The sequence below is a fragment of the Trachypithecus francoisi genome, unplaced genomic scaffold (genome assembly GCF_009764315.1).
Source record: "Trachypithecus francoisi isolate TF-2019V2 unplaced genomic scaffold, Tfra_2.0 Lachesis_group4, whole genome shotgun sequence".
Taxonomy (NCBI): Eukaryota; Metazoa; Chordata; class Mammalia; order Primates; family Cercopithecidae; genus Trachypithecus; species Trachypithecus francoisi.
The window spans coordinates 85529472-85673650 of NW_022681469.1; the positions used below are offsets into that span (position 1 = coordinate 85529472).

General features: G+C 36.3%; 1 protein-coding gene across 5 annotated transcripts; it reads right to left on the minus strand.

The window, feature by feature from the left end:
* Window positions 1-14191: 14191 nt before the first annotated feature.
* ETV1 (ETS variant transcription factor 1) lies at window positions 14192-113940 on the minus strand. 5 transcript variants are annotated; one of them, XM_033192981.1, is made up of 14 exons: window positions 113486-113864; window positions 113191-113387; window positions 112930-113061; window positions 112010-112097; window positions 110571-110618; window positions 101339-101392; window positions 62499-62628; window positions 59078-59266; window positions 54793-55040; window positions 35196-35264; window positions 33598-33666; window positions 30383-30552; window positions 24709-24810; window positions 14192-19071 (listed from the first exon to the last, which is right to left on the minus strand). In XM_033192981.1, exons 3-14 carry the CDS (start codon window positions 112972-112974, stop codon window positions 18850-18852), a joined length of 1434 nt encoding a protein of 477 aa, XP_033048872.1. In that variant the 5' UTR covers window positions 112975-113061; window positions 113191-113387; window positions 113486-113864; the 3' UTR covers window positions 14192-18849. The 5 variants fall into 5 exon arrangements, with proteins under 5 accessions (XP_033048872.1, XP_033048871.1, XP_033048874.1 ...); XM_033192980.1 differs by lacking the exon at window positions 113191-113387 and having other exon boundaries at window positions 113486-113940; XM_033192983.1 differs by lacking the exons at window positions 59078-59266; window positions 113191-113387 and having other exon boundaries at window positions 113486-113940.
* Between the last annotated feature and the right edge of the window lie 30239 nt (window positions 113941-144179).

Sequence of the window (144179 nt, forward strand, 5' to 3'; positions counted from 1 at the left end):
TAAGTTGATAAGCAACTTCAGCAAAGTCTCAGGATACAAATTAATGTGCAAAAATCACAAGCATTCTTATAACACCAGTAACAGACAAGCAGAGAGCCAAATCAGGAATGAACTTCCATTCACAATTGCTTCAAAGAGAATAAAATACCTAGGAATCCAGCTTACAAGGGATGTAAAGGACCTCTTCAAGGAGAACTACAAACCACTGCTTAGTGAAATCAAAGAGGACACAAACAAATGGAAGAACATACCATGCTCATGGATAGGAAGAATCAATATCGTGAAAATGGCCATACTGCCCAAGGTTTATAGATTCAATGCCATCCCCATCAAGCTACCAATGACTTTCTTCACAGAATTGGAAAAAACTGCTTTAAAGTTCATATGGAACCAAAAAAGAGCCCGCATTGCCAAGACAATCCTAGGTCAAAAGGACAAAGCTGGAGGCGTCACGCTACCTGACTTCAAACTATACTACAAGGCTACAGTAACCAAAACAGCATGGTACTGGTACCACAACAGAGAAATAGACCAGTGGAACAGAACAGAGTCCTCAGAAATAATACCACACATCTACAGCCATCTGATCTTTGACAAACCTGACAAAAACAAGAAATGGGGAAAGGATTCCCTATTTAATAAATGGTGCTGGGAAAATTGGCTAGCCACAAGTAGAAAGCTGAAACTGGATCCTTTCCTTACCCCTTATACGAAATTATTCAAGAGGGATTAGAGACTTAAATGTTAGACCTAATACCATAAAAACCCTAGAAGAAAATCTAGGTAGTACCATTCAGGACATAGGCATGGGCAGGACTTCATGTCTAAAACACCAAAAGCAACAGCAGCAAAAGCCAAAATTGACAAATGGGATCTCATTAAACTAAAGAGCTTTTGCACAGCAAAAGAAACTACCATCAGGCCGGGCGCGGTGGCTCAAGCCTGTAATCCCAGCACTTTGGGAGGCCGAGACGGGCGGATCACGAGGTCAGGAGATCGAGACCATCCTGGCTAATACGGTGAAACCTGTCTCTACTAAAAAATACAAAAAACTAGCCGGGGACGCGGGCGGGCGCCTGTAGTCCCAGCTACTCGGGAGGCTGAGACAGGAAATGGCGTGAACCCGGGAGGCGGAGCTTGCAGTGAGCTGAGATCCGGCCACTGCACTCCAGCCTGGGCGGCAGAGCAAGACTCCGTCTCAAAAAAAAAAAAAAAAAAAAAAAAAAAGAAACTACCATCAGAGTGAACAGGCAACCTACAGAATGGGAGAAAATTTTTGCAACCTACTCATCTGACAAAGGGCTAATATCCAGAATCTACAAAGAACTCAAACAAATATACAAGAAAAAAACAAACAACCCCATCAAAAAGTGGGGAAAGGATATGAACAGACATTTCTCACAAGAAGACATCCATACAGCCAACAGACACATGAAAAATGCTCGTCATCACTCGCCATCAGAGAAATGCAAATCAAAACCACATGAGATACCATCTCACACCAGTTAGAATGGCAATCATTAAGAAGTCAGGAAACAATAGATGTTGGAGAGGATGTGGAGAAATAGGAACACTTTTACACTGTTGGTGGGATTGTAAACTAGTTCAACCATTATGGAAAACAGTATGGCGATTCCTCAAGGATCTAGAACTAGATGTACCATATGACCCAGCCATCCCACTACTGGGTATATACCCAAAGGATTATAAATTACTCTACTACAAAGACACATGCACACGTATGTTTATTGCGGCACTTCACAATAGCAAAGACTTGGAATCAACCCAAATGTCCATCTGTGACAGACTGGATTAAGAAAATGTGGCACATATACACCATGGAATACTATGCAGCCATCAAAAAGGATGAGTTTGCGTCCTTTGTAGGGACATGGATGCAGCTGGAAACCATCATTCTTAGCAAACTATCACAAGAGGAAAACCAAACACCGCATGTTCTCACTCATAGGTGGGAACTGAACAATGAGATCACTTGGACTCGGGAAGGGGAACATCACACACTGGGCCTATCATGGGGAGGGGGGAGGAGGGAGGGATTGCATTGGGGAGTTTACATGATATAACGTTATGCACATGTACCCTAGAACTTAAAGTATAAAAAAAAAAAAAAAAAAAAAAAGAAAGGTTAAAACAGTGGAGCTACAGGATTATATGCTGATTTTAGAAAAAGTTTCTGAATACATTTCTGAAGAGCAGATGAGAGAAGAACAAAACTTCAGGCAAGGAGAATAGTTGGGAAGATATCAGAGAAACCAACAAGATAATATGACAAGGGATGCTCTAAAATGCTCCCCAGATTTCTGTATCTGAGAAGGGCAGGTTGCCTATGGGAAGAGGAGTAAACATAGGGTGAGATAAGGGACCAACACAGTAGAACAAAGAGTGTGTTCAAAGATGATTGTTGAATTCTGTTTTGGATACACTAAATATGAGAGACTTGTGGGTATTGTGGAATATCTAGTTTGAGATTTCAAACTTACTAGAAGTTTGAATTAGAATTTGGAGATAGAGGGTAAGATTTAGGTTTTTACAACATGTCAGAATAAGTGGTGGAATGCATGAAGTGAAACTAGGAGAAAGCCAAGGATGGGCACCAGAGAAAAAATGACTCACACAGGGACCTGAAGGCAGTGACTCAAAAGGCAGGACAAAACAAAACCTGGATGCCTCCTAAAGGTGGAGAAAGGAGCCAAGTGTTACAAAAAGGCTTTGTCCCTAGATCCCAAACAAGTCATCCTAGAATTGAAATTTCTGTTAAGTGCTAGACGCATTTTTGTCATAGCATGCCTTATCCATGCAGAGGAGCAATTGCCTCTTAGGTTCTGAAGTATCTGGTACATGGCAAGAAGGTTTCTTCCATTTTGCCTTGGTGTAACCTGCCTGCCTGTGTTGACACTGGCAATAGTCAGTCTTTAGGCCCTGTTGTGAACCTTCCTGTTCCACTGGTTTCTATTCACCCACTGATGAACCTTGGCCAGCTACACTTTTGCTTTGACTGTTCCACACTTTGTCCAGCCCCTATTCACTCCTGTTTATTCTGAAATGCCAAGAGACGTGAGTCTATCACTTACATGTTTCTATTGAATTGCTTCTGTGGTTCACTTTTTAGGTGCCAGATTACTTATTCTCTCCTGGATTTCAATTTTCACAGTTGCCACAAGTGATTTTTTGATCAAGCAGTTTTGGGAAATATTGGCCCAAATAAGTGATTCTTAAACTATGTTGTTCTTAAAAACTATCTGAGGGCTATTACTAATGTATCCCAACTCAAAAGAATCTAATTAAGCACATAATCCTTGAGAAATAGACTGTAATCCCTGCTCTTTACCTTGCCATTAAAAGACTTTTAAACTTTAATCTCAGCTTTCACTAGTCTCCTCCATGACACATTTCCCTTAATGACCCACTCACAATCAGTGAGGTCAATGAATCACCTATAGTAGAATTATGTGACATAGTTTCCTGAACTTCAACCTAGGGCTAAATCTGAAACTCAAGAATTTCTATTTTAAAATAAAACCCCAAGTAATTTGAATGTTAAAGAGCCCAGCCGGCCGGGCGCGGTGGCTCAAGCCTGTAATCCCAGCACTTTGGGAGGCCGAGGTGGGCGGATCATGAGTTCAGGAGATCGAGACCATCCTGGCTAACATGGTGAAACCCCGTCTCTACTAAAAATGCAAAAAGAAATTAACCGGGCGTGGTGACGGGCGCCTGTAGTCCCAGCTACTTGGGAGGCTGAAGCAGGAGAATGGCATGAACCCCGGAGGTGGAGCTTGCAGTGAGCCGAGAATGCCTCACTGCATTCCAGCCTGGGGGACAAAGCAAGATTTTGTCTCAAAAAAAAAAAAAAAGAGCCCAGCGCAGAACTCCAGTTCAAAACCTGGAGTGGTGGTGGCATTCATACAGGTTAAAGATGAATTAGAATCATCTTGTAAGTTTGATCAGAACGAGTGTACCTCTAGATTTCTGTTGTCTTTGCAGTTGGGGATTGGGATACATAGTTTAAGAAAGTTTTCCAGAAGAATCTGAAACTCCCAGATTTTCTCCCTTTCTCTCTCTTTCTTCTTTCTGCCTTCCCAGCCCCATTATCCACCTGAAATTGTCCATCAAATTTATATCTTCAGGTCATATATCAACTCATCTATAAAGATGTCTACATATTCACATTCGAGCAAGATTAACAGCTCTCATAACTGTACTCAAATACTTATTAGATATTTATAATACAAAATTTCCCACATTGAATTATAGTTGATGGCCTCTGTGTCTTTCTTGCCTACTTAACCGTGAATTCTTCAAGAGAAGGTGCTGTCTTCTTTACCTTTGTTATGTCCGGAGCATGCTCAATAAATTATATTAAAGTAATTAAGAATTGTATGTTTTATCAACACAATAAAACAATTCTCTCAGTACAAGTAATAGACAAGTAAGACAAGTTTCAGTTTTGCAATGTTGACACCCTTGTCTTCACCAAACTCTGTGTGGCTAGATGCAAAGCAGTTCTATCCATGTGTTCCTAAATTTCTAACTACGAATATTGGTGTAGTCATCATCATCTCCTTTAAAGGTGTCATCTCCACTATGGGAAACTTTATGATGAATTCCAGTATTTTCTTTTAAACTCAAAGAGAGTTATTAAAGGCTAATGGCAGATTTTTTTCACATATTAATGCCCATTCCTGCAAAAAGATTGCATATCCCCACTCACTTCAACTCAAACATAGTCATGTGACATTCTATGACCAATCACTATGAATGAAAGTGCTGAGCATTAACTTCAGAGCAGAAGCTCTAACAGCCAGCAGATGATTACCAAGTTGCTTATTTTTCCCCCATTCAGTAAATATCATCAGTGTTCTGGGTTGATACTGTACCATCAAAAGGAAAACCAAAACAGGACTGTAGTTGAGTCGTGTGGATATGTAAAGAAAAAACAATACACTATGCTTTTACAAACCACTTAGCACAGTTTGTTATATCCTGCCTCAGGAAATGCTCTTGTGACATTGAACTCTTGACTAATCATAAGCATCTTAGAGTTTCCCAAGCAGATATGACAATTAACCTGAACATGGAAACCTCAGCTACTGGGTTTGCTATGGTGTATTCAACAGTGTTTTCAGCTTTTTTGTGGGGAGGGAGTGAACACGAGGACATTTAGAATTCTGTGTGTGTGTGTGTGTGTGTGTGTGTGTAGGGGCTTGGCTGTTATAGTTATGGGGGACGTACTGTCATGTGGTACCTAGGGGCTACAGATGCTATACATCCTGCAATCCAAGAGAGAGCCCTGCTTAAGAATTGTCAAGCCCAAATACCCATTGCTTTGGTTGAGAGACACTGGACCACGCAAACCAGTGACAAATGTGCAGATTCATTAGTTACTTTCATAGTGGGTTTATCAAAAGTGTGCACTAGAATTTAACCTTCATTGAAGCAGATTATTGAATCTACTAGTTTGTCAAGAATACTCTCATGTATTTTTCCAAACCCTTATTCAGAAAGTCATTGCATTTCTAATTTTATGGTAAATTCTTGAGGAAATTCGTTAATCAAAGGGTCATGTATGAAGACTTTTTTCCTGACATACACTGTTTTCCCTCCCACCAAGATTTTTAATTGTTACTAATATAGGTATAAATTTATTTATTCCCAGTTTTACTAGTTTTATGTTTTCCTGCCCTTTAGAAAATATTATCTTTTGCTGCTATCCTTAACAGATGTGATATATCTGCAGACTGATGTTATAGCTCCTTTCCCCTTTGTTTAACAATACCATACATATTTTGATTTTTCATCATAAGCTGATCCTGCCACTTCATCATCATTCCTGTTGCTATGCTCTGATTTTCCTCTGTACCTTTTTGTTATTCTAGGAAGAAATGATTCTAAAGAGAATAAATTCTGCCTTCCAGAAGAAAATTTAATATTATACTCAGAAACTGATGAATCTTTTTCATCTTCTTCTAATAGATCAAACATTGTGTTATATCTCTTGGGTGATACCTGACACTGTAAACTTATATGCAGGTTGCTGTTTCCTGTCAGCTCATTGCATCCTTAGCATTGCTACTGCGTGTTTCTCTCCCTTCCAAGTTACTCTTGTGCATTGCATTTAATATATGTATTTCTTACTTGTGCTGGGACATTGGTGTAATTTTACTGGCCTCACTGCTTCTAGCAGCACCTTGTATCAACTGTGAATTTGGTTGGAATACTTCTACTCCCTTCTCTTTATTTAATTAAGTACCATATTTAACTTTCACCTTGAGGGCAGTATCTAACATAAAATATCCACAGATTCTGGTGGAATCCAAGTATACTGATCACTAAGAAGTCAAGAAACCAAGAGTGCCTGTCATCTTTTCCATGGATCCTTAGTATTAGACCAGGAAGATTGGATGACTGAAAAAATTGGCTTGTCCTAAGACACAAGAAAAGACGAATAAAGGTATCCATGACCAAATTTTAGAGCATGAAGCAAATAAATAAGTTAGTAATATAAGTAACTTTCAAAAACAGCAAAAATCTTTGAGGCAAAATCTATTTTCTTCTTTCTCTAAATCTGGATTGATTGTGTATATTGTCTGTAGTCATGGGGTGCATTCTAAGTCCTTTATTCCATTTCTTTTCATCAAGCCCAAGAAAGCAGTGTGAATGTTAATAGGTACTGAATAAACCCTGTGATCACTGTAGTACCTTATAATGATGTGTTCCCAAGTTGCCATATCATGGTTCTTTTTCTTTGCAATCCTTCATTTAATTTCCATTCCTTGCCTTGCTGTTAATATTCCTGACTATTTGAATTCGTTTTAGAGTGCATGAGATGCTGTATCAAATGTTTTTGCTGAAATCCAAATGTATTACATCTCCCACATTGCATTCATCCACTAATCTTGTAATTCAATAAAAAAAAAAAAGCAATCAGATGTGTTTGGCATGATTTGTTCTGTGTAAACCCATGCTGCTTATTGCTCAATGGTGCTTAAATGATAAGTAGTGCTCAACGCAAATTTCCTCATCTAACTTCTCATTTTAGCTCAAAAAGTCTATAATGTTTTTGTTCATAGATTTCTTTCTGGCATATAGCTAGTTTCTAGGTCCTAAAAACCAGAGAACAGAAAGACTACACTAGCTTTATTAGATAATTTTTTTTTTGCTTTTATATTATTCCTTTCACAATTTATTATTCCTACATTTTCTTATTAGATTTTCATTAAATTTACTATGTGAGTAATTTCTTTATTATTATTTTCATACAACATCTATTTAAGAAAAGTGTTAGTGAAGGTACAAGAAGACTATGAGAATGCAATTTATTTCAAGCATCTCCATTGAGAATAACGGATGATGCCTTGGTTATATTTATACAGTTTCTTTCCCTATATTAGTCATGTAATATAAGAAAGATAGATTTGCAATTCATCTCTTAATCTCAAATATACTGGTGGTAGTCATTTGATTTTTATGGATCACTTTCATTTGGCCATAATTTAAGAACTTATCACTGCTTGTATTGTGTCTCTCAAAGAAGACATGTTGGAGTCCTAACCCCAGTACCTCAGAATGTGACCTTATTTAGAGATAGGGTCTTTATAGGGGTAAGTTGAAATGAGATCATTTGGGTACGTCTGAATTGCAGTATGATTGGTGTCCTTCAAAAAGAGGGAAATTCAGTCAGAAACAGAAATGCGTACAGGGAAGATGAGAGAGACAGAGAGAGGATGTCATCTACAAGTCAAGTAAAGAGGCTTGAAACAGATCCAGCCCTCAGAAGGTACCGTCCCTGCTCACACCTTGATTTTGGAATTCTAGCCTCTAGAATTACAAGGTGATAACTATCTGTTGTGTAAACCACCATCTGTGCTACTTTGCTACAGCAGCTCTGGCCATCCAGTGTAGTACCTATCTTGTTGTTGTTGTTGTTGTTGTTGTTGTTGTTGTTGTTGTTGAGACGGAGTCTCGCTCTGTCCCCCAGGCTGGAGTGCAGTGGCCGGATCTCAGCTCACTGCAAACTCCGCCTCCCGGGTTCCCGCCGTTCTCCTGCCTCAGCCTCCCGAGTAGCCACCTCGCCCGCCACCTCTCCCGGCTAGTTTTTTTGTATTTTTTTAGTAGAGACGGGGTTTCACCGTGTTAGCCAGGATAGTCTCGATCTCCTGATCTCGTGATCCGCCCGTCTCAGCCTCCCAAAGTGCTGGGATTACAGGCTTGAGACACCGCGCCCGGCCTGTAGTACCTATCTTACATGTACATTATTTTGTTATCATCATTATTCTGCTTAGATTACACTCTTCTACAATGTGATAAATATTTCTGGTTCTTACTAATCACTGCTTTTATGCACATGTACCACCACAGCAAGCTTTAAGATACTTTAGGAATCAAAATATTCTTGAAAAAAATGGAAGAAAAAAAGGATATTATATATCCAGCAGTTTTCCACTTCTAAATTTGGATGATATTAGTTTTAGTGATTTTGAGAAAGACTTGACACCCAGGAGTTAATTCTACTTCTTTTTAAGTTGTCAATTACTTGGGGGAAATACCTGTCATCCGTTGGGCAAGGGCTTAATGAAACGGTAAGATAAGATTCCACATCTTTTTATAGGCACGGGGTGGGGACACAAATCAAGAGAAAATTTTTGGTTTCTCTCTTTTGGGTTCTGAATCTTGTGAGAAGTAATGCAAGAATGGAAAGATAGTTGGTGATCACTGATTTCAGCAACGGTAACTTAAATAGACCTATGATTTTTCTCCTGCTGGAAGAATCAATAGGAATAATCAATAAAAAAGAGTTTTTAAAGCAAAATTCTCTATTATTCCATCAGTTTTGCCATCTATTCTCATCCTTCTGCTATGCTCCTTTTCTACTTAAAGCAGGCATGGCCACGCTACATTCATTTTCATGAAGATATATCTAAAATTTATAAACCTTAAAATCTACCCAGTTCAGCCTCACGCAAACTCAGATGCACATGTCCTTAATTCCTATAAATTTCCACAATTGGTTGACTGATAAAATAGAAGATGAAAGCTATTATGGGTCACCATAGATATATAAGGGGAAAAAAGGTTAATTTTACCAGATATAGAAAAGTTTTCCTGTTTGGGATATTTGTTCTGGAAGGATGTTGTGATAATTTAATCATAAAATTTCTCCTTCAAGGCAACTCATGAAGAGCATTTCAACCAGGTTATCCGATCTAGGGTGCAGGTAAAGAGTCCATTTATTTTCTAAACTTTAAGAGTAAGAGTGGGCATTGTTAGCAATATGCTGAGAAAATAGATGTAAACTCCTAAGATAAACTGTTGTACATAGGCAGTACCAAGTTAGGAGCTTCCTTTTACAAAATAGTCACTGCAGTGGACAGGTAGATCAAGGATTGGAATCCCTCAGTGTTGGAAAGATCCTGTGACTCACTTCTGGTGCCCTTCCTGAGCATCGATGGTGGTGGGGTTGGGGCAGGGGGCCAGTTGTTAGGTGTGCTCCACAGCATCCACCAAATGGGGCCTCTTGGCTTTGAAAACCTCCTAACCAGTTGCTAATTGTTGCTTGGAACCAGCAAACACTCACTAATACAATGACCCTTTTAGAAAACAGTGAGGACTCCTAGTATGTACGTGTGCATAGCAAGTGGGCAGTTGATAAATGCTTTTAATCAAGACGCTCATGATTAAGGCAGTCCACAAGTTAATGAGTCAGTGATCTGCCCTGCCTTGATTTTAACTTAAGTTTTCAATATCCTACTGCATATGCCATATAGACCTACCTTAGTGATTAATTACTTTATTTGATAGCAACTGGTACGATTGAACTTAAACTCTCATAAATTTGAGTAAAAGTATCCAGGCTTTTCACTGCCATCGGCAATCTTAAAGCTAGTTATTTACTGTACTCCTTTTATATAGGGTTTAAACCACATTGTTGAGCACTAAATGAGATATGACATCATATATCATCGAAGTGTGTGTTAGATCTACGTGAGTTAGTCTCAGTTTGAGGACAGGGATCACTTTTTTATAACTCTATTATATCTTCCATGGAATCCACCTATGAATTGGGATCCAGAAAATACACAGTCCACTGATGCTATAGTGGTGTTTAAAACTGATTAGGAAGATATTCCTATTTGGGGATTCTGAAGGATTGAGTAAACGGATTTCCCAACATAGAACAAAGTGAAATGAATAATCCAGAGTATGTTCTAATACGAGTGAATTAATACCCATTCAATGAATGAATCAGTGTACAGCTTTTCTCCTTTAGGATCTAAATTATCCAAATATTTATTTTCATATTTCTCCTTGTTTTGGTTTTAGACATACTGCCTTGGTCTTTCTACACACTCACAAATTCTTGTGAAAATAAGTGAACAGTAAATGCAGGGGAAGAAGTCTTTTTTCACTTGATTCTGTTTCATAATTTTCCTGATACTGCATTTCAGAGGTGAACATGTGAAATAATTTGAATGGCAATTTTATGAGTTACATTTGTAATATTTACTATTTATACCTGAAAAACAAGCTCTTCATAAAGCCAACAAGTCAGAAACAATGAACACACTTGGAATGCATCTCATTAGGGGTTGGTATCACAGGTGTCCCTTGGTATATGCTAGAGATTGGTTCCAGGACCTCCACATGTACTCAGATCTGGGCATTCAAGTCTGAAAAGTTACAGAAAAATATTCAGTTTCTGTTTTAATTTAGCAGAATTATCTCATTAGCCTATTTTTATCTCATTAGCCTAATTTTACTTTAGTTAAATACTGTTGTTAGATCTAGCATGTTTCTGTTTTGGAATTTTTTTTCCTAAACAAAGTTATCTGAAATTATTATAGTCCTAAAGAGTTTAATAATAATCTATAGTTGCAATATGTTTGTGTCTTTATGATACATTAATCAAATATATTAATTCAAACTAAAGAAACATGAATTCAAAATATCAGTTTGTTGTTTGATGTGATTTGTTTTAAGGGGTTGCTTGTAAACATAAATATAAAATACTGAGTGATTTCAAAATATTCAGCATGCTACTTAAACTTTTTTTCTTGCAATGGCTATTGGAACTATGTAAAATAGTGTTTTACACAACACTATTTATACACAATGTTCATTTTTTTTCCTTAATAAAGCTATTAGACCAGGCACAGTGGCTGACACCTGTAATCCCAGCACTTTGGGAGGCCAAGGTGGGTGGATCACAAGGTCAGGAGTTCAAGAGCAGCCTGGCCAAGATAGTGAAACCGTCTCTTCTAAAAAATTAGCCGGGCATGGTGGGGGGCACCTGTAATCCCAGCTACTTGGGAGGCTGAGGCAGAGAATTGCTTGAGTCCAGGAGGTGGAGGCTGCAGTGAGCCGAGATCTCACTACTGCACTCCAGCCTGGATGACACAGCAAGACTCTGTCTCAAAAATAAATAAATAAATAAATAAAGCTATTAAACTACAGTATAAAATCAAGATCAACCTATTAGTAAATAAATTACAATTAAAATTATTAGAAAGCATTAATTTGCATATTTAAATTACTAATTGTAATATACAAAAAAGTAGTTCTTTGATCATTTTTATTTTTATTTATTTTTAGTTAATTTTTTTTTCTTTTTTTTGAGATAGAGTTTCACTCTTGTTGCTCAGGCTGGTGCAATCTTGGCTCTCAGCTGATCGCAGTGGTGTGATCTTGGCTCTCAGCAACCTCCATCTCTCAGGTTCAAGTGGTACTCCTGCCTCAGCCTCCCGAGTAGCTGAGATTACAGGTGCCCGCCACCATGCCCAGCTGATTTTTTGTATTTTTAGTAGAGATGGGGTTTCACCATGTTGGCCAGGCTGGTCTCGAACTCATGACCTCAGGCAATCCACCTGTCCCAGCCGCCCAAAGTGCTGGGATTACAGGCATGAGCCACTGTGATCGGCCCTAAAAAAAATTTTTTAAGATGGAGTCTTGCTGTCACCTAGGCTAGAGTACAGTGGTGCAATCTCAGCTCACTGCAACTCTGCCTCCCAGGTTCATGCAATTCTCCTACCTCAGCCTCCTGAGTAGCTGAGAGTACAAGTGCTTACCACCACACCAGGCTAATTTTTGTATTTTTAGTAGAGACAGGGTTTTGCCATTTTGGGCAACGCGGTCTCTAATTCCTGACATCAGGTGATTCATCTGCCTCGGCCTCCCAAATTGCTGGGATTACAAGCGTGAGCCACTGTACCTGGTCTCCTCGACTATTTTTAATAATACTTTATGAATAAAAAAATCTAAACACTTTAGAAATAGATAATGGTGATGATTACACAATGTTGTGAATGTAATTAATGGCACTGAACTGTATACTAAAAAACAGTTAAAATTATTAGTATTTCATACACATTTTACCACTTTTTTTAAAGTATAAAAATATTTGTTTAAAGAATGTAATGTTTGCAAATAATTTTAAGAATAAAGAAAAATATTTCCGTGGTCATTGAAAGTAGAATAGTATTTTGCAGTTTAAAAAGTAATGGCCAGGCATGGTGGCTCACACCTGTAATCTCAACACTTTGGGAGGCCAAGTCAGGAGGATTACTTGAGTCCAGGAGTTCAAGACCAGCCTGGGCAACATAAGAACATGGGGAGACCCCATCTTTACAAAAAAACAAAAACTAAAACAAAAAATGACCCCAAAAATTGTGAGACCTCACCTCTGTAACAAATACAGACATTAGCTGGGAATAGCGGTGCACACCTATGGTCCCAGCTACATGGGAGGCTGAGGTGGGAGGATCACTTGAGCCTGGGAGGAGGTCAAGGCTGCAGTGAGCCGTGTTTGCATGAAAATCTAGCCTGGGTGGTGGAGCGAGATCCTGTCTCACAGAAAAATAAAAATAAAAAAAGTAATGTCACATGTGTAATCTTAATTTTTTTCTTCCCACCAACCTTGCCAATTAAATTCCCACATTAAAGTTTCTATAAGACAAATAATTTTAATGTTACCTAAATGTGTACAAGAATACCATAGTCCCCTTTGCAGAAATATATCATTTAAAACAATTAATATTCTTTCATACATTAATTTATGTTTCTAGTCTTTCTTTCTTTTCTTTTCTTTTTTTTTTGAGACAGAGTCTCACCCTGTCACCCAGGCTGGAGTGCAGTGGCACCATCTCAGCTCACTGGAAGCTCTGCCTCCCAGGTTCACGCCATTCTCCTGCCTCAGCCTCCTGAGTAGCTGGGACTACAGGTGCCCGCCACTACGCCCAGCTAATTTTTTGTATTTTTAGTAGAGATGGGATCTCACCGTGTTAGCCAAGAAGGTCTCCATCTCCTGACCTCGTGATCTGCCTGCCTCGGCCTCCCAAAGTGCTGGGATTACAGGGGTGAGCCACCGTGCCCCGCCTCTAGTCTTACTTTCTATTTTAAAAACCATTTTTTGGCTTTTTCTGAATCATTTGATTTGAATCTTCCATGCTTTAAAAGTTTTCTGAAAATTCTATTACTTTCAGAAGTCCTGTCTAATTATGTAAATTATGGGGATAGTGTATATAACTTTCTGAAGAGTTTGATTAGTATTTCTGTTTCTTCATTAAGCTGTACCAATCTCCAATAGAAAGAAATAAAGAGGTACTTCAATCAGTTTGGTTTCTAAATGCTTAAAGACACTTAAAACAAACTCAGTTTATTGTTGTTGTTGTTTACATAGTGCTTGATTTCTTTGTAGATTTTTCTACAAGGACTATTCAAAAATGATAAAAAAAATTAACACCGTGTTTCAGCAGAATGTGTTATTATTATAGATATTTTTGTCATTAGAAATTAAATCAGAAAAGTAGCTAGGTCCAAGTTCCACAAAAAAGATAGAGTTCATGTTTGCCTGTGACTACGACATCTTGACACAAAGACATTCTGGTTTTGCCATTGACTTCAGTTTCTCATCAGACAAAACCAAGCAATTTGGAGGCAGTAACATAAGTCACATATCTATGCTGCCTGGCACGTGGGAGTCACTGACGTAATTTAGTTAGTTCCCTTCCCCAAATTTCTCCATGATATATTTATGAATGATTTATGTGAAACAAGATATTTAAAGATATTAGAACATAGAACTGAAAAAGGATTTATCAGGTGTCCTGGTATCTAAATTACATTTATCAGTTTTAGATGTGCTACCTTTCAGAGTGATCACGACAGTCCAGTATTTTCGGTTTCTGGGCTTTTATTTTAGATTTAAATTTTGAGCATATTTAATTTGCTATAATCACGATTTTCATAGCATGTTTTCTCAAACCATAAGTATAATTTTAATACAACCAAATGAATTAAAAATGTTCATCCCCATAGAAGCATAAATATAATTTTAGAATGAAAGTAAATAAGACTATTGGAGTCTATATGCAAAAAAGGCCCTACCTTACATATGAATCCATAAACAATAGCTACAGTATATACACTTTTAATTGAAAATTCTAAAATCATTAATATTTCTGTAAACATATCCACTAGTCTAATCAAATTCTCCTCTTAAACTATACTTTCCATAAACTGTTTTTTTTTTTTTTTAAGTATGTCAAAGTGAGTCTCATGTATTAAAAAAAGAAGTCCTAAAAGTACTAGCTGAGCTCTGAATAAACTGGGTGAAATTTTCTACTATCATGTCCAACTATTACCATCTTTTTGAAAGTTGGTTTTTGCAATTCTTAGTAGAATTGCTTAATACGTACATTTGCCTTCTTTATATTTTTTCCACCATCACTTTTACCCAATTTGTATTTTTTTTGTAACTCTATTTCCTCTCTTCTCCATACCAAAAAGCAACTGGAAAACAGCTTACTCACTTCTTATTTTTAAATTTTAGTTTTTGTTTTCTAAGATTCCAAGTAATAAACATCCAAATGACCTTCTCCTCTGTAATGTTTTCTCATTATAAGCTCTGAAAAGGTTGCATGATAGACAAAGTGGCTCATTTTAGAAATCCCTATGATCTGGCAAAATTCTGTAACTTCTGGCAATATATTTCTTTCCTGGTTATGTAAAGACAAGTTGACTCATTTTTACAATTGTTCTTTTGAGTAATGGACATATTTTACACATTGTTCTTACCTAATAAGTAATAATCAACTAGCAAATGATAAGATCACATAGTAACTCATATTACTATTAGTAACTCACCAAAAGAAATGTATTAAAAAATAAAATCTGGATTAGACCACTGATTTCACTCTTGTTACTGTTATTATCATACCTTCTGTTTTTCTCTCTCATGACAGTATTTTCCTGGGGGCTGGGGAAGGATTTGAATAATCTGAAAGCTTGATGTGATTACCAGACATTTTAGTGGAATAGATGAACTTTAATATAGCAAACTTTCCAAATTATTTATGCAGAATAAGGAGAAAATATCTCAGTGGTAAATAAAAACGAACTCTGGTACTTTCAAATCCTAGCTCCCTCAGCAGAACTCTATTGTTCCTGAGTAAATCAATTAGAATTTTTGCTACACAGTCTTCCTCCATGTGGTGTTCTGAATAACAGCCCTGCCCTCACCCCTTATATCCATGTCCTAATCCCTGGGACCTGTGAATAATTATCTAGCCAAAGGGACTTGGCACACATGATTAAGTTAAGGATTTTGAGATGGGGAGATTGTCCTGGGTTATCTGAGCATCCCCTAAATGCAATCACAAGTGTCCTTATAAGAGGCAGAAAGGAAATTTGAGTGTAGCAGAAGAGTATGTGACCATGGAAGCAGAGATTGAACTGATGTAGCCAGGAGCCAAGGAATGCCAGCAGACTTTAGAAGTGAAAGCTGGAAGAATCTCCCTTGGAGCCTCTGGAAGGAACCAGACCCAAGGACATCTTGGTTTTAGTCTCTTAAGGCTTCTTTTGAACTTCTGCCTCCAGAACTATAAGATAAATTTGTGTAAATGACTGAAGTTTTGGTGATTGGTTACAGCATCTACAGGAAACTAAACCTCCAAGATCCTTCTGTGATTTGAGAAAAATGTTCTGCACTGTCAGCCTTGTGGATTTTTATTTTGAAGCATTTTTCATGGACTTAAGAAAAATTATTTTTCCTTAGTTATTTGAGATATAAAAGTGTTTGTTGCAATTAATCTATTGGGTATTAGCAGGTCATCATCAAGAGACAGCAAACAGCAGTGAAGATAAAAGCTGAGAGAAGACATTACATCATTAATGAATGATTTCTATGTTTGAGTACCCAATTCAAAGAGAAATTCAAAACACAAGAATCTTGCAGAAATCAGCTGCCAGATTTATTAATCTACCTGAAAATAAAAACATAAAAACACAACCAAAAAGTGGAATAAAAACAGAACTTAAAAAACTTTAGATACATTTTCCAAAAGAGTTTATAATGTAATATTTTCAACCCTTCTGTATTGGAAATACACTTAATGTTGGTCAATTATGTATTTAGTTCAGTGAGTCACTACCTTAAATAGCAAAACATATAGTTTGTCCTTAAATATTATATAATTAATACCATTTCTGCCATTGATCTCTTGTGATAACGCATGGCCCAATTCTTCCTCACTGACTGACTAAAACTAGACTATTAAAAAGAAGAAAAAGGAGCAAAGGGAAAAGGAAAAAAACAAAAGAACAAAAATGAATCTTCAATACAGTTTTCATTCAGAATATATTTTAAAGACTCACTTACATTTTCTCCTTCAATTTCACCAAATCTCAATTATATATCTCAATTCTCTTTCCAATAAAACTTTCACTGAATATTTTAACATCTGTTTTTATTCTAAGTGCTGTAGATGGCCACATAAGCATAGTGGGGGGAAAAGGTTCTGATTTTTAAGGCATAGTTTTCTTTTTTAGGCCCATAATGGGCCAAAATAATACATGATGTATATGAACAACAATCACTGAAATCGCAGGTTACATACGTATTTTGAAATTGGAGTATTTTTTTGTAGGATTAAATGTGAAGAGTAGCAATTTTGGTGTTTGGGTTGCTCGATAACTGCTCCATTTAGAGAAATGAGCTGTGATCTGTGTAGTTTTGGAAAATGGAGAGCTGGGGGGATCATCTTTAAACAATCTTTTCCATGCTCATCATGAAATGCTTTTATAATAGGTTTATTTTGACTTTGTGTTTAGAACTTTTTTTTTTTTTTTTTTTTTTGCATTTTGCTATAGACTCTTTAAAAAAGTTGTTCTTCTGGGATATTATTGATAGACGGAACAAAATTCATGTCCCTTGCTTGAATATTTTAGCAAGCTATTCAGAGATCCTATATCTCCATTGACTCATGTTTTTTTCAAGGTGAATGAAACAACATACTCTGCTTTCAGTATTTTCTCCAAATGCAAAACAAAAACAAAACAAAAAACTTTGAAACTTTAAATCTTTAAATCTTCTTTCAAACAATCCAATCACATTTACAGAAGTGTCCAAAAAGAGATGATGGATACTATCAGTGCCAGCACTATGTCATACAGCAACTTCCTCATATTCTTTGACAGTTTGTAAATAATTTTCCATATCACCAAAAGTTACAAAAGGTTCCACAGTTTCCCTTAGCAAGCTGAAGCTTACTCTTCATTTGTCAATGTGCATAAAAGCTGCTTATAGCATAGCATGGCATAAGCTATTTTTTAAGCAATAAATGGTTTGAGTCATCTATTTTGTCCTGAAATGCTATCTGTAGTTAACTGCACTGCTTATAAATGGTCATAGTAAATTCAGCATGAAAGAGAATATTACAGAAAAGACAGCAGCAGAAGCATTAGCATTATCTAATATTTATATATGTTATCAACATAACACAGCAGTAAAAGGTTTAAATGCATATCAATGGGTACCATGTCTAAAAATTACTATAGTATCTATTTAGTGTATTGGATATTTTTCTTAAAGAGTGCTTGCTGTGACTAGAACAGCATAATATGTGATTTAGTACAGTTAATTCTTATCGATTAAATAATGTATTTATGTACTGAAGAAAGTGAAAAGGAGACAAATTTTTTTGCTTCATTTTGATTCCAGATTTAACATTTAAATGAAGGTTCCAAAGGACCATGACATGTCATTATTTAACTGAAATGGGCTTCAAAATATTTAAGACAGTATGATTTGTATCTAAACAGCAAGGTGGCACCAGATACACATAATGCTACTGGCCTATGACTCAGTTTGGAGCCAGAGTCCAAAATTGTGCCCCTCATTTACAGTCATGGTGATTATTCAAATTCAGAGAGAATTACCCATTTTATGGTTATCCTCTGCAAGTCATATATAAAGCAAAACAAAACAACAAACAGCAAATGCAATTGCTAAATACCTTTTTACAAGAGGTGCAAAAAACAGTCATTTCTAACAATTAAACTGCCATTTACAGTAGATTGGGGTTTTTTTGTACACCTGCAGAGACTCATAAATGATAAGGGAAAATGCCCAAGGCAAATAGTCTCCAAGTGGATATTTACACAACATGAAATTAACTGTACCATAGACACCCAGAGAAAATAAACATTATCTTATGTTGTTATGAAATCAAATAGACATGATATAGTTTCATCATACTCAAAACTTGTAGGACCCCATCCCAAGCCTAAGTAAAAAGTAATCCCCAAATCCCTCTCCCCATTCACCCATTAGCTTCCTGTTACACAGAATAAATGTTTAGATTACTCCCACCCACCCTCAAATAAAGTGCACAGTCCATGGCAGACCATAGAATAATGCAACAGGAAAAGCCCCTTTTTGTGTATTATTATTTAAAAATAAAATACAAACAACAGAAATAAAACAAAGATTCCGCGATTCTCTGTATCTTGCAGAAAAAAGGAAAAGCGCAAAAACGCCCTGCTTGACTGTCACTTGTGTTAATACACGTAGCCTTCGTTGTAGGGATGGGGGTTGCAGCAGCCCCCTTCCGGCATGTAGGCCATGCTCTCATCAAAGTGAGAGAGAGGCACTGTGTCCTCCTCGTTGATGTGACGTTCCATGTCTGTCTTCAGCAGTGGGCGCTGGTTATCTGGAAAGGCCATGGAGAAAAGGGCTTCTGGATCACACACAAATTTGTAGACATATCTCTCTCCAGCCACCTGATGATAACATGGAAGAGAAAAACCCATCCTCACCATCGCCAGATGGGGAAGGACAGGGAAGGAAAAAAACAAAAACGTGGTTTAATATACCAGAAAGGATGCGTAACTCGGGCCCAAAAAAAGCAAACAACTAATAGCAAATACACATACAAAAAAAAAAAAAAAAAGTCTCTACCTTGTGGAATAAACTATGGTTCAGTCAAGGGAAATGCAAAATGTTGACCTTGAATAATAATAGTTAATTCCAGATATAGCTAGGAAGCACAGAAATGTGCTTGTTTTAATGTAGAGGTAAACTTATATTGTTGTTTTGAAAAAAGTCATTATTTTATGCAGGCATTTCACATTGAAAGTTTTTTTTTGCATTTTGAAAGGGAGTATCTACAAATCTGTACTTTTAAGGTATAATCTCCCTTTTAATATTTCATATCTGATATGGTACAGAAACTCGGTTCAAAATTTAAAAGAAAAATGTGCTTTATTCCCAGTAAGACTAGAGTAGTAATTCACTGATTCACAGAGTAAACCGATTCTTTACTTTTTTTCTTTTTGGCACTATGTGTTTTCACAAAGGAAAAAAAAAAGAAAAGAAAAGAAAAGAAAAAGAAAGAAAGAAAAGGAAGGAAGGATACATAGCCTCATTTAAATGAAAGATGGATCAAAAGGACAGTATCCCGGGTACATCACTTTTAAAAATGAAGGCAAGATGCATTACACAGAATTAAGGATGTGTGTAAAGTGTCAAATTGAAGTAAGAGGTGTAAAAAAGTGAAAGGAATTTAAAATACACAATGCCTAGGGAGGAAATGAGAAAAAAAATGTGACAACTGCTTGGAATAAAGAAGTAGCATAATTTACAGGGTATGACATACCCCAAACTTAAATTCTGAAGAGTAATGCTTTCCTAGAAAATTATAAACAACTGAGTGAGATGAATACGCCTCTTGTTAATAGACAATGCTGAGATGCTCTCAAAACCCAGGGCGGGTGGGTGGATGAATACGGTTCTTTGTATTATCTTTGATAGTCACTTTGTATGGGTGTGTAGAGGTATGACATTTTAGAAAGCTGAAGGTGACACGATACCTCCATGCCCCTGTATATCAACAAAGGCATACGCTAGTTGATTTTTGATGTGGAGCAACAGTGTGTTCCTGGGTTATAAAGTATCGCTATATCTTTGGGGGAAAAGGAACAGTTGCCAATGAACACTGCTGCTCTGAATTCAAATTTAGAACTTTTTTTTTTCTTTTGCCCTAAATTTAAGTAAGAGGAACCACTTTAGAGAATTCAAACAATCTGAATGTTCCTAGGTTTGAAAGAAAGAACAGTTAGTAGTTTTTATGAATTTGGACCTGTTTCTTAGACTACTTCTCAGTGGCCTTTTTCGTGAAAGGGAGACAGGAATGGCGCCTTAGAAAGCCCGTTGCGAGGTTGGGATGGAAGTGTCCAGCACAGAGAACTGTGGCATAAACAGAGGAGTCTGGCATACATTTATTTACTTTAGTCCTTCATACAAAGAAAATTAAGATCTTAAAGGTGAAGTGATGAAATGACCATCAACATAAAAAGAGGCACTATCAGGAACAAAGCTGAGATAATAAATCCTAGTTTTCCTTTATTTTTTATTTGTTCAAAGTATTTGGAGAAAAAATAAAATAAAATAAATGGCCTGCATACCTCTGAGTGTTTTATAACATGCTTTGTTTTGTTTGGGGCTGTGGAGGAAGAGACATTTGCTTTAAGTACTGGACTTTCTTTGACGGGTTGCTATTGGCTATACTTAGAAATCATGTAATAAATGAAGTAAAATGTGTAACATGCAATCAAGCTTATACAATCTCTTAAGGACTCTGCCTTTCCTCACTGCTTGCTTCTGTATTCCTTTTGAATAAACATTTTTAGGGCTACTACTTCATTTGCTGGACTATGTTAAATGCTACTGAGTCTAGAACAAGGGATGATAACCAACCAAGGGAAATGATGTCTTCCATTATTAGTAATACTATAATACTAACATTGAAAACGCTGTACATTAAGTATAGCCAAACTGCAACACTGAGACAGACAGAGAAAACGGGAATTTTTCCAGGGAGATAAATCAAAAGTAAACAAGGAGATAGCTTTAGAGCTGTGCTTTCAATGGCTGGATATTTAAATTATGTTTTATCTCATAAAATTTCAGAAGTAATATGCGGATACTGAAGGATAAATTAGAAATGTACAATTAAGTTAAAACAAAGGGTCTATAATTATATCATCCAGAATATAATCACCACTAACATATTGGTATATATTTTTCTAGGCATTTCCAAATTTTGAAATGGAAGTACACATAGGCATTGTCTGTAAGGTAAATATACACTATTGCATTGTTTCTTACTTCTTCCGTAATTACTAAAATTAATTACCAGTTGTCAATTTTTTTAACATGTTTAGATGTAAGTTATTTTTTTCTCTAATCTTCTAATTTTTTATGTCACATACACCACATATGCCCACAAAGTTTTAAGTTAATGAACAAATATGGCCATATAAATATTTTCTCCTACATGTTAAAATACATAATTCAACATCATAGTTTTTGCTATTTAAAAAAGAACAGCATAGTTTTCCTCTGAATGACTCTATTAGAATTTACTTGAACATCAGAATGGTACACATGTGAGAATGTGATTAGCTGGGTGCAGTGAAGAAAACCTGTAGTTCCAGCTACTCAGGAGGCTGAGGCAAGAGGATTGTTGGAGCCCAGGAGTTCAGGGCCAGCCTGGGCAACATAGCGAGATTCCTTCTTCAAATAAGTAAATAAATGTAATTTTAAAAATAAAGAACGTGAGTGATACATTGGGGGAGTCGGTGTGTGGCAAGAAACAGTAAGAAGAATGTGAATGAGAAGGGTAAATATAGTCATAAAAATTGTAAGGGGCCTTGATTGTTATGCTAGTTACAAGTTCTGTAGACTTGAACTATTGCATGTCCATTAAACAGCTTGCCTCTTCCTTCCTGCCTCCCTCCCTCCCTTCCTTCCTTCTTCTTTTTTTTTGAAACAAAGTCTTCGCTCTGTTGTCCAGGCTGGAGTGCAGTGGCATGATCTTGGCTCACTGCAAGCTCTGCTTCCCGGATTCATGCCATTCTCCTGCCTCAGCCTCCCAAGTATGGGACTACAGGCACCCGCTACCATACCCGGCTAATTTTTTGTATTTTTTGGTAGAGACGGGGTCTCACCATGTTAGCCAGGATGGTCTCGATCTCCTAACCTTGTGATCTGCCTACCTCAGCCTCTCAAAGTGCTGGGATTACAGGCATAAGTCACCATACCCGGCCAACAGCTTGCCCTTTCTTACATTATACAGTGACACCCCAAAAGGTCTATCACATTGCACTTTCCTATATTTGCTGATTAATGAGTTGTAAATAGTTTCCTCTGACAGTTACAGCCTAATGGGGAAAAACGTGAGGAGCAACAACACTTTAATCCATCATTCAGTATCTATGCCACCATTATTTGATAGCATTTTGCTTTATTAATTTATTAAAAGAAAACACACATAAATGTGATATGGGGTACAAGGATGAATAAAGAGGAATGTGGAAGTGGTGATACTAGTAACAAGTTTGAACACATTTGAGAATATTTAAGACCAGGCATGAAAGCCTAGAGATAACCTGTCTACCACTGCATGTAAAAGCTGAGGTGTAATTAGGGGTCTCATAATAATTTTTATTTCTCTGCAAATGCTCCCTTTAATAAGAGACTTGATGGTCAAGAGAAATACACCAAATATGACTTGGCTTACACTGACTTCAGGAGATGAGATGAACTGAAGCTACCCTTTATTGGAGACTCTTACTGTGCCAGTTACAATGTAAAGTATGTCAAGTACATTATTTCATTTAGTAATCACAGCGACTTTAATGAGGTAAGAATATCACCATTTACTAGGAAAATAATCTGTTCAAGAATGTAATCTGGTGAGAGGCTAGCATTCAAACCTAATTCCTGACTGCCTTATCTGTTACTACTGTGCAATACTGCCCAGGGACACTGCTGAGCACCATCTGTGACAGCCCAGGTGATGTGTCCCTGCATTACGAGGATGGTGGTGAAAAAAAAGGAATGAAACATATTTGAAGGATCTGACTACAAAAAAGTAGTTAAGAGAAAGGGAGGAATTAGAAATGACCCCAAGGTTGAGATGAGAAAGACAGGAGGAGCAGGTAGTGAACAGTTACACATTTTGAAGGCATGATTCAGAAAACAGGAAGCAACTGAAAATGGAAGTCAGCATTTTCTTGTAAGGATCATGGAAGTTCTAACATCTGAGCCAGCAAATTCTACAGCATTAAGATACTAAGCCTCTTGTTAATAGACAATGTTCAAGGAAAGTCAACAGTGCTATTTTTCGCTGCTATAATAAGCTTCATGTAGCAACTGGTCTAGTTTTTCTCGGTATAACTATGGTGACATAAAAATATGCCCAATCTATAGCATGTAACTATGTTTACAAACCCTAAAGTAAACAAACAATACAAAATAACACTATAACGTTCACAATAGGTAAATCATAAACTTGGTTCATAGTCAAAGCAATTAGATTTCCGTACACATGCAAAGCTAAAGAGTGTAATAAAAACAAATATCCATGTTTTATCTTCATTCATTTATTTATTCCTTTCTTCAAAAATTTTATATTTTAAGTGTAATTCACTTGTTTTATCTCTACTCTTTTTTAAAGTTACTTTTGGCCACGTGCATTGGCTCATGCTTGTAATCCTAGCCCCTTGGAGGCCAAGGCAGGCAGATCACCTGAGGTCAGGAGTTCAAGACCTGCCTGGCCAATATGGCGAAATGCCATCTCTACTAAAAAGACAAAAATGAGCTGGGCGTGGTGGTGCGTGTCTGTAGTCCCAGCAACTCAGGAGGCTGAGGCAGGAGAATTGCTTGAACCTGGGAGACAGAGGTTGCAGTGAATCAAGATCACGCCACTGCACTCCAACCTAGACGACAGAGCTAGAATCTGTCTCAAAACAAACAAACAAACAAAAAACTACTTTCAAATATTATGGGAAGCTCATTTGAAATAAAATATATTGAACTTCCACCAACCCAATAAGATCAAATGTTTACTTTTTAATGAATGGTTTAGGATGTCAAACTATCAGATGATAAAACTAGGCAAGATTTGAGGCAAGGAAAAAAATGTTTTTACAAATGAGAAAAAGAAATGTCTGTTTTAAGAATCAAAAGAAGAAAAAAGTACAAATTTATTCTAAGATTCTTTATTGCTACAAACAAAAGCATTTCAAAATTATATAATTGTGGACAATGCACAATAAAAACTTCTGAAGACAGATGTGATATTAATACTAAAACAACCTTTTTTAACCATGTGCTGCAAAGCAGGACCTTCCAGAAAGCCTATTATTTTGTATATAATATCGCTACACATTTGTCTACAATGTCTATGCATTTATACATAGAAAGGCTTGTAATACCAAAACCAAGAGCTAAGCATTTGATAAAATGAGTGAAAACCTTGCTTCAGCAATGCAATGATATGTGGCGTTTAAAGTATGACGTGCAGATTAATGTGCAACATTTCAATGAATTTTAATGCTGTATTAGCTGCTCACCTTTTGCATAATTCCTTTCTCATAGTAATAGCGGAGTGAACGGCTAAGTTTATCATAGTTCATAGCTGGCCTGTTTTTCTGAATGCCCCAGCGTCGGGCCACCTGCCGCCAAAACAGAATTACATTATAGTGTTAAGTATTAACTTATCAGCATATTTCACAAAAATTAATTAACTAATTACTTCCAAACCCACAAAAAGGTCCAAGTCAAGGATATAAGCAAAGTAGCAAAAGCTATTGTAATCTGGATTTCCCATGTCCTGGTTTGCTTTTTTTTTTTTTTTTTTTTTTTTTTGAGATGGAGTCTTGCTCTGTCACCCATACTGGGAGTGCAGTGGTGCAATCTTGGCTTACTGCAACCTCCGCCTCCCGGGTTCAAGCAGTTCTCCTGCCTCAGCCTTCTGAGTAGCTGGGATTACAGGTGGGCCCCACCACGTCTGGCTAATTTTTGTAATTTTAGTAGAGATGGGTTTCACCATGTTGGCCAGGCTGGTCTCGAACTCCTGACCTCAGGTGATCCACCCATACAGGAGTGAGCCACTGCGTCTGGCCTGGTTTACATTTTAAACCAGGCATGCAGTGATCCTACTGAAGCACCACAATGGAATTATTTGTCACTATTGTTTTGGATACAAAATTAAATGAAAATAAGGAAATGTTTTCACAACAGGAATGAACAAGTTACAGTTCACCAAAATAAGGTATGTTTTTCATTCTGAGATATACTATCTGTTTTATCCTTCTTGATTTTTCAGACAAAAACTATGGATAAAGGGTAGCTTAGTGATCTCCTTGCAAAGGTGTTTTACTGAGGTTATGATAAGCCAAAGGAAAAAAGATACCCTGCTCTATACTATGTGAAAGAGTGAACAAGTGACAATGTGTGTAGCAGAGGAAACAGTATACAAATTAATAAACCGACTGCAAATACTTTTTATTGCCTAAAGCAGCAGCAGAATAAAACTATGGGCAATACTAAACTGATGAATTAAGCATTCATTTAGAGAACAGTAATTGGATGCTAAATATAAGAAGGAAGTGGAAAAGGTCACCATGTATATGAGTCCGCAAACAAAAATCTCTAAAGCAGAATGTCTACTCTGTTGTTTAGTAAAAAATCTCAGAGCTTTTTATTATGTGGCTTTGGAGGAGCAATGTATCTAAGAGTTCTTCAATAGAGTTTAAAAAAAATCCTCTCTCCTCAATGTATATATATATATATCTACCTCATCACCATCCCAGGCTAGCCAAAGCAGTATACAGAATAGTGTAGCTTGCTTTTGCTACCCCAGCTAAAGTCACTCTCTCATTAATTTCCGCTTTTTATTAGTCCGAGCAGAAACTGCAGCTGCCATGCAAACCTAGGCAACCGCAAGAGGACATTATCTAATAGGGCTAGGGAGTGCCTTCATTTCCATAAAATTCCAAGTTGTTGCTATGTCACATATACTAAAATAGAATGCTTTTTCAAAGAGATCATTCTGTCTCTCTTCGCTTTATTAGTAATAACCTTTCTCCAAGGCTGTTTTTTTTTTTCTTTTCTTTTAGAAATACCGATTCTAGCTATTTTCTCTCTCAGTAATTTTTATTTTCTGAGTGAAGACATAAAGTACTTTAATGACATGCATCAGTATGCTTTTTAAAGAGTAGAGAGATGTGATGTAACAGGGACAACATAATATATCCCAGCAGATAATCACAGTGGCAGGTACATCTTAATTTTCCAAAGATAAACTTCATTTTAATGTAAATCTTCTGAGCAGTAGTGAATTGAAAAGGGGGTGGGGGGCCTGGAGGGGGAGGCAATAAGAAATGAAAGCATTTTCTAAAGAATATTGCATTCAAAAACCTAACTATGGACATCAGTGAACTTTTAATAGGCATAGCAGCCGAACAACATGCAAACCTGGAGGGGATGTGAAAATAAAGTATTAGTATCTCTTTAAACAATAATTTCTGAATCCTTATTCATTTATAAATGATTATTTCCTAGAAACTCACCAGGATGCACCTAGAAAATAAAATACTCGCCACAACTTTAAGACAATGTTGTGGAGGTCTCTAGGGAGAGAAATATGATTTTCAAAAATACCACAGAGTTTGATGCTTATCATGCCGGTTCACTCTCAGCATCATGGGTATTAGTGGACATTTAAAAACAATAAAATGTATTCTTAGAGTTGTTTTTGTGTGATATTCCTAGTAAAGTTGAGGTAAATGGGAGAGAGCAATATGCTTAAGAGATGCAGACAAGACAAAAGTTTTAAATTAACAGCATAAATAATTCCAGGCCAGGTAGACCAACCACCAACTGAGAAAGTTCATTCAGCCTTCACATATGACCCACCAGTTGCCACCATATCCAACACCACTCAAAGTCAAGGCATAATTTCCAACACGGAGTGGGAAAAATGGTGGGAAAACTTCCAGTGACTTCCTTATAATATACCTTCAAATGAAAACTTAAGTTGTTAGCAAAGAGAGTAAAAAGATGATAGCACTATGGCATTCACTCTTATTGTCAAATATATTACATAAGGCAATGTAATAGCTCAAGCATTATTCAACTTATTTTAAAATATCATGGTCGAATATGTAACATTGAACCTGAAAACAACAATCAGGGCCTGGCTATCAGACTTCCTGGTAACTCTTCCAGCTCAACAAGCTTCAACTTCATCAAAAGACTTTTACACTGAGTCTTACAGATGACTTACTATGTTAATAATTATTTCCTGGCCAGGCACTGTGGCTCACACCTATAATCCTAGCACTCTGGGAGGCTGAGGTGGGCAGATCACCTGAGGTCAGGAGTTCAAGACCACGCACCCTGTCCCTACTAAAATTACAAAAATTAGCTGGGTGTGGTGGTGCACACCTGAAGTCCCAGCTACTGGGGAGGCTGATGCAGGAGAATCACTTGAACCCAGGAAGCAGAGTTTGCAGTGAGCCAAGATCGCACCACTGCACTCCAACCTGGGTGACAGAGTGAGATTCCATCCAAAAAAAAAAAAAAAAAATTGTTTCCTGGAACAATTCCCTAGGAGTCATGACTAATCCAAAAATAACATTTCATTATCTCAAATATCTCAGAAAAAGAGACTTTAAAGATCATGTGTTTTCTAAAGTTACCCTAAACACATTGAGCAGATAATCTGTGCAGGTCTGGAGTCTCACTCAATATCATTTTAAACTGCAAGTTGAAATATAAAGAAATGGAACCCATCAGTAATTCCAGTAAGATGGCTTCAGAGACATCTTTCACGGATTGTGCTGACACAGGCACCCAATGAGCTGCTAGGCAGTAGGGGGAACAGGGTGACCACCACAGGTCACACAGACAAGAAATTTCACAAACCCTTTCCAAAGAAGAAATTTAAATAAGACCCTACAGTCATTGCCTGATGGAAGTAATAGCAACAGTCAGCAATGCAGCAATCAGATACGGGATGTTTCATTTTGAACAAAAGCCTTAGGAGACATTCAGTGCTTATTGCACAATTCCCATTGAGTTAGTTATTTTTTGGAAATGCTCTACTGACTCTGAATTATCCAGCCTCCTTTTAACTTTATGAGGCTGCTACAGAAAAGTTGTCTAAATGTCAGTCTGTTGTATGGAACAGATGTAATTCTACTTCTTCCCTCCATTTAAAAATCACAATAACTCAGAATTTGATGAAACTTAATGGTCATCTGGTCAAATCTCCTACTTATTCAAATCTGAACATCATAAAAATCAACAGTTGCTACATAAAAAGCTTAATCATTTGCAAAAGAATTTTTCTTCTTCTGAGTGGATCAAGAAATACTGGCATAATTCAGTAATGTTCCCGACCTTAACAAATATATGGCAAGAACAACAACAACAAAAACCTCTGCTCAGTTTATTTTAATCACAGGTGGAGGGAAATAACTGTTTAACTGATACACATCCCTGTTGAATGTGCTCAGTTCCAGCATGAACCAACTCTTGCAGTGATTATTAACATCTTCCATGAGGTGAAGAGCACACACTCCCATCATGAGAAAGGGCTTTCAAATTACTTTGTTAAATGCTTCTAGTCTCAATTTGTTAGTGCTTAACATTTTTGTGGTTCTTTCACTCACATCATTTAAGTATATCTATGAAAAACTAATCTTCTTTGACAGCTAAGTTAATTTTAAACACACTACAGCATTCAAACACCCAAACATCATCCTAGATAATGAGAATTTTCAAATACTGACATTGAGTCTTCTGTGTGTGCGTGCTTGATGTGGGGCAAGGGAGATACCGCAAAACTAACCCTCTAGTGTTACTAAAGTATTGATAGGAGACTTAACTGAAGGAGACTTAACTGTTCTAACCAGTGCCTTTTATTTCATACTTTCAGTACATTCTTGAGTCAGATAATCTCTTAAATTTTAATAAGTTATGTAACTTTATCTTCTGGACATCAAATTAGGGCATATTATCTGATTATAACTGAATACATGGTTTAATAAAGACAGAAAATTCAAGATCGATGGACCCAGTAGTCGAGGGTGTGGATGTTCACTGTATATGAAAATCACTTTGGGTTCAAACATTTTTTTAAACTAACTGAATTTTTCAGTATTACTGAGGTGTTTAGATTCAATACCTAATATAATCAGTCAGGGGTATGCTAGCTAAAATTTTCCATTGCTTTTTTGGCTGATATAAACTAAAGTTAATTTTAATAGTAGCAGAGAAAGTATTTTTAGTAATGAAGACACAACAACTTGATATTAACTTTACCTTTCCATCAGAAGTCCAAAATGCTATTGATGAGTTATGCTACAGGAACAATAGCAGCCTTAAGCCTAAAGCTAGTTCTAGGAAGAATAAAAACTGAACTGAGAAATTCTTCATGGAAATACTACATTTGTACGTAGGGAGTGGGGAGGAGGGGACAATTGAAGTTAGTTGAAGGTGTCCTCCATTTGTCCGTACAGTATTATCTCTGTCCAGGCTCTTCTTATTTTAGTAATTTCTTATGTGCTATGGCAACATTTTAAGCTTCATTCCACCCTTCCAAAGGAGTATGCCAGTCCAGCTGACTTGGAACAAGTGTCACTAACAAAGGAAAATGTTTCTACCAGGCCTGTGTCTTGTTAGAGACACTTAAGGGCTGAGAATTTTCCACTGTTGCCCTTGCATCCCTTTATCCGCCACAGCTGTTTTTCCTCCATCTTCTTTAGAACATAACTTTGGCCTCTAAATGCTCCTCTCCAACCCTCATGACAAAATCCAGGTTGTCCAAATAATGATTGCTAATTTGAAAGAATCATTTGCCCATCCCCCAACCAGTTGACTTTTGCAGATATCGTTTCTCTCCCCTAAGGACCATAAAACCTCCTGCCTCTTTTCTCTAATTCAGATACTCCTTTAGAAACCCTGAAGCCAGACATTCTTAAATAAAGGTGCAAAGGATGCTCTGGTTAATTTTCTCCAACATCAATTTTGTAGGATTGTATTCAACTGGAAGGAACATGCAATACACTGGTGATTTTAAAGGTAGACATGTTTTATCTTGGCATGCTTTTTAATTCAGAAAGTTTCCCTAAAATCTTAAAATGATTAAGAATATATTTTTGGTATATTAATCAAATATGTCAGTTTCTTTATGTTATAACATGCCTGAGTGCCCTAATTAAAATCTATTAAACTAACCTCTTCAGGCTCAATCAGTTTAAATTCCATGCCTCGACCAGTCCAGGCAATAAAATGAGAATTTGAAGGGTCATCCAGAAGAGCTACCAAAAACTGCCAGAGCTGAAGTGATCCTCGCCGTTGGTATGTGGGTCCTTCCCGATACATTCCTGGCTCTTGTTTGATGTCTCCTAAATTAAAACATTTTTAAGTTTCTGTTATTAGCAATATTATGCTATTTTACATAAAATTCATCTTAAATCAATCACTAATATGGTTAAACCACAATCAACCACTTTATAGGTTTTCATGAAATATATTGTTACCATTAAAAATGAATTTAAAATGGTTAAATGGTTGAATATAAACGAGCAAGCTGTACAAACTTACAGATAACTATATATAACACAGGTGCAGAATAAATCCTGTGTCAATATGAATGACACACATCATTTACTTACAAACATATTGTGGAACTATCTTTTTTTAAAATTGATCTCTTTAAAAACCATCGTATCTAATCAGACTTCTTTGCTTTTATTGTTAATGCTATTACCCACTGCTCTAAGCAACACTGAAGAGGGAATAATCAATCTTAAGCTCTGGACATTTTATTCATACAAATTAAATTCTGCAAACTATAATTTATAAATAACTTATTGACCAGCTCATGACAAACTATTGAAAATTTTAATGCAAATATTTCAAAGCAAATTTAATAGTATCCCAAACTGAGTTAAGTAATCTTCACTTTATACAAATAAGGAAAATCTTATGGGTAATTCAGGGCATACTGCATTATCATATTACTATTACTACCTTTCCTTCACCGCATCATATACCTTCCTATTAAAGCTACTACTTTTTCAACTGGTAACAGAAATTCTCTCTCATTTTTCTTTATCTCTTGTTTGTCCTTCACTCACTTGAATTTAACTTGCTATTTTTTTTTCTAAAAGTCCAATTTAAAAATGTATGCATGAGAGATTTCTGTAAGTATGTATTTTTAAGCACAAAAAGTTTGTGTTACATTTATTTGATATTCATATCTAGTGTGAAAATCTGTTAAATAGAGCACAGCAATAAAGGTGTTCGTGTTGCAATGCTTCTGGTATAAATCTAGTCAGTTATATTAATTTTACAAAAAAATACAAAGTTTTATGAATGCTGATTATTTACTCTATCTGCGGCCACATGTCTCAAAAATATGTGGAACTGCTCACATTGGGGATTGAGTGTCTAGGGACCTGCAAGTGTATCATTGTTAATGCATAAATTACTCTTCTCCACTAAGAAACAATTCAGACAAAATATATCTAAGCCTATGTAGTCATACTAAGTGTGAATTATAAAATACACCAAATTGCACACTTTCTAAAACTTACCTATCATCAGTAGAGACATATACCTCTTAAAATAATTATAGAAAGAGCAACATTTGAAAAACCTAAACCAAAATATAAAATGTGTGAGTCAATAGCTGCTAAAATCATTATGTTGTTTTGTTCTTAACATGATAATATAGAAGTGTATCTTCATATTGATTTCAATGACAGTTTTATTTATCTCAGTTTTTCCTTCTGAGATTTACAATTTTTTTTATGGGAGTAACTAAGCAATTATGCAGATAGAGTGAAACACTGTTAAATTTTATAGTCTCTATATTGCTTCTGCCTATAAATGTGACTGATCACACTGACCATGCACAGTGAAAAAATAAACCCCTCATTTTTCTTTCTTCTTGTTCTATATTACTTATAAAATACAAGACAAATACTATCTTCCAAAAAATGTTTTATTAGTATAAAATTTAAGAGTATTTAAAAGTCGAAGGGAATAAATAATCAAGGCAGCTAGTTCCCTAAATATTAGTGTGACTTTGGCCTGTCAGATTATATTGTAATTCTATTCATAATTTTGAGATATTTTTCTTCCTTATATGCCCTTACTAATTTTCAAGATCTCTGAAAACATGAAGCTCATCAAACACGAAAGAAACTAACGAAGGTCATTCCAAGAATAAGAGGCTTTATACTTTGTCTCAAGAGAAAAATCTGTATTTTAAGAATTCTGATGGTCTGCTAATGTTGCTGAATAGTAACGTTCACTCCTCTGAAACACAAAGCTTAAAAGCTAACATCTATTATAGAATAAAACCAAAAATGTGATTCCTATAGGTTTTTTTTTCCCTTGAATGCATTTAGAAACTTAAAGCGTGGATAAAGAAGCAGATCTTCCCTAGACTTACCAGCCGTTCTGAGAAGGGTAAGGACAGCAGAAAGCTTGGGAACAAAGGGTAGACTGCAAGCAACTAATTAGAAATTGAAAAGCGATCTGACCATGTACTTTGCTATTTAAATAATGACAGTTTAAAATTTCAGAGAGTGCCCAAGTCGTTATAGCCAAGATCCCCAAAGTTTGTGCAATCAGCTAATCAGAGGGCCCCTGCTTGTTTCCTGTCAAACAATCAAAGCAGGAAATATGAAGACCACTCTGAAGATCCACTAAACCAATTAACTGTTTACTTTTAACCCAAGCTTCCTCAAGATGCCAACTTTTGTCACCTTTGTCAAAAAAAAAAAAAAATCAATTTAGTTTGACAACCTTTTCTAACATCTGAGACCTTTGCGTTGCAATAGCAAGTGATATTAAAAAGGTAATGCTTTCCTAACTCCCTTTTAAGCAATTACAAAGTCATGCTACATTAGTAACATACATCTTCCCCAGTAAAAAAAAAAAAAAAAAAAAAAAAAAAGAGGGACTAACAATCACTAACTAAATGGGCAGTTATGTTGTTCCTGTGTTCCATAATGCATCTTTTCATGAACAATAAAAGAAGAGAGGCTGCATTAGTCATCAGTACATCCACAGTGGCACGTTTTCTGCTCTGCTTTGCTAATTACAGGATCAGCTTTCAATAAATCTTGAATAACAAGCTGCATGTGCTCAGCAGGGCAATGGAAAGCCCCCTCTTACCCTACACAAAGCTCAGCAAGAATGATGCTCTTTGGTTATTTCTCCAAAAGGGAACTCTCCCCTGATACAAAAGAAACGGCTTCTTACTGGGGCAAGGAAAGAGATAAATTGTAATAGGTCAACTTTAGCTAAAATTAAGTGCATGATGAATTATGTGCATAGAAATCTTTAAGTAGGGATGTCCACTGTTTTCAGAAGAAGTGAAGGCAATCACTCCATCTTTAAAAAAATCAAAACTTGAAGCAAAGTGTAAAACCTACCATCGAATTTTTCTGGGACAACGCAGGTGTCATCATAAAACTGCCTGGGGCCCTTTTCGAACATACAGCCTGTGGATGAAAAAGGAATACATTTATTCATGATAGAAATGAAGCCCACAACACTTAAAATATAACCATTTAAAATAAAAATTGTGATAGAAAATGACTCTGCCACCACCTTTCAGTTCCTTGACTCTGGACACATTATTCAACCTCTGTGCCTCAGTTTTGTCTTCTACTAAACGGGATGACAGTAACACCGCCTACCATGTTATAGGGCTGCTGTAGTTTAGAGTGATGCCTCGTACACAGTGAAATATAAAAGTTAGTTATTTATATTGCTAACTCAAGCCAGAGCTCACTAAACATTGGCAAGGATTTATCATGCATTGTCTCCTTTTTCAGATTCATCTAAATTTTATTGTTCAATGAAAAAGTGAAAAGCAAGGTGAATTACTGGTATTCACATTATATTATTAGTCTGATGCTCTGAGACAGATTTATTTTATCCCCTTACTTACTCTCTTATAAAATATTTAGGTGGGTTAACCTTCCTGTAGTCAATTAGCAAATAAGAAGAAAGAAAAGTTTCCTTTTTTTTTCTGTAACATAAGTCCACAGAAAAAAATGCAAAATAAATCAACAGCTTTTCATAATAATTTCCTCTCTCAAATATCCTTCACTGTGAACTTTCGTTGTTGCTATCTGTGATTACCAGGAATAAATTTCATAGAGTTTACTTTTATTTCTCAAATTTATTGGTCTTTATAGTGGGTGTATAATATTAACAACAGAAGCAACGATAATTACATTGCATTTGTGCAAAACTTTTAATTTCAAATATTTTACATTTACCATCTCATACTATGCTTTAAAATTCTACTAATATCATTTATACAAAATAACCAATATTAGACCTAGCCTAAAAGGATGCATCCAAGTCAATCCTACTAAACAGATGTAAAGTGTTTAGGTTAGGAACCATGCACATATTTCAGAAATCCTTTACTGAGGATTATATCCAGATGAAATCATTTTTACCATTACTTTTTAGGTATCAAAGTCCTTTAGAAGCAAAGCTTTCCTACCACGGTTATCACAGGCCTGTCTATGAGAAAACTCCTTCCCTAGGCCTCCTATGTGAAATCTCATTCATATAAATTATTTGTCCAAAAATATAAAATCCAGAACATTTAAAGGTGAAAACCTTTAAATCGATGGTATTTTACTCCAAAACTATGACTAGGTCTGTAAAAGCAAAACCAAATATTCCTCAAAGATACATTTCAGTAGTATTAAAGGGGGCTAATCTATAAAGCATATGTTCTATTTTAAAAGGATGTGATTGTTGGCAAAAAAGAACACAGAAATCCACTTTTCAGTTGTTTCTATGCACGTGACTCATGTTAACAACCCAATACAAGATAGCACTACTTAAACATCTTCTTTTTACTTTGGAAATAGTCTTAAAACAATTGCTTAGGGAACATAAATGATTTTTCCCAAATAATATAATGATTAATTAAATGATGTCATATTTGGGATGTCTGATTATTCTGAATGGTATTTATACGGAATTTCAATGATGGATAACTTAACTTCTGTTCTGCTGGGATGAGCCAGGAAGCCTTCTTGCCTCATATAAATGGAGTGGCAGCTAGGCACTTCTGAAAGAGGAAACAACATTGGTCAAAAAGAGTCTGGAGCTGAAACGCTGCGGTTATCAATGGACAGGGTGCAGACAGAAAAGTTACAGAAATGGACACGGGTTCCCATGTGGGGAACATGCCAACATATAATCAACATTTCATGCAGGGCCCACACATGAAAGAATGAAGAGCATATATCTTGGTGAATGCTGATTCTCTTGAACAGGAAGGTGAATTCAAAGTTTTACCCAAATAAACTTTGCTAAAGACCAGCTCAAACAGCAACCCACATGAATGTGATGGTGTCCTTGAAACAGGGTCACAAGTTTTAAATATGCACCAGGACATTTAGCAAATACCTTTGTATTAATCCCATAGCATTCTATGAATATAGCAACATTTGAAATATTTAGAAGCTTGCAAGTTGAAAATACTGTAAAATGTATTATCAAAAGTTTTATTATGCTATTATACTATGCCTTCTTTATATGAAGTATTACGATGCATATAATTTTGACCATATAAAAAACAGAGTTAACACTGTTTCCTGATATCTGCATTTATAATAGGGTTGCAGTATAGTTAATCTTTCAGGTTACCAAATAGCAATCCATTTTAGCCCAGCTTCTTAACCAATGGTACTTCAAATTAATTTTTAATGCTATTTTGATTTATTCCCAGACATAAGGTCCCTTAAAGCAGCTGGGGCTGGAAGGGACAGTGTTAATAACTCTGCCATCAGCTCAGCAGCTGCTTTGAGGCAAGCATTTTGTTGAACTAATGTTGACACCCTGCCACAAAATACTTTTATTGACTGCTGCACACCTGGATTGCGGCTATAAAAACAGCTGGCTGACTCTGGAGGCAGCTAGAGGAAAACAGATAGGCTAAACTCTATTACATACAAGTGTGACTAAATGCAGTCTTTCCTTCCCAGAGTGGGAGAAAAGGAAGGAGAAAGGAAATGCAAACATTTCTGAGAAATTCACTATTTAATGTCAAAGAATACCTTATGAAGGTGTTTTAACATATTACAAAATTAGCATAATCCTGGAAAACTAGATATTTGACATCAAACTTGAGATCTGATGGATAATTTCACTCATACCTTCCTTATTCAAATGGCTGATTTGTTTGTTATATTTATTTCATAATATTCTCAATAAATTCAAATTGATGATATTTAAGATATACTGACTTATAATTCATAATAAATTAATAACTTATATGATAAGGCTAATGCCGGAATCTCCATTACACTTCCAAAGGCCCAACTTGCGAGCTAAATTCTCAAAAAAGCAATGGATGGCAATTTGGAAATATATGGAATGTGATTGTGTTTCTGCCAATTCCTATGACTATTTATACTCTAGTGTAAATAAAGTTAACATCTACCCCTTAAAATGGACACGCTTGGCTAGCATTGTTTAAATCTGGTCTATACTTAAAATTGGTGTCCTTTATACAGTCCAGAGAAGCCTGAAAAAAATATGGCTAAGAGGAGATTATCCCCATAAAGTAAGTAAAGTCATGTTATCCTTAAGTGATATCAGTTAATTTATGACTATCAGAGTGGGTCAGACTCTAATCAAATTGTAGAAACATTTCCAAAGTGATTATTCAATCAAATGACTAACATGGTTAATTAGGAGCCATAAACATTGCTCTGAAGTTCATCAAAGTAATGACTCGCCCTGAAAAATTACTGCTAATTAAATTGCCTGCTGCTTTGGTTTCTACCTTATCTAATAAAAAATCCAACCAATGAAGTTTGGCATTACATTTTAACTTTTGTTAAATGCTTGACTATGATCCAAACTAACTAAGCGGCGACTTCAAAGGCAAATGTTTTGTGGCAGAGAAAGGAGGTATTTCATATGCATTCACTTCTGTTTCTTCACGAATAAAATGTACAAAGTTTAACAACCATAACAAGCTGCAGTTTAACCCATGCAAAAATATTAAGATGACTGCATATTCACACTGTCCTATTATGCATCCACAGATTATAGTTTAAGGATCATTAGTACAAGTACAGCACAATGGTTACAAACATGCACCTTGTCATCTGGTAGAACTGATTTTGAATCTCAGTTGTGATATTGCATGGGAGTATGACATTTTGTTGTTAACATCTCTAACTCTCAACTTTCTCATCTGTAAAATGGGAATAATAATAATAATGACATCCTTAAAAGGGTTGTTGGGAGGACCATATGGAGTAAGTTATGTGCAACATTTTGCACAGTATCTGCACACTGTGAGAATTCACCATATGGGACATTATTAATAACAGACTGTGTTTTTAAGTGATCCTCACAAGTATTTAAACTTAGTACTTTAACCACAGTACTTAAAACTAGAAATAATTATATATCTAAATAAGTTACATTTGTTATCTTACTTTGTTGTTCTTAAATTATATGAGATGAGTGTTTTGTCGATTATTAGTGTACTTATTCTGGATATTTTTCACAAATCTATTAATCTATGATATTTAAAATACAATAACATTCATTATAAACTTACAAGGTTTAAGCCAGACTCTCCAGTAGATGCTTTAACTATTTGAGGGTACCTCATTTTTTTTTGTTTTTTGAGACGGAGTCTCGCTCTGTTGCCCAGGCTAGAGTGCAGTGGTGCAATCTCGGCTCACTGCAAGCTCTGTCTCCTGGCTCATGTCATTCTCCTGCCTCAGCCTCCCGAGTAGCCGGGACTACAGGCGTCTGCCACCATACCCAGCTAATTTTTGTATTTTTAGTACAGTGTTTCACCATGTTGACCAGGCTGGTCTCGAACTCCTGACCTCAGGTGATTCACCTGCCTCGGCCTCCCAAAGTGCTGGGATTACAGGCTTGAGCCACTGCACCTGGCCGGGGGTGCCTCTTTTGAGCTTCTTTTTACAGTGTTACCCCTTCATGTTAGCTCCTAAAGCACTCTGGCTTTAAAAATTTTAAATTAAATCTAAAAATTAAATTATATAAATTTAATTTAGGACAAAGAATTTTATTTGTTTCAAAATTTGTGGATCAAAGAGCTCTATGACATATTAGTACTGGCCAAATCAGCTTACAGAAATTAAACCGCCTATAATTTGTTACAGATGAGTTCATGGTGATGAAAGCTGATCTAATATGCTGCAAAAATTCAAAGCAACAAAGCGCTGTTGTCATTTTAAAGCACTAATCAATGTAGCGGAAGTTAAGAATAATAATAAACTGGCCGGGCGCGGTGGCTCAAGCCTGTAATCCCAGCACTTTGGGAGGCCGAGACGGGCGGATCACGAGGTCAGGAGATCGAGACCATCCTGGCTAACACGGTGAAACCCCGTCTCTACTAAAAATACAAAAACTAGCCGGGCGAAGTGGCGGGCGCCTGTAGTCCCAGCTACTCGGGAGGCTGAGGCAGGAGAATGGCGTGAACCGGGAGGCGGAGCTTGCAGTGAGCTGAGATCCGGTCACTGCACTCCAGCCGGGGCGACAGAGTGAGACTCTGCCAAAAAAAAAAAAAAAAAAAAAAAGAATAATAATAAACTAACACCCCAAACTATCTAATTTGATTAGTCTTCACATTTAGCAACACTAGTAAAGTTCTCTTCAAATTAAAATACCCAGACAAGAAACTAAAAAAAAAAAAAAAAGTTACCTTCTTCTCTGTCTCTTGATTTGCATTTTCAGGCTATGCTGGGAAACATAATATTGATTTGGGAAGCTTTACCAAAGGTTTGACCACAAAGTGCAGTTTTGAATTTGCACATTTAAAATTGCTAGGCACTCTCTGATTTGCATATTTACTGCCTCTAGGGCAGAATGGAGGTTCTCCTTTAGGGCAGAATTTGCTTAAAATTTCAAGGAGCTACATCAGGCCAGGGCAAAGAGAAAAGATTTGCCCCAATTGTCTGAGATATCTGTACAGAAGTGGCTGAAATTGCTCTGTTATCAAATAGTGTGTAAATCTGGAATTATAATATATTATAACCCCTAAGGTAGAAAAACAAGTCTCTTTCATTTGATGCTTTTGGTTAAATTCCTCTAGCAATAAGGAGTGTATAATTTAATTAAGCATCAGAATCTCTTAGACTAAATGAGAAATCTCAGTAAAATATAAATATGTTTGATGTTGTATTTTAATGTGGTTTTGCTTCCCTACAAGTAAACAGTGCAAAGTTGGATTGATTATACACTTGACTAACTCCTTGTGGAGGTGAGACGACAAAATCAAGTCCATATAAACTTGTCTATTGTATATTGATGATTTCTAAAACTTGGCACATTAAATACCCAGAGCCAAAATGTGTATGTAAACACATATCTGAAATTATCATATACTCAGTAAAAAATATGTGTATCAATGCATAACTAGTTTTTCAAAAACGTTTGTCTATTATCTAAAAAATACTGAGTTGTATTAATAATTAATGTCACCAATCTCATTCAAGAAAGATGAGCATAGTGACAGATCTTCCCAATATTTTATCTCTTTTAAACTTAGTGCTTCACTAGATTTTTTGTTTGCTTACTTCTTCTCATTTCCTGGTAAGCTCACAGTTTATGTTTAAAATCCAAAAGTTTTCAAGAGTGCATAAATAACCTGAGTTTTATGCAGATGTGTTTAAATGCAAAGGCATCACATATATGCCATACTTTTAGCCTGTTTTTCCAATTGTCACATCTCAAATTGAGTGTAGTCAATTGAGAAAACTTATTTCATAAAGTTTCCTAGAATGAATGATAATGGAAATACATTTTTATACCACTTTTACCATATAACCACGATATTGTAGAACAAGTCTAAAAGTAATTATCTCCCAAAATAAGGACATATATATCTGAATTCATGTGGGAATGATAGCAAAAAAGTCATTTTATGAGACCTAGTTGCTGTTTATTGGGAGCATCTTAGTTACTAAACTTGATGTGAATGCAACATCTTAGTTACTGAACTGGATGTGAATATAACATCTTAGTTACTGAACTTCACATGAATGTAACATCTTAGTTACTGAACCTCATGTGAAGAAGGCAGCAAAGCTGGAGAAATCCTGACAAGAGAGTGATGAATTTAGTATTACCTCACTCACACTTAGATGGGATCTTTCTCTTTAGGGTTTTAAGTAAACTGTGAATATAAATAATGTAAAATCTGCAGAGATACTTACTTCACCATAGATCAGATGTACTGAATCTACTATTGATTGACTGAGTATAGGGGGAGAACTATGTTATGGTTTTAATATGCTTGTAATAGCATTTGCAAAATCTTAAAAAAAGAGAGAAAAGTAGGGGCCGGACGCAGTGGCTCAGGTCTGTATTCCTAGCACTTTGCAAGGCCGAGGTGGGCCGATCGCCTGAGGTCAGGGGTTGGAGACCAGCATGGCCAACATGGCGAAACCCCGTCTCTACTAAAAATACAAAATTTAGCCAGGCATGGTGGCACGTGCCAGTAATCCCAGCTATTCGGGAGGCTGAGGCAGGAGAATCGCTTGAGCCCAGGAGGTGGAGGTTTCAGTGAGCCGAGATCGCACCATTGCACTCTAGCCTGGGTGACAGAGTGAGACTCCATCTCAAAAAAAGAGTAGGCTGGGCACAGTAGCTCACACCTGTAATCCTGGCACTTTAGGAGGCCAAGGTGGGAGCATTGATTGAGCTCAGGAGTTGAAGACCAGCCTGGGCAATATGGTGAAACCCCATCTCTACCAAAAATATTTAAAAAGTTAGCTGCGTGTGGTGGCACACACCTGTAATCCCAGCTACTCAGGAGGCTAAGATGGGAGGATGGTTTGAGCATAGGAGGCAGAGGTTGCAGTCAGCCCAGATCATACTACTGCACTCCAACCTAGGCAACAGAGCTAGACCTTGTCAAAAAAAAAAAAAAAGGTAAAAGTAAAGTAAATAAATAAAAAGTAAAAGTAAAATAAGTAAATAATGCAGTTATTGCAGTTATCTGAATTTAAGTGCTTTTGAAAATTTAAGGCTACATGGCAAAAAATAACAGTATAGAGTTTTATCTACACAATTAAAATCTTCTCTTGTAAGCACCTAGGGTTTTCTTTTGGACAGTACCCCACACAAATAACGACCAGATCCAAACAACATTAGATTATATGATCTACTAGGCTCACACTATTACAAGTTTTACAAGCCTGTGATAGTCTTATTAAGCTGAAATTTTACAATAAAGTTGAAGTGATAGAAAACATAGGCACAATTGTAACTTTGAGTATTTATTTATTTATTTTGAGACAGAGTTTCACTCTTGTTGCCCAGGCTGGAGTGTAATGGTGCGATCTTAGCTCACTACAACCTCTGCCTCCCAGGTTCAAGTGATTCTCCTGCTTCAGCCTCCCTAGTGGCTAGGATTCCAGGCATGCACCACCATGCCCGGCTCATTTTGTATTTTTAGTAGAGACAGGGTTTCACTATCTTAGTCGGGCTGGTTTTGAACTCCTGACCTCAAGTGATCCACCCACCTCGGCCTTCCAAAGTGCTGGGATTACAGGCGTGAGCCACCGCGCCTGACCCACTTAGAGTATTTGTTTCATACTACCAAACACTGACAATTAACAGAGGTTTAAAAGAAAATACGATACAGTATGCCATTAGCTGCCAAAATGGGCTACACAAAATTCTGAAGAGATAGTGGTTTTAATGTGGAATTTCAGTGCCAAATTTCTCTCTTGCTGGAATCTACATGATTTGAAAAACAACATACCATGAACAGCTTTGTCCTCTTGTTTTCATCTCTCTTTGGATCACCAAAACATTCAGAAAACTTTTTCTATTTGCTTTGTATATGAATAATACTAGTAAGAAGTTCAGCAAGACTGTTTCCCTATGTCAGAAGCAGTGTAACCCTACAGTATCTTGCTGGACTAGCACAATATGATTGCTTTAAGAGTATCGTCTCTCTTGTCTCTTATCCTCTAGCCCCAAATATTGTACTTTTAATTGTTAGAAATAATAATGGCATCTTAATAAAAGACTAGCAGTCTTTGAAGAAGTATCTAGTCAAAATAAAATCGCGTCAACGGAAATCCTTTATTATTGCCTGCACCCCATTACATGCTAGAAACTGTATCAGTAACTTTATGAACATAACCATATTTAACCCTTACAAAAAATACTGAGAGATGAGCGTTATTTGCCCTTTTATAAATGAGGAAACTGGAGGCATAAGGGGTTACAAAACATGCTCAATATGACACAAATCGTAAATGGATGTCAGGCCCACAGTTTAGTTTAATATTTCCAGTGTCATACTACATGAGTGGTTTTAGTTTTTAATATTAAGAAAAACAGATGAAGCATGAACTGTACAGACCCACACACTAAAAAAAAAAAAAAAAAAAAACACACACACACACACACACAAATTACCAGAATGGAGAGTTCAAAAACACTTTTAAAGAGAATAGTTAAATGAATCACAATAACACATGCTTGTTGTTCTTTTGCCTTTGTGTTTTTGATGCTTTTCATATTTATCTTTGAATTACTCTCCTGTAAAATTTTCCAGACTGTTAGAAACAACTAAATAGAAACCACACACACACACACACACACATACACAAGAATAACTATCTATTTAATCTGATAAAAACTCCTTGAAAATTTTTTCAAGTTGTTCATATCCTAGTTGAAAATGTTTTATGAAATAAAATGTCTCTTTTCCTCAAAGCTATTAGTTAACTCACTTAAATATAGAAATCACGTAAGTGTAAAAATTCTACAACTATATTCGAAAGCTAAAATCATATACTTAGTTATATAAACACTTTAAAAAAAGTTAAAAGTTCTTCTTTTGTTCACATTCATGAAACAGACAAAAACACACAAAGACACACACACACACACACACAAACACAGAGAGAGAGAGAGAAAGAGATCCAAACATGTATCTTTAAACTCATTTAATTTCAAATCTCAGTTCCACTTAGAAAAACAGTTGTATGTTCACTTTACCCACTTGAAATAAGCAGTTCTGGGGCTAAATATCCTGGTTGTTTCATTAAAAAAGAAACGAAAAGTCCCACACTATAAAAGCACACTCCACCCCCTTCTAATTGCCTTTTTCCAAGCTAGTACAACTCACAAGCAGATTATCCATCCCTTCCCCCTTTCCTGCCTGTAAAATCCAAGTTAGACAAACACTGTGAGGCTGAAATGACATATTTGAATGGAATTCAGACCCACCAGTTCCTGTTTATGTTTCTGATTTGAGAATGTTGTCTTCTCATTCACTATACATTAGGAACACTGCAAGGCCATAAATAGTGTCAGGTTACTTGCAAGCAGGACCAATGAGCATTAATCATTACTTCCAGTCAACTGGCAAAAGCAGCAGCTGATGGAACACTACACCCTTCAGCTCTGTATAAATGGACATTCCAGAGAGAGAGAGAGAAAGAAAGAGTGAGTGTGTATGTGTGTGTGTGTGTGTGTGTCCTTTCAGTCTCCATTTTATGAATGAAACTCCAGGGTCTATAGCATCCATTCATGTAAGAGAAATGCTTACAGGGCTCTGCCCCTAGGGATCAATCAGTCATGGGTAAAACTGGTATGATTGGTTTAAGACAGCCTTCAGCCTTCCATTACTGACTTAAAATGCAGTCCCTGTCCATTTGGCCTGTGTTAATGCATAAAGAGTAAATCCAGACTGTACTCTCAACTCTCAAATCAAATCACTAGAGCCAATGCCACTTACTGTAACTGTAGATTTAGAGCATATTTAAGGATTTCTTAGAAAAACTGATATAGTGGGCCAGAGTACTGGTTTGGGAGATTTGCAATTTTAACTCCAAAAGGAATGAGGAAAACTCATATGAGACATGCTAAGCAATAAAAGGCAAAGTCAAATTGTGAGGCCAATCTATGACCTCTATTATAATAACAAAATCAATTAGGAAGACATCACTGTCACTTTTCATAATTAAAGCACCTAAAAATCAGAGATTAAGTGATCTACTAGTCCACAAATCACTGGCTGAGTAAAAGAAAATTATCTTTGGATATTGAGAAAGAGCTAGGATGTTAACATTTTCTGAAAGTTCAATAGCTCATTCTTTAAAGTTCCCAAGTGATCCTACACTTGAATTTCTTTAAGCAATAGTTTTAGAGTTAGGAGGGAAAAAATGAGTGGCCATGTTTCAGGAGAAAATTGTAGCCATAAGCAAATGATGTTTTGTAATGGAATAAGGCCACGGTTTGGCCTTTGGAAGTGTTACATATCAAGTACAAAAGGCCAAAGTTCATAGAATCATAATCATTGCTGCACTGGAAATTACTGAAGATGGCAATATTTAAAAATATCCAGAGTTTTTAGGGGGAGGAAGCAATATATGAGTAATTATGGAAATGGAAATAGTTTATGAAGAGTCAGTCCTATCCTGAATAGTGTTAAATATGGAATGGGTTTTATCAGTCATTTATAATTTGATCCTTAACTCCAAAGGGGAAAAAATCACTTTTTTCTTTCAGTGACCTGAAGCCATGTGAGAAAAAGGTTGCAGTCAACAGTCCCTGTGTATATCTCTAAACCACTGATCAACAGATCCTTATCATGCCTACAGAAAAGGAAGAGGATAAACATAAAAATTGCCCAATCTTTGGTTTTAAACCTGGGAAGGATTATTTATTATGGCATTATGACAAATATTTAACCTCCAATTTCTAATATCTGATAAATAAAGTCATACAGAATAAATAAATTTATGCCCATATGTTAGAGCTCAAAACAAAAATACTTAACATAGGCAGGTGGGAGATGAACCCACCATTCAGAAAATATATGGGACAGAGGAAAATCACTAAAGTGTGAACGTATACCGAATTATTAATTTTTTGTTAACTTTTTTTCCAGGGCTTTAAAAATATTCAATATTTTCTAAGGAATTACTCCTTAAGGTGGTTCAAAAATATGTAAATAAAAATGACAAGATGAATATTTTCAAATGTAATATTTCATATTTAAAATAATTGTAATATGTTGCCTAACTTATATTATTCAATGTATTTAAAGTCTGATCAATGTAATACATGAATTACAATTTTATAATTATTAGCATATAATACTCGTAATAGATTGATTTGAGAAGTATACGCATTGTCTATATTGAAATAATTTGTTTAGGTGTTCAGAATTCTAGATATTGTGCTTTTTATAATTCTAGGCCTTCTCCTATAACTATATAAGAGGGCGGCGGGCCTTCAGACTGTTACGTGGTTGCTAAGAAGAAGGCACACATTCATAATAACCTGGTGACTCTTCCATACTTTCAAAGGGAATATGAGTGGAAAAATACTATCCTACTTCTTTTCCTCCTTAGCTGCCTAATTAGAATCCCAGCAATAATACAATTTTTTAAAAAATAACTAAGATAAAATAATTTCTTCAACGTGAAAACACTGAATAGTAAGTGACACTGGAATGTTCAAACAGTGGTGGTATGTGCCTGTAATCCCAACCATGGTGAGGCTAAGGAGGGAGAATTGCTTGAGGCCAAGAGTTAGCAACTTACCTGGGTAAGACAGCGAGACCCCATCTCTTTAAAAAACATCAGCCAAAACAAAACAAGACACACACACATAGAATGTTCAAGAGGGATAAATTATTGATCATGGGCTTTTCATTTTGGAAATAATAAAGCCTGCTAGTTTATGGCAAACCTTGGATATTCAAACTAAACATCAGTTACCTTTATTTCTACTCCCTGTGTTCCATCTGACTTTAATTAGTATCTTTCAACAGCTTTCCTTTTTGTAATCACTGTATGCTTTGTTTCCTGGATAATATTTTTGGTTGTTTATGTGTGCTCCAATTGTTCAGAAAGGATGAAAGAAAAATGTATTGGAAAATATGAGGTTAGTTTCCCAAGAATACATATCTCCTCTTGTAAGTAAACAGTAATAAATTGTTTTTTAAGGTAAAATATCCCCATGACACAATTTCTGAGATACTGCTAGACGAGTAGTAGTAATAAATGCAATAGTAATCATTTAGAAATAAATAACTGGGATATTTTAGCCCTCTGAATTTTGTTATTTTTTTCTTAGGTTTTGTGCAAGTGTAGTCAGTTGATTGAGGCTCTGACACCTCATCTCCAAACCTATAAAACACTACTCATTTATGTTTTTATATAGATGCAGAAAATAACCGTGTTGTTCTTGCTGCATTACCCAATGATTTAATCCTACAACTTTCACTTTCAAACCATATTATAAACTCTGCAAGGGGAAGTCCAAGCAATGCTTACTACTACAGGCAGCATTAGGAATTACTTCACTACTTTTCCTACTATTTGATTAGGATGAATATCCACCAACACAGCAAAACATAGAATAACATTTACAATATAAAAACATTCCTCTCTTGCCATTTCAGAAACCCAAGAGTATTTAAATTTCTTGATTAAAGTGCCAGCTTGGGCCTATGTGAATAGCAGATAGATTTGTCAGCTCTGACAGATGAATGTTAAACATATTCCAGTTTTAACATATTTAACATGAGGTAAATATTTTTTCAGTATTTATTTCATCATTTTTCTGCCTACACATAATTTTTCGATGTGCTAAGGACAGATAACCGTTCTCTAAATTTACAGGCTTTTCTACTGGCTTTTGTCAAAGCCCTAATAGGGTAATAAAGACGTATATGAGGAGCTTGGGAAGGGCTGTTGGGGTGAATAATGGATGGATTTTAAATGAAGAATGGGCCAGGCGCGATTGCTCACGCCTGTTATCCCAGCATTTTGGGAGGCTGAGGCGGGCAGATCACCTAAAGTTGGAAGTTTGCGACCAGCATGACCAACATGGAGAAACCCTGTCTCTACTAAAAATACAAAATTAGCCGGGCATCGTGGTGGTGCACCCCTGTGATCCCAGCTACTCGGGAGGCTGAGGCAGGAGAATCGTTGGAATCCGGGAGGCGGAGGTTGCAGTGAGCTGAGATTGAGCCATTGCTCTCCAGCCTGGGTGACAAGAGCGAAACTCCGCCTTAAAAAACATAAAAAAAAAAATAAAAAATAAAATAAAATGAAGAATGGAAGAAGCACCCTATTCCTCAAAACCAGCTTTCTTTACATCTGTTTGAGATCCAGTAGTCCCTCATAAGCTTACTCCTGAAAAATGGATTCAGCTGATAATGGTCTGAAAAGCACAGCTCAAGGTGAAGTGTAAGCCACTGAGCCATCAAGGGCATTAAGAAAGAAAGAGTGAGGTCCAATGAGAAGACTCAAGCTCTAAGTTCATGCAATCAAGGACTTAGAGCTTGGAAGGGTCATTAATTAGCCACTTTTTCTTCTCATTATTTTTCAGCCTTTTTCAAAAGAACACTTATTTGATAATCTCAAAAGATCACAAAAGATCACTTCTTTGATAATCTCTGTTCTTAAGAATGCTCGTGGTATATTTTTTAAAAGAAAGTAGAATGCATCTTCCTCATTTACATCATTGAATTGCTATATTTTTCTACCTCACTGCAGTGAACACCTAACATTTAGAGTAAAATGCGGGCACCATTTAATGTGAAATGTGCTCCTCCCAAATTAGTGAAAGCACACCTCACATCTTCAAGCAGATGCTCTTACTGCCCTGGAACATGAAAAACCTTCGAAAACCACACAAAAACAGTCAGTATTTCCCTTTAATCTGAATAATTATGTAGAAAGGCAAATCATGAACTCTGTACTAAACTAACAATTAGAAAATCTTAATTTTAGTTTTGGCTGCTTCACAATATATCTGTGTAACTGACGGTAAGTTACTTCAGTTGGATGTACCTCAGATATTTATCTGTAAAATTTGGGTGTGGAGAAGAAGTTTGAAGTAGGTGAACTTCAAGAGCTTTCATGATAAAAGGATTTAGAATTCTATGAAACATTTATTTGTGTCAACTTCCCAATTTAAAATAGGGCAAACAACAGTTGCCGCCAAAGAGTTACGTGCCTCCAAATTGAAAAAAGGCCTCATCAGTAGGGGCAGGAGTGGCCTTAAGAAACACAATTTAAAAATGCAAAAACATTTTCTTTGGCAAACATATGATGTTGAGTTCTCACCCCTACCCTCTGCTTGTATTTTCTATTCTCTCCAAGCTCAAAGTTCGCAGCATTGTCCTTCATTTTCTTATTTTAGCTATCTTCCTCTTGCGTTTGAAAGTTCTTCTTTTCCTCTCTTCATTCCCTACCATGATTAAGTTGCTCCACCACAAGGCTGAGAAGCATTGTTTAAACTAATTAGGATAACAGAATAGGTCTTAAGGGCTAAAAACACCTTATTAATGTATATTATTCCTCCAACCAACTCCTGGGTAAAGATTTTTAATACACTACAACATGCAAAGGAATAAAATCCTAATGGTAGGATTGCAAGCACTGTGCAAGGGGAACATGAATCCCACTAAGTAGGGCATTATTTTCCCTCCCTCCTCTAAGGCAGTCCAAGACACAAACCAATAGAAAGTCATTTACGCTTACAACATATGAGACTATAACATCCTTTAGTTGTTTTCACTTATAGGACTGACATGATGAGTTTGGACACTTATCTTCTTCAACTATAAATGGATTGATTTTTTTGAAAAAAATACTTATTCTGGTTGATTAGGAAAGCAGAACATAAGCATTGTTAAAATATAAAATATTAATACTTCACAGATAAAAAATATCACCTATAATATCACCACCTATATACAGCCATGGTGTTTCTGCATTGGCTCTTAATTTGCATGAGTTATGCTTTATGTTATGCTTTATATACTTTTAAAAACTCAGTAGTCTCATTTCATTAAATATTTTTCAAAAATCTCACTTCTAATGGCTGCATAATATTTCTTTTACAGGTACCTATAACTTACTTTACCATTCACCTAGTATATATTTTTAATATTTTGCTTTCTCTCTGTCTCTCTCAAACATTCACTATGCATCTTTCACTATTTCTTAGAATAAATTCCTGAGAGTGAAATTACCCCCATCAAAACATGTGAACATTGTGTGCTGATATTTTCTAAAGTCAAAGTTTAGTTTCATGTGCCAACTACCCCTCTAAAAAAAATCTACTGTAAGATATCAACAAGTAAAATAAAATGAAACAAAAAAAGCAAAATATCAACCAACCAACTAACACATTCAGCTCTAATAAAATATATTGCTATAAACATCTAAAATATTTGACTCACTGGACATTATGAATTTGCAAAAACCTCATATGTGGTCATGAAAATGAGAAAACAGTCTTGACTCTAAGAAAATAGGATACTTTGTACGGGAATCTCCATGAGGCACTGCAGATGAAGCACTCAATGTGTATTTAACATTTGTTATGTGGGCGTTAGGCCATAAAGGCATGAAAAAAAAAATGTTGGATTTAGAAAAAAACAACCAAGCAAAAACAACAACAACAAAAAATGTGTACTGCTTTATGCAGCACAGTAGGCTAGAGAAGAGAAGGAAAGGGACAATAATAGATGGATTGCATTGGATCTTTTAGAACCTAGTATGATACAATCATGATCATACTGTACTGGTTCATCAAATTGGCCCTAAATATCTATTTCTTGTTTCTTCACTGTCTTCTGATCAAAGCTTTTTCCTTTTCTCCTGAATAAAAATTCCTACTCTACTAACATAGTATTTTGCATTTTTTATCTTAAATATTAGGCAGTTGAAATTGCATTCCTGTAATTATAATTATAACTAATAGACCTTCCATTTCCCATGTCATAATTAATGTCAGGCTTTATTAGAGCACAATCATGCTACCTTTTCCCTTACGAGGCTTCTTTTATTTTCACAACATTTATGGTGTATAGAATTAAGCAATAAAGAGTTCTAAAGGCCTTCCATAAGAATAGCCTTCGGATTGTAGATGCTGAGATCGTAATTGACTTTGAAAATGCTTTTTACGACAGGGCTCAGTGGGTCATGCCTGTAATCCCTGCACTTTGGGAGGCTTAGGCTGGCGGATCACTTGAGGTCAGGCGTTTGAGACCAGCCTAGCCAACATGGTGAACCCCCATCTCTAATTAAAAACATAGAAAAATCAGCTGCGCATGGTGGCACATGCCCGTTGTCCCAGCTACTTGGGAGGCTGAGGGAGGAGAACTGCTTGAACCTGGCAGGCGGAGGTTGCAGTGAGCCGAAATCACACACTGCACTTCAGCCTGGGTGACAGAATGAAACTCCGTCTCAAAATACAAATACAAATACAAAAGAAAATGCTTTCTACATTGTTTTTAAACCACATATAAGTCTATGTGCTTCCTAATGTGCTATTTGTTCAACATCAATAAGTGAAAAAAGAAATCAGTGATTCAGTGATAAATACATTAGATTTCCTCAAAGATTATTAAGTGTACTTTCAGCAGGGATGAAAAAACTAACAACAAGCAAACAAAATATCTACAGATCATACTTGTTGATTGCAATGCATGACATATACAGATGTGTCAACTTAACTGCAGCAATTTCGTGGCCAGCAAAATACATTTTGATACCCACAGATTAACTTTTCATAGGCCCTGGTTATGGGGTTACTATATTTATTTTAAATCCTATCAGAAAGATATAATTTTACTATTTACCTATTCAAGCAAAACACAACTGTATCCTACTGGCAATACTGAAATTAGAACTCAAAGGTGGTATACAACTTTGGTAATTTTAAATATAGTTTAAAGGGGAGAATACAATATAAAATTAACAGCTTTTTAGGTAAGTATTTTACAAGTAATCTCCAAGACATGGCATACTTACAAAAGAGATGCCATACATACCTTCAAAAACCGATGCTGGACTATGTTTTGAAGATTATATATGACTGTCTGTGCTTTTGAGGGTCAAAGAGTGACTGGCTCTGAAGTCCGTATTATGTATGAATGTAATTCTTACAGCACAAGATTCTATATTTTGCCCTTATTAGAATCGTAAAATCTCTTTTCCATTAGGTTCACATCTTCTTAAGAAAAGTTATACATTCTCAATACTACACTACATATAACTCTATATACAATATAAATATGAGGAGAAGATATACATGGAGCAATCACAGAATCAAGAAAAGAGTTTCAGGCCAGGCAAGGTGGCTCACACCTGTAATCTCAGCACTTTGGGAGGCCAAGGCGGGCGGATCACGAGGTCAAGAGATTGAGACCAGCCTGACCAACCTGCAGAAACCCCGTCTCTACTAAAAATACAAAATTAGCCGGGCATGGTGGAGCATGCCTATAATCCCAGCTACTTCAGAGGCTGAGGCAGGAGAATTACTTGAATCCAGGAGGCTGAGGTTGTGGTGAGCCAAGATTGCGCCACTGCACTCCAGCCTGGCAATAGAGCGAGACTCTGTCTCAAAAAAAAAAAAAAAAAAAAGAAGAGTTTCAATGTTGCTCTTTTTGGTATCATACATATAAAAACATTTCTAGGCAGGGCATGGTGGCTCACACCAGTAATCCCAGCACTTTGTGAGGCCAAGGCGGCCAGATCACCTGAGGTCAGGAGTTCGAGACCAGCTTGGCCACCGTGGTGAAATCCCGTCTCTACTAAAAATACAAAAATCAGAGGGGCATGGTGGTGGGTGACTGTAATCCCAGTTACTCGGAAGGCTGAGGCAGGAGAATCGCTTGGATCCGGGAGACAGAGGTTGCAGTGAGCTGAGAATGAACCTCTCTGTACTCCGGTATGGGTGACAGAGTGAGACTCCACCTCAAAAAAAAAAAAAAAACATTTCTAGAACACAAAAAGAAACATTTTAAGTGCTATGCTATACATGTTCTTTGGAATGATTATTTGCGATAATTTATATGATTTCCACATAAAGTTTCTTGAAATCATGATTAATTTTAAAAACTACAACAAATTAAAACGTGGTTTGGGGAATAAGGATAATATTAATTAACAGTATTTGAAATTTACAGAGAGAGATGTATACTATTTACAATAAAGCCCACTGTATTGCAGGGTTCTTCATTATAGACACCAATGGACAGATACAAAAGATTCTAAACTGAAACCACAAGGGGGATTTCAATATACTCCCCAAATTACAGTCCCTGAGGCAAAAATTCAAATAAGACCCTTATATAATCTGCTAAAATTTCTTAAATTATAAATCAGCCAAGCACACTGATAAATAAGATGCCTCCTCATCTTTGCAACTATATACCATAACAACCTCGCAGCTCTGTCAAATTTAGTAGTTGAGGAAATCTCTAAAATGATCCGGGAAGGGTATGGTATGAAGAGAGCCAGTACCCAGTCTTCAGATCCTGACACACCCTAAATTTTGTGTCTCTTCCTATCCTTGAGCTCAATATTGGGCCACACTGTAAGAGTCTCACACATCAAGATTCATCCTCATGCCCTCACAAACAGCTGCCCTTTAGCCACCCTTGAATCTAGGGCTATATATAGGAGCAACGTGCTCTGCTTTTCAGAAAACAGGGCCTGGGATGAACTTACTCAGGCCCTGGAAGTAGACTTAAGGCCACTTGGGCAGAGAATTCATAGGTCTTGGGGAGCCTGCATGCTTTCTAGAAGTTGAGTCATGCCTCAAGGGGGCCAATTCCCCTCGTCCTTTGAACTTACTGGCCAGTGTAGAAGGATGATTAGAAGCAGACTTCTAAGTCATAGGGTTCTCTGTTGAAGAGCCTTAAGGACAGTTCATTATCAAGTAGGTAATCTTATATGCAAACTGGTAACTCAAGACCTGGAGATTGTTTTCTTTACTCAGGTAGACTAATGATACAAAAACTGAGCAGAGGGGGCCGGGCGCGGTGGCTCACACCTGTAATCCCAGCACTTTGGGAGGCTGAAGCGGGCGGATCACGAGGTTAGGAGATGGAGACCATCCTGGCCAACACGGTGAAACCCCGTCTTTACTAAAAATACAAAAAATTTGCCGGGCGCCTTGGCACGTGCCTGTAGTCCCAGCTATTCGGGAGGCTGAGGAAGGAGAATGGCGTGAACCCAGCAGGAGGAGCTTGCGGTGAGCCGAGACAGCACCACTGCACTCCAACCAGGATAACAGAGTGAGACTCCGTCTCAAAAAAAGAAAAAAAAAAAAAGAAAAAGAAAAACTCAGCAGAGGAAGCAACAGTCGCTTCCTAGAGAATGCCCAAACTTTATATCCAGACAAAAGGAAATGATGCTGTTCTCAAATATGTCCACATCCACAACCATCTATTGACCACAGATACAATAAAGTTAACAATATTTTACAGGTACATGGCAACCTTATAAACATTAGCTTGTATTTCATAGATTAGTTTTCAAAATACCTGAGATGTGTTAAAAACAGATGTCCTGATTTGGCAGATTATAGAAGGAAAAACTCAGCAGAGTTAAGTAATTCTTCTAAGGTCTCAAGGTTCAAATATTGGCAAAGTTGGTGGTACTATTTGGAATTTTTTTTTTTTTTTTGAGACGGAGTCTCGCTCTGTCGCCCAGGCCGGAGTGCAGTGGCGCCATCCCCGCTCACTGCAAGTTCCGCATCCCGGGTTCAAGCGACTCTGCAGCTAATTTTTTTTTGTATTTTTAGTAGAACTGGGGTTTCACGTTAGCGAGGAAGGTCTCAATCTCCTGACCTTGTGATCCGCCCACCTTGGCCTCCCAAAGTGCTGGGATTATAGGCATGAGCCACTGTGTACGGCTTGGAAAAGATTTTAAACCCTCCCTCCTTTCAGGAAACCCCTCTCCCCTACTTGACGTGCTGCTTTGTACTACTTTCTAGCTCACAGAGACAAAGCTAAGTTCTACGAATAATCTGTGTTATTCCCCGCTTAATATGTGAGAATTCTTACTTAAGAACACTTAGAATCTTTGCCATCAATTTTTGTTTGTTTGTTTGTTTTTGTTTTTGTTTGAGATAAGAGTCTCAGTATGTCACCCAGGCTGGAGTGCAGTGGTGCAACCTTGGCTCCCTGCCACCTCCGCCTCCCGGGTTCAAGCGATTCTCCTGCCTCAGCCTCCAGAGTAGCTGGGACTACAGGCACCTGCCACCACGCCTGGCTATTTTTTTGTATTTTTAGTAGAGACGGGGTTTCACCGTGTTAGCCAGGATGATCTCCATCTCCTGACCTCATGATCCGCCGGCCTCCCAAAGTGCTGGGATTACAGGCATGACACACCGCACCAGGACCTCAGTAATTAAAAAAAAAATGTTATAAGCAATATGTGACCTAGTTCAGAAGAATATTACTTTCTATAAACATTGTTATTAAGTAGCACTGTCGTAGCAAAATAAGAAGGAAAAAAGTGCAGAATTAAGAAAAAACATTGCAATGTCCCTCTCAAGCTGAGACTGTGCATGATTCTGTAAAGTGTATTTTTCTTTGAACTGGTTTTGTTTCCAGACACTATTTCAACCATCACCTCATGTCAAAATGACTTGATAGTCTAAATCTTTACATGTAGATGAAGTGTCAATGAAGGGACAATATCTGAAAGATCTCATTAAAAAATGGTCCGGAGCTACCCAGTCTGATACCAACACTAACCAATGTGACAGGGGAGGTGAAAAGGTGCCTTGAATGTAATTTGAGTAGAGCAGGGGCCTACCTGAGTCATATGCAAAATCTCTGGGCTCCTGTTTAATCATCAGAGGAGGGGGAAAGCTTTGGCTGGCCGCACTGCCAACCATGGTGTTGTGTTCATACACTGGGTCGTGGTACTCCTGCTTAAAGCCTTGTGGTGGGAAGGGGATGTTTGGCTCAGACATCTGGCGTTGGTACATAGGACGTCCTTCCCTTGGCATTGTCGGCAAAGGAGGAAAGGAGTTACAGGGTTCAGAAAGCTGGCGGCGAAATCTAGGGAATAAGAGAGTGTATTTCAGATGAAATGGTAACATGGAACATTCTTTAAAATACTGATACAGTTTTTCATTTCTTAGTGAATGAACATGATACCAGCTGACCTGAAGTGTAAATCTTTAACAAGCATTACATTTTTCTTTCCTGGATTAGTAGCTCTACGTTTTTTAATCCGATGACTTATATTCCCCTTCTAATCAGTCTCTTGCAGCACTGTTGCAGTATATGAATTAAAGATGTACTTTGAGTAAAGATTGGAGAGCAATGAACAACTTGAGGGTTTTACACACACACACACACACACACACACACACGCCCATTAATGGCTAAAACGATCAGTTCTAAATCAATTGGATCACTGATAATTTCCACACAAAAGGGTCTGAAATGATTATATACAAGAAAAAAAAGGGGAGGGAGGAATAGAGTCTGATCTCAAACTACATCCTCTATCTTTTAATTCTGTTACCAAACTGATCAATAAACAAAAAACCAACCAAACAAAAATCTACTTATTGGTTTTCCTTCCATTACCATCCATTGCTGAGGAAGCAAGAGAGGAATGACTCTTCTTAAATCAGCAGGACTCTCAATTCTTCAACAATGTCCTAGTTAACACTGTCTTCTAGCAATAAACAAAACTGTTTATTATAAGGACTCAAACCCAAGCTGGTTTTAAAAAGACTACCTCTTTACTGTCAAACAACAATGCAGACCATACTGGCTTCCAAAAGATTCAAATACAGTATCAGGGTGATAAAAATAAGCGTAAATACACAGCTGATCTCCAAAGGTGAAAATAACATACAGTGGTATATAGATTTGGGGCAAGTCCCACTGTTAGGATATGAGGAAGTTCTGAGGCCTCAGCAGAAGGCTAGAAATGAGTCCTATGCCTCTTCGTTCTTGGTTATACTTTATAACGATTGGCTAATCACATAATCGTACTGTTCTGTGTTTCTCATCCATAATATCATTGACCCACCACAAAGATGTGGATTAATTAAAGATTTAAAAGTGCTCTAAAAATGCCCCAGGAGTGCTTAAAAATAACCTATAACATTTCTATGAGCAAATATAAGCCTATTAACCCCCCTACTAAAAGCATTCCTGAGACTTTAATTTGGAAAGTTAGCATTTAATTTCGGTAATGTTAAATGAAAATAAGGTAAAAGCTAAAGAATGGCAAAGCGATTGCTTTAGCATTTCTAAGAACACTCCATCCTGTGATTTAACTCTAGGCTCACTGGCGGTCATGGAAAACACTGAAATTCCACCTACACCTGCAGAAAATAAACTTAGAAACTCGGATATTGCAGAGCAGTTAGGCTGACTGGCACTGCATTCATTTCCCTTCTCTTGCTTATTTCATTAGCCAAAAAAAGAAACAGAAATTATCATTAAGAACTGTCAAGGAGTGAATCAGAAAATTGTAACTTGAAGTTAAAATAAGAAACTGGCTCACTTGTGAAGCCTTAAAAGGAAGTTAATAATACTTGTAACTGAAAGCTTTGTAAGGAATCAAGCCATTTGTTTTTACGAGTCAACCTGATTCCAGTTGGAAGTTGCTGGGGAACATGTATATATCAAACTCGCATGCTTCCCAGAAGTTGCAAGGTTTCGGTGCAATTCTTAGGAGTCGCTGACCAATGGTAAAGAGAAAGTGATTCAAGAAGCTTCTGGAAAGGAGTTAACAGATACAGAGAACATGCTGATGAACTCCCAGATAAAGAAAAACAGGGTGTAAGTGGTGGAAACACTGAGAAAGAGAGACAGGGCTCCTGCACAGTGGGTTCAGGAAAAAGTGCCAAAGGGCTGGCCCGAGGAGCAGAGTGAGGCTGAGGAAAGGAAGCAGGGTGCAGGCCAGTTGGCCGTAAAGCGTTCCCAGAGTGAAGTGGGGTGCCTGGCTGGAGGGGGTGTTCTGGGGAAAGGATCTGTTCCCAGAGCAAATTTGCCATTTATAACTGAGGGACTGTCATTTGTTGGCCAGAGCCCTCTAAGAAATCCTCCTCAGAAACATACGGCTTTAGAGATTTTCCCGGGACTGGCCAGCTGGTACTGTCCTCAAAACTCAGTCAGGGGTCAGTGGGAAAAGACCCCGAGCTTCCCTCTTGGAGTTCCGGGCCGGCTGTTCTCAGTCTCAAATATTTGACTTCAAGTAGAGAAACTAAAATGGATTTGGCTAAAGCATTTCAAGTTAGGTCACCTAAAACCAGGCACACTGCTTATTCAGCAGTCACCTTCCCTAAGAAATAACCAGTTTGCACAAAAAGTGAATTATACAATCTATAATTCTGGCACTGATCAGAAGAGTGAGATTCAGTTATCAAGAACTCCGAGAAGTCACCAGTAGTGGAGAAAATAAAACTTTGTTTGTTCATACTTTTGTTCCCTTTTAGCGGTGCACAATGTGCATCTGTTTAATGGCCCACCCTGCAATAAGAATTCTTTCATCTGTATTTACAAAACTGTTTACACAGATGCACATACCATTGCACTCTGACAAAGTCTCAAGGCTATGGGGTGAGAAGAAAAAGATAATAGGAAGCATTTGATAACTACCCCACAAGAGGACTTAGTGATGGATACAAGAGTGGAAAAGATAAGGCTTTGTATCACATTGTAAAGAATGCTTTCATCTTATGCCCTTTATAGCAAAATGAGTTTCTGAATTTGAGATTGAGTCCCATGAAAAAACCTATAAAAAGCAGACTTGAGTGCTCCCTTATTTTCAGAAAGTTGCCAGTGGCACATCTTCTGCTTTCCTCTGCTGATCTAGAAGATTCCTTTGGCTGAGTTATTTTTACAATGGTGTCTCAGAGCCAGTTTGCACTGACTTATTGTTAAATTTGCAGGCATTTTTTGAGCCAGTTCTTAAACACAGCCACTATTAAGAGTTAAATTATACAACTTCACAATCAAAAAAAGTGTTAAAAACAAAAGATAAAAATGCAAAACTCATTACTTTCTAATTATTTTACTACATTTCCTTACCAGTTATACACCTGAGTTTACTTATGTCTCCCGTATCCATATGCTAGAAATACTACATTATGCTGTGCTATTGCATCTTTGCAAGTCGGCATTCAGGGTTGTCACAGTGATGGCTCATCGTGGGCCATGAAAGCAATATGTACATCACAGAGCCAGCAAAAGCTACTGATGAGGCCTTTTTGTTTTTCTCCCATGCAGGCTAAACATTTGCCAGTAAATGGTAAATGTTGCTAAACATTTACCAGCACACCACTGCATATAAAAGCACAAAGCAGAAGTGATAAAGAAGGAGAGCTGCTGTATATGAGCAACCTGGATTTTAAGCTGTATATTAAGGTAGTACATCTCAGAACCTCTACAGGTTTTATTTAATATTTTATTTAAATATGAATTTCTTAATCTCAAGGAGTCATGAATTACCTAACACAGTATTCTCCTTAGATCTATGCTATGTTTTCTGTCTTGCTCCTTTCTAAGTAATACTAATTGAGTCTCTATCTCTTTAATTGTATATTCTCAGTGTCCAGAGTCATGTGTTTACTGATATTAAATATTCATCACTTGGAAAGGATGGTAAACAGTTTTAATCAAATAAGTTCTATTCTGCAAAACTATGTACAGCTGAACCATTCAATATAAGGTAAAAAACCTAATTCCATAAGCTACCTACTAAAATTAGTCTCCTAACTTTACAGAAGAAGTACACACATATGCTCATAAAAATGGGATGATCTGATTTAAAGTTTAAGTGAAGCAATTTAATTCAAGCAAAGCGAAAGGGAAATGCTCAAATGTCAGTAGATAGATTAATTTTCCATTTTAGCAACCAATTTAAATGTTTATAAAAGGAATGTTTATAAATGACTTTCTCCACAAATTATAAGTATAGATAGAGTGAGCTCTTTCTAAAAATATTTTGCACAGATGTGCAAAATTAATAGGCTCACCTTAAATCTACTCTAGGTCTTCAGAACTGTTAATAGAAATTTTTTCCAAGAATGCAAAAAACAGTTTCTAGAAAAGTGGTATCTGCAGGTTACCTGTGGTCCATGGGGTAGCTGCTATCTGGTATGGACTGCGATGGAGGGAGGTGAGCTGGGAAGGCCCGGTCAGGTTTCGGTGTATGAGTTGAGTTTGGAGATGCATGATGCAGTGGGGACACTGGCGTGCTGGATGGTGTGGGGGGATTGGAGGGCCTCATTCCCACTTGTGGCTTCTGATCATAGGCACTACCCAGGGGACAAAAGAAAAGAGAACATTTCTTTCTTTGGAGCTATTTTTTTAAAAAGTTTCTAATCCAAAGGAAGAAAAGATATTTTAACTTAAGTCAAATGGAAATGAAAACTTTGTTGTTGCTGTTGTTTTTTAAATCCAGAACAGATAAACTTCAAAAATCACAACACTCTTAAACAGAAAATAGGATAATTAATGCAAAACCTTGTAACAGCACAAATATTAAATGTGTATTTTTAATGCATATACAAACAACTTAGTATAAGGAAAATTACTGTCCAGAAAAGTAGTGGTATTTTTTTCCATCTACTCTTGATATATCTATTCAAGAAAGTTTGATAGATCTTTCCTGAATCATTAAATAGTTCTAACACTACATTTTTCTTTTATATTATGTAAGATTTTAAAATAATAACTAACATCAGCTTAATAAGGTAGAGACTATACCTGGCTTGCTTTTACTTGTGGTGGGATTTTAAGAAGGCAATGCTTTTACTTTATTTTCATTTTATTATATTAAATAAATGATGCTTGGCCTTAACTTCCTCACATGGGATAATGAAGATTAATGAGGTCAATTAAAATGTCTCATATATTTAAACTTTCTTGGAGAATAAGTACATAATAATGTTATTAGGAATAAAATCCTATTATAGTCTAACTCCTAAACACCCACAATTACAAAATAATAAAATGAGTAAGCTTGATTTTTATATTATGATTTTAAACTGCTTTCCTATGTGTAACTTTCAGGAATGTGATTTAACTAGTTTTTGTCATCTATAAAATATTTTACTAAAACTAAATTTCCTTAACTTTTTTTAACAACAGGACATTTCTAAGTTAGAATGCTGTATTTCATTTTGCTGGGCGCAGTGGCTCATGCCCGTGATCCCAGCACTTTGGGAGGCTGAGGTGGGAGGATCGCTTAAGCACAGGAGTTTAAGACCAGCCTCAGCAACATGGTGAAACGCCGTCTCTACTAAAAATACAAAAAATTAGCTGGGCATGGTGACTCATGTCTGTAGGCTCAGATATTCACAAGACTGAGGTGAGAGGATCGCTTGAACCCGGGAGGCAGAGGTTGCAGTGAGCCCAGATCGCGCCACTGCACTCCAGCCTGGCTGACAGAGTGAGACCCTGTCTCAGAAAAAAATAAGTAAAATAAAATAAAAAGCAATCATCAGTACACTTTTTTTCCTTTAGAAAGAAATATTTCTTTTTGAATTAAATTATGTAATAATTTATTCTATTGCTCCGTCAATGCAACAGAATTATATCCACCTGCAAAAATCTTTTACAAGGAGTAAAGGAATACATGCTGTACAAGCCCACTCTTGCTTTAAAGCAAAGTCAACAATGTTCATATAATGAAGTGCATGTTTGGTTACACGTATGTTCTTTACCAGTATTCTGAAGAAAAACCCACTTCTTTTGTGAAATGGTTAACCTAACTCATTCTCATGAATGAAGAAAAAAATGAAACTATTCTCCCATGAAATGCTGTACTCAATAATATTTTCTGTATAGAGATGGAAGTATCAGAATTTATTGCATATACCATATATCACTGTGGAGATTATTCATCCCCCAAAAGAAACTCAAAATATTCAGGCAATTCCTTTATTATTGATTTATGGATGTCAGATATGGCATATAAAACAGTGATGATTTCACAATCACAATTCTGATTAATCCTGAAAGGCAATGACAATTCTATATCTAACTGGCATTGACTAGAAAGTCCTCAATATGTTAAATAATTATGTTGTGGATACACAGTACTTGTAAGGAGAAAATGCAAAAACAAAACTAAACTATAAAATAAAACTCAGATTGATCAATACTGTCTTATCTGAATTCAGTATGCTTTGATAGTTAGCTTCTACAAGAGACCTTTTTTATAAAACTTTGCAGTTTCAATTGAGCCTGCTTATAATTTCGGGCTCTGGTGAACTTCTTAGAAAAGCAAACACAAAAGACAAGTTTGCAAGAACAAATGGTAATAAAATATCTGAGCACTGGTCAGCTGCCATAATGGCACAAGTCTATGTTTCTTTTTTATTTTTGAGGTGGATTATCTCTCTTGTTGCCCAGGCTGGAGTGCAATGGCACGATCTTGGCTCACCACAACCTCCACCTCCCGGGTTCAAGTGATTCTTCTGCCTCAGCCTCCGGAGTAGCTGGGATTATAGCATGCGCCACCATGCCCGGCTAATTTTGTATTTTTAGTAGAGACGGGGCTTCTCCAGGTTGGTTAGGCTGGTCTCAAACTCCCGACCTCAGGTGATCTGCCCAGCTCTGCCTCCCAAAGTGCTGGGATTACAGGCATGAGCCACCACGTCTGGCCTATGTTTCTACAATCTTACATATCTTGGACATAAACAGTGCATGCAATAAATATCTGAGGAAATATTTAATAGAAGACTCCTTTGGGTCATAATGTATGATGAATCTGAATTGACATAACTTATAAAACAGTACGAATATCTGGAATCATTTGTGTAAGTTTCCAAACTCCTTGTAAGAACTAAGTTTCTACTGTAATTGAGAGTGATAATATTCAGCAGAAACAGCCAACTTTTTCTTTATACAATTAAAGGCCAATATGAAAAGTAGCATCATGCAATTTACTTTGAAGGGTTTTTAATGAACATATATGTGATAAAATTTTCTAACAAATGAACAATGTACTTTTACTGCACCATCCTTTATTATCATCATCAGAACAACCAGCTTTTTAATAGATAATAGCCTCTGCTAAGTCTTATAAAATTCCAGTTTTATTGCAAATTGTCCATGAACTCATCTTATAGATCATCTGCAAAACCTGACAGATAACTAATGTACTGCTTAGGCCTGCCAAATGTTTCATTTTTTTTTTTTTTTTTTCTACAAACTCTATCTAAAGTGTATAATGCATTCATTCTAATGGGAACTTTCAAAAGCTGCTTGTGCCAAGTAAAACTCCTTTTTCAAACCCAAGATGTATACCTACAGTAGAAAAGCAACTAATGATCTGGATAAAAATTATTGCTTTAAAATGAATCCAAAGTGTGTGTTTGGATGGTAAATGGTTCTTTATAATTCTGCTAAATGCATTACCTAATTAGCTTGTTACATATTAAAGATGTAACTCATAAAATATGACTTGAGATTTCATATTATTCTGGACTTTTTGATTCAGTAAGAACCACTATCTTATATACAAACACCTGGTGGCTTTACCTGACATTGTACAGGCACTTTTCTCCATAGCTGAATTTAAAGGGCTGTTCTTGACTGCAGGCAGAGCCGATTTCTGAACACGGACTGTGAGGTTCTTTCTTGATTTTCAGGGGTAGGCCATGAAAAGCCACTGGAAAAAAGAACAAAATACCCACAAAAATTAAATGCTGTTAGGAATTATGGAGATTAATGTGTTCTACTTCTCTTGTTGAAAATATCATTCACATCTCATATTATATATGTAAGAAAAATCACATTTGATGAATTTCAGTAGCAGAAGATTTCAGAAAATCTTCGTATACTCCTTTTCTGCCTTTATTGTATAACAAAACGCATGCTTGAATTTTCTCTCATTACTTAAGTGAGTCACTTGTAGTTTGCTTAACTGATATTAACAATGCTAGAAGCTCAGTTTCAAGAAAGTACATTTTGAAAACATATCAGAAAGGTTTACAATGACTAAAGCAGAAAAACTACAACTGATTAGCCAAGAATCAGCTAAAGACCAAAATACAATTTTAAGCATTATTGAAAGTAAAATATATCAACTGCATCAATAATAATAGTTTAATGAAATGACAACTAGACTAGAACAAAGAAAATCCAGGCGCAGGTCCAAAAGTGACTGATTTTACTTTGGGCAAAAAGTCAACATCTTTGAGGCCAGTTCTCATCTATAAAATAGAGATTAAGTATCTGCCTATCTAATTACCAGAACTGTGAAGATGAAATCTGAGAAATACGTAAATGTTGTTTGTCACATGTAATCTATCATGAAACAATTATTCTATATGAAATGATGTTTTCACCTTTTTACTGTGACTTAAAGCATACAAATGCTTATATGCATTTATGTTTAATAACATACAAAGCTACATCACAAAATATGAAAACTTAAAAAATACGTATATGGGAAGGGAATCACAGTTTTAAATCCAATAATTAAAAAACATGCTATAGGCCGGGCGCTGTGGCTCACATCGGTAATCCCAACACTTTGGGAGGCTAAGGCAAGTGGATCACCTGAGGTCAGGAGTTCAAGACCAACCTGAGCAACATGGTGAAACCCTGTCTCTACAAAAATACAAAAATTAGCCGGGTATGATGGCAGGTGCTTGTAATCCCAGCTACTTGGGAGGCTAAGACAGGAGAACTGCTTCAACCCAGAAGGTGGAGGTTGCAGTGAGCCAAGGTCATACCATTGCATTCCAGCCTGGGCAACAGAGTGAGACTCCATCTCAAAAAAAAAAAAAAAAAAAAAGCTATTTTTTTTATTCTTCAATATGAAACTGAAGAAATGCTTATTAGAAATCTTATCAGAGTAATTAAATTTTTGGTATAAATGGGAAATTGGTTTAAAAAAGGAAAAAATAGTCATAAGAATAGATTTTGTAATTTACGTATAATATCCACAGGTATGAATAGTCAAGGGATAAATGTAACAGAAACACGTGCTGTGGAGATTTATTCTAACTCTTATACAAACTGAAATTAAAACACAGTATGTTAAGTCCGCATTCCAAAAAGAAAGATATGACAAGAGGAATTTTGTGGTTTATGATGTTATTTGTCATTCAATCTAATTATGCCATTACAGAATTATAAACTTGCATTAGCTTGAATGCTATATATAATTTTTAATATAAAAATTTGATATCACAAACTACCAAGCATCAGAAAAACAAATACTATTTGTTTTATATGCATATAATTTTGATACAAGTGTTCAATGGCAATCAAGAGTCATCTGAAATATTCTAGAAAACAAATTTGCCAAATAGGCAAACTTTACTTAAGTGATCTAAGAGAAAATTAACACATAATAATAAAATAATTATCCTAGGTGTACAATTTTAAAGTATTTTTTAATGTTGTGTGTGTGTGTGTGCATACATGTTTAGCACGCCTATTCAAAGTAAAGAGAAAAGAAAACCAAAAGAGAAATTTTGTATATCTCCATATGTCAAGAATACTCATGTGCATTAACTTTACCAAGTCAGAAAGCTCTAATTCTTCTGTCAGAAGAGGCTTAAGGACCTCAAGAATCAATTATGAGGACTTGTTCGAACTCTGATTTGAACAAGCCAACTATAAAAAGACAACTCTGCAATAAATAAGACATTTTAGTATAGACTAGTTATTAGAGAATTTAATAAATCATTGTTAATTTTGTTGGACGTGATAATGGCACAGTAGCTGTATTTAAAAAGTTTTAATTTTAGAGATTCATAAAATATTTACAGATAAAATATCCAGAATTTTCTTTAAAATACTCTAGAAAAAATAATTATTTATGAGGAAAGTGATGAATAAGATTAGAAAAATATTGATAAATGGTAAAAGCCAATTGAAGGGCAGGAAGGAATTAACATTATTCTCTTTACATTTGTGTATGTGTCCTCAATTTCCTGGGTAAACATTTTTTAAATGTGAAAAGAAAACCCACAAAGAATTTAAAGTAGTGCTCTAGGCCCAGTACAGTGGGTCACACCTGTAATCCCAGCTCTTTGGGAGGTCAGTGTGGCGAGATCACTTGAGTCCAAGAGTTTGAGAACAGCCTTGTCAACATGGTGAAACTCCACCTCCACTAAAAATACAAAAATTAGCCAGACATGGTGGTGTCCACCTATAATTACAGCTACTCAGGAGGCTGGGGCACGAGAATCACTTGAACCCACGAGACAGAGGTTGCCAAGATCGTGCCACTGCACTCCAGCCTAGGTGACAGAGTGAGACTCTGTCTCAAATAAATAAATAAGCAAACAAAAAAATAAAGTAGTACTCTATAAGAAAATTGTCCCCCAGTGTATATCTGCATGTTGTGTGTGTGTACATGACATCTTAGAATAACAAATACTAAATGACACACTTTTGTAATACATTAACCATGCATTTCTTTTTTTTTTAAACAAATGGTTTTCTATTATTTATTACATCTTTGAACATATTTAGCAAAACATGCATTCCCAAGTTTTGTTTTGTTTTTTAACTTTCATTTTAGGTTCAGGGATACATGTGCAGGTTTATTATATAGGTAAGCTCATGTCATGGGAGTTTGTTGTACAGATTATTTTATCACCCAGATACTAAGCCTAGGACTCAGTAGTTATTTTTTTCTGATCCTCTTCATCTTCCCACCCTCCATCCTCAAGTAGCCCCCAGCGTCTGTTCTTCCCCTTTGTGTCCATGTGTTCTCATCATCTAGCTCCTACTTATAAGTGAGAACACGCATACATCCAAGTTTTAGCACTTCAGATTAAGTATTGGGTTTTACATTTTCATAAGAAAAAGCAGTAGCAACATATAAGGAATTCAAGTAACAAATCATATTGTACCTGAGAGATTAGATCAAATTTATATGACTAAAAATTGATGACCTCTATAGCTAATAAATATGCATGCAGTATGATGTAAAGTTTATCATATTTATCAAAATGTCAGCCATATTGGAGACTATAATGTTTAATATTACTATATTTTAAGTCTTGAGTACCATCAAGTAGGAAAATATTTATAAACAGGACACAAAAAGCACTAACCATAAAAGAAAAAATATCAGCAAATTAGGCTTCATTGAAATCAAGAACACTTTTTCAAAAGACACTATTAAAAAAAAGGAAAGTAAGTCACAAGCTATAAGATGTTTTAAGTAGAAAGATCTGACAAAGAACTCATATTTAAGAAAATAAGAATTGCAACATATCAGTAAGATAAGACAAATTCCCCATTTAAAAAATTGGCAAAAAGTCTTGAAACAGGCAGGCAGTTCACAAAAGAGGATATCCAGACAGCAAAACAAATGGGAACAACAATAAAATATATGCAAAGGTATTTAAAATCTTTATTCTTCAGAAAACTGCAAAATAATTCACATGAGATTATCACTATATAACTGTATCAGATAGATATAGATATCACCAGAATGACTAACCTGCAAAAGATAGACATTACGAAGTTTTGGTGAAGACAAGAAGCAATGGGAACTTTTATACAAGCTGCTGAGAGTATGGATTAGTATGACAAGCACTTTGGAAAACTTTCTGGCAATATCTACCAGGGCAACAGAAATCTACTCTATGATCCAATAATACACACTTAGGTATATATCCAAGAAAAAGGAGTGCATATATTCACCAAAAGACATGTGTGAGAATGTTCAAAGAAGCTTTAATCATGATAGCAAAACCTGGAAAAACTCAAATATTAACCGATGGGCAAATGGATAAATAAATCATGGCATAAGCATACAATGGAATGAATACTAAACAGGAATAAAAAGGGACAAATTACATGCAAAAACACAGATGATCTCACAGGTACGAAGTTATGGAAATACATCTTGCTAGAAACATTGTATATCTTGCTCTAGGTGGTGGTTATGTGGATATATACACATGTAAAATTCATCAAACTATACACTTCAGATTTTTGCATCATAATGAATGTGTATCAATATAAAGTTTGAAAAACTCTGAGGGACATTAATCAAAGCTACACTAATTAAGTTACTTGAACAGGTCTGGCCTTTTGACGCAGCTGAGACATCTGAAAATGCGCTTCAACTTCACAGGAGAGATTATTCCAGATGGGTAAGGAATGGAGGGTGGGGAGGAATGGCATGTTTTCGGCACCATCATGAATGGCTGCTAGCATAACAACAGCCTTCTATCAAAATGTCCGTTAGTATGGACCTAGAAGCAAAAGGCATGATCCATGCTAGTGGAAATGCTATTTGGTGCTCTACTACTTTCAGATTGGCCCAGTGAGTTTCCTGAAGTGACCTCAAAAGAAGGGGCATGTCTTAATCTGTTTAGGCTGCTGTAACAAAAATACCATAGACTGTATGATTTATAAACAACAGGTATTTATTGCTGACAGTTCTGGAAGCTGGGAAATCCTGCATCAAGTCACCAGCAGATTCAGTGTTTGGTGAAATCTCACTTCCTGGTTCAGATAGTCATCTTCTTGTTGCAACTTCACATAGCAGAAATTACAAGTGAGTTCCCTGGGATCTCTTTAGTAAGGGAATAGGGGCACTAATCCCATTGGCTCCATCTTCATGACCTGATCACTTCCCGAAGTCCTCACCTCCAAATACCATCACACTGGGGAATCAGTTTCAATATCTGAATTTGCTGGGGCAGGGGCAGTGAGAGGGGGACACAAACATTCAGTCTACTACTGCAGAGCGTAAGGATTCTCAAAAGGTTATTAGAGGCGAGCTGATCCCTGAACACAGGATCCCCAAATCTGGCACATCATCAAATTATCTAGGGAGCTGCTGGAGAAACACAGATTCTCAAACCCCATTTGTTATGGGTTGGATTGTGTCCCCTCAGAATTTACATGTTGAAATTTCAACACCAGAATCTCTTATTTGGAAGATTACATTAATATAAGGTCATTAAGGTGAGCACTAATCCAATGTGACTAGTATCCTTATAAAATGGAGAATCTGGTTAAAGAGACATGCACACAGGGAGACTGCTACGTGAAAACGAGGGCATAGGTAAGAGTGAGGCCTCTACAAGCCAAGGAATGCCAGAGATTCCCAGGAAACTACCAGAAGCTAGGAAGAAGTAGGGAATAGATTCTCTCTCAGCCCTCCGAGTCCTGCTGACAGCCTTCATCTTGGATTCCCAGCCTCCAGAACTTGAAACAACAAATTTCACAAAGCAACCCAGTTTGTGATACTTTGTTACAGCAGCCTGGGAAAACTAATACACCACTCCCAGAAATTCCATTCATTAGAGCTGGGTTGTATCAGGATTCTGAATCTTATAAAACTTTCTAGGTGATTGCTCATAATTGGGCAAATTTGAATCCACTGTGATCTGATGTATGCTGCATTCAAATAGGTCCAGTAGTTTAAAAGATTTTTTTTTTTTTTAAATCCAGTAACATATTCCATTTCCTTAGATGCCAACACTCAAGGATTCTTACAAGTTCTCCCACTCCAGCAGTTTTGGGATACCCAGCTCTCTCCATAACAGGTTCAACCTATGTGGGCCTCAGTCACTATGGGCCCTTGAAACTGATTTTATTTTTTATTTTTTCCTAATCATAAGCCAAATAAGTAATCCAGTGAATCTGAGTTGGTAAGAATATTTTGTTTTTGAATTGCTGCATGTGAGGAAAAAAGAGAAAGCCAACCTAAAAATCTTCAACTTACAGCACAAAAGCCGTAGGCTACATTATTTTCCTCATTTTAACTTTCCTGCTTCCTGGAGATTCTGTGTCACAAAAATGACTTCTCTTATTTATTCTTAAATAAGAGTAGTGTAGAGACTTCCATCAGAGAGGGCTGAGTTGAAAACGTGTTGGGTATTTCATCACAGGGCTGAGAATCTGAGTCTGCTAACAGGCGGTTTTCCAGTTCATTGGCACAGGCACAAGCAAAAGCAGCACATTCATTTTGTGCAATTTGCTTTACCTTCCCACATGGAGTTGGTGCATGTAAAAGGCTGTTAAGTACTAAATTATTCCTTATCAAATCACCATCATCTGGAGTCATGATCAACACTAATTAAATTACTTTCGTTGAACACGGCTCCAGCCTGCTGCCGAGGCTGCTAGATACCTTTCATTCCTCTTGCAGTACCATCCTTGCTGGGTCTGGAACAGAGTTACAGGCATCTGCATTGTTTGTAGTTTTAATTAAAGTGAATCTTTCCTTCTTCAAGTGTACCAAATCAAGTGAGTTAACTCCTTCATTTCATTTGCAAAGTGGTGGTTCAAAATGATATTATATTTTTTATCCCTGACTTCAGACAGTTCAGATAATTTATCTAGAAAATCTGCAGTCTTCCTCTGGCATTCTTCAAACACATTTTCCATGGAAACTTTTATAATCCACAACTCCTTCGGACAATTAAATTTTTGGGAGGAAAGGCAGAAAGAACGCTCAAGAGATGTGTCTTGCATTTTTTCTTTGATGGAAGCTTGACCTTTAAAACCACATCTTAAGGCTGACTAATGATCACTTGAGTTCTTCTAATGGTTAAATTTAAGAGCTCCAAAATACCAAGACTTTAAAAAATGTACTTCCAAAATAAACTTAACTACTTCTTCATTCGGAAGTTTACTTGGGGTTATGGTATTCCTCATGAAGTTTTTGCTTAATTAGTAACTGTTTTCATTTTAGAACTATGAACTATGACACATCATTGCTTTCAATTTTTTCTACCTATATTTTAGAAAGAGGGCACAATCTTGTCATTATTATTTTACCAGAGCATAGAAATGCCCTTAGCTTTCTAAGAGCAACAATGCTGGTATACAACTACATCTTTGGTTGTGGGTAGATACATAATGTAAAATCACATTTGAACACTTGAAATATAAGTGGAGAATATGTATTTATTTACTTCTTTATTTATTCATTCATTCATTTATTTTGAGATGGAGTCTCGCTCTGTCTCCCAGACTGGAGTGCTGTGGCACGATCTCAACTCACCGCAACCTCTGACTCGCGGGTTCAAGTGATTCTCCTACCTCAGCCTCCCAAGTAGCTGGGATTACAGGTGTGTGCCACCATGCTCAGCTAATTTTTTTGTATTTTTAATAAAGACGGGGTTTCACCATGTTGGCCAGGCTGGTCTCAAACTCCTGACCACTTCGGGCTCCCAAAGTGCTGGGATTATAGGCATGAGCCACCACACCTGGCTGAGAATATGAACTTAAAATTTGCTCATAGGAGAATAATTTCCCAAACAATCATAATATTGGGGCATTATTTGTATCCTTACATTGAAAACAGATAATGTTTGTTACAACTGACTGGTTAATGTAAATCCAGAGAATGAACAATGAAATCTATGATTCATGTATGTTTTTGTTTATATTTTTACAATGAAGACGATGTCTTGTAAATTTAACAAAGATAATATGTTTAACTTAAGTGTTGACTTAACAAACTCTGATTGAGTTTGGAATCCTAATAGAAAACACTAATTGTAATCCTAATAGAAAACATTAACTATACAAAACAAAACAAAAAAAACACTCAAACACATAATATTTAACTATTTTCAAAGAATTGTCCCATACTCTATTTGATTCTCATCATTTAAGACAAGAACATATACAATCATTCCCATGTAACAGATCTTTTTAAAAGGCACAAAGAAGCTAAGACCATGTCTGACTAAAGATCTAACACTAAATCATAGCACATTAAGAATTAGAGCCCTGGCCATGCACGGTGGCTCACGCTTGTAATCCCAGCACTTTGGGAAGCCGAGGAGGGCAGATCACGAGGTCAGGATATCGAGACCATCCTGGCTAACACAGTGGAACTCCATCTCTACTAAAAACACAAAAAATTAGCTGGGCGCGATGGCGGGCACCTGTAGTCCCAGCTACTCGGGAGGCTGAGGCAGGAGAATGGCATGAACCCAGGAGGCGGAGCTTGCAGTGAGCTGCGCCACTGCACTCCAGGCTGAGTGACAGAGGAGACTCTGATTCAAAATAAGTAAATAAATAAATAAATTAGAGTCCTGGGCTCAATCTTAAGATTGTAACTGTTGAACTCTTGAGTGTATAATTCAAATTTATTTATACACACACACTCATTATTTCCTTCATGCATGAGCACTACTATCACATTATACGAGATTTTTATTCATTCATTTCTTCAGCAACTAATTCATTAATTCATTCGTTAATTCATCTACCATGCCCCAGACACTATGGCAGGTCCTGAGAGGGTGAAGGAATGCAGAGCTATGGAATGAAGATAAATAGTAAGACACAGTCCTTATTATCAAGAGCTCATAGAAGTCCAATTAGATCTTTATTTGGTGTTTTAAAAATTCCCTAATAAAAATATTAGGCAATATTCTTTAAGTATGACTAATTCATGTGTGTCTGATACATGTATCTGTATGTATGACCTTACTACTATATTCTTGGCATTTGTATCCAAATAAAAACGCTTCTCAGAGTATTCACGTTTGCTTTTAGGCAATCTGCCTTCTTTCAATTTATTACTGTGACCAAAGGCATTTAAAAATTCACACCACTCATATTCCACTGAAGGAAGAATGTTGCTATTCAACATTTGAAGCTTCCCCTATACTCTGATAGCCAAAATGTCACAATGATGGAAAGGTCTCCTTCTATATGTGGACAGCGAAAGTAAATACAGTGATAAGTTGTCTTGGCTCTGACCTTTCACTCTGCTTTCCTCCCAACTCTTGTCATAAGAGTGAAATAGGGTAGCAGTTTCTGTGAGTAGCAAACAATTACCCTGGGAAGAAAAACACATCACATTTTTAATTCTTCTCTAAACAGAAATAAAATCTATAGTTTTGGAGGAAGAGCCTTGAAGACAGTCTCTTTATTTTGAGGTTGCGATTTCTGGTCTGTTCAAAATTATGTTTTAGAATAGTCTTCTGTTTGCTGTTCTAGAACAGAGGTTGGCAAATTACAGCCCATGGGCCAAATCCGGCCTTCCACCTGTTTTTGTAAATGAAGCATTAGTAGAACTCTCTCCCACCCATTCATTTCGGTCTAGTCTAGGGCTACTTTGAGCTACAATGGCCAAATGGAGTAGTTGTAACAGAAACCATATGACCCACAAAGCCCGAAATATTTACCATCTGACTCTTTACAGAGAAAAGTTTGCTGATTCCTGTTCCAGAATATAGTCTACAATAAAAAAGGAGAAGGAAAATACTAAAGTGGCTGGATGGAAAGTGACACCTGCTAGTGAGAGAGACAGCTCAACTAGTCAACAAAGGATACTTAATTTTAATCTCTTAACTCTTGGTTTACTCTGACTCTCAAAACCAAAAATGTGGAGCCTTGTGTAGCCAATTTTACAGCAATATACACAAACTAGCTGATGAAAAAAATGACACAAAATTGAGACTAAAAATCTACAAATTTATGTGCTTTGAGAAATTTCAAGGCATTTACTTAGATCAGGGTGATGATGTATAACATGGAGAATTTTTTGCACCTGTCTAAAAAATGTAACTGAAAAAGTCAAAACAAATCATAGTGTGGATACTAAAGTGCTTGTAAAAAAAAATTTTCGCTTGGCTACAGCAGTGATTAAAAAAAAAAAAAAAAACTCTGTAAAAGGGAGGGGGGAAGTAAATGGTATACATAAATTAGATTATTTAAGACCAGATACAAGCATGGCATGAAAAATGCACACAGCCTTTTATACAAATATATGTAGTTAGGAATACACTCAGTAGATGAAAAGCATTCACTTTAAGTTAATATGACTTCAATTTCAGGTAATAAATGGATCGCAATGACCTCAATTAGTGCTCAGTTAAATTCCAGAAGCAAAGGGGAAGGCTTGAGTATAAATAAAGACAATGGTGTCACATGCTTTGTGAATCCATCTTCCAAGACACACAGAAGCACAAGGCACTTTCAGCTGCATCTGAGGCTCTCAAAGATTCTTTCTAGTACATTTACCTCTTCCAAGTCCTCCCCACCCCCACTGTGTACATATACCACTCACACATACACACACCAATATCCATTACTAAAGGGCCTAATCTCAGCCATCAGCAGAGTGCCTTTATGGGGCCATTAAACCATTTCTCTTGTTTACAGTGCCTGAAGAAAGATGTGAATTATGTCTGTGACAAAACAAGCGATAACATTTCTAAACTGCTATCAAAATGCAAACTGAAACACATTTAAGGACAGAGACCCTGATTCGAGTTTTCATGATTTTCCATTATTTGCAGCATCTGGAAATCCATTCACCTATAATATTTCCGAGACACGAATTTAGACCATAGCACAGCAAGTTGATATGAGTTTTTTTCTTAAATAATATTCTTTAAGGAGAGCAACCATTAAAAAAAAAAATGCCACCAAGCTTTAAAAGAGTACTGTCAGTCTGCAGAGATCAGATACCCAGTTTGCTCCTGGAAGTTACTTTGGCAACACAGGGGAAAAGTAATGTGAACTCTCCTCCCTTTTTAGGAACATCAGGGTTTTTAAATTGAAGCAGACATTAGATATGATTAAGTTTTCAAGATTGAGCCAATGTTTGTTTTAGCTTTAGAGACCTTTGTACTAAGGGAATCATAAGTGGAAGCCCAATGCGTAAAACAGGTAAGAGTGGAGCTACCTTTATGGGGGAAGGCAAGCAGTCATCAATATGCCCCCACCTTGCTTCTTGAAGTAGATCCTTAGCATGTGCAAGGATCTTCTTGGGCAGTTCAAAAACCAGTGCTGAGTCTCAGAACTCATTTCACAGAAGGAAGCATCAAACTTTTTTGAGTGTGCATGTGTGAGAGAGAGAGAGATCCCAAACTCCTATCAGTAACAGTAACTTCACACTCTCTTGTGGGGATCCCTGAGTAGTCTTGCCAGGGTGTACCTAAATGAAGAAGATACAGTTTGAAAAAGTCCTGGAAGGGATCAGGTATCTATAGACTTGGAAACTAGTGCTGAGGACAGAGCTGAAATCGGATGCCAGGATTCCTCACTCTACATATTGGGGGCCTTTGGATGAATGGTGCAACCTCACAAGGCAGCTGTTTCTCAAAAGCAGACTTAAAAATTCAACTGTCTCTACATTGCATAATACCATAACATCTTAATAGAAGAGAATGCATAAGTATTCTGGATTGGGGTCCATCTTTCATCTTTTCCAAAAGTAGTGGGGATACCAAGATGTGGCCAAGTCTCACTTCCAGAAGGTCACTTTCCCCCAGCCCTGATGATCTAAATCAGAGGTTGCCAATATTTCTTTCTTTCAGAGTGGTTGCAAATAACTTCAATTAACTGTGATTATTTAAAATTCAGCTTCAAAATCTTCTTCTGGTTTAAAAATCCAAACTGCTGACCTCTCTAGGAACACACACACACACACACACACACACACAATATCCAGCAACACTGGGTCCACTTTCCTGCTTGAAAAACAGGTCAGGAGTTGGCTGAGCCACTGTCAGCTGCCCCTTTGGCCAGAACCTGTGCTTTCCTATATGCCACAGTCCCCACAGTCCCCGCCACCCCATTCCCTACACCACTTGTGCTGAGTTCACTTCACTCACTTATCTGCCTGCCTACCCCCTATTTAACACACAGATAAGAAATCATCATTTTTACAAGTAAATGTGCATGTGCATGTTCTCTTTCTCTCGCTCTCTCTCTCACACACACACAAAACATCATCTCTAATTAGCAAAAATAAATATTATAAAACTCATGTTACACCCATGGATTAAATACTCAAGTACCTACTTTCAGGCAATAAGACATAGTGGCAAAGCTAGCAGGCACTTAAATCTGCCTAGTTCTAAATCTTGCCACTGTCACTTATTAACTACAAGACTGGGCCATCCACTTAACCTCTCTGTACTTCGATTTTCTCATCTATAAAATGGGATAATAACAGCACTTGCCTCATAGAGTTGCTGATAGGACTAAGGGAGCCACTACATAAAAAGTGTATATTGAGTCCTTAGTGACGTTAGTTGTTGGTGTTATTATTCAAACCCAGAATCATCAAGTGTTACAGCCAAAAGAGAAAATGTAGATGATCCAGTCACATAAAAGCTGACTGGTTACGAACACGGAGACTAAATCTTGGCTTTGCCACTTACTAAACGAAGGACCTCTGGTGAGCTAGGTAACTTTTGTGTCACTGAGTTTCCCCTTTTGTAATATCAAATATTGTAATATCAAAATTATTAATTATAATATCAAATATTGTAATGTCACAAACCCCACAGAACTTCCTCATGGGATTTGTGTAAGAATTTAATGAGGTAACACATATGAGAACTTAATAGTACCTGACATGTGGCAAGTACTCAGTAAATGTTTGTTACTACTAGTATTAGTCCAACCATTTCCTTATACAAAAGACAAACAGAGTCAAGGATGTACATTGACTTGTAGAAACAGAGCTTCAAGTCATCAGATGTTACTTCACTGCTTTTTCTATTTAATCTTGTTTCCAATTTCTATATCAGTCAACTACACACTAAGAGCAAAAATACATAAATAAACATGGAAAAAGTCAATTTGGACAAGGTATCCTGACAGAAGGAAAAGCAAAAGGTGTGGCCTGGTAGAAAGAACACTGGATTAGGAGTTAAGTAATCTCTACTCAGCTCCTAGCCCAGCTAGCTGCATAATCATGGACTAACTGTGCAACCTCCCTGGGCTTCTATTCCTAATCTGCAAACTAAAGCCATTAGGCCGAGTCATCTTTTTTATAGCTCTAAAATGTAGTGCCTGTGTGTAAGTGCTTGCTTACTTACTGATGGAAAAGAGAAAAGGAAAATGGCAAAGGTCTGATACAAGAATTCCACGGGCATAACATTCTAAAGTCATTTACTAATAAGGGCACAGAGCTCTACAAGCCTCAATAATAACTGAGGGCATTTGCTGCATTTTAGCAGAGGGTGGCAACCAACATTCATAATGACAACCCTTAATCATCATGAAAAAGCAAAATTGGGTATAAGCACTATATTTAAGAAGGGAAGGAGGGTACATAATGCACATTAGAAAGAGGTATATGCAATATGGTTAACATTTTAAAACACTTGATGCTTTAAAATTTGACTTCAGGGACCCCCCCCCAACTTTTTAGTAGGAAATGTGGGAAAGTAAGAAGTTATTATATTAATTTTAAAAAGGCAGAATAGAAAGACAAAGTTAGATTCCTAATTTTAAAAGCATCACAAGCATCATTAATTGAAAAATAAAGAGACCAAATGCAGAATATGTTGATTCATTCCTCTAAATGTTAAAGCCTAAACTAAATATCATGGTACTTCAGCAGTAGTGGTACTAAATGATCCTCGTCTTCACAGTCTAATTGCCAGGAGAAAGTGCCCTGGGAGGAAACTGGTTCTTCCATCTGGAAAAAGGATAAGAACAGGGAAAGGAAGGCCTAATGTATGAACAATCCAAATCTAATCAGCTTTGCATTTTGCACTGGCTTCAAATCAGATCTTCCTACCCCTACTGGTCCAGTAGATGGAAAGCAGCACGACACTATTTTTTTGGAAACAAATTCTGTACAGGGAGCCCAAACATACAGTACTTCATATCCAACTGGCAGGAATAAAACCTGAACAAGCTGCAGCTATTTGAGAAACAGATCTAATAAATTGAAATGAAATGCCTGAATCAAGATACCCATCCAAATCCACACCTCTCAAAATTTGCTATACTTAATAAATTGCCTAATTATGACCTTTATGAATATTGAAAACACCTCTTCTACAGAAATTGTCCCACTTTGCTGTAATAGGGACACTCTTTAAGCCCTGCACATCTCCAAAAATAAAAATCTCTTCTCTGCCTAGTAATTCCATAATTTTTTTCAAAGAATGGACAATACGTATTTAGAAGAGACTGGGAAGTGTTTGTTATTATTTATAGCTGAGTAGGGGCTGAAAGATCCCAACACTTCCTGGTGTTTCTCAGGCCAGGATGAAGTACTGAGGAATGCTATGGCAGATGGGCCTGCAGAATGTGCAGACACCAAAGGTGCTTTGTCCTGGCTACTGAGTGACTATGAAGACAGGTTCTTACCACAAGAACATGAAAAAAAAGAAAAGAAAAAAAAAAAAAGGTGGGCTTCCTTCTACCCTGCATCCCCTACACCTCCACCAGGATGCCAGAACAGATTCCATACTGCTATCCTCTGTAGGCAATCTGTGTAGATCTCTAACAAATAGTTTAGAACAAAGTGGTAAATATATTCCTTGAAATCCAGTGCTACAAAAAAGAAAGCAGATCATAACAGACAATAGTTGATGAAGATGTAGCATCTAAAGATAACTTATTCAGATATAAATGATAAATGTGATCTTTAATTTTCCTTTTTTATTAAATCACAAACACAGGAGCTCACCTTAAGATTTTACATTAGTTATTTTATCTATGCACCATAGTAACATACGAAACAAAATTAAGATAATACTGCATTGCCATGGAAGACTACAAAATACTAATATGCCTGTCATCACTTTGAAATGATAATTACTAAAAAGGCATTTCTAAGGTTTGTAAGTTTTATACACTAAGAACAAGTAGTCAAACAAGTATGTTAGCATGAAATAAAATAAAATCATTTTCTCCAGCAGTATTTTAAAGGCAATAAAATAAGTAATTAGTGATGCAAATACTTGCTTAATGAATTTATTACTGTGGTCTTCAGAACTAGAGCAGTATAATTCTAAATTTAGAATTCATCTCACATGGATTAGCATGATCTAAACAATTCTTCAAATAAGCCCAGAGGTAAGAGCAATGTTACATGGCTTACAAAGTGGAGAAGACCACCACCAAGACAACTAAAACTCCACATCTATACACCACATTCATGAATCTATGGAAACACTATTATTGTTCCATTCTTCAAATGTTTGTGCAGTACCTGTTTTAATATTTAGCTCCTGGAAAGGATCTTTCAATTTCAGTTTGGTGATCCTATATTGCTTAAAAAACATTTATTGTCTTTTGAGTTATTGAATCCTCACTTTTGATACATCATTGCACTTATTTTTCTTCCAGTCTGTATATAAAAAGAGTCTGTAGTTTGAATGGTCGTAAATTGACTATTTTAGCACCAAAGTGGCATGCTGGATAAGTAGGAAACAACCCTCAATGGTTGAAGTACACCTGCAGCATTCTTATGTCACCCTACTGAAGACAAGATTGAGATCAATTCAGACATCACTCACTAGTCACTTGGCTCCTTGTTCAAAACAACCCCATTGGTAGACAATCAAAGCTGAAAATATGTTCTGAATACCAGAGCTAGGAAAGTTTGCCCAAAAAAAGAAAGCCAGCTGGCTAGGGCCAAAAAAAGTACCTTTCAGTAAATGCCAATAAAACTTTACAAGCTGCCAAAATAACAAAGATAGAGTAATTACAAAGGAAACTTCACAATTTTCCTGACAATAAACACCTTCTTAAAACAAATTTTTTCTGTCACCTGGCCTCAATTGTTACAGCTGTTAATACTGACTGGGGTAAATCTTGCAAAAACATTTCATTTGAACCAACTACTAATTTGGCACAACATTTTTATAATTTTTATCCCAAAATAAATTTGGAAAATGTTCTTTAAAAATCCCTTCTAATATTTAATTCAATGTATATTAAAGGAGTTTCCATGAGGAACCGCCACTCTGACAGAAAAGCTTCTACCCAAAGTATTTCACCCAACTTGAAAAATTTTCATTTAATTCTATAAGATTAAGAATCCACCCCCTCAAAAAAAAGGGAGCTATATGACATACCAAAGTAAAGGCTGTGATTGGGTAGGGCCACTTTTTTTTTTAAGCAGTCAAGTCCTTTTTTAATTTCTTAACAATAAAATAAATATTAACTTAAAAACATTTACAGCACAAGAGCTACATCAGAATAATGAACTATAAGAGTCTCTGCTGATGCAAACCGAGCCATTGCCAATAAAACAAAGAGCAAACAAGCCAAATGCTGACAAGGAAAGCCAAGCAAGAAAGCCTTGGATAGACTTAACCATGGCCATGAAAAACACACTGAGGAGACACTGTGTAAGAGACCTATGTAAGAAATTAATTTGAATACCTCTTTAAATACTTTGCAAGTATTGTAGGAACTAAATGTATTGGATCAGTGAATGCACAGATCACATTTCCATACCTAAAGGATATAATCCCAAGAAAATTATTATTGGAATGAAGAATTTTTGAATTATATTAGCATATTATGAGTAATTTTTGTGATTTCTTAACACACTCATTTTTTTCTGCAAGAACATATCTCTAATTTCTCATTGGGATCCATTTGGGAGTTCTGAATCACACATGAACCAAGCCAAATTACAGTATTTCATAAGGAGTTTAAGAGATTACTCTTGTCCACCTGCACAGTCTTTAAAATGAACAGTTACTGAGAAGTGCTGTAATCATAGATACGCAGCTTGTTAAATCTGATTTCAATACCAATACCCTGCATGCAGTTTATACTAAGACATATTTATACAAAGTTACAATTACATTTGACTTAGTTGATATGATCTAGTGATAAAGAAATATTACAATAGCTGAAAATATAAAATCAAGTACTATACAACTATTCTTCAATTACATACACTTGTAACCTAAGAAATGTTTTTAATTTTCACCCTATTTATAATAATCCACAAGGGCTTCTTAAATGTTCCTTAAATTCTTTTTTTTTTTGAGACGGAGTCTCGCTCTGTAGCCCAGGCTGGAGTGCAGTGGCCGGATCTCAGCTCACTGCAAGCTCCGCCTCCCGGGTTTACGCCATTCTCCTGCCTCAGCCTCCCAAGTAGCTGGGACTACAGGCGCCCGCCAACTCGCCCGGCTAGTTTTTTGTATTTTTTAGTAGAGACGGGGTTTCGCCGTGTTAGCTAGGTTGGTCTCGATCTCCTGACCTCGCGATCCACCCGTCTCGGCCTCCCAAAGTGCTGGGATTACAGGCTTGAGCCACCGCGCCCGGCCAAATGTTCCTTAAATTCTTGTTACACTTTATAGAGTTGTTCATATAACCTCCCAGCTGCTAGTTCAAAGGATTTTTGTTTCTTTTTTATCGGCTCTAGAGTCTCCCTATTACACTATTCCAGGAGTGTACCCTTAAGGCTATATTATAGGAGAGAACTCCATATAATAAGATCATTGCCATCCTTCAGGAACCAAGCCTTGTCTGATGGGAACCAAGATAGTTCACCTGTTACTAAATTTGCCTTCATAGCAATAGTGTCATGGCAACATTCCAATATATATTTTTTACTTTGACTTGCTAACTGCAAATAAGGGGAAATTAGATTACCACATTAAGCATAAAGAGTAGAGCATAACTAGGTAGCGGTGGTGTACAGGTGTTATTGGAAATAGAAAATCTCAGCATGGAAGCAATAATACTTCAACATTACAAATCTTTTTACTTCTATCTTGGGCAGAGCATTTTGTAGTAACATCAAAATACATATCAAATCATACTAATCCTTGCACGCAAGTCTTTATGTTATACATAATATTCAGTATACAGAGGCGCTACATAGGAAATAAACTGCATTTGATTTTATTGTCACATAAATTTCATTTAAGTAAATATCAGTTACTAATTTCTGTGGATCAATAAAATTTTTAAAAGACTCCAAGGAAAATAGCAAAATGTCAAAAAAATTAAGATGTGATTATTAAGGTGGATCTCTATTATTAAATGAGAAGGTATATCCAAATACTCAAGTGTTCTAATATTTAACTGCCTGTTTTTAAAACATCAAACTATATTTACTGCTACATAAACCTAAGGCACCTATTTAAATGTAACCTTTTGAGATGCTTAGATGGTGGCACCGAGCCCATTTGAATGAACAGATATTACAATGTTTGCTCTAGATCACAGATCAATTATAGGGATAATCAGTTTTCTATAACTTGGTGATCAAAGAGGACGGTAAACAATGACAACAAACAGCATTGGTTGTCTACCAACACAATACAATGGTGGAAACTTGCACATGGAATGAATTTTTTAGTATTTCTGTCTTATTTTATTTTCTGCATTATAATCTAATTCTTTAAAATACTGAGCTCTGCCAAAGCATCTGCTGTAACTCCAGGTGGAAGGTGCATCAAATACTGTAGCCAGCTGATATATTCAGCAGCTTATATTAGCACTTAAACACACAAAGAAGATTTATACAGCACTCCTTTGTAATTGATAGTTCCAAGAAACTAGAAAAGTATGAAGATGAAAGCGTGCTCTGCTCTCCTTCCAAGTGTGCAAAGAGAAAAGATGAGCTTTGGAGAAACACATGGATACCACCTGCAAAACAATCCTATGATCACAACCATGATAGGCCTGGTTTGCATTCTCCTCCTCACGCCTTTGAAGTAAATAGAAGCTTTGTAAATTGAGGGTCTGCATAGGGATAAAAGTTAATTCAGATAAAGTCTGATTCTCCTCTTCCCATACAGGGCATGCATAAATTCTTAGCCAGTGACTATTTCTTTGAATTACTACATTAGATTCCACTGACATAAAATATCTGGTATATATGTATTATTTAGCATGTATTTGTTTTAAATATGGTTAAGTAGAAGTGTGCCTATATGCTAAAATCCATTTACAAAAAGACATTATACTTCTTTGCTCTTTTCTTTCCACTTTCTCCTCCCCAATAACATGACATTTTCATCCTCAGAAATTTCCAGGTTGGGCCCATTTGTTGTTCTTCAGATAAAACTTGAATACACCTGACTTTTGCTAACCCACAAAATGACCTATCAAACTTCATTTCCATTGCTATCCAGTGTGAATGTCTACATTCAAACACTGCTACCATTCTCTCTGATAGACAGAAAATGCTCATTCTTACTTCAGAACAATACCTGGTCTTCTCCCAACTTAATAGGCCCTCCCTTCATCACTGGGTAAATCATGCAAATCTTGAGAAGCCCAGTTGATGTGTGGTAAGCACAGATATATTAAAAATCAGGTGCCAAGGAAGATCGTTCCAGTTCTGTCACTACTTGGGTACTGTTTGTTACTTTGAGCAAATTGTTTTGCTCCCGACAATCTTAGTTTTGGCACACAGCTCTATCTAGGAGACAGTGTAGCATCATGGTTAACAGTATAAACTCTGGAGCCAGATCTACAACTTGGTTGCTGTGTAACACAGGACAATCCACCTAACTACTCTGTGCCTTGATTTTCTCACCAAAAGAAGGAGATAATAATAGTTTCTACTAAATAAGGATGCTATGAAGACTAGCTGCATTAAGATATTTACAAAGTGTTTAGAAGAGGAATTAGCACATAGTGAGCATTATACAAGTATTAGCTATTATCCAACAAATACAGAGACACTGGGTGAATAATCTCTAGGTTCCTGTCATTTCTAATATTTCTCGTTCTATTGTAGGTCAGGCTTCATTTTCTTCATGAGGTCCTTCTCAAGTACTCCAATCTGTGTTGATCTTACTTAAAAAAAAATCTATAGAATTTAGTGTCTGTAAGGACCATTCATTTAATTTGTAGTCAGGTAGTATTTTTTAAATTGTTAATACAATAATAGTATTAATATTAATAACTATGAGTGATCTATTTTATCTTCCTTACACATCTGTAGTATCCTCACTCTTCAAAGTCCCTTTGAAAGATGAGGAAGTACTAAGAGATTAATTGACATACCAAGGTTACCCAGCTATCAATAGGAAGTAGTAGATGGAGCACTGAGCCTAACTAGTAGGACTCCAAAGGCTGCACTCTTAGGTGCTATTTTAACTTCCCACTCACTGTACCTTAAGTAGTCCCAGCATACGCTTCCCCTTCTTCCATACTTCACAGTATGCTTTTACAAGGCAGGAATCATGTTTTTTTAAAATATTTTTATGCATAAGAATTGTATCCCATATAAATAGATACTTAAGTACCTATCTATCTTTATCCTGGCATGATAACTATGCAAGTAATTCACACAATGTCTAAAATGGAATGAGTCTCAAAACGATTGCTTAAAAATGGTTTGTTCTGGCTAGCCACAGTGGCTCACAACTGTAATCCCAGAACTTTGCAAGGCCGAGGTAGGTGGATCATTTGAGGTCAGGAGTTTGAGACCAGCCTGGCCAACATGGTGAAACCCCGTCTCTACAAAAATTACGAAAAGTAGCCAGAGTGGTGGCACATGCCTGTAGTCCCAGCTACTCGGGAGGCTGAGGCAGGAGAATGACTGGAATCTGGGAGGCAGAGGTTGCAGTGAGCCAAGATAATACCACTGACCTCCAACCTGGGCAACAGAGTGAGACTCTATCTCAAAAAAGGAAAAAAAAAAGATTTATTCCCTGGTACCTTTTTTTTTTTTTAATTGGGAGCCATACATAGATTATCTTTCTTAAGTTAAATACATAGAGTACTGTGCATAGACAATCTGACACATAAAATAAAGATCCGAGTCTTCCACAGATCCGTAATGTATTTGCTGCTACATCTACAGTACTTCTTCTTTTTGAGTTGTTAGTGGAGGACAATGGAAAGGAAGATGGTGTTCACCTCTTAGAGAACAATCTATAATGAATAATTACATCTATCTAGGGAAGATATGCTACCAGTATGTGGCAGCAGTAATGACATCACAAACCAACTCTTTCATGGCTAAATTAATCAAATGCAATCATCTTACATTCTTTTAACTATATTATCAACATTGCTATTCTGAATCTTCATTACCGTTATCTGCCCTCAAAACAGTACATAAATTAAGTAGATATTGATACTGCCTGAATTCTACAGAGCTACTGAGTTATTCAATACTCATCTATGTGCTAAGTTCTTTATACATATTCCTCATTTAATCATTACATTCACCCATTTATTTTCCCCTTTAACGTACACAGCTTAAAGAAGTGAATTAATTAGTTCAAACTCACAAAAATGGCAAATTATAAAACTAATATTTAAACCTAGACATGCTGTACTCCAAAGCTCACATGTTGCCGTGTGAGCTTATAGCTACTTCAAGATTTTACCTCAGTGCCAAATTCTCTGATGCTAGTAATTCTTTTTGGAGAGAGAAAAACTAGAATCTATTTTTCTTAGACTTAGCATGCAGAATCCGATTGATGAAAATCAAATTCTAATTTGTTTTTTTGTTTTTCCTTGGGAGCTGAAAATATAATAATCTGTTATCATATGTCAGGAGTGGTGGCTCATGCCTACAATCCCAACACTTTGTGAGGAAAGATCACTTGGGTCCACAAGTTCAAGGCTGCTGGGCAACACAGCAATACTTCCTATCTACAAACAATAATAATAATTTAAAAATAGCTGGGCATGGTAGTGCTCACCGGTAGTCCCAGCTACTCAAGAGGCTGAGTTGGGAGGATCGTTTGAGTGCGGGTGGTTAAGGCTGCAGTGAGCCATGATTGCCCCACTGCACTCCAGTCTGGAAAACAGAGCAAGACCTCATCTCAAAAAAAAAAAAAAAATCTGTTATTATATAAGAATGATTGCACTAATATTTGTGAAATATTTTGGGTCAAAGAAGCCCAGCCATAGCCTTATAATTGATTCATTGGAAAAGCAGCTATTTTATAAGGTGATCTTTGGTCATTCACAATTTAAGCAGCCCATTAATTTTAAATGGGCTTCAAGAGGACCATTTTAAAGCTGAATATCACTTCATTGCAAATAGTGCTACAGCAAAGGTCCTGTGGATTCATCTTTATTATTTAAATAGCAATGATCATAAAATTAGCACCCTTCTAATGTAGTTCTCATCTTGATTATTGCTATTTAACTAGTGAAATTTTTTCTTCAGGCTGAGTGAACACTATAATTATTATTGCTTTGCATTGTAAAGGTTGCATCTTAATTGAAAAATCAACACTTTTTTTTTCCCTTTCAATGAATACATCAACTTTGAAATCAACAAAACATTGAGGATAGAAGCAATTTTGCTAGACCCACAAATTAGGGTGTCCTTGATTGACCAGAATTCATAACCCATAATCTTACACATAAGATGCTAACTGATCCTATAACAGGGTCTGTATTACAAGCATCAGAATGTTTCCAGCACAACACTTTTTGTTTATGAATTCCTATGGTCAAAGTAGATTTGAACAAACAACACTTCTGAGTTTCTTCTGACAGTATCATTACAGATATGCACTGAACTACTTAGTGTGATCAACAGCAAAAGGTCAAGTTGTTACAACTATTTACAGTATGTGTGGATATAGTAGATAAAGCTGACATGTTGGTAGATGTAGACATTATTTATGAGTATGAAGAAAAACACAAAAAGGTAAGTTGATCAGAAATTAATGCACTTGTGATGTATTATGAATGGTATGTTCTGTGTATTTCATATATCTATATATTTTTGTATATACAGAATAAAAGCTTATATAGTATATTCTATGTGCCAAATATATTACTTAGATATTTCACACAAACATATACAATGTTACACACACATATATATATACATATACACACACATATATATTTATATATATATATTCTCATTTAGTACTGATTTAGTCACCCTAGGGAAGATAATATTTATCCCATTTTTACGCAAGAGGCAACTGAGGTACAATGATCTTAAATTGCTTGTATAAGGTCACACACCTAGTAAATAGTAGAGATTTGAACTCAAGAGGCCTAGGTCCAATGTCCTACTCTTATACAGTACATTGTACTCAGTCCCATAAATAAATCTCATTATGTTTATATCATATGGCTTTAGTGTCTTCAACATCAACACTATCAGTAGCATGAAATAATATAAAAAAGACGTATCAGACAAAATGCAAAATGTGATATTCAATTAATTTCGGCACATTAGCAAATGTTCCTGGTCTAATTATGTGTTGCCAAACAGAGTCCAAACCAAAATTTAAAAATTCTCTTTTGAGAACATCACTATTTTGTTAAGCAATCAGGATTCCTGAAGCTGAAGACCTAGGTATACATAGACCTTGACCACATTCCTGCAATCCAAAGCACAAGGATAAAGATTTTCATAGAGAGGCCGGGCGCGGTGGCTCAAGCCTGTAATCCCAGCACTTTGGGAGGCTGAGACGGGCGGATCACGAGGTCAGGAGATCGAGACCATCCTGGCGAACACGGTGAAACCCCGTCTCTACTAAAAATACAAAAACTAGCCGGGCAAGGTGGCGGCGCCTGTAGTCCCAGCTACTCGGGAGGCTGAGGCAGGAGAATGGCGTGAACCCGGGAGGCGGAGCTTGCAGTGAGCTGAGATCCGGCCACTGCACTCCAGTCCGGGCGACAGAGCGAGACTCCGCCTCAAAAAAAAAAAAAGATTTTCATAGAGAAATAGGGAACTTCAGGGATTGTCTACTCCACCCTTGCTTTCCATATATGTATTAGTTTGTGCATTATGTTATACATTAGAATAATTCCATGAAGAATAACAATCATTTTTGATAAATTTTCTATTTTTCTTTTATTGTATTACACAGGCATACAAATTTATGTATGTATGTATTACACAAGCATACAAATTTATCCATATATGTATACATGGATATGGCAAAAACACTTATTTTATGTCTTTAATTCACTTGTATAGTCATGGCAAATCAATGAATAACAACTTTGTACATTTTACTGGAATGCATACAAGGGAAAATGTTACATGGTGGGTTTTGGTTCTGTCATTCAACACCTATGAATGTAGTTCCTTATATAGGAACCACACTAAACCTGTATGAGCTTTGTCTACTCTGTCTACATCCCAAGGTCATTGTGAGAATCAAATGAGATGTAGGATGTGAAAATGGCCTATGAAATCTAAAATGCTACACAAATATAAATGATTAGTATTATTGCTAGTATTGTATTCATCTTTCAGTTCACAGCACCTAGCACAATGCCTGGCACTATGAATATTTATGAACACAACTTAGTTTTCATTATGAAAAAAAGCTACGGTAGGAATGTAACCAACAGGACAAGCTGCATGTTACCAAAATAAAGATGCCAAATCTAAAGAGTCTAAAACTGCTATTCCCTTAATTATTATAAATAATATGAAAATAAGAGCATGTTTTTCCAATTTTGTAATTACAAAATTCATGTGTATTTTACTATATTCACAACTATTGAAATTTTACATTAAGGTTTTTGAAAGCATTTTAATACCAATCTTGGCAAAAAAAAAAAAAAAAGTAATGCATGCACACACCTATACATATATAGAGAGAGAGAAGTTTACTGATGACTTCTCATTTTCTTAAAATTTAACAAAACTTCTAAGAAAAGAATGTTATAGTTTACATAAAATTCAGATGTTTGTATATATTAGCCTGCATATATGTACATCACACACACATAAATTCGTATGTCCATCTCTACATAAGACCAATACATAAGAGGACAGGTCTATATATTCCATAAGCACATTATCCGAACTTTCAGAAATTGCTGTGTAAGAGCCAAAAGTCTAAATTTCCACTTTGATCAATGGGACAGCTTTATCACAAAATGGGATGACTGATGTTTATTGATTAGCTGATAACTTTCTAATGCATCAGCCTTTAATCTGCAATAAAACTGTGAATGAAAATAGAGCTTTCACAAAGGAAAACAGGGATGATTTTCCCGAAAGAATACAAGAACATGGAGATTTCAGATGGCAAAAATATCCAGAGAAACACAGCAGTGACATCCAGCTATTTGGCTTTCCCTGCAGACCCGTGAGTTGAGACAACTACATCACCTGACATTCTGGCCCCAGTGCCAAGGACTAGGGAATCAAATCAAATCAACATAATAAGGCTGTTGTGTTCATAAGGATGGAGAAAAACAACCGCAAACAGCAGTAGAAGTTCACTTCACAGCATGACCACCATTTCAAAGGAAAAGCTGACATTACTGAGAGGTTTGTTTCAATACTACCCATACATCTTGATAGGGATGAGCCATTTTTAACCATGTTAGGTGGCCTTGATAGTATTTGGCAGAACTTTTGCTGGTAACTCTAGCTGGAAATAATTCTAAGAAAAGCATCTTACGGTTTAGGGCCAAATGTCAGTGATGAAAAGTTCTGGGGGATAAATGGAGAAAGGGGTGCATATATTTTTAATCAAAATTTATCCAGAATTTTGTATTGGTTTATAGATCATGATCATACTTCATGTGAAAAATCTACATAATACTAAGCTAAGAATTATGCATAGATGCATTAACATTGATAAAGGAGACAAAACCTGGCATAAAGATACTGAATTGAATTTATTCTTACATCCAACAAATATACATTTGTGCTAGTGATATAGCAGAATTTAAAAATACCCTTTTGAATAACAAAATGGGTGAGAAAAGTATTTCTTATTACAGTGTCACAAATAGTGAATCTGATAAAGAAAAGAAAATCACTAATTAGTGAAAGTATCCAGGTTCATATTTTTCCTTATTTACTATTTTCCCAACACACAGCTAAGGGCGTACAATCTTTCTTTTAAAATCATAAAGAGCCTGATAACCTTTTTGGATTTCAGTTTCTCATCTTTAAATTAAAGGTGTTGATATCTTTAATCTTTATCATCTCAAGCTGCAGTTTTGAAATTTCTATGAATATTTACTACTATAATGGGAATTCCATGATCACTAGTAATACTCCTCCTACTACTACTAATACCTCTGCTGCTGCTGCTACTACTACTACTGCCTCCGTTCCCAAACGGCTGTTCTTCTCCATGAGAAAAGTACGCCATGTCTGAAACACTTTGGGGCCAAAACCTGTGCATAAACAACACACAAATATACAGTGTTATCATAAACATCTCTCGAATTCTGATAAATAAGAGAAAATCTTTGAGGCAGAGAAGTGCACACACTGTAGCCTAGACAAGGACTGGAATAGTTTCTAAACACCATGTCCTCCCATCTATTTTTCTCACAGCTATTTGCTCAGATGAGTTCACAGAGTATCTTTCTTGAGACAAACCTCTATTGGAAAGTCCTCTTGGTCTCTTTTCCTCTATCATACCTTGATGAGAATAATTTTCAAAGACTATTAGCAAAACACATTCTTTGTTAGCCATGCAGATTTTTTTTTTTCCAGAATAGAAACAGTTTTGAAGCTTGTATATGTAGTCTGAGTATTGGCTATCAGGGAGGAAAGATCTGCACACACTAAGCAACCATGAGCTGGGATTCTCAGCTGTGTAATTTCAGTCATTACATGCCTTAGTTATTTGGTTATTTTATGCCCTGGGTTTCTCTTCATGTAAAACAGGAACAATAACAAGTTATTTCAGAGTATTTGTCCTAATTGAGAAATGTGTGGTGAGACAGGAGTATCTAATAATATTTATTACAGTGCCCTAATCTGATAACTGAGATTTAGCTCTAATGTTACATAAATGCAAACAGCTTTCCATTAGCCTTCAAAGAAATATAAAACAGAGGGAAATAAAAGCAGCTATTGGCATTCGTTTTGAAACAATTCAAACCACTTGTGTATGAATATGTTTTTTAAAATATAAGATTCTAAATACCCAAGAAACTACCCATTCAATTCAGTATTCAATGTGAATAACACACACAAATAGGGTATGAACCACCCTCTATAAGCCAATGAAAACAGGATTAAAATTAGGATGTATGGATTAAAATTAATATGTATTGGTACACAGAAGTTGTTAATTCTGACTAAGATAATCAAGGGAAAAATAACATCTGATCTGAATCTTAAAGAACAAATATGGTCTCAATGAATAGGACAATACTCTGCATATAGTAATAATTAACATTAGAGTACATCATTTTTAAAAAGTCCAAATATATTCTTCTTAGTCCCCTATAACATGAATTTTAGCATAGGTCAACAAGGTATTAACACAGACTCTGATAGCCATCATCCACTGGGAAATCCAGTGGCCTCACCTTTGGACAGAGTACATTTTGTTAAAATAATCATAAAATTGGTTGGACGCGGTGGCTCATGCCTGTAATCCCAGCACTTTGGGAGGCAGAGGCGGGCGGATCACAAGATCAGGAGATCGAGACCACAGTGAAACCCCGTCTCTACTAAAAATACAAAAAAATAATTAGCCGGGCGTGGTGGCAGGCATCTGTAATCCCAGCTACTCAGGAGGCTGAGGCAGAAGAATGGCGTGAACTCGGCAGGCGGAGCTTGCAGTGAGCCGAGATCGCAGCACTGCACTCCAGCCTGGGCGACAGAGCGAGACTCCATCTCCCCCCGCAAAAAAATTAATAATAATAATAATAAATTAAGTCCGGGTGTGGTGGCTCACACCTGTAATCCCAGCACAGTAGGAGGCCGAGGCAGGAGGACTGCTTGGTCTCAGGAGTTCGAGACGAGCATGGGCAACATGGCGAAACCCCATCTCTACAAAAAAATACAAAAATTATCTAGGGAGGGCGGTGCACGCCTATGGTCTCAGGCTAAGGCAGGAGGGTCACTTGAGCCCAGGAGATTAAGGTTGCTTGAACTCAGGAGACTGAGGCGGCAGTGAGCCGAGATTATGCCATTGCACTCCAGACTGGGCGACAAAGTGAGACCCTGTCTCAAAAACAAAACCAAAAAAAAAAAAAAAAACCTAAAATTACACGAAACCTAAGCACATTTTCTTCACTATGTAATAGATCAGAGTCTAAATACGCAGTGATTATGCATAGATTTCACACCACTCATATAATTTCACATCATTCAATATGCGATAAATACAACTTCATTTATCAATTATATGTAGTAAGAACATGAGCTAAATGATAGCAGATATTTTTCTGACTTTTTTCACCACTGTATCACCAGTGACTAGTACAAAACCTGGCATATAATAGGGACTCAAAACACATTTGTTGAATGAATAAACATCAAGAGTCTTATAAACCTACTTAACACCTGTATAGACTACAACTGTGGAGTATATGTACCCAATAAATAAATTAATTAAACTAAAATCTCATAGGTAAAATAAGAATTGTTAAACTGTTAAGATTTATTATTCATATTTAAAATCATAAAAATAATAGTAATGGATATGGATCTCATTTGCAAGAATATAATCATTCCAATTTTGAAAATAGAAACGTGAATACAAGATTCTGCTACAATAAGAGATAATTAAAGGGTCCATCACAATTCAAACCTCTTCAACAGGACCTAAAAACTAGTCAAAACAGGATTGTATACGCAATAACTAGGAGTAACTATGAAACAAATCTCTGAATAGTTTAATAATGTCACACCTACAGCAAAACAAACCAAAAAAACCTTCTTTGCTAAACTCTAGATTTACAAAAGATTCAAAAGATTATGTAGAAAACCATTGCACAAAGGTACTTTTCTGATCTTAAGGCTTAATCAGACATTGTATAAACAGTATTTTTAATCTAGCCTTTCCTGATATATTGCCAATAATTAAGTTATTGAGTTAACACTACCCTTAGCTACTGTCAAATGCAAACAGTGCTTTAGATTTTAAAAAACAATAACATCTAACCAAAACTTTTACCTAGTAAGACACGGCACCAACTCTCATTAGGAAAAAATTCAATGACAGAAGCAAATATGCACTGTGCATCTTAAATAGATGTTTATTATGATAAAAAGAAAAAGTGGAAAAATGATACCAATAAAAACCCATAACAAACACTAAACATACAATTACGATGTGAAGGTCCACATGTAGTAGTTTAGCTCAGGTTACTTATTTTTTGTATCTTATTTCATGAAACTTACATATTCTATGAGGTGGTAGCCCCCAAATATATTTATTTTCATGACTGCTTTTATTTTAGTTCCAAATACTAATAATTGCTGTGTTTACTTTTTTACATATCAGAATATATAGATGTATGCATAGTTATTAAAAATATGGGGACAAAAAGTACAATATTTGGTTCTGCAAATAATTTTCCACTGATATCCTTTACCTAGATTTTTTGAATAAATATTGTTTGACTTATATTTCTATTAGTTCCATTCATTGTATAACAAAATAATGATTTAATATGAGGCCAAGTTCAACCAGAGAAGGTATAGATCACTTTCTTCAAAATAACTTGTGACTAATTACAGGGAGGGTAAGTAAAAAATATTTGCTGACATACTTCCTTTGAGCACATTTCAAAAGTCAATTTCTATAATATCTTGTTATATTAAGGACAAAATTAAAGAAGGAAAATAGGAAAGAAAAAGCTGAAGACTTGGGTTAATATATATATTTTTAGCTTTCAGCTTTGGAAGAGCAAGCACCAGTTTTGTAGGGTTTTGAATTTTATTTTTTGGTTTTCGTCTGGGCAGGTTTTTGTCTGCCCTATCTACCTTAACAAGAGTAAACCAAAAATAGTGAAAAGCATCTACTAGAGCATACTTTATTAAAATCAAGACTAATGTAATTTTCTCACTGTAAGTATATAGAATATAAGTATTGGCTGCACCTGTCCAATACTTACATTCTGTATACTTATAGTGAGAAAACTGTAAGTATACCAATAAAGGAAAGTACATCTACTTCCCATAAAGGAAAGTGGTCCTTCATAGTACATTCTACATACATTATTCCCCCATGAATTATGTTTTTTTTCTAAAACCCTCTTTTCAATTGAAGCATGCATGCACCATATTTAGATAGTATCCTTTCTCTTTTCCTTCTGGCACAAAATCGTAATGTGGCTCTGAGCCTGAAAGATTTGTTTCCCTGTCAACTTATAGATAAGTAAATAAAGGTCAAGAGACATACCCGAGGTATATGATTTAGATTTTATTTCTTTTGTTGGACTTGATGGATTCCTGGGAGGGTATCTAAAACAAAAATTCTTGCAAGAGAGCCTACTTGCAAGATGGAGAGTACTTTTCATTGGATTTTCATTTTGATTTAAAAAATGTATTCCTTGCAAAACATCAAGCACCAAACTAAAATTTTTGCTTTACTGGAAAGCGGGCTGCTGGGCTTTTAATTGGGACAGACATAGAACGCATCTGAACCAATGGAAGAGTAGAACATCTAAAGACAAGAATTCCTACCAGACACACCTAGAACAGGGTGAGTCATCTATGCCTTGGTTCTCTCTAATCAGCATTGGGAAGTTCCTTCTAAACTACAATTGATTCCAGTGTAACAGAAATCTACAATCAGCAACGACTGTCTCACAGCAAAAGTAGAGAATAATCTTTGGAAGTGGAAAATATATATAATTCTAGCAAAGATAATAAAAAAATAAGAATATATTAAAAACATTTTTATATAGCCTTCATTTTTTGATTCTCTAGTATATTTTAAAAATAAGGTGACAATATGTTACTTAAATAATATTTTCCAGAAACTGATTGCCTCTATTACATAACAAATTGTATATGGGTATGAATGGCAAGATCCATCTTACAATTTAATTGCAAAACAGTGATACTGCTGCCTTTATTTTACAATTAAGTACATGACAAAATATCTAACCTTGCACTTCATGAAAAGCTTGCATCAGAATCACCTAACAGCTCCTTAGAGATTCGGAAGCCTAGTTCTAGGCCTCTAATGTCAAGCTCTCACAGGACAGGAAACATGAAGCTGCATTTGCACCAGCTTCCCAAATGATTTTTATTCGCGCCTAGGTCTGAATAAGATTACCGAACTAAAGTAGAATAAAACAGCTGATTACTAGCATTAAAGTAATTAAAACCTATCCAAAATGTTTTTCTATCTCCATAGAACAACAGGTAAAATCTAAAACTGATAAAACAAGAATTTGCAGTGCAAGCTATTTAGTATGTAGAACAACTAAAAGGCAGTTGCTTCTAGAGAGGACTGAGTTGTGGAGTTGCAGAAATGGGGAATAATTTTATTTGCACTTTTTCCTACTCTATAAATATACTGCTTTGACAAAATATTTAAACTGGGCCGGGCGCGGTGGCTCACGCCTGTAATCCCAGCACTTTGGGAGGCCATGGCAGGTGGACCACGAGGTCAGGAGATTGAGACCATCCTGGCCAACACGGTAAAACCCCATCTCTACCAAAAATACATAAAATTAGCCGGGCGTGGTGGTGGGCGCCCGTAGTCTCGGCTAGTCGGGAGGCTGAGGCAGGAGAATGGCGTGAACCCGGGATGCGGAGCTTGCAGTGAGCCGAGATCAAGCCACTGCACTCCAGCCTGGGCGACAGAGCGGGATTCCGTCTAAAAAAAAAAAAAAAAAAAAAAACCTCACAAAGCAGCAACTACAAAAAACATACCCCAAAGAAACTTAGAACCATCAAGAGGTAGCTATCGTATAGCTCTCAGGAATACTAACTTGGGTGGGAAGGTATGCAACTAGTAATCCTTGAAATGGATAGTTTGAGTTTACTTGGTAACATGTTTAAATAACATGCCTCAAAAAAAGTTTTAATTTTTTTTGAAACTGAAAACAAGCCAAAAAACTCATGTTCTTAAATCCAAAAACTGCCATTTCCCTTTCAGTGTGTGCTCTCATTTTGGTAAAAACAGTCAGAAAGACGAAAGAAGACAAAGTTTTCCTGACCAATCATATCAAAAAAACTTAATCGGGCAAGAAAGTTTTCAAAATTAGTAAAAAAAAAAATCAAATTTATAAAGTACTCACTGTATGTGTTGAAAGAAACAAGATGTAGGAAGGTAGCTTAGTAAAAAGGCAGGAAATTATGAAAACAAACCATAAATGGAATTTTTCTGATCCTGGACAAGTACATGTTAACATAAATTATTCAGTCAGGGTCTACATAGACCTGACTGACTTCAATTTTCTAAGAAGCAGATTTGTAACAGTAATCTAAGTATTTCTTTTTTCTACTTCATTGCAAAAAAAGAAAAAGAGGAAAAAAAAAAGTCAAATGCTATTATTTTATTTATTTATTTTTTGAGACACAATCTTACTCTATCACCCAGACTGGAGTGCAATAGCATGATCTCGGCTCACTGCCACCTCTGCCTCCCAGGTTAAAGCAATTCTCCTGCCTCAGCCTCCCTGAGTAGCTGGGATTACAGGCATGCAACACCACGCCCAGCTAATTATGTAGTTTTAGTAGAGACGGGGTTTCGCCATGTTAGCCAGGCTGGTCTTGAACTCCTGACATCAGGTGATCTGCCCTCCTCGGCCTCCCAAAGTGCAGGGACTACAGGCAGGAGCCACTGTGTCCAACCTAATGCTATTCTTAAAACCAGAAATTCCTAAAGAAACAAAGTGTAGTTATGATTTTCATTTAGTTAAAGAAAATGTCATTCATGTAATAATAATAGTGGTTTTAAACAGTTGAGTCCCCACACACGGGTTTGTCAGGATGATTTTTGTGTGGTCCACTAGTATTGTATTACAGATATCTGATAAAGTATAGAAGTTTGCAAAAGATTTACTTTTGTAAATAGTGAAGAGTCAGGGTTATTATTATTTCTGTAGTAACATTTTTTCCAATTGACTTGCTTTCCAGTGTGTTTTACTGAGTGTAAGACAAAACAGTAGAGTAACAAGGATCTATCCTGTTAGGAATTTTGCATAACCCTGGGAGTTATGCACACTCCTGAAAATGCTCTGGAAGAAGATAAAATGTAAATGGGAACATCATTATCATGTGAATCACTATAGAGAAAAGACTGAAATGAACTAATGCAACCAAATGGAAACAAACTAGCTATAAAAATTACACATAATTTTGTTGGGAAGAACAAAATGAAAGGTGGTAGATTTTTAAAGATTAATGATATAACTGCCAGGCGCGGTGGCTCACGCCTATAATCCCAACACTTTGGGAGGCTAAAGCGGGCGGATCACTTGAGGTCAGGAGTTCGAGACCAGCCTGTACAACATAGTGAAACTCCATCTCTATTAAAAATACAAAAATTAGCCAGGCATGGTAGCGCATGCCTGTAATCCCAGCTACCTGGGAGGCTAAGGCAGGGGACACTTAAACCCAGGAGGCTGGGGTTGCAGTAAGCCGAGATCGTGCCACTGCACTCCAACCTGAGTGATACAATGATACTCTGTCTCAAAAAGGAAAAAAAAAGATATAGCTAAATTCAAAATATATGATTTTATATTATTTAAGGCTGGGCACGATGGCTTGTGTCTGCAATCCTAGTACTTCAGGAGGCCGACGTGGGCAGATCACTTAACCCAGGAGTTCAAGACCAGCCTGGGCAACAGGGCAAAACCGCATCTCTACATAAAATACAAAAATTGGCCAGGCATGGTGGTGTGTGTCTGTAGTCCCAGCTACTTGGGAGGAAGAAGTAGGGTAGAATGCTTGAACTAAGGAGACAGAGTTTTCAGTGAGACAAAATCATGGCACTGCACTCTAGCCAGGGCAACCAAGCAAGACCCTGTCTCAGAATAAAATAAGATTGAAAACATGATGTAATTAAAGTATACAATTTAGGAAAATTCTGTTTAAATACAAATGTATATCCACTTCAGAAACATAAGTTTCACTTATGTTTGAAATACTCCTTAATTTGTCCTTTTTGAGAAGACACACTTCTATTTCTTCTGGACTAAAGCACATCCTAACGTAATTCTATTTTTTCCAGCAGAGTTCTGAGTTATGAAAAGATTTATTGCTAAGGAATAAACAATTTGTTAAAAGCATGTTATTGTTTCTCTTAGCCTTCATCGATTTCCTGCATGCACTTGTAGGAAGTTGTTTTCACTTGGTTTTTATTTTTATTTTCTGATAGATATAGGGTCTCACTATGTTACCCAGGCTGGTCTCCAACTCCCGAGCTCAAGCAATTCTTCACTTCAGCCTTCCAAAGTGCTGGGATTATAGGCATGAGCCACCATGCCCAGGCTCTGTTTTCACTTATTTTTAATGCCTATACTTGCTTCAAAGTTAGGATCCTTCAAAGGTTAGTAATTTATAGTATACCATCAATGGATTCCACATTTCCAATGAAAATATTTTGTAAACAGCAATAAATAATGCTCAGGGAAATTTTTAGAAAGTTCTCAAATGTTATGGTTTAATCTCATTTTCACAATTTTTGGATGCTCTGATCTTTATTATTCTACATGCATTTAAACATGTTACAGTCAAATGCATGTTCTATAATCCAGTATTGAGGAAAATTTTGTTCTTCATTCTCTTAACCTTCATTCACCGAAGGACTAAAGTGGTAAAAGCTAAGGCAGAAGTATCTTATTTCATTGAGGTATGCAAGGAAATCTGATTATTCACATTTTCAAAAATATCCACATAGAATTTACAGACAGGCCACATCGAGGGGATGGAGTTTCTTTCTCTTTCTAGAGATAGGACCCCTCTGCCCCCACTAAGCATACCCAGACAGACGGGAATCAAGCATCTGTTTAAAGGCATTTTGGAGACCATCTAACCTCTCAATTCCAATATTTGATAAACCTCTGCATCCAGAAATCCTCTTTAGTATCTAATACAAATGTCTTATTCTTCTTTTTAAATCATTTCTCTCTCGTCCTTTCTTCAGTGAAGACTAAAATTAGTTGGTCACTGTGATCTGAACAATAGTCCTTCATGTCTATGAAAACCTGAAATAACATATACCTCCACTTTTTTTTAATTAGGCTATTTCAGACTTATTTTTGCCTCTGCTTATAGGTATTTTTTAGTTATTATGTATCTTATTTACATGTCCCAAAGCCATATTGGTTAAACTGTAAATATTCTCTAATTGAAGTAAAATAAACCTTCACGATTCTGAAAACCTTTGGTTAAATTTTCCTGGTTTCGGCAAGTTTTCCCAGAATGAGACTATATGTGCAGTTTTAAGGCATATCATATGTTTCTACCTTAAGAAAGGAATTAAGACTCTGAAGATGCTTAGGAGGAAATAAGCACTAAGAAGGTGATCAAGAACACAATAATAATTTTACTTGTTATTCTTCTATAACATGCAAGTCATGCTGAATGTGACATGCTTCATGTACCCTCAAGAAGTTCACAATCTTATCAAAGACACAAATGTATCTAAAATACTATAATATAATAAATATAACATACAAGATGCGGTGGAGTCCAGCTAACTCTGTGGGGCTAGGGTGGCAAGAAAAGGCTAAGAAAGACTTCAATGAGGTGAAATCTAAGCAGAGTCTGAAATAGGAGGTTCACCAGATTGCCAAGCAAAAATGAAAACTTTTAAAGCAAAATGAACATATGCAAGGGCAAAGAGACTTAAAACAGCTCAATCTGCCCAGAGAACTGAAAAATTAGAAGCGCTAAAGTACAGAGGAAAGGAAAAGACAGGGTACTGGAGTAGCAAGAGTTTAAACCAAAAGGATAGTCAAGGCCTGGGTTATAGAACAATTTTCTGTACAGCTAAAGAAATAGGACTTTGTCCTGCAGACAGTCTAAGAAGAAAACTAGCAAGGCCAAATAGCTATGTGTTAATGCTACTGCACAGGGTGGCTTGCAAAGAGGGAAAATCAAAAGGCAAGAAAACCAACCAAAAGGCTGACTCAGAAGTTCAGTGAAGGCAAAATTTAGGTGTGTGAACTAAAGCAATGAAATAGGGATGAAGGAGAGGCCATGAAATTAAGATATTTTTGAAAGCTAGGATCAAGAACTTGGTTAGCAATTTGAGGTGTATGGTAAAGAACCGAGGTCTCTGAGGATAAATATCAGGATTTCAGTTTGGATGGTGATGCCACTAACTTAGAAAGGCAACAGAAGTAACAGAGCAATGTTGGTCAGGAAAAATCGTGATTTCACTGTTGGACTTGCTGAGTGTAAACTGTCTGTGGAACATTGCGTTAAAGATTGGAGTTGGCGTGTAAATGGTGTTTAAATGCATAGCCGAGGGCTGAGGGAGTGAGTCCAGAGGTGTTGCCTTTTTCTCATCTGCACAGGGACACTAGTGGGGGATCAGGTGAGGATATCCACTAGACAGCTTCGGAGGGAAGAACCAGGCTGGAGACAACAATGCGGAAGACATTGTTGTTCAAAGCTGTGCAGTCCAATATAGTAGCCAGTAGCCAGACATGTCTAAATTTAAAATAATCAAAATTAAATAAAGTTAAAAATTCATTTCCTCAGTCCCACTAACCACATTTTGTGTGCTCAACGGCCAATGTGGTTAGTGCACACTGTATCAGGTGGCACAGGTGTAGTCATGTCCATCACAGAAAGTTCTATTGGACAGTGCTGGCATGGTGCATGTAAAATAAGAGGAAAGGGGCTCACGCCTGAGATACCAAAGCTTTGGGAGGCCAAGGCAGGTGCATCACGAGGTCAGGAGATTGAGACCATCCTGGCCAACACGGTGAAAGCCCATCTCTACTAAAAATACAAAAAATTAGTTGGGCGTGGTGGTGGGTACCTGTAGTCCCAGCTACTCGGGAGGCTGAGGCAGGAGCATGGCGTGAACCCGGGAGGTGGAGCTTGCAGCCAGCCGAGATCGCACCACTGCACTCCAGCCTGGGCAGTAAAGCGAGACTCTGTCTCAAAAAAAAGAAAAAAAAAGAAAAGAAAGAAAAAATAAAAGGAAAGGTTTGGGGACAGAACCCTAGGTAAACAAGAGGTCCAAAGAGGAGGGAAGGAAAATGTGTTCAGTGAGAAGGAGAATTGACAAAAAAAAAAAAAAAAAAAGGAAGAAAATCATGCCCGTGTGACCTTAAGAAGAGTTCAAAGAGATTAAATATTCAACAATAAGAAAAGCTGAAAAGAGGTCAAATAAGAAAAGTAGTAAAAAATTACCTCTAGGTGGTTCATTTTACTCTGACAATTGGTATAGTAATGGAATTGTTACCGATTACTTTAGATATAAAATATCAACAAGTTTAATTCTTTTACTCAGACGACGTGGTTAGCTTTTAGAAAGAATAATTCAACTGCTCACAGGCAGGGAAATGTTGGAATATGAACATTCTCTTCCCAGACTTTAATCAAGAAGGGGAGGACTTGGGTGAGACATCGTCTGCTGGGAGTGTTTCTAAGGGTATCTAATTAAGTTCTATATATTTGCTGAGTAAGTTTCTTGGAAGCCTATGTCAAATACCTGCATTTAGACATCAAAGAGCATTATACAGTCTTCTTCTTGGATCAAAAATAAAGCTAATAGAACAGCAGTTACCAGGGACTGAGGGCAGTGAAATGGGAGTTATTGTTTTACAGGTTCGGAACTTCAGCTTGGGATATAAAAAAGTTCTGAAGTTGAATAGTGGTGAAGGTTGTACAACAATGTGAATGTACTTAATGCCACTGAACTACAAACTTAAAAATAGTTAAAATTTTATGGTACGTATATTTTACCACAGTGATTTCTTTATAACCAAGCTGAGCTAAAACATGTAACATGTTAGAGAATCTGGACAAAACCTTGCACAACCCTCTACGCCTGAGAAATTTAATACACCAAACATAAATGCTGAAAATATTGCCCACAAACATCTGTTACTTGAAGTAGTGCAGGTATTTGTATTAGATTTATGATATAAAGGTGTGAACATATGGGTTTCATAAGTTGTAAGACATCAAGCATCTCTTGTTACTACCGATATTGCCTCCTCTGATACTATCAATGGTCTGAAAAAATAAAACAAATTTAGATGTCACCAACAGAACAAAAATGCATTAGGCCAGTTTCATAAATAAGATGGCATTTATACCCTTTTCCTTACTATTTGCTCCTTTGGTCAGTAGCGGCAGTTAGCTGGTAGAATGGCAAATTATAAATATCAGTACTAAACCCTGAGGCAACCACGTTTGCACAGGCAAAATGCTCACTCTGCAATTAAGGGACAGTGAGTATTCCATGAATAACTCCTCATGCATTCTCTGACAGACCCGGGAGCAAGGCTCAGGGAAAGGAGCGTGGAAGGAGGAACCCTGAGAGAAGCCAATGGCTGTTTCCATTTGTGCTACTGCAACCAGGAAGCAGAAAATTTCAGGTTAAAAATTAAATAAAAGCAGATGACAATTCATGAATTTAAAATACTACAATAAGCCAACAAATGTTTGCTCCAGAACAGTTTATAAATTATACAATAACGAATCTCAAGTAGTTTTTAACTCTATCTCCCATCAACATCCAGGCATTTCTCTGTAAGCATATTGGCACACTGGAAGTAAACATGTGCATATTCATGGATCACACCCTATTTCCTCCCAAAGATATTTACCAATATGAAGAACAAGACCATCTTTCAATCAACTCAGTTTTCCTTGCCTACTATTTGGAGTTCTCTTCCGATATACAGAATTCAGGGATTCTGCTCAAAATAGAGTTTCTGCTGATGTCACAACCTGACAAATCAAATCATCTTATGGCTGTAAGTTCAAAAGGCGCTTGTACAATGTAAGACAAGACACTGGACGTGAAAACCAACCAAAGAGAAAGAAGGAAAGAAGGAAACCAGAAAGACAGAAAAATACAAGAGATGAGTCATACTATACTTACAACTTTCAGCCTGATAGTCTGGTACAAACTGCTCATCATTGTCAGGTACCTGAGCTGAAGAAGAAAAAGAAAATTAAAAAAAAAAAAAATTAAGAGAGAAACTGCCAAAAGCATAAGGAATGTCAAGTAAAATCTGTCAAGTAAGATCTTCTTAGGCTGAGATCAAACCTATGATTATTTGCCAATGAGCTCCTATTTAAAATGGTATTGACAACACTACTTAGGAGGGGAAATGGAAGGGGATCATTGATGTCAACTAGGAACCATATATATGTCAGAAATAGGACTATAGCAGGTGTATTCCCTCTGAATTTCACCTGCCAGATGGAAATAAAAGAGATGCAAAATAAAAAAAGCTACAGAATTTCCATTTCCTACAGTTTTTTTTTTTTTATTATTTTGAAGACTGGAGCAAAAGCTATCTCACACTGCCAGTGTGTAAGCAGCCCATTTAAATTAACCATACAATTATTTTAAGTGATGTGCAGTTATCAAACACATCCCTCCGCTTTTTTAGAAACGTCTGCTAGTATGTTCTCTGTCCTGCAAAATACACCATATTTTAAAATGCTTGCCCTGAATTTTGCCAGAGTATGCTACAAAGATTTTTAAATGGAAGAATAGTCCTTGATTTGGCTCATATATAATAAAGTATTATATTTCAAAGATTACATTCATATTAATAAAATAATAAACAATAATACAAATGTCATCTTTTCATTCAAAATATTTTCCTGGCAACTACTAGGCATTAACAAAAAGAATACCACTATTTCGTCAGTCCTAATGTCAAAAGACTTTCCTATTTTTAGTAAAGGAAAAATACTGAATAGCAAGGACTTAATACATTTGGCAGCAATCAAAACACAAGTGCATTTTTCACTTCAAAAACGTTTTCATCACAGTTAATTTAGACATCGAAGTAACCTATTCCAAACTGAATATTAATAATAAGCTTTCACAAACACACATAAATACATACACACACACCCAAAAACTAGAAGGTAGGTTACTTTTAATTTGATAAAAATATAATGACTTATCATCCTAATTAACTTTAGCTGCGATTTGATTAGCTAGTATTACTTTATTAGTGTTACGTAATACTGAAACTTTTTTATCCAGCCAAGTCATATTTAAATAGATGTTAATTAACTTTTCAAAATGAGCCTATTCTGTATGAGGAATGCTTATTAAAATAAACAGTCTCTTTTGAAAATGCTTCAGGTTGATAATTGAATGGCTTAAGAAAAAAATCTACATAAAAAGGAATTCTATATTTTAAAAAATGGTTATGTAAAAAAGAATACAGTATATAGAATTAAAGTTTCTTTTTATTAGTTTAATATTATTCTTTAAAAACAGACATTTGGCTGAATAAAATTTATGTTCTATTACGAAGAGCATAACAATCTGGTAATTGTGCCTATTATAAAAATGTATGCAGTTTGACATTCAGCTGTTTTCTAACAACTCTCTTCTGTACACCAATAATTAACTTTATTCCGAATGCACTCTATCCCCACTACCAAACAAAATCAAACAAATTAAGAACTTTTTCAAGTTTTAACTGATGCCTGTTTGATCAGCCTATATTGCAAGGAGAATTTTTTTCTCTTCATATTGCTCTAATATCTGATAATGTGGGTAACAACTTTAAAGTCAGCGAACTGCAAATCTTAATTCTATGACATGCTAGCTGTGCAACTTTGGTTAAATTACTGAACCTCATCAAATTGAATTTTACTCATCAGTTTAATAGTGACCAAATACAGTTTTTTTGGCAAGGATTAAATGAAACAGTCTAAACACAATGCCAGCTACTCAAGAAATGTTCCTTATTTTCTTCTTTCCAGTCCTCTACCCACCTACCCTTGTCTTTCAAGTCATCCACAAAAAAGTACTTGTCATTAGAATGCTCGGTTTAATATCTTTACTTCTAATGAAGTCTACTGGAGAGGCAAAGAAACAGCTAAAATCTGTACACTAGCATTCTCTCTGCTATTAACACAACATATTTTTTGACACTGCAGAAAAAAATGTTCTAAAAGATTCATAAATTACAAGTCGAAGGGTGCGCTTTCAAGTAAGTCTTCATACCAAAAAAATTACAAGTGTTTTAAATATATATTTAATAAATAACAGCAAGTACACAGAATCAAATCCTGCACATTTTCCCATTATATCCTTGTTTTGGTTTTCCCTCAGAATTAACAGCTAAACAGATATAACTATTGAGATGCAAATTTATCAACCACAACAATTACTGGGCTTTTAAAAAGCCATCATTTATAAGAATCTGATAAAAATATAATATCCCTTTACAGGAAAAGTTAAAAATAGCTAGTGAGTAACAAAAGTATATTTGTAACTGAATATAATGGTATGAATGCCCTAAAGGTCTTTTGTTCGTTTTTGTAGTATGGTAAGCAAATTTGCAACTTTGTAATATATGTCACTGCAAGAGTAGCACAGAGTCATTGATGGGAGTGTGATGTGTGCTGGAATATATGTGAGGAAAAAAGGGCCAAATTTTAGGAGTAGAATAATTTAGAAATTATACCTCGCAAATATACAGAAAATAGCTGCACACCAACAATCTGTAAAGAGTAAGAATAAGAATTCCTATTTCTGTTCTAACTCCTTAACATACTGAATAAATACTTCACACTTATTCCTGAACATATTACAGAATTTTAACAAAAAACATATGACTCACATTTTCACAGAAGCTAATCTTAAGAAACTGAATAGACCAAATGAAGCAGCATGCTACTTAAATAGACAAAGGCTTAAGTATACCTCTAATTTCAAGTTAGAGTAAACGGAAAGCAGTTAACTAAAAACACAAGTTGGATCTAGGCAAGGAAACTATGACAAAGTATTGCCACACTTGTATCATACATTTCCTTTTTTCTTCAATTCAGGGGAATACTGTGAAGGAGCAAACTATAGCTGCCTGAAAATTTGCAGCAAGCCATACCAACGCCAAAGTTGAAAATTAACAATAGAGGTCAACCTAAAAAAGCAATGTTTTTTCCACTGCTATCTATTATAAACTGTGCTTGATATAATCACCTTTGGGGAATGAAAATGTTTCCCCACACTATGTAATTAAAGATGAAGGGGAAGAGAAGGAAAGGAGAAGGGGAGAAAGTATATACCAAAAGACCAACAAAATGCTTTCAAGGAGATTAAGCATGTGGATTTTATTGGTAATAGCTGTAGCGGCTCTATCAGTTCATTGCACATTAATAGACAAGTTGCCATCAAGTCTCAGGATCTCGGCTTTAAAAGGGTAGTATGTGCACTCTCAGCTATTTGCTTTACCTAGATTATTATCCACAGTTGTTTTACTGTTTTCTCTGTTTTTGCTACATATCAATATATTATCAGAAAGAAACTCATCAAAATATTAATCATGACCTATATGTCACAAACTCACCAATTCTCCTTTTTAATTTTAATATCCTTTCTCAACTAATATTGCCTTGGGGATGGGTAATTTTAAATATAGCTTGCCTTTATGTTATACTTCTTTTTAACTTTCAAATGAAATAATAATCATTACTTAAGAAAAAGTAAGCAATGAAAAATTTTCCAAGGTTGGCTGCAGGAAAGCGAAAACCCTCCTATTCTTACAAACTATGTGCCTGTTGGGTTTTCTTTTAAAGCTAAGGAAAAAGTGGAAGAATTACAAATAAAACAAACATCAAGTATAAAAGGGGTTAATATTTAATTAAAACCAGTTCTATCCACTGTAACAATGACCTGGAGCCAAACAAGGCGGAAGATGTATGAGTCATTCTTTCTGCCCGTGAATGAGACAGCTGATCTCCTCAGCAATTCCTCAAGACAAGCAGGCAGAACTGGAGTTCTGCCTCCATTCACAAAAACACAGTCCAGCATATGAGCCATGTGGTCCAACCACAATCTTTTCATGTCACACCCATCCAGGGAGCTAAAGCAAGTAAACTTGGACTTGCAGTATAAACACACCAATTTTATTGCTCTGTCTCAGAGCACAGATCTATTAAAGGAACACATTTAAATAAATGACAAGTTTACAAAGTTACATACAGACATGCATATATATACACACAAATACATACATACACATATCCCATCCTGCTTTACAGAGTAACTTGTTACAGAAACTTGCATGTATAAAACTAAGGAAGAAAAAAGGAAAAGATGGAAATGCAAAGAATGTTTCAAGAAAGGGAAAAGAAAAACCATTACAGAAATGCCTTATTTTTCTTGCCTATTATCCAAGTATTTTTATCATAAGAATACTGTAGATTGTTTGCTGAACTTTGTAGTATTTCTCTTTGAATTAAAGAGTTAGAAACAAATTTCTTGTGATAAATTTAAATTTTATTTCAAATAAGAAGTAAAACAAGAAAAATCCGCCTTCCTACAGTGGTATTCTGTTTAATCCTAAAGTGAAGCTACAGGCCATGGAACAAAATAATCATGAGTCCACTAAGTTTGGTTTTATACCACATCCACTTTTAACAATAAAATGATTGTACAAATGTAAAAACATTAATTATCAGAAATATAAACATATTTAAACATACAAAAAAAGGAGGCAACTTTCCAATGACAAAAACACCTTTACTACTTGATTAAGGCATTATTTTCATATTTCTATATTCTTACTGTAACAGTAAAGTTTTAGTTGTGGTGAGTGTCAAATCAGCTTAAATTCCTAACTAAACCTGACCTGTAGTAACTTGAAAACTTAAGGGAAGCTCAGAGCCAACTAGCTGTTGTTTCTAGCCAAATATTTTCTCTAATGCTACAGAGGTCTGACTCTATTAATTATTTTTTTATTATAATATTATACACAAGTCAAAGGGAATAAAGTTATACTACAAAATGTAACAAACTGCAGATTTCCCATAACTGAAATAGAAAAGCTTAGTCATATTTTATTTATTAGGATCCTCTGGAAAAACTACACTGTACTATACCAAATCCTATTTTTCTATTTAAAAAAAAAAAATTCTATTTTGTAAGTAAAACATATATGAAAAAACATTCATGCAATTCCAATGAATGTTTAGAAATAAAATATACTTACTCTATTTGCTATCTAAGTCAAATCAAATGAGAAGTTTTTCTCTCATATTTTAGATTATTTTCTGGTACAACAAATAGAGGGGTGATAGTCCATCCTCTCCCTGCCCACACACACATGAAATGATTGCTGTTCAATTGTAAGAAACTATATGGACTTCTCTAATTCAATGCTTAATTCTAAAGTCATGTTTTATGTAAACCACATAAAATAATGTAGCTTTTAAAGCCTTTAATCCTGATTGCACCAAGTGGGGCAAAATAATTCATGAGCACATAACCAATTTTATGTTCCATTAAAAAAAAGCAGGATTTTTGAAAAATAAAAATGAGTGTATTACAACTGCTATATATTGTGGATGACATTACACATAGTGAGTAACAATAGCACATATTACTTAAGAAACATCACATAATGATTTTGAATATAAATTTAGCATCAGCCATTAAAGCGAATTGAGGGGAAAGTAATGACATCTCTGCTTTTAAGTCAACATGACTGTTGTTTGAAGGTCACATAAAACCAAAAGAAAAAAACTCTTCTTTGTATGATGTAATAACCTTTGCTGTAGAAAGGTTGTTCTTGGAGATAAAACTCCTACTCAGAGTGTGGCGGCAGCACTAAACTTGACTCAATACAAAACCACTGAAAAACATTTTACCCTGAAGACAGAGAATACTGTTGATGAATGTGAACCTGAAAGAACATCTAGACCAGAAACAAAATAACAGTCAAGAGAGCAGCTATACATTTACATCAGATATACTGAAAATTATTATTTCCCTTTAAGTTGTGTTAGTAGGTGAGCTTTAAGAAGCAAGTTTGTAAGAATGCAATCCTTTCTTAATTTTTTACATCTTTCTATTTTTGTTCCGGATACCCAAGAGATTCCATTTTAACTATGACTTTCAGGCTGTTATGAATAAGACATCACCATGATGTTGATAGGATTGATATTTAAACTCATTATTTCATGGGATCAAATAATTGCAACTGCCTTTCTGTCAGTAGCAGCCTAATTCAGAAGACAAAGAATCAATAAAGAATTGCACATAGTAAAATTATAACATAAAGTGACTATGGCAACATTTTAAAATTGGCATATTCCCTGACTTAAAAAAAAAAAAAAAAAAAAAAAAAACTACTGTGGTCACTGAAAATATTAACTTTTCAATTTTCTTCAGAATAAGATAATTATTTTAAACTGTGTTTAGATGTTGAAAAATCTCTATAAATTGAAGTGTTAGTTCTTGGGAAATGATATTAATGTAAAGTTGTATTCTCCACCAACATATTTAAATCTCTGTATGGGAATTAACTTTCTTGGTAGAATGCAAGTATATTTTTACAGAGGACTTTACTGAATTGAAAATACTGGTTCCATCCCCACCCTTAAACAGTCCTGCCTTATCTATTCCAACTTCCCCTTAGAAATAAAAAAAAAAAAAATTATAATCCATAATAATTTACCCATGACTAATCCATATGTTGCATTTGGGGTAAAATTTATGAACAGTCTTACAGAAAAAACAAACTAAACATGCTAAGATATCATTTAACAAATACTTGAGGACTTTTATAATTTTTCAAAAACACAATTATCATATGACATATGACAACTAACTTGACTCTTATGTCTAATAAGGTTTTTAGACCTGTTTAACTGCCCTGTGGAATTCTAACTCATGGGAGAAACTTGGTTAATTGCCAATGATCTTTTTTAAAGAGGTCAAGATGTCTTAAAATTCCATGGTCACTTTCTTGGCTATGGAATATTATGAAAAGAAATATGTAAACGGTTCATAGTCTGGCAATTTGGCAATGTTTTAATTTCTAGATGTCCAGAAAGACATAAATGGGCACATCTCACTACAAATAATGAGGGTAATTTGGGGATCTCTTCTTAGCTAAATACTGTTCAAGACGTGGGATAAGTCAAGTTAAAATATCAGTGCAAAATGATATATTTAATTTCTCAAAACAAAAAAAAGTGGAGTCTAGAAACAAGAAGTTAAAAAGATCTCTTTTCTCATTATTAGATTTTAAACACCACATTAACAACTTTTTGCTTACATCACGATTAGATAAATTAATTTAAACTATTTTGAAAATGTTTAAATTATTCTAAAATGAAATTTTATCCATAGTTTGTAAATAGTAGTCCTCCTGGGAATTCATATAAAACACTCATGATTAATTCCGGAACTTAATTGAAATTACAATTCTTTTCAAAGTAAAGGTCCATGTTCTTCCAAATACATTGATCATTTTCTAGGTTTATTTTTTGTAATGCTAAGTCTTCAGGTTTGATTTACAGGTATGTTAATAATCCCGGAGAAAGACTATTCCCTGCAGAGTTTTAAAAGATAAATTTGGATAAATTATTCAAATCACTTATCTGAGCTACAAGACACAAAACAAGTCAAAAGTTAAAAAAAAGAAATGTACTGAAACTGATTATAAAATGGTAAGAGTCTGTCACAGATTCCACATTTTAAAATTCCAGGAACAGAGTTGCTATGCACATTCAAAATCTGCCAGCAAGTGCACTGACTTGGAATCAATGAGATTTAAACATCTAAGAACCAACAAACCTTCCAGAACAATTAAAATATATATTTTAAGTTATTCTGGAGAAGCAAATAAATTCTCTCATAAAGGTAATGTTCTCACAACCTTTGACTTTGCAAAACTAATAGGCATAAGTTAATACAAGAATCTCCATGCAGATTTTCCATGAAAAAGTTATATCTGAATATGACTTATGTTGCAATAAAAAGTAATCTATTGCAGTAAGATTCATTTACAGAGACTAGCAAAATGATCCTTAAATATAGCCAAAACTTTCAGTAAGTCTTACCTTCATTAACATGTAAATACAATCATCCTTTCAAAGGACTATTAGGAAAGCTATTTAACTTTAAAGATTGATAAAGATTGAAAAAGCTCTTTGGAGAACTAGACTATCAGCAAAACAAAGAAACTTATTTTACATGCTAACAGCAACTTGATCAACTGCATTCAAGACCACCGATAAAACACATCAGTCTGCCTCAAAGTAGCTACAGCAACACCTGGGTTCCATTTAAAGAGACCCACTCTCTCCTTTTTAACCATCCTAAAATCTGTTCCAAAACTTGCATGTTTCCCATATAATGTGAAGACACAAATAACACTGCTATACACTCAATGCTTAAATATCTATAATTTTTCTCTTTGTATTTCCCACAAAACACATCATAAAATTAACATTTCACATTTTTATGCCAAATCCAAAAGAAAAATTTCAAATTATGAATGCCAACAAAAGTCCCTCAATATTAGGCATTTTCAAAGTTGTATAAAGCTTTATGAAGCAATATTTCATTTTCCTATAAAGTTGCATGCAATAAAATATATAACAGATAGAACCACGAAATTTTATCATAAAATAATCCAAAATAAAAGTAATGCCTTTAAATGTACCTTTGCTCTATTAAATAAATCCTAATAAAACTGACAAAATAGCAAAGGTCAGTTTCAACAAACATCACATGAATAGTAACACATGGAAAACATTTTAAAAATCCTCATATCTCCCATTTATTTTAAACCCATAGATTTCCTAAGTATTAGATACACACCTAACGTTCTGTGTTGTGAACAAGGTGGAAAGAAGACACTTGCACTTAAATCTTGAAGCATCCCGTCCTGATGAACCCAGAGAAACTAATTTCTGCCATCAGAAAAGTCCTCCACCAGAACACCAAATAATGATATGCGCTGCTCTAAAGGAAACAGCAAGCCAGCCGGGTTCTGGCTCTAGGAGGTCTCTGGAGGTACAATAATATAAACCTGATCAATTGCAATTAAAATCTGAACAGAGGCTTAGAACTTGAAGTCTTGGTGCATTAGTTCTTGCCAAAAGCAGATGTGATTGTGAGCTGGAAGCAATTTCTCCTGGTAATTTGTGATGACACTGGGTAGTACAGCCCCAGAGTCCCCAAAGACAAACTCATCAGAGGCTCTAATGTATGCATGACACATGAGGTGGCTCTTTTAGAGCTCAATTAATTGGGCTGAATATTAAGACAGCAAGTTCAGGGCTTCTTTTTTTTCTTCTTCTGGAGTTGCTTTTCCCCCCTTTTAAAGTAATTTTTGCCTTACCTTCTGCAAGCCATGTTTCCTGTAACTGACTTAGATCTTGAAAGAGTTCTAAAAAACAAGTCAAAGACATAAATATAAGATTTGCAAATCTTTAGTCTTCATTAAATGGAAATGTTTGTCATGAAATTGGTATTAAATAAAAATTTAATTTCAAGAGATGCAGTCAACATAAAAATAAAAAAGGAGGCATAACTTAAATATCTCAATAATACTGCCTACTTTTCATGCCTATTAAGCAACACTTTAAGAAATTATTTTAGTCAACTAAAGAATAAAGTCAATCATCTTTCCTTTTTCCTTTTTAACAAATGGCTTAATAAGCTCAGGGATACCAGAATTCACAAAAAGACTGAGGTGAATGTGTGTCTATTCACTGAAATATTTCTTAAATATTTTTAACTCTTGCTAAAATAGTAGTAGGAGGAAGATTAGAAAGAATGAAAAGCATTTTATTCGTATCTTCTAAATCTTACATAAAAAATATAACAGCACATGGTACAAGTGTCAAAGTACTATGTTTTCAACTTTAATACCTCAAAACTAAAAGAAACCACTTCAAATACAAGTTTTTAGAGGAAAATGTCTACGTTAATAGGTTTGTAAAAGTCGGAAAGACAATTCTTTGGCACCACATTATCATCAAGTTCAAAACTATATGGTCATGTTAGGGAGGGAGGGAGGTGTTAAAATAGTAAGAAGATTTGAGGAAGTTTCAGAATTCAGTATATCTAATTAAAATTGCCAACTAAACTTCAATAATTAAATCTAAGTATATTGTTTATTATGAATGTCCTCATATGGCTAAAATAATTGGCAATATATTGACTTCCTACCAGCAGTTCATCAAAAGAATCTGCAAACTAATTTCCCAAACAGTATTATAATTATTAAGTAGGCCTTAAGTATGATTCAGTGAACACTTTATGGTCAATAAACAAGGTATTATGACCTCACAATTTAGTCATCAAAATCACCCTTGAAAATTCTGTTAACAGTAGATGGTTTTAGTGTAAAGGGGGTGGGAAAGCAAACAATCATTAATATTATTTAACTTGTAATAAAGGAGAAAGAAAAAAGTAAGCAGTGTACATAGCTGCTGAATTTGTCCCACTGTAATGGATATTTTTAAACTGTTATCTTAGTGAATGGGGTGAGTTATATGCCATTTGGACAAAGGTATTTAAACACAAAACAATGATTAAAAGAAGGTTGTCATTGTTAAGATTTTATTTCCTTCTTTCATTAGTTTGTGATAGGACCATAAAATAGGCTCCCATGCAAACTGCCACATTATATAAATTGTTCCAAGTTAAAGTCTCAGTTAAATTCAGTAATTTCAAAGTTTATTATTTTTAAGGTAAGACTGAAGTGCTCCTTTTCTTTTAGCAGGGTGGAGTGTAGGTAAAAAAATGGGGATTCAGCCCAAAATCAAACCTCACCTTCTGAATCATGAGCCAGATCTCTGTTAATGAATTTTCTTTTCCTGACATTTGTTGGTTTCTCGTTACAATTTCTCCCACGCTGACTCTACAAAGGGAAAGATAAAATCCTTTAAAAGAATGTAAACCTCAGATCACACACACACGCACACGCACACACACACACAGAGACATGCATACATAAGTCTAATGGATCTTCTCTCTGAATAGAAAAATAAAAGTCCATAGTATCAATTCTAATATTCATTTTCTCACTTATTTGGCAGTGAAAGCTTATGTTAAGCAGTCAGGGAGAGTTGCTTCCCAGTGCCGATCCTAGCACATTACTATTTATCAGTCATATATTCATGGTATCTCAGCATCAAAACAACCTTAAGCATTTACACTTAAAGTTGTTTTTAGGTTGGTTCAATGCTAGATTAAAACAGTGGATTTTATTCTCTTTTGGACAGCCCCTCCTCCCAACCCCCCTCCCACAAAAAAAAAAGCAAAAAGGGTAGAGAAATGAAAAAAAGAGAGAGAAAAATGAGGAAAAAAAAAAAAAGAAACAAAAACACCCCATATAAACAAAAAGTGTCAGCATTTGTCTCAACTTCATTCTTTTCAATGTGGCAGACAAACCCAGCCAAAAACTTTGAGTGCAGCAGCTGCTGCTGCCCTCCATCTCCTCTTCCACTCATCTTGGGAGCTTTAATCAGAAAAAGGGGTCTTAAAAACAAAACTATGCCTTATCCAAATCACTGAAAGGTAAGCTCATTTTGAAGACTGGGCTTCTAGAAGCAGAGTCGCCCTACAGTGGCAACAAAGCAGATAAGTATCTGCAATCCCAACCTCGTGCCCCCTCCCTTCTCATTTTCTCCCTCTCCCCACCCCCGTCGGAGTCAAGTTTATAAACAGCAACTTTCAAACTGATCACTCACATTGGTGACCATGTAAGGCACTTGCTGGTCATAAAATCCATCCATGCTGCTGCTCTTCGCAAATCTCAGCTCAGTATTTTATATTTTGAGCATTTAGCTGGAGATTTCCTCAGGATCTGGACTTCTATCAACCTAGAGGGGAACAAGATGGCTTTTAGACTTTAAAAAAAAATCATGAATGAAGCTCTTGAATTTGCATAGCTAATTACCCTCAGACAGTCCCATTCACAAAAATAACCCTCCCTACACCGCCTCCTTCACCTGGATCCAAAGAGAGCCAAGAGAGTTCACAATTTACATATTTTCGGTAGTAGCAAAAATCCGAACAAGAGGCGATGTATTTATTTACACTCTCGATGTTTCCCTGCGCGGTCGGTGTACCCCGGGCAGCTCTGATTCGCAAACGTGTGCAAAACTAGCAATGGCGATCAACGAGACTTGCTTTGCACCTAACGGGACTAAAGAGACGGAGACACCTCTTTCATCAGGATAGTTTTTGCGACCCACAACCATGCAATTATCTGGAGAGACATAAAAAGTTGTTGGAAAGACCCACCTGAAGGCCACGCTAGGCGAAAGGCTGCAAAAACTTCCCTCCAAATTTAATAAAAACATTAATTATTGCCCAGCACTTCCCCCTTGGAAGCCGAAAGCGCCTCTGACAGAGCTCAATTCGGTGGTTTTTCCTCTACTTCTCCTCCAGGGGCCTCCAATCCAAACTGATGGATCGCTGCCTCCCATTGGCTCCGCGTCTCTTTCACAAGATCAGATTTCGGGCTGTCAATCAGGCGGCTTGCTGCCCCTTCCCGCGGGTCTCCCTCGCCCCTCTGCCCTAGGGGGTGCTCGGTCGGTAGGCGCTGAGTCCTCAGCCTGGAAGCACCACGGAGAGACTCGACTTCCTCTGTAACCCGCAGCTTATTGTTAAAGCGCCTGGGGATACTGAAACCATGTGTTTCGAGTCGCCAGTTCCCATTATTGGGGTGTTAGGTCCACTATTGGGCTGGTTCCCTTAAAGCACTGTTGTGCGGTTCTGGTGTACACTTAGAGGCGCGATCCACAAAGCCTGTACCTCCTTATTCAGCCGCCCTGCCCACAGGATCTCCAACCCCTCTACTCTTGCCCCGACTAGGAGCCCACCTCGCTCTTTAGATCCTCATTCCCACTAAGCTTTTGGACCAATTTATTATCCTGTTTTTCAAAACCCACCATCACCATTATGATTTATCAAAACATTTTTTTTAACACTCATCCTCAACTAAAATTAGATCCTATCGTTCGTGGGACAGAAACTAAAGAATCTATAAGGAAGGCACCTAGGAGATGCAAAACTGCTGATTAGGAGAGGTTGTGATGGGAGGACGACAGAGCAAGCTAGGTGAAAAAATGTAAGTCAAAATTGTCCCTACGTGTGCACAGGGAAAAGGTACTTCCAGTACACTGTGGCTGTGGGGAGTAGGAGGGAGGGCTTGGGGTGGCTCGTATATCCTAGAACCCGCACGTTTCCTGAGCTTTTGTTATGTATACACGGAGGCGGAGGGTGTCACTTATTGTACTTGACGCTTTCACTTCCTCTACAGCTCTTAAACAGCCAGAGCCCAGGGTTGGGGGCGAGCGGTGAGACGGCTCGGGTTTCAAGGACAATAACTAGGACGTTGAGAAGTGAGGGCTGCATCTCTGAAGCCACTTGCCCTATCCCTCGTATGGGACTCAGAACAGTAAAGCGTCACTTTAAGGGAGCCAGTGCCCAACAGGGGACGGGAGGCCGCGTGGATAGGACCAGGGACTCAATGCTGTTGAAATTGATTTGTGACCAGAACTAGTGACCAGAAGACGTTTCCGGCAGCTGTTCCGCCCATTAGGAAACGTGCTGCAGTTCTCAATTTCTATCTGAAAGTTTCCTTCCTTAAATGGAACGTTATGGAGACACATTAAAATGGAGTGTAAGATGCACAGCACTCAACCCCGGACCTATGCAGGAGAAATATCTATTTAAAAAACAAGCAAGCAAACAAACAAAATCAACACTTATTACTGGGAAAACAACCAATAACTATGGACAGCAAAGACAGACCCCGCGCATTCCCTGAAACTACTAAATCAGAGTTCACAACGCGCGCACCTATAAGCATTTTGAGCGGGAACTGCATTTTAACCCCGGCCAAGGAGAGATTCCAGGAAGAGCCTGGGCCGGGAGGCTGGAACAGTGAAGCTCATGGGTATTATCTGAGGGTGCAACCAAGCAGGGGGTCAATAACAAGGGTGCTCCACCACCCTTCACTCCAGGAATAACCCAGCGCCTGTAATCTGAGCAACAGTTTCCAAAGACCTTCTCTGCAGCCGGAGCCTGACGGGTATCCAGGGTAACCGCGAGGGGGCGGAGCTTCGGGTTAGGTCCCTGCGAGGTTCTTCCTGCAGCCAATAACGAGCCGTAAATCCCCAGCCCATTGTTGTTTATTGCTGACCCCTCAGCGCTCCGCTAGGAGATTGGCCGCTTTAGGGAAGGGGGCGGAGTCCCGCCCGCCCCAACAGCCACCTTTCGTCTCCATTCACAAAATTCCGGCTCTTCTTGGTCACGTGGTTGGGGGCGTGGAGGGGTAGGGGGAAATGACACAACAAAGGCCCAAGTCGCCCAAACCACAAAAGTTTTTTCAGCTCGCTGACTTCTCTTTGTCCCGTCCCCGAAACAGATACTAAATGAGGAAAAGGAGGTTAGGGTCTGGGAGTAATAACAAGAGAGAAAAAAATTAAGACCGAAATTAAAGGAAGGCTCACGTGGGGATCATTCCGGCGTGCACTGCTTAAGGCAGCTTTTGCACTAGAGGAAAGAAAGAATTGAGAGTGGGGAGAAAGTCTTAAGGACTGGGAACTTTTGCTTGCTGCTTCAAGTCCTTGCTTTTAAAAGTGCAAACTGTTCGACTGTAGATGGATTTCAGTTTTTTCACTTAACATTCTGTAATTTTCATTTCTACCTCTTTTTTTTTTGTATCCCACAGTGTCTTGTTAGTTTTTTAAAGCTTTTATTTATTATTATTATCATTATATATTTTTAGGAATATTGATGATTTTCGCTGGCTGATAGTTTTAGTTTCCATTTCCAAAGTCTTCTCACTCCTTCCCAGGCCCCCATAAACTCTGTGCCCCTTCTCCCTCCCTTTAGCAGACTGGCACTCTCAGGCACTGCGCTGTAAGCCTCAGATTTTACTACTTATTGCGATGGCTTCACATTTTCACTTTTGAGTTCTTTAAACGAACTCATATCTTTTAACTCTGATCTTCATAGTAACTAAAAATGATGTTCTCATGTGAATAAGCAACTAGTCTCACTACAGCTCGGTTTTGTTGAAACAGCCTAAAATTTTGAGATAAATGTGGCCCTCTTGCCTGTGAATGATTGAACCACGCTCTTTTCTTTCTCCCACTTTCTCTTCTGTCCTTTCTCTGCATTGATACTTAATGAAACACTATCTCTTCTGTCCTTTCTGTGCCTTGATACTCAGTGAGACACTAGCTTCTAGTTTGGCAGTTGTTTATCGTCTATGCTTGGCACTGGGAAAAACCAATAGACCCAGTTGCTGAAGACAGTGGAAGGGCTGAGAATATGTTTTTCAGAAAATGTAAGATCTTGGAAAATATCTGCAGAGGCAGCTGTTCCGTCTACAAGACAGGAACATAAAAAGCTGGACAAAGTTTCCACTACTTTTTGAGAATGTCTTTAAAAAATCAGTTTAGTAAATGCCAGTCCTTTTGAATGGAAAATTTCATTTTGGCAGGATTTCAGGCATAGAATGGCAGAGCAGAGGCCAAGAGGCTTTGACATTTATTTACTTGTGTTTTGAAATCCCATTTGGATTTTGAAATAAGAGTTCTTGAGAGAAAGCTACCTCCCTCCAAAAAAAGCCAATTTTTGAGTTTGGAAAGTTTTTAGGTTTCATGTAAAACGATTTACATTTTTATAGTTCCCTTGCTGTTATTTAATAAAGTAAAATAATATTCATTAGTGACTTCTCTACAGTTAACTTACTATGGTATTATGCTGAAAATGCATGTTGTTAAAGAAAGTGAATTTCTAAAAGCAGTTACAGAAAGGAAACAAGCTAAAATGGCGCTGCTTTTTTTAAATGGTTGCTATGATTAAAATCAAATGACTTTTGCTCAAAATTGAGTAGAGTATTAAGTAAAACGGTAACTTTTAAAATTTGTTTTATTAAAACAGTATGTAAGGCAAATTGTTAGAGATCTAGTTTGCACAGAGTTACATCAAATAGATAAGAAAAAGATATAAAATTAAACAGCAAAATTGGCCAAGAAAATGAACAAGTGAAAATAATTCCAAAGAAAAACATGGAGTCCTCACAGGAGGGTGAAAGATAATCAGTGGCTTTATGAACACTGTATGGGAGAAGTAACAGAAATTTGGGAGGAGGGTGGAGCCTGAGAAGAAGGTAAGGCTATCAAGGAAACTGATACTATGTAGATGCACCCTCTCTCACTCTCAATACTGCCATTTTCAACTGGTGAGTGTCTGTAAACTCCCTCAAGAAGAGGAACTGCAAACAACTTATAAATGTGAAAAAAAAAAAAAACTTTTAACTGCCCCCCAAATCAGTACATTATACTGTACACTTAAAAAATAATGTTTTTATTTTTATTATTTATTTATTTATTTAGAGACAGAGTCTCGCTCTGTCGCCCAGGCTGAAGTACAGTGGCACGATCTCGGCTCACTGCAACCTCTACCTCCCGGGTTCAAGCAATTCTCCTGCCTCAGTCTCCCTAGTAGCTGGGACTACAGGTGCCTGCCACCATGCCCAGCTAATTTTTGTATTTTTACTAGAGATGGAATTTCACCATATTGGCCAGGGTAGTCTTGAACTACTGACCTTGTGATCCACCCACCTCAGCCTCCCAAAGTGCTGGGATTACAGGTGTGAGCCACCATGCCCGGACTTAAAGAATGTTTTTAACTCATCAAGTTGGAAGGAAGTTTTTAATATATTTAGAGGTGGATCCTAGGATAAGGGCACTCATGTATATTGCTGATTGGAATGTGACTTTTTGAAACCTTTTTAAAGTAAGTTTACAATGTCTACTAGACTCTAAAATGAACATCTATTAGACCCTAACATTATATACAATAATCCTCATTTGGGAAATTTATCCTACAAAAGTAAAAACAATGGTGCATAAAGACATTTATTGCAATATTAGGTACCAAGGAAAAAATCTGGCAGCAACTTCAATATCCACCAACAAGGAAACTGATTTGACAAAGTATGATACTCCCATACTTCGGAATTCAATTATCGTTATATACCTGTTGAAAAGTATGCTATATAGTTGGTTCTCAAATTTGAGATTATGGAAGACACTCATTACAAAGTGACATCCCTGGGTAGATTCACAGAGTTTCTGATTCCGTAGGCTTGAGCAAATCACATAGGTTGTGTTGCAGTTAGTCTGTCAACATTTCATTGAAAAACCCTGAGTTGAACTTCTACCTAACAAGTGCAAAGGGAAGCCAGCATTGTATGCTAGTCCAGACCTGTTTTGCTTCACCCACATAATGTTGACCCACATGGGAAAGTTATTGTCAACATTCAAAATTCAAATTATACATAAAAATTTAGACTTCCATTGCTTGAAAAATTAGAGAATAAGGTAACAGTGGGCCTAAATTCCCACATAGCAACCATCAGCTGGAGCTGATGTAAAGGAGTTGATGTTCCCTTATAAAGAAGCATGGGCTCACATTTTTGCCATGGTCCACACTCTTCCCCAAACCCTGTTTGTCTTGTTGATGTTACCTACCTTACCTCTGAAATGATTTGCATGCAACTATGATTTACATGTGACATAGCACGTTGAATAATAATAAAAGCAAGAGACAGAATATACTGTATCATATATTCTGTTTTTGTTAAAAAGAAAAAATAGTATACATAAAGGTATGTGTATATACACTTACACATATATGTGTATTCACAATCTGTTTTTTTTTTTGTTATTGCCCCCAAGGAGCTTTTTTAGACATTTTTATTCCTTATCACCTCCTTCTCATTATATTTTAATACCACAGTTTTACTGTGTGTCTGTTTGTGTCCTATAGTCCTTTACAGTGTCACAAACCATTATAATACCTAAGATACATCCCTCCAAGAACCTGTTTTCAACACTTGGGGGCAATATCACCCCCACTAAGAATGTATGGTATGTATCTATAGTATCTTATTTTTTAAGATACTATATTACCTATAAATATTAAAATGTTTATAATCAAATGAATGGCAGGGAAGGATGCACACTTATCTTTTACACTGTTACATTTTTCTAATAGGTTGGATTGCAAGTGGGAATCAAAAGATAATATTTTTTCTAATGCTTGAAACGGTTTGTTACAACATGCATGTTTCATAGACTTATTTTTTCTTAATCCACTATATGAAGGAAGAAGTTAGTAGTTTATTAGAGTTAACTAATTTGAGATAAATTATTAGAGTTCAAATTAAAGTTTGCAAGGACAACAGAAATTTTTATTTATAGAACAGGTGGTTATAGATCTTAATTTTTGAGTGATACATAAAGTTTGGTAACTGATAAGCAAAAAACAAAACACGAATCTCTACCTGCCTTTAAAAATATGATCGTTTGGCCAGGCAGTGGCTCACGTCTGTAATTCCAGCACTTTGGGAAGCTGAGGCGGATGAATCACAAGGTCAAGAGATCAAGACCACCCTGGCCAACATGGTGAAACCCCGTCTCTATTAAAAATGCAAAATTAGCTGGGCGTGGTGGTGTGCACCTGTAGTCCCAGCTACTTGGGAGGCTGAGGCAGGAGAATCACTTGAACCCGGGAGGCAGAGGGTGCAGTGAGCCAAGATCGTGCCACTGTACTCCAGCCTGGTGACAGAAAAAAAAAAAAGATCATTTGCATTTCTTTTAGAATGAAAAGTATGATTATGTTGGTGACTTTAAAGTAAACAGTAAAACATCACCAGACTTCACTAATCTCCACTTCATGGACAACAGTGAGAGATGCAGGTGTGGTTGCTATGGTTTCTTTAAATGTAAAAGACAGAGTAGTAACAAAGACAAAAAAGCATCACAAAAGTTTGTTTTGAAAGATAATTTTATTCTCCTGAGTTACAACTTGATTTGGAATGATTTAAAGCACAGCAGTAAAGTTAGTGTTTTATATGTATTAGCCATTAGGAGGAATAATATTTCCAGCCTGGTTGCCTGAAGTACCTCCTCTGTAAGATCTTTCCAGAATAAGTTGGTTTTCCCCAGTTCTGAACCTGAAATTAGTCTTAGGGAACCTCGTCTTGTGAACTTTCAAAGCTGGCATTTCTCTATAGCATTATATTCTGTATAAATATTTGTTACAGTTTTTTCATTTGATAAACGTTTTAGGACCTTGAGCTCCTATTCACTGGCACATAGAAGGTATTTGATGCATGTTTTTGGATGAATGGATTAATGAAAGGATAGCATACTTTTGAATTGCCTTTCTCTACAAATTTAAGCTAATTTTCAATATTAACCTAAGCAATGCTTTGGGAAATGACTTTTCTGAAAACAAACAGAAAATTATTGGAAAACAGCTTGAATATGTGAGTACAAATAAGTTTTAGTTAACAGATTTTTCTTATTTTTGAGAGTAGATCTCTTACCATACTCTCCCCCCAAAAAAGTAACTATGTGCGGTGATGAATGTGCTAATTAACTTGATTGTACAAATCACTTCACAACGTATATACAATCATAAATAGCTTAATGATGGGGATATGTTCTGAAAAAAATGTTTGGTTAGAGTATTAGTCCATTTTCACACTGCTATGGAGAAGTGCCTGAGACTGGGTAATTTATAAAGAAAAAGAGGTTTAATGGACTCACGGATCCCCATAGCTGGGGAGGCCTCACAATCATGGCAGAAGGTAAAGGAGGAGTAAAGACCCGTCTTACATGGTGGCAGAAAACACAGCATGTGTAGGGGAACTTCCCTTTATAAAACCATCAGATCTCTTGAGACTGATTCACTATCCCAAGAACAGTACAGGAGAAGCCCACCCCTCATGATTCAATTACTTCTCAGAAGGTCCCCTCCCATGACACTTGGGGATTATGGGAACTACAATTCAAGATGAGATTTGGGTAGAGACACAGCCAAAACATATCATCCTGTCCCTGGCCTTCCCAAATCTCATGTCCTCATATTTCAAAACCAATCATGCCTTCCCTCCCAACAGTCCCCTAAAGTCTTAACTCATTTTAGCTTTAACTCAAGTCCAAGTCCCAAGTCTCATCTGAGACAAGGCAAGTCCCTTTTACCTATGAGCCCATAAAAGCAAAAGCAATTTAGTTACTTCCTAGATACAATGAGGGTACAGGCATTGAGTAAATACACCATTTCCAAATGGGAGAAATTGGCCAAAACAAAGGGGTTATAGGTCCCACACAATTCCAAAACCCAATAGACCAGTCATTAAACTTTAAAGTTCTAAAGTGATCTCCTTTGACTCCATGTGTCACATCCAGGTCACGCTGATGCAAGAGGTGGGTTTCCATGGTATTGGACAGCTCCATCCCTGTGGTTTTGCAGGGTACAGCGCCCATCTCAGCTGCTTTCATGGGCTGGCATTGAGTGTCTGCAGCTTTTCCAGGCACAATCCAGGCTGGCGGTGGATCTAACATTTTGAGGTCTGGAAGACTGTGGTCCTTTTCTCATGGCTCCACTAGGCAGTGGCCTAGTAGGAAATTTGTGTGGGGGCTCTGACCCCACATTTCCCTTCTGCATTGCCCTAGCAGGGGTTTTCCCTGAGGACCCCGCCCCTGCAGCAAATACATAAACCAATAATAGACATTTATTATTATTATATACTGTATGTTATTGTGTGTGCTATACTTTTACATGACTGGCAATGCCTCAAGTTTTTTTATATCAGCATCAACACAAACAGGTGAGTATCACATTGCACTATGATGCCATGCCCACTAGACAATAGGAAATTTTCAGCTCCATTGCAATCTTTTGAGCCCACCATTGAATATGCAGTCTGTTGTTGACTAAAAGATTGTTATGCAGTGCATGAATGTATATTAAAACATCACGTTATATACCTTAAATATATACAATTTTTATTTGTCAATCATACCTCAATAAAACTGAAAAATAAAAATAAATGAATTTTTTCTTAAAATCATAATGAAAAGAAAATTAAAAGCTGTACTGAACTAAATACATTTCTCTAATGCATAGGTTTCTTTCCTTTTTTTTTTTTTTTTCTTTGGCATAGAAACAGATTCTTTGTGATTTCTAAAGATGTGATATTTATGTGACCAACACAGAGTATCTGAAGTTTATAATTCAGAATCATAGCTTGTATTAAGGTGAACTTTCTTTCTCTTTCTCTTTTTTTAATTTATTAAATAAAGGATTTGTACTGGGTTCCCTTAAGATCCATTATAAAAGAAATTCCTGATTTTTTTTTATTATTATTTGTAATCATTGGTTATGTTGAGCTCACTAAGGAAAAAAACAAAAAACAAAAAAACAATGTAGTGGAAAGGGATTTGGCATGAGAGAGTCATGGATTTGAATGCTGGCTCCATCACAGGTCTAACTACTTCATCCCTCTGAGTCTGTTTCCACATGTGGATAATGGATATAAAACCTATATTCCAAAATTGCTGTGAGAACGAAATATGCTAACATATTGAAACCGCCTTACAGAGCTGGTACTCTGTAAAAGTTGCCATTCTTGCTTGTTAGAGCTTTTTCTCCAACATTTGACAATAGACTTCTCCTCTCTAGTTCAGCCTCCATGGTCTGTTCCCGTTGAGATCTATCCATAAGACCTTCTGGATGGCTTTTAGGACTGTCCTTTACATCTGGCAATAGCCTGACATCCTGCCTATGTTTAAAAACATTTTCTAGCTTCCCATCCATGAGGGAGCAAATTCCTGATATGCAATACTCACTTTGCCCAGACAGGAGATTGTCACATCAGAGTCCTCTTCCTGGTCTCTGGTGGTCAGCTGACCTGATACCTGACACAGCATACCAATTACATTGCAGTTGAGATCTCGCTGAGTTCAAAATGTCTAGCACAACAGGAGAATTAGTCTTAAGGAAGCTAAACATAATAGTTATCCAAAACCAAGAGTTTCTGAAAAGGGGGCAAAAGAATGGCCTCATGTCTGTCACTTCCTTAAACCCTAGAAAGTATCCCCTGAAGAAGGGTCAGAATTGGTATTTAAGTCAGCTTCTTGATATTTGAAGAACAATGTGTCTTTGAACTTTTGTAATAGTGATTTCACTTCTTTGTGATCTCCCTGAATTCCCTTTTATATTTAAAATGTTCCTTTTGTCCTGAATTTCTTCTCAAGTTTAAAAATAGCCATTTGACTACAGGCATTTCATGTGAGCACATCAAAGAAAGCTACAAATCTTCTTTGTATCTTATGACACACTCTAAATAAAACTCGGATTTTTGTTCTTTATTCACTTTTACACTGTAAGTTAAAATTACTAATTTCTATTGTGTCATATCCCATCAATGCTCATTGGTTTATCAAATATATTTGGAAGCAAGTGATCACCCAAAAAATAAGTTATTTAGGAACAAGAGTCTTACCTTGGTTAGGAAAAATTTGTATGTAACACACTTGACAACATTTGAGTCAATAAAGGTAGGCAGCATTTTCAGAAAGGCATTCAGGAAGCAGAATACCATTACTTCAGGTACGTGTATGGATGGGACCTAAAAATAATCTTTGCATTTAGAGTTAAAACAAAAATATTCTTTTCTATACATATGCACATTGTCACACCCACTCCTACTAAAATCTACTGAGAATTCTTAAAATAATGTGTTATCAGTTAAAATACAGGAAAAGGCCATGACATTTATTATAAATAGCTCTTGCTACTTGACTCATTTCTGATGTAATGGGGGATATCAGTGCTTGGATTCTGGATACTTCAATCTTAGAACAGGAAGAGGCATCAGTAGATCATCTATTTTATTATCAATGGCATAACTACTGTTCTTATTTTCCAACACAGAGCCATGCTTAATAGGAATTTGTCAGTTCATATTTAAGCCCTGAAAATCTTTTTATTGGCCAAGAGCACTCTAAATTATTGCTTCCCAAACTATCTGCAGTTATCTGTATTAGTTATCAATCACTGAGTTACAAACTATCCCAAAATTTAGGAGCTTAAGTTATTACACATTTATAATCTTACAGTTTCTATGACTCAAGAATCTAGGGCAAATAGCTGGTAGATTCTGCCTCACAGTTTCTCTTGAAGTAGCAGTCAAGCTGTTGAGTAGGGCACAGTCATCTGTGGCTAGGAAATCTGCTTCTAGGCTCACTAATGGCAGTTGGCAGGTCTTAGTTCCTTGTTGACTTTTGGCCATATACTTTCACTTTTTGCCCTGTGAGTTTCTTCATAAGGCTGCTGACAACATGACCTTCCTTGTGTGAATAAGCTGAGAGAGCCCAAGATGGAGTCCATGGTCTTTTGCAATCTTATCTTGGAAGTGACTTAACCATCACTTCTACCATATGTTATTGATCACACAGGTCAATCTTCTTACAATGTAAGGTGGGGTATGAATTCATAAGGTTGTGAATACCAGGATGCTGGGATCATTAATGGTCATCTCAGAAGCTGGCTAAAGATCTTTTTTCTTTTTAGGATGTTCAACCTATCACAGATTGAATAAATTTATTTGCTGTCCTTGTCTATGCAATATTGCTTCCACAGTTAGACATATGACTTCCAGGAGGAAAAGCATTTTATCTTATTCATGATTGTATTCTTATCATCTAGCAGAATGTTTGCCACATTGTAGATATTCAATGACTATTTGTTGATGGAATTAATAAATATACACACTATTTTTAAAACAGCTAAAACAAAGCAAATCCATAGCTTCAAGTAAGAATTTTATTTAGGGAATTAACATCTTGGGGTTAGGTTATGTTAATTTTACCTGAACGAAATCTGTTATACTGACGTTTAAACTTATTTCTTCATATTAAAATCTCTATTCACATTCATCATCTACAGTGTGCAAACACTGTATTATATTAGGAACGCACAGATAATATAGCATCCCCCCACCAAATCAAGAGCGTAAACTAAAAGTAGAGACATAATAACCACGAAACACCTCTTCAGGGGGTCTTCTGTAATCTCCCTCATGTTTCCTCTGTTAAAGAAAAGATAGCAAGTTCAAAATGGAGTTACTCATGCTAAGGCTCTACACCACCAAACTGAAACCTAAGTAAGATCTGATCTTCCAAGAAATCAAGAGGAATAATAGCCAAATCACTCACTCAGTTTAGTTCATCAGAGCTCCCTTCTAATTTACAGATTGAAAGCTGTCTGATTAATGAATCACTAATAAAAAGCTACTTATGTCTCTTAAACTCAATTTGTTGAAACTTTGATCTTTGACACCTTTAACTCCGTCCTTAACATATTAATCTGTTTTATTTTCATCATAGGATTTGGCCTATTTGAGGCAAGATGGAATCTATTACTCTTTCCTATAAATCCTGTTTCAGATTTTCCGTGACGAGGTGGAAAATTCTGCTTTGTTTCATTTATGCTTTCACTTAAAGTCTTACTTCTCAGCATTTTAATCACTGTTTCGTTTTTACTCTGAGTCCTCATACTCACCCTAGTTTTTAAATTTAAGTTGTGGAGCCACAACATAAGCACGAGATTCTTGTGTCTATTCAATGATTTTGCTTTTATAATTTGCATTACCTAATTTTGTTAAGAACTAAGTGATGTCAATGGGAGTTTTGCATGAATAAGGGCTGCAAATGAATCTCTTCAAATTAAATGGAAATAAAGAGACATTTTCAAGAACATTTGTTCTGAAAATTGATCTGCTTTGCAATTATCCATATGTAAAATTATTTTTCAGTAGTCATGGAAATAACAGGTAGCCCACTAACCCAAGACTAGTAGAGTAGACCATTTCCTTGGAATTTATAAAATTTGAATGTGCTAAGCATTTTTTTTATTTATTTAATTTTTACCTGTTCTTTTTTTAAAATGTTGGGTGGTGGAGGGCTGAGAACAGACATTTAATGGAGTTCTGCTTGGTGCTAGGCTATGAACTGGACACTTCATTTACTGCATGAATTATTTCACTGGATGCTTAGAACAACCCTGCTTCGGAAGACTAGTGTGTCATTTTACAGCGAAGGAAACAGATGCTCAAGAAAGTGAAAGGATTCACCCAAAGTCATAGAGCCAGCAAATGAACGAACAGAGCCCCTCAGACTATGAATAACTGGTTGCTAGTTAATTGTTCGGGTCTCATTGCAAGCCCTTTCTAATGTGCAGTCTAAACACCTGTGGTTGCACCATAAACAGGACACAGTTTCCCAAAGTATATCCTGAGGAAAGAACATTATGTTGGAATGATAATGGAAGTTTTCTGGAAATGAAAAACAAAAAGTTGCCAGGGTAAGTTTGAAAGTTTGAGAAATGTTGGGTTGGACACAATTAAATTGATTTTAAAAACATGAAACAAAAAACCCTCTGGCACTTTTCAAAGCCTTTTTTTTTTTTCTTTTTTCTGGGACAGAATTTCGCTCTGTTACCCAGGCTGGAGTGCAGCGGCGGGATCTCGGCTCACTGCAAGCTCCGCCTCCCAGGCTCACGCCATTCTCCTGCCTCAGCCTCCCGAGTAGCTGGGACCACAGGTGCCCGCCACGACGGCCAGCTAATGTTTTGTATTTTTAGTGGAGACAGGGTTTCACCGCGTTAGCCAGGATGGTCTCCATCTCCTGACCTCATGATCCACCCGCTTCAGCCTACCAAAGTGCTAGGATTACAGGCGTGAGCCACCGCGCCTGGCCTTTTCAAAGCCTTTAACAAGCAAATGTTACCTGTGAATAAATGTCAGGGTTAGTGTTTTGGTGGGGAGGGTGCCTCCAAGAGATGGGGATGGGGAGCCAGCATGAGGTAAAGACAGACTATGCTAAACTTTCCAAATGTGTTTGATTATTTTATTCCCTTGGCAAAACATCTTCTAAGACTGATGCTCTATGGATTACAGTTTGTGAAATATGTGTCTAAATTGTGAAAGTAAAAACAATCAAATAATGTTCAGGGAGTTTACCACGAGGACTGCTAAATACATTGATTCAATATGACCATGTAGACATAAAGAGGCTGTTTTCTAAGAAAGGGTTTTAATAGGAATAGTGTAAGTTGGTGTCAATTAATATTATCCAAAATTATTGTTCGAGGCACATTTCTTTTTCTTTGCATTTTTTCTCATCTCTATTTTTCTTTTTTTTTTCCTATGGTGCCCTAAGTCTGTCAGTTCATCAAGTACTGCTTAGTCACCTAGGAAAATGGAGCAATTGTTTCACATTTAGAATACCAGGAACAGTTTTTTGTAGAGACTTGATGGTTTCTGAATAGCTCATCAGTTTGCTCAAATTTTAGGTTGATAAAATTTTTTCAAAAGGTATTGAAAGGTCAACATTAAGCTAACAATATTTTATTTTGTCAGATAAGAACACAACTATTGTAAACACAGTGAATACAGATTTATCATACTCTTACATTTTTCAAGAATACACTATGTATTATATTGAAAAACTGAAAAATGCTGAGAGTAGATTTTAAGTATTCTCACGACACAATTGATAACTATGTGAGGTAGTGAATATGTTAATTTACTCCATTTAGCCATGCCACAATGTATATATATTTTAAACATCATGTTGTGTATGGTAAATATATACAATTTTATTTGTCAATTAAAAGCAACAACCAAAAAAAAAAGGCAGGGGGGAATAAACTACTTTTGACTATCAAATTATTTTATGAAGAGAATACATTTGTTCAATTAAGTTTCTAGGAAGCCATTGGTTTGGAATGAACTCCTGTACTACACTCAACAGACCAAAACAAAATGGAGTTATTCACACTGACATTTCAAACCACCAAGTAGAAATTAAGCATTTATCTGATCCTCAGTGAAATCATGAAAGAGAGATAATAGCCAATTCCCCACAAGCTAGTTTTAGCCGGTATGATAAGGAAGTCCCCTCTGCTTAGACCTTTACAAACAAACAAACAAACAAAAACATCCTTAGAAAATACCAGTCTGCTTTTGTTTTTTGATTCTGTTTTCCTCAGCTCTTTTCTGTCTGCATTAATAAAACCAAGTTTCTCTGCTGGGCTCATCAGAACTCACACTCTATTTTATGGAATGAGATGTTGCAGGATTCTAGAATAGTAAATAAAAGTCAATTATGATCTTTATCCTAAATTTGTTGAAATTTTGTCCTTTGATGCATTTTAACAAAAAATAAAACGGTACAAAGAACATGCACTTAGAATTAAGTTCTATATGTTAAATTGTATAACCTCCTAAAACCTGCATGTGTGTTGTGTGTGTGTATGTATTGCACTTTGCCTCATACTTGTGAAAACACTTTTTTCTGTAAAAGCACTTGACTGTGGACCACAACTGGAAAACTACGTTTCTAACTTGAATCTCTAAACCAAAGTACAAACCCACAATCTCTTATTTGAAACTTTTGTTATTTTTCAAATATGGAAAGGAAATCTGTATCTCAATATACTACGCATTGTATAATTCTTAGAGTATGGGAAAACTCTCTGGAATATAATACAGTAATACTTCCGTAGGAAAATATATGTATATATATTAAAAATTGAATAGACTATAAGAAGGCCTAATGTCAGTTTACATAAAGATGCAGCATCAAAACTACCTTTTGGTGGCCGAGTGCAGTGGCTCATGCCCGTAATCCCAGCACTTTGGGACGCCGAGGCAGGAGGATCCCCTGAGGTCAGGAGTTCAAGACCAGCCTGGCCAACATGGTGAAATCCCATCTTTACTAAAAATACAAAAATTAGGCCGGGCGCGGTGGTTCAAGCCTGTAATCCCAGCACTTTGGGAGGCCGAGACGGGTGGATCACGAGGTCAGGAGATCGAGACCATCCTGGCTAACATGGTGAAATCCTGTCTCTACTAAAAAATACAAAAAACTAGCCAGGCGAGGTGGTGGGCGCCTGTAGTCCCAGCTACTTGGGAGGCTGAGGCAGGAGAATGGCGTAAACCCGGGAGGCAGAGCTTGCAGTGAGCTGAGATCCGGCCACTGCACTCCAGCCCGGGCGACAGAGCGAGACTCCGTCTCAAAAAAAAAAAAAAAATTAGCTGGGCATGGTGTTGTGCACCTGTAATCCCAGCTACTTGGGAGGCTGAGGCAGGAGAATCACTTGAACCTGGGAGCCAGAGGTTGCAGTGAGCCAAGAGAGCACCACCGCACTCTAGCCTGGCAACAAAGTGAGACTGTCTCAAAACAAAAAACAAAACCCAAAAAAACTACCTTTTGGTTTTCAGAGCATTTTTGAACCTATGCGGTCTACCCTGTCCCCAACTACCCCCTGCACCCCAATACATCTGGCTTTCCATTAATCTGGCCTAGTAAAAAAAAAAATTTCAGTCTCAGAATTTGTGAAATTTACCTCACCTATGTGTTATTGAGTTTACAAGCACTTTCCCTTATGATTCTGAGTATGAGATTTAGCAGTAATGAATGATATTTGCAAGAAAAGGAGGATGGTAAATAATAGGTAACTTATTGGGAAAAATTATTTTCACAGCTATATTTAAGAATGTTTGACTGTGAACATTATTTATTGATAAGAGGCACATGGCACAAAGATTAAGAAAATGGCTGCATATTGGTTTTCATGGGCCCTGGGTATTTTTTTCCTTAATTGCGGAGGCTGCAGCGTTCTCCTGTTTTTTCCCTAGATCCAATTAGTGTTAAAAAGAAAGAAAGAAAGAAAGAAAGAAAGAAAAAGAAAGAAAGAAAGAAAGAAAGAAAGAAAGAAAGAAAGAAAGAAAGAAAGAAAGAGAAAGAAAGAAAGAAAGAAAGAAAAAGGCTGGGCACGGTGGCTCATGCCTACACTGCTTCCAATTACATTGACCATATATATCATTGGTTCTAAAGAAGAATCTTAGATAAATAACTACAACCAAGAATGATTGTGATAACATTTAATGCAGGCCAATCCTAAATATTTTCAAGACCTGGGACAAAAGTACAAGTCAAAGGCCACAGATCATATTTCATTAAAAAGTATGAATTAAACTAAGCTCACATCCCAGCAACAGCCTTCATCCCAAGACAGACCATTTGCTAGAGGCCAGAGGACCTGAGCACTGTTGTCTGTGAGTCTGTACTATGGCTGGGCAGAGCAGGATGGAAGTTGGTTCCAGGTGGGGATTGAATCTGCCTCAGCCTAGGATGGGGACTGTCCCATTCCAGCACTTCAAGGAGCCAGGCAGGCAGGTTTCCATCTCCTGTATCTTACTTCTGCCTCTCAAGAGTTTTGGGCAGTTCTGAGCATCTATCAAAACTAGACCAACCAAGAAGAGAGAAGGAAATGGTTATCTGAGCAACCAAGTCTGTATAGATACCTCTCCTAGGGTGATTGGGTGTTGCCAGTTTAAGCAAACTCCCCACTCCACCTGTGATTTCAATGGTGTCCTCTCCAACATGGACTCCTGGGCTCTTTACCCTGGTCTTCTGGCCTGAGGACATCCTCTTCTACATTTCTGTTTTTTGTAATTCCCATTCACTGAACAGGGTACCAAACTGTCAAGAAAACTTTTTTATATGACAGAAAATTAAACACACACACACACACACACACACACACACACACTGTTTTTGTATTTATAAAGCAATGAATTTTTCTTGGCTGAATCTAAAGACAAAACTGCTTAGAGGCACCAGTCTCTCCCAGTCTCTTCTCTCACACTTTTAAGAATAAAAGGCTGGGCGCGGTGGCTCAAGCCTGTAATCCCAGCACTTTGGGAGGCCGAGACAGGCGGATCACGAGGTCAGGAGATCCAGACCATCCTGGCTAACACGGTGAAACCCCGTCTCTACTAAAAAAAATACAAAAACTAGCCGGGCAAGGTGGCGGGCGCCTGTAGTCCCAGCTCCTCGGGAGGCTGAGGCAGGAGAATGGCGTAAACCCGGGAGGCGGAGCTTGCAGTGAGCTGAGATCCGGCCACTGCACTCCAGTCCAGGCGACAGAGCGAGACTCCGCCTCAAAAAAAAAAAAAAGAATAAAAAAGAGTGGGATATATACATATATTTGGTACTTATTATCTCATCCTAATGGCTGGTTTCTGTTCAACAAGTCTCTAATTCAATGAAGTGGTATATCTTTGATGGAAGAATTACAAAGAAGGGAAATTTGTATTTTCTGTTTAGTAAAATCAATACAATATATAGAATTTAAGAAGTGGCTGCTAATATTGTCAGGAGGAGGTTTATATATTATTACAAAAGATTTACTTCCTGACTGAAGTCATATATAGAGGCTTCATTTTTGTGTCTATAAAGGAAAGAGTTGAGAATTTTTAACCAAGAATTAAAAACATAGGTACTTTAGGGTAAGTCTCTGTGTATGTATATATAAACCTATAAAGGTAAATACATGTTTCAAAAATAACACGGGGAGGGGAGAATAAACATATTTTTACATATTTGTCTATTTATAAAAACTTTCTGCAGTTTGACTGCTTAGCTTATTTTCTGTAGGTCAAGGAAAGCAAACTATATGATTTATTTGTTGTTTAGATGTAAAACTGGCTGGGCACAGTGGCTCACATCTGTAATCCCAGCACCTTGGGAGGCTGAGGCAGGCAGATCATGAGGTCAAAAGATCGAGACCATCCTGGCCAACATGGTGAAACCCCATCTCTACTAAAAACACAAAATATTAGCTGAGCATGCTGGTGCACTCCTGTAGTCCCAGCTACTCAGGAGGCTGAGGCAGGAGGATCGCTTGAACCTGGGAGGCAGAGGTTGCAGTCGTTTGAACCAGGGAGGCGGAGGTTTCAGTGAGCTGAGGTCATGCCACTGGACTGCAGCCTGGTGACAGAGTGAGACTCTGTCTCAAAAACAAAGAAACAAACAAAAACAAAAACAAAAAAAACTTTCACAGACACTTCAATAAGACGGGTTCAGAACACAATACCCCAAAGTGTGGTGGCTTGGGGTGATAAATACTTTGAACTGAAGGACATTGAAAAAGCCTCAGAAGCAAGATCTGTCTGACCTTCTCCAATCCTCCTGTCTCCCACCCCTTTCTCTACTGAAGCAAGTTATCGAAAGCAGATCAACTTCCCCAAGGCAAGTGAAAGAACTAGAACCCTTCTTCCCCAAAGTAAGCCATCAAACCTGGAAAGGTCACTCTCTTCCCTCTCCCTTCTCCCTGATGATCTCTATTCCAGAGGGGTCCTGCCCCATATCTGGGAAGGAGAAATGCTACACTGAAGCACCAAGAAGAATATGAACAGACAGTCTTTGTTGGGTTTCCCCCTCAGTCTGTTATCATAAGATCATACTGTTTTGTCCAATCATATTTCTACCTGACTGTCCATTCTTCATCAAATCTAAGCATCGAAAGACAGTTTTCCCCGATCTTTGGATCTTCATTTCTGAGGTTTCCCATGTAATTTAAATACATTTGTTATGCTTTTCTCTTGTTAACCTGTCTTTTGTTATTGGAGTGTTGGCCACTGACACTTACGATGGGTGAGGAGAAGTATTACACTTTTCTGTCCCTACAGTATTCTCTATTTTGTATTAGTTGTTTCTGTTATTGTTGCTTTAGAGAATGTGAGAAAACTTACTTTATTGGCTAAATATTCTTGCACTTCAGTAAGTACAAAGTATAACCAGAAAGGTTTACCGAGAGAATGAATCTATCTGACATTAATTGTAATATCTATTATCATCAAAATGAAAGACAAATAGCATAAGATTATTTGTATTCTAGACTTGATAATGCCTACTCCATAATTTTTCAGAAATCAGTGATGTCTATGCTGTAGTTTTCTGAACTATAAAACGGAATTACTACTTTTCTCTGCTTTCCAGTCCTAAAAGCATGTGGGCAAATCCAAATATTTGGAGTTCAAATGAATGCCTTCATTTTAGTCTCAATAAAGTATTACAAATAATTCTCATTGATAAGAGCTAACGTTCAAAGATATGTATACAAATTGTGATTTTTACAGTGATTAGACCGATTTCCAGCAAATATTTAACAACTTTAGATTTAAAAGAATGCTGGTTCTCTGAGATTCTGGATCTTTGCTCCGCAGTTGGCACTTGCCTAATAGATGTGTCTATAAAAAGGCATTTTTTAAAGAAAATCATAAATGAGACTAATGCACATTCCTTGTTTTTAGTGAATTGAATACAATATATACACTAAAGGTTGATGCTGATTTCAAAGATGCCGCTATTGCCTAAAACATTTTCAGATCTCATCCTTTGTAACTGGTGTCAAGTCTGGCAACATACTTTTGGTAAATAATTCTAATATAAGAGAGTCTTTGAGTGTGGGTTTTCACTGAAACAACTTAAACTATTTGGAGGGCTTCTTGTGAACAAAACAAGGTGGGTAATGCTGCCTTCATTCAACAGTAATGTGAGTTTAACTAGTAGCATTGAGACTTTGATGTGTTACTCAAATGGACTCTTAAGACAATAAGAAAAGGGAATTCTGAAAATGATAGTTGATGACAGAATCATATTAGTGACTACTTTAACTGGCAGTATTTCTTCTAGATAAATGATAGTGAAGATGGCAAGGTTTGGGATATTTGACTAAAGATCAGGAAAATAAAATGTTTGGAAGAATTACGATTATAAAATAAATTTGAATTTGGTTGAAGCTGTAGAATCGCCTATTACAATCTTCTTAATGTACAGATGATACCACTGAGAATCAGAAGAGTTAACTGATTTAACCAAATCCACCGTGTTAATATCAGAATTGGGATGAGAGTCAATATACTTGACAGTACGTGAATGGTGACAAGTTTACTGGGTTTTCTTTCAAAATAACTAAGCTTTATAGAGTCAAACCTCCTAAATGTTTGGTGATATATACAAATAAGTGCTAAAGAATGCTGCATTTTTTTTTAATTTTAGGTTTCATCACTTGGGTTTATAAAAATAAATTCAAGAGCTTTAAATTTTTCTATGCACTGAAAAATCCTAGAGGATCTTTACCTACAATAATCTATCCTAACAAACTATAACAGTATTTTCATTCTATTGTAACATATACGTTTATTCAATATATATGGTTTGAACTTTGCTTTTTGATGTGTACAGCTGAGGAAAATAATTTTAATCTTATTCAGACTTATGTTTATAATTCATTTGCTAAGGACATTTTTATTGCTCAATACTTACAGTCATTATAATTTTTAGTTCCTAAACTCACAGGCAAGAAATGTCATATTATCTTTATGTCATTAAATCAAATTGAATCTGATTCCAAACCTTATCTTTTTTTGCTGTTAAGGGAACCAACCTTAGTTATTCTAGCAACATTCATCCACCTCTCTAGAGCCACTGGGGAATTTAGGATTTTGCTGGATGACTGAAAAATGAGGGAAGATCTCAGTGGCTCAGTCAAGCATGACTATGATGACATGTTCATTATCCAAACCCACTTCTTCTTTTTTAAAAAAAAATTAGTTTTGATTCAGGAAGGACATGTATTTGTTTGTTACATAGGTGTATTGCATAATGGTGGGGGTTGGGATTCTAGTATACCTGTCACCCAAGTATTGAACATTGTACTCAATAGGTTATTTTTCAACCTTCACCCTCCTCCCATCCTCTCAACTTTTGGAGTCCCCAGGGTCTATTATCTTCTTCTTTATGCCCATATATATATATCCATTGTTTAACTCCTGTTTACAAGTGAGAATATGAAATATTTCATTTTCTGCTTTTGAGTTAGTTCACTTAGGATAATGGCCTCCAGATGCATCCATGTTGCTGCAAAGGACATGATTTCATTTTCGTTATGCCAAACCCACTTCTTCTTGAAGGTAGATAATGACAACCACAGAGAACTTTCCTAAGTCTTTCAGGAACGTCCCTGGACATCTCATGTCTCAGCCAACCTCCCCCAATTCTTCCATACCTGAGTGGCTTCAGCAGGCACCCGGGCATGGATCCCTGTTAATCAGGGGCCCAGCAGGTCTCCATCCCTTTCCTAGTCAAGACAACGTTCTTTCTCTTCTTTGACGTTTGTGGTACCCTGAACCTTCCCCCAATTCTTTGCTTCCCTCTCCAACCTCCAGCATCACCCCTCAATAAGCTAAGCCTTTTGAAAACAAAAGCTGGAAAGAGTTTACCTTCGGGTAACAAAAGGAACACAAATTCTGCCTACTTTTTGGAATGAGGAAGGAGGGGAATACGATATAAAAATACAAATAGATCTGATTTTTTCTAATCCTCACGTAGCAGTGAAAACAAAGCACAAAATAGTATCTCAACAAACTATCCTGTCACATGCTTGACACCTAGGACAGCCTAGAATTATGGATTGATATTAAAAAATAACAAAACAGAAGTCTCTATAACTGCAATATCTTAAGATTAGAGGAAGCACTGGAGATGATGTTGCACTAATTCTTTATTTTACAGAAAATAAAATTAAGGACCAGAGTGGGACCTCTTACCATTAAATACTTTGTCACCTGGTGAAGTTAGTATTAATTATCAGCACAGCATTTTTTTGTATTAGAAAAATTCAAAGGCTTTTTCTTGTGAATAGGAATGAATGATCCTAATGAAAGCTGAATAATTTTTTAAAGCACCAACTCTGCCAAAGTTAGCAATAGTTTCAGAGTAATTTGCACAGAGCTCTTGCCTTGACCTGAACCCTAGTTCAATCAATTAATAAAACATTGGGTAATCATATTAAAAAAACAACTTATTTTCATCACAAATTGTTTCAGATTGGAATTCTCCTCTTGCCTCTCCACCCCACCTTATAGACACTGCAAAATTATTGAAATGTTTAGACAATAATAAATAATTTTAGGTATATTTTCTTTGATGATGAAAGTTTGAGAATGGGGGTCCATTTTCCTATGGGACTTCCTTTATCCATTCTTACCTATGGTGACTTGGGATGAATAACACACTCAATGTGTCACCTTCTTCAGAATTCTTGGAAAGAGAGAGAACCTGCTGTTATCAAAGTGTATGTGGCCAAAGAAAAACCAAGTCAGAATTGTTCACTTGGACATGAAATTTATTGTTGTAGGCATCTTGTGTTGCTCTAAAAGAATCCTGAGGCTGAATAACTTATAAAGAAAAAAGGTTTATTTGACTCACAATTCTGAGGGTCAGAAAATTCAAGATTGGATGCCTGCATCTGGAGAGGGCCTCAGCTGCTTTCACTCACAATGGAAGGCAAAAGAGAGCTGTGTGCAGAGAGTACATGGGGAGAGAGAAAGCAAGGGAAAGGGGAGGAAGATGCTAGGCTTTTTTTGTTAACAACCTGGAACAGTGAGAACTCATTCACTCCTCCCTACAGTCCCTCAGGATATTAACTTATTCATTAGGGATCCACCCTCATGGCCTAAACACCTCCCATTAGGCCCCATCCCCAACTTTGGGAATCAAATTTCAACATGAGATTTGATGAGGACAAACAAACCATATCTAAACTATAGCATTTATTATAAAAGTCAGCTAAGGATTTTCGATAGCCAATCTCAAGGGATTTAAAATAACACAGAGGATTCAGTATTTAATTTTTAAATTTTGCCATAATAATATGGCAAAAACATATTTATTTATTTATTTATTTTAGACAGAGTCTCACTCTCTCGCCCAGGCTGGAGTGTAGTGTTGTGATTTCAGCTTACTGCAACCTCTGCCTCCTGGTTTCAAGTGATTCTCATGCCTTAGCCTCTTAAGTAGCTGGGATTACAGGTGTGTACCACAAGGCCCAGATAATTTTTGTTTTTTTCAGTAGAGACGGGATTTCACCATGTTGGTCAGGCTGTTCTTAAACTCCTGACCTTAAGTGATCTACTTACCTTAGCCTCCCAAAGTGCTAGGATTATAGGCTGAGTCACAATGCCTGGCTGACTTTAAACTGTTATTTTACTTTCATTTTCAGCTTCTAGGTTTTAGGTATGACCATTATACAGCAGTTACTAGTTGCATTTTAATTTAAAAAAATAGTTATTAAGCTCTAAATTCTTGAATCACTTAGCACTTTCTAATACTGTCCTATCTTATATAAAAGAGGCTTGAGAGGAAATTCAGGTTTTGACCATCATCCTGTTATTAACAAATATATAGCCAAATATGCAGTTATGGATTTTATTAAGTTTCATGGCAAAATAGTAAACTTTTTGAAACAAAATTATATATAAATAAGATGGCCTAGCAAAGTATTTATATATAACATGTTGCTTAGATCGTAGGCAATTATGTAGGGAGTCAAAGATTTGGTAAAATTATTAAATGTTGATTAGTTTGTAAAGTGGTGTCATTTTCACATGGAAAGTCAAATAATTTTTATTTTATTTTATTTTTAAGTCAGTAAAATCTAGCTGTGGGGGTTGTATACCAACTTTAGTGACACTAATGTTAATAAGTTCTGATAATCCGTAATCATCAGACCAACCAGAAAGTCAATATATATGTGTAAAATATTCTGCAGTGTATTTATTTATGTGCATGATCCATGAAGTTTTCTTTAAAGAACGGTTTACTGAAACTGATCTTGAGCAACATGTGTCAGAGTCAACCAAGGTAATTGCTAAAAATTCAGATCTTCAGGAATTTTCTCACAAATTTTATCAATGGAGACTAAAAATTATATCTTTTAATTCTTCTGTTTGGGTAAACAGGAATTAGAATCCAAATCCATTTATATATATATATAAATGCCCATAAACATATATATATGTATATATGTTTTTTGTTTCTTTTTTTGTTTTTTTGTTTTTGTTTTGTTTTGAGACAGAGTTTTGCTCTGTCGCCAGGCTGAAGTGCAGTGGCATGATCTTGGCTCACTCCAGCCTCTACCTCCCTGGTTCAAACAATTCTCCTGCCTCATCCTCCTGAGTAGCTGGGACTACAGGCATGTGCCACCACACCTGGCTAATTTTTTGTATTTTTAGCAGACACAGGCTTTCACTCTGTTAGCCAGGATGATCTTGATCTCCTGACCTCGTGATCCGCCCGCCTCGGCCTCTCAATCTTTTTAGAGTTTTACTCAATTTAATTGCTAGCCTGAATAGACTCACTGCAATCTTTCACAGTAACAGAACTATGAATAATAAATAGTATAGCCATACATATGAACATTTTGTCAAGTTCAAAGTCAAAATGAACTATATATTTTTCAGTTTCATAATGGTTACATAGAAAATATATTTCTATATGGCTAATTTTCACTTAATTTCCTATAAGTTGCAAAATGTTACAAAGAGTAACTACAATTTTATCTTTAGAAATGAAGTATTTTGATACATGCAATCCACTTTTTAGATATTAAATATAAATGTATGCATAATAAAAAGTAATTATAGAGACAGATGGTAGGTTGGTCACTGTGCTCATCACATCTTTCACACGCCTCCATGCACTTTGCTATGTGGCTTTGGAGTTTTCTCCACTAGAAGTGGTGTTGTTGGGCTTGACCAAATACTTCTTTTGGCCAATGGAACGTGGGCATAAATGATGGTGTCTAGTGACATGCCAAGAAAAAAGGTAAGCCCCAGGTAGTTGCTGCCTCTTTAACTTGGCCCCTCAGAAAGCACACACATGAATAAAACATTAACCCCATTGTCCGTCTGTAGCTAAGCCCACTGAACTGCAACCTGAAGCAGAATATGGTGTAGTTCAGCTGAATCACAATCAACCACAGTCTCCTAAGTATGAGGATACATGCTTCTATTTGCTACTGGATCTTTGTGATTGTTAATTATAGAGTGTTGTTGTAGCAATAGAATAAGCTTCTACAAAAATAAAAAAAAATGCTAATTCATGATGTAATAAATGTATAAATCATTTGGGTAGTATAAATATGTAAATCATTAGTTCAAAGTACTTCTGGTCCCAGTGTCATTCTTACCAGTACGATTTAAGCAAGACATTGTGGTTCTCAGATTTATTAATCGTAGTGAGAATGTTTAGATGGGGTGAATTCTAAGGTCCATACACTTTCAATAAAGTAAGAATGCCTTTTCATTCCAAAAATAATTAAAAGTACCCAAAGATAAATATTTCATAAGTCGAGTATCTCTAGAGAATCATTATTACAAGTTACATGTTACTATCATTTATTCATTCAGTGGTTACTTTAGAACAACTATTGAGTTCAGAATTATGTCAAGCACTATGAGCGATCATAGGATGAAGAGGCAATGTCTTCTTCACCTGTATGAAATTAAAAACCTAATGGGGGTATAGTAATACAAAGAAAAATCTTAGGGTTATAAAAGTGCTCCAAACTAAGGGTTTTGAGAGGGTACTCTCTATCTGGAGAGATTAGAAAAAGCTCTTGGAAGAAGATGGTATTTGAGCTGGATCTTGGTGGATATGATTTCAACAGGAAGACATTTAATGTTGTTTGCTGATAGAAGGAAGGGCTTGCAAGCAGGACAGAAGAAATTATTTAAAATGATAATTTTTTTGTTTATTTCAGTGGAGTATACTATGTCATGGACAGGATGGAAATATGGCTGAACAGAGAGGCTGGGGCTCTATGCTTTGAGGATTTTGATTTCTATGTTCAGGAGCTCAGAATTTATCATGTAGAGAATGATTACTAAAAGACTTTGAAAAAGAGAGTGTCTAATGAGTGTTTTAGAAAAATCCAACTCGTAATGTGCAGGGAAAAAAGAGATGAGTAAGACTCAAGAGAAGATGGCCTCAGAATGGAAGCAGTTTTACATGGGCCTGAGCTCAGATGGCGATGGGGTTGGGAATTTCAAACAGAAAACCCAGCAATGTGCATTTATTTTCTTCCAGGAAGAAGAAAACCTGCTGATAAGATAACATGATGCAGTTACTTAAAAGAAGCTTTATAGTGCTGCTAGATTATAAGAAAACAGTATTTAAAAATGAAATTATTTTGGTAATTATCTTGAAATTTTAATATGCATAAGAATTACCCGGGTTCTTATGAAAAATACAGATTTCTGGACTTCAACTCTAGAATTCTTGAAATAGTAGATGTTGTGACAGACCCATGAATCTGTATTTTAATAAGTACCTCAAGTTATAAGGAAGCAGGTGGTCTGCAAATCACTCTTTGATGCTGGTTGGAGAACATAATATTAATAATAAAAGGAAACGTTTATCACCCACTTCCTGTGTATCCAACACTTGGCTCCAAGTGCATATATACATTACCACATTTCATCCTCCATAGTAAGCCTAAGAAGTGACTATTAATATTATTTTCCAACTTACTGAAAATCAAAACTAGGAGGGGTTCCACAGCACTTTGCAAGTCACAGAGCTATTAAGTGATGAATTCAGGATATGAACCAAAGACTGTCCAGCCTCAGTACTCACATTGGAGAAGTTCATGATATTAAAGAGTGCAGCTTTTGTCTTTTCTCTTGTACATTCTTTTTTTTTCCAAAAGTTTCAACTGATTGGGACCAGTGCCACATTTAACAAGATTGCCTGATTAAATTTACTCCAGTAAAAAATTTCATTCCTAAGTAGAGAAAGACCAGCTGGAACATAATCAGTCATCATAGTGGGATGCCCTAGATATGAAGATGCCCATCCTACCAAGAATAATACATATGCACATAGCAGTAATTCCAAAATAAATATAGAAAATTTCTACAGCATGTGTTATTATAACCATTTAAGCAAAAACACAAGAACTTTAAAGTGGGACATTATCATTGCCTTGAACATTTTTTTTCCTCCCTGTCTTAAAACTGACATCTCAAAATAAATTCATGGTCTTGAAGCCTAAGAATTAATTGTCTAAAGGAATGGCCCACAATAAAACACGATACAAGTCAGATTTAATTTTGTTCTTCTTAACTATTTCTTGGCCCAAACTACTGTGTCTTTTTAGACTGAAAGGCCACTCATTTATCTACATTTCCTACGGTAATGGAAACATAGTAGCTTATGTTTCTTCAAGAGAAAAAAATGAGGTAAAATATGTTATGAGTCATATTCAAAGTCCAATCAACCCACCACAGATGTTAATTCTCTCCACTTTGAGAAACAGGCTTAAAAAAGGAATCATTAATATAAATTTTCCTCCTAAAACTTAAGACGAAAAAAATACAAAAAATTTTCCATGAGTTGGGGTAGCAATTAATATTTGTCATCAGCTGTAATTTTCCAGTTTAAAACCCAACAGCTCTTCATTTTGATTTTATTTGCTCTTGAAGATAGTGACTGAGGAAAAGGTGGTGGTGGTAGTATGTGTCCATTTGAATTGATACAGTGTTTAAATGTGCTTTTTTATCCATGGTGTTTTTTCATGTGATATTTTGCCTTCGTCCCCAGAAGTGAAGATGATAGTGTTAGAAAAAATCTCCTGGCCGGGCGCGGTGGCTCAAGCCTGTAATCCCAGCACTTTGGGAGGCCGAGACGGGCGGATCACGAGGTCAGGAGATCGAGACCATCCTGGCTAACATGGTGAAACCCCGTCTCTACTAAAAATACAAAAACTAGCCGGGCGAGGTGGCGGGCGCCTGTAGTCCCAGCTACTCTGGAGGCTGAGGCAGGAGAATGGCGTGAACCCGGGAGGCGGAGCTTGCAGTGAGCCGAGATTGCGCCACTGCACTCCAGTCTGGGCGACAGAGCGAGACTCTGCCTCAAAAAAAAAAAAAAAAAAAAAAAGAAAAAATCTCCTTTTAATTTCAAACTTAGTAATAAAAGTCAATGTATCAAGTTTTTATTATTTGTCTAGGCCTTTTGGAAATCACTTTTGTTGAAAATTTATTCAGAATCAGCTGTTTACCAGACACTGTGCTACACTATGTGCAGGACACCAGTGGACACTGATTTCTCTGCTTTACTTTCCATTTGTATCCAGTTGCCGGGTATCTTCTTATGCCTTTAAGGAACTTATTAACCCCCCCAAAAAGACAGGAAAACAAAAAACCTACTCTATACCAGAGACAGAAAGTTTAGCATATTATAAAAAATATAAAAAACTAGATTAAAAAGCAATTTAATTAATTTAAAAATTAAATTAAATTGAAAAAAATACCATATGCAGAAGTTGCAGATTTTTAAAAATTTCTTTTAATGAATCACGCATCACAGGTGCTGGACAGAAAGTATGCTGGATAACCCTTCAAGTCCTATTCCACCTATGTCCTCTGATTTACACTTGGAAACATACTTTTTGATTGCCTGATAATGTGGAGAGACCTGGCAGCTTTTTATAGACATGGAAGACTGAGAACAGAATTGCAATATTATTATATACTTAAAATAAAATTGTTTATTGGGAAACCAAAGAAAACCAACTGAAACAGCATAAGACTAATGTATAAATACAAAAAGTAAATAAAAATGAATACATTTATGTCAATAACATCCTTACAAATAGCCAAAAATAGCTAGAAAATAAAAATATTCTATTCTTAATAACAACATATCCAGTATAAAAATGGACAGAACTTATATGGAAAAACAATAGACTATTAGTATCTTTTTTATTGCATAAATGAGACATAACATGAAAATACTCAATTGCAAATATGTTGATTTTTTCAAAATGTACTATAAATTTAGTATGATTTCACTCAATATCCCAATTAGATTTTTCTTATAAAAATGAACAAATTCTAAAGAGCCCTCAAATTTTGTCTTAAGAAGAGTATTTGAGGTACAATTTAAAGTGTACTTTTTATCATTATTAGTGAATGCAATGTGGTATAGGCACAAGTTTTAACAAGCAGATAATTGGCATGAAAGAGAAAATCTAGAAATGGAACCTAGTATATGTAATAACTCAAAATATAATAAGGTAGCTCTTGACTAATAAAGAATATAATTAAATACTTGGTATTGGGATAATTGGCAAATCATTTAGGAAACATGTATTAAGAGTTCCTAATCTCATGCTACTTTATTGCCATTAGATTTGAAAAGGACTAAAGATAATAATAGCTAATATTGTTGGTTGAAAAATTTGAACAAGAATTTGGCAAAGTGTAATAAAAATTTTAAAACATACATGAGAAACTAATAATTTAATTCCTAAACATCTATAGTAAGAAAAACATTGAACAAATGTGAAAATATTCATGTATAAAAATTTAGCATATTTTTAATAGGGAAAATTAGAACTGACTAAATGGCTAATAGTTGAGAATTTTTTTGATAAATTATGGCAAACATTATGCAATGAAATATTACATAACCATTTAGTGTGAGGACTGGAATGTTTATTCAATCCTATTTATTCAATGTACCAAAACTTTCTTGTGCGTGTAATATAATTTTAAAATGTTTACAAAGACACACACCTTGAAGGAAATATATAGAAATTTTAATACTAGTTATCTCTTGATTGCATGAACATTTGTTTTTGAGAACACTTTCCTTTTTTTATTCTGCTTATATATGAATTTTCTTATTTTCAAATGTAAATATGCTCTGCTTTTAATATTAAAAGGGAACAAAAATATTCATTTTTTTTCTCCACCTGTAAAATGGAACAGATGAAAAATTGGGAAAATAAATATCTTTCAATGCAATGTAAATTTACATTGCCATTCTGATGAGTTTTCTACCCACAACAATCTTGTGAGAGTAAATTCACAAGTTATTGGTACCAGGACTCATTCACTGAGTTATAAAGACCATTTTGTATCTCAGGAGAACACAGAGCAAGTGGGGTCATTTGGCTTGGAGGATCTTAGGAGATTCGACTAACTATATAACATCTATTTTGCCATGAAAGTTAGGCAACACCTTTGCACAGGGAAAAGAGAGGGAATGTTTTGAAAAACTTCAGTATACCATATCCTCTCCAGTCTCTTCCAAATGTAACTTTCTTTAGTCATAGACCACAGAACAAAAGGGTAAGTAGAAATGTTTCTGCTGTTTGTCATGTCACAGGCATTAACTTCTCTTTGATATGGCATGGGCAGTCACTTGGACATTCCATGCCAGGCATTTTAAATCTTAGATTATCTTGATCATGAGGTGATGATCATGTACAAGAACCCCACAGCCAGTATGTCTGGATTGAAATTCTAACTTTGCCTCTCAGCCAGTTGTGAAATTCTGAGTACTTTGTACATCAGTTTTCTCACTTTCAGTCTGGAGAACTGGATTTTGTATGAATTTTTCTGATTTTTAAATGT

What these genes read in the sequence shown, in the direction of transcription:
- ETV1 (XM_033192980.1), bottom strand. Translation starts at nt 112,974, where the DNA reads ATGGATGGATTTTATGACCAGCAAGTGCCTTACATGGTCACCAAT. An exon ending in GGAAACATGGCTTGCAGAAG is followed by an intron (nt 101,393 to 110,570) that starts GTAAGGCAAAAA and finishes TTTCTTCTTCAG; the next exon opens with CTCAGGTACCTGACAATGAT. An exon ending in AACTGATTGAGCCTGAAGAG is followed by an intron (nt 24,811 to 30,382) that starts GTTAGTTTAATA and finishes TTTTGGCGGCAG; the next exon opens with GTGGCCCGACGCTGGGGCAT.